The sequence below is a fragment of the Diabrotica undecimpunctata genome, chromosome 8 (assembly GCF_040954645.1).
Source record: "Diabrotica undecimpunctata isolate CICGRU chromosome 8, icDiaUnde3, whole genome shotgun sequence".
Lineage (NCBI taxonomy): Eukaryota > Metazoa > Arthropoda > Insecta > Coleoptera > Chrysomelidae > Diabrotica > Diabrotica undecimpunctata.
Genome location: NC_092810.1, coordinates 143,024,817 through 143,162,567, shown reverse-complemented (window position 1 = coordinate 143,162,567; position 137,751 = coordinate 143,024,817). Strand labels below are relative to the sequence as shown.

Below are 137,751 nucleotides of genomic sequence, written 5' to 3'. Positions count from 1 at the left end.
TTTTTTATTATTTTTGATTGAGGGTGTTTTAATTGCGATAGCCTCTCGAACATCCAACTCTTTAGAGGATTTAGCTACCTATAGTTTCTGGTCGACAGCGAATCGGATGCTGCGCGTTTACAAAAAGCAAAATTTCTTTTGTCTCACTTATTTCGAATATAACACCAGTTGACAAATCTTTGTAAAATTCGCTCTAACGACGTTTTTCCGCCTTCTGCAAATAGAAAAATATCTCCTAAAAAAGAATGGCCTCTATTTCAAAGTCTAATTGATAGGAAATTAATTTGAAAATATTTCAAAACAGGTGATCACTAAATAATGGGATATATGTAAAATTACAAAAATTTAAGAAGCCATAAATCATTTGGGCGTTGATTCGGCATATTTCTGTAGTAAATCCGTTATAAATTTCATTTATTTTACCTTTGAGATCAGGCAAATTTCACTTTGGGTTGTTTATTAATCGCTTCTTAATTTTATGCCGGATATTTTGTATAACATTGAAGTGCGGGTTTTTGTTAAGGTCATAACAAAACGTGTGATCACTGAATCATTTTTGTTTGTAAATTTGACTTTGATACAATGTTTCTAATTTTGTTGAAGAAGGTAATTTATACCAATGTTTAATTCTTGAATAATGTATATACTGAAAGACTGTCTTGTAGAAAGCATTTTTGAATCTTTGCTAGTATGATCGCTAGCCCAGACTTCAACTTTTGACTCCATAATAAATCGCCGTTCTAGACCAATCTTAAATTGGCCAAGAAAGTTTGGATTTTGCCCATCTCGTTTGGATTTTGCTCATCTCGTTTGGATTTTGCTCATCTCGTTTGGATTTTGCTCATCTCGTTCTGTTTTTTTGTTAGCAAAGATTTTTCTTTTATTTAAAAAACAAAATTTGTAATAGTATGCTCTTAAAACTTTTTATCCAATCAAACCTTCTAAAAACGCATTCGTATACGGTATAACGTATATGAATTTCTTTTCTATAGTACTCCTTGGATGAATTTAAGCTACTAGCAACTACAATCAGCTGTAATCAGTTTTTGGACCTTCAATATCAGTAATGGTTTTTAGTTCTTCTGTAGTCTTTAATTCAAACATTCCAAAACCGTGGTTTTTAGAATATCAAATTCTTCAGATATTTCGCTAATTGTTCTTTTAAAACCATAATTTTTCACTGCAAGTTCCCAAGTGTTTTATTTGTTGAAATTTCTCGTACCATAATCCGTGTTGAGACGAAGGTATTATCAATATGTTAAGAAGTGGATTCTAATAAAGTGACACCAGTTGTCACATATTATAAAGTATTTACTCATTTATTGATTATTTAGGAAGAAATATTCTCATTTCTGTGATTCTAATTTATAATACCTAATAATTTTAATATTGATCCATTGAATGCAGTAGTAAATAAGTTAAAAATAATAAAAAACAAACATGAATTGTCAGATATATCAAAAAAGCACATTTTCCCCTGTGTTCTATGAAATCTCATATATTTTTAACTCGGCATAATATGCAGAGAAGTCTTTCACATATTTATTAATTGCTGATTTTTGAAACCAAACACCCTCCTGTGCGGTTTAAATTAATGTATATTTTAAATTACTTATTCAATCCTGTTTATTGGAGCTTAAGTTAAAATCTTTTGAGTTTTATATAGCAGATTTACAGAATAATATTGAAAGGAATAATACAAAAAATATTATGTAGAGTAGCATGAATAGGATGACAAATGTTAGATTTTTGTATAAATATGTGTTATATTTTACACCAATTTATGAAGTAGCAGCAATTTTTTGTGATTTGCATCAAAATAAAAACCGATATTAGGTAAGAACGATATGAAGAGAGTAAAAACATATATTTTAACTTTACATTTTCGTAATTTCGAAATAATAGTTTACTTTTTTTCGTTTAGCCAATTGATTTAATTGATTTGAAGAAGTCAGTTGATTAAATGTATTTTTATAGTGGAAATTTGCATCACCAAATAGTAAAAACAGTAAGGTTATAAATAGAGATTTTTATTTTCTGCATTTTTGTATTCATCGTGTTAAAATCTTGCTTGATATATTTGTTTATATAAAATAATTAAAATTGAAACAATGAATATATGAATAAATAAAATATATGAAATATATTGAAACATTTATTAAATAATACAATCATATATTGTTAATTTCCACAGAATATAGTCACTGAAACTTCAGCTTCCTCTGAAGAATATTGGTCTTGTACCTCTTGTCAGTTGTCAAAATGTCAATTTTAAACTATTTATTGTGAGATCATCTGTATATTATAGTAGAATTCCACGCACCTAAGCAATATAGAATATTATGTACCTATGCGAATCTAAACCATTATAAACAGGTTTTATCTTTTCGGATTTCTGAGATTTCATTATTTTTTCAATTTTTAATTTTTTCTTTTTCAGCTATGTTCTACTCTCTTTTTACCTATTGCTTTTGTTTTCCTTTGCGTTTCTCGGAAGTTGAACTTTTTATTTTGGATATACGAATTATGTCCGTGGAAGAAGTTTTTCGAATAGCTTCGACAGCAATATTTTTCTCTGTGCTGGTATGTTTAGGTTGAGACATGTCGTGAGGATTAATCATTTGTTCATTATATCGCTCTTGTAGCAAAAGTAGATCAAAATGTTGATTCAAAATTTTAAACTCATTAATTTTTTCTGAATTACCAAGGAAAAACCCATTACATTTTAAAACCTGCTGTAGCTTTATCGATGGTAGTTACTTTTAGATTCACATTAATAATGATTTCAGCTAAAATGATTAAGCAATAAAACACTGAAAACTCTTGTTTTTAACACTTCCATAAATTTTTATTATAAAAAATTATCACTACAGCTGTTTCGGCAGAGTGCCTTTCTCAAGTGAGCTAATTTTGTTATGCGTCTAACACTTTATAGTCTTTAAGTGAGTAAGTTGAGAAGGAGAGAACTGTTTGTCTCAAGTTGGTCATTCAGAATTATATATGTATTTTTTAATTTACTAATTTCCATAGATTCTAATAATGATAGCTTAAAGCCTTTATTTTGAATGTGATGAATTCTGATGTTAATTTGATTTTCATTTGTTTATGGTCAATTTTCTGCGCTTGCTTTACTCCTAGATATTTATACATTTCATTTTCGCTCATAACCTCGATGTTTTGGCCATTTTGCATGTCGAATCCTTCGGGCTGAACCTTTCCCTTGACTATATTACACGACATATAGTACACGACATTTGTCTAACCCAAAGTGCATACTGATATCATTTGAAAAAGTTTCTACAGTTTTTAGCATTTGATCTAAGTGATTTCGATTGGAGGCCATTAGTTTCAAATCATCCATATACAACAGATGATTAAGCTTCGCCACTACAGTGTTGTTGTTTTTAATGCTAAAACCTGAGTCAGTGGAGTTCAACAGCTGGGATAGTGGGTTCATCGCTAGACAGAACCACAATGGACTCAGCGAGTCTCCTTGGAATAGGCCGCGGTTAATTGTGATATTTTCCGTTTCGATATTGTTTTCACCAGGTATTTGGAGGTGAATTTTAGTCTTCCAATCTGTCATTATATGTCTTAAAAAGGTCACTATATTATCATGGACTTTATATATTCTTAATATATCTACCAGCCATTCATGCGGCACTAAGTCAAAGGCTTTCTTATAGTCAATAAAGGTAGTGAAGAGGTTCCTTTTTTTGGCGTATGCCTGGTTAGAAATGACTGAGTCGATAATAAGTTGTTCTTTGCAACCCATGGAACCCTTAGCGCATCCTTTCTGTTGAGGTTCTATAATATTATTTAGAGCGCAGTGTTGGTAGACGCGCTGGGCTACACAGGATGTGACCAATTTATACAGAGTTGGAAGACACGTAATTGGCCGGTACTTGGCTGGATCTTGGGTATTATTTTGATCCTTCGGTATTAAATAAGTTGTTCCCTGAGTTAGGAATGATGGTATTTCCTGTGGATTAGAAATAACACGATTAATTAATGTTGACAAGCACTCATGAGCACTCCAGAACTTCTTAAGCCAGAAGTTTTGAACTCCGTCTGGTCCAGGAGATTTCCAGTTATGAAGCTCTTTGATGATATTAGAGACTTCTTCTGTGGTGAAGGGTTCGTAGACAGCTATGCGTCGTATCTTCTATCCATCCAGCATTAGCGTTAAGAGCAGCTGGTGTGGAAAGTTGATTTCCCCAAAACTCTTGAATTTCTTCTTGGCTTGGGTATGATTTATTGGCACTTTCGACAGTGGAATTGAGTTTCCAATAGAACGCTTTTTCGGCATGCTCAAAAAGCGCATTGTCACATTTCCGGCTGTTACTAACTTTGTACCCCCTTAGTCGTCTTGATTATTATTAATAATTTAGAAGCCATAAAATTAAGAGTTTCTACCAGTTATTTAAATCTTAGAAACTTTGCCGAAAAATGGCAAAGTTGTATAAATTAAACAAACTACTGAAAACAAATATTTTATTTTGTTTTGCTTCCAAAAATCCCTCGACAAAAGGATAATCCCTCCCTAAAAACCAGCGCGTATCCTCATTTTCTACCACTCCAATCCGATCGGTGTTAGTATTGTCACTAACAGGTATTTAGTCAAGTCGAAAATCAAACTTTTATTTAACTGAGTGTACAGATTGCTAGCACACAAAATGGCTTAAAATTAATTTTTACGTAGAGAAAGACGTCGAAATGCAATCGTCAACTTTCATTTCACCGTCTTTTCTCTACGTAAACAGTGCAAAACATGGTGTTTCTCAAGAGTAAACTGTAGATATATTGTGGGAATAAACAATTATTCCTAACATCGTCCAATGCTTCCAGTAAGCTTGGATTAGCAGTTCACCTATTTCGCCATCGAAGAGAAGTCTCCTGACTTCTTGTTGCTCCATGTAGAGGTCGCTACTATCGTATTCAGGCATTTTATGTTACTACAACGGTCAGATAGATAAAGATAATTTTATTTCAGTTCGAGCTACCACAAGTGTTCCTGATGAGAGGTGAAACCTCGAAACACGTGTAGAACAATGGTGGAGCTCGAATTGAAAATAAATGCTATCGTCTAAAATTAATTTTCCGAGGACGCTTCTTCCGCGAAATATGTCAAGTTATGTGGAAATTAACAACATTGTCATATTTTATGTTTGGGATTAAATTGTTAAACATGATTTTCCAACAAGTAACCGCTAGTTTCATAAATATGTTTTTACTTATTTAATTATACAAATTTTTATTACCTTCCACTATAACTTTGTGACTTAAAACATGGAAACTGCATTGAACTTTGTCTGTAATGGTGTCGGGAAGACATTAACACATTATTACAGCAAACCTTTTCGGCGTCTTTATAAAAGATGCAATTCTCTCCATCCACAGCGTAATATAACTAAAATTAAAATAAAATGCTCTCGGTTTCATTTTATAAAATATTTTTCATTTGAAAAAAATTGATTTTTTTATTTGGTGTCGCAATTTTCGAGCCTCACAGAAAATAAATCGAAGAACGTTTTGCTTAGAACCTAAGTTGAATAATTCAGAATATGTAGGAAATACATTTAAAAATTGAGGTGTTGCAATATCAAAAGTTGTTAATACATTAAATTGTTTCAATTAGAACTGCCTAAAATTCAGTCTGCACAACTACTCAAAATACCACTTTTAAAAATACATAGTAGGACCAATAAATACAACGCAACTACCAACTTCTTTTTTTTTTTGTTTCAGTGGCGTGTAATTTTTAATTGACAAATTTGAGTATATGCGTGAAAATCTACATATAGGTTAGGAAATGAAAAACAGAAGAATTCGTGTTTTTATTAATTCTGTTAAATGTATTTATTTGCTAACAGTGGTCACATATTCGACATTATTAAAATTCTAAATATAGATATTATTTATTTATTTAGCGCATGGCTTACATCACAGTATAACAAAAAATTGGTAATTTAATGTACATATAGGCAACACAGAAAATTCTATAATTGAGGGGTCCAGCAGTAAAAAATGGTAAGGGACAATAAAGAAAATGTGAGTTTTGAAGTGTTGAATTTTGAAAAAAATATTCTTATATTTTTTATTAAAAAATATAAGACTATGAATCATGCTAAACTTAGCTAATTATGTTGTTAATCAGTAGGCAAAAATGAAATACCAAATATTTTTTTACAATATTTATTGAGGAAAATACGAAAATATATACTACAACTTAACATTATTTACCTAAAATATTTGAAAAAGTTTAACGTAATTTGGTAGGTACTAGGAGTTTATTTTAGATAAACAGCTGGAATCTATTCCAAGAATGATTTTACATCTTTCAGTTTTTCTGAATGAATACTAAGGGGATGATTATTTTTTTGAATAAGTGTAGGAAATTTTTCTTCTGCAGTTATTGGTCTTCCTCTTTTATTCAAGGACATGGAATTAAATAATCCGTTGAATGATGCTGAATATTGTATATTTTTGGGAAATTCTGAAGATAGGCATAATTTCACACTACTTTGTAAAATACCTACCGGTTGATTAAAATAGCTTTTCAGTACTGAACCACAGTTTTCTCTTATAAAACATGGAACCAATGGTAAGCTTTGGTGTGGGAAGTATTTGCTGTAGATCAAAACTTATTGCATGCATATCTGGGTTTAAGTTTGCTTCCTCTACTACGTTTCTGACTGTCTGTTGACCTGCTTGGGCCTTTCTATGATGTAATTCTTATTCAGTTTTAATTTTTTCAACCTCAGTTTCATCATTGTGTAACTTAGCATTTTCTAAAGCCACTGAAAACTTATCGCACGCTTGACATGTATCCATTTTCGGAGTTTTGAAACTTATATTCTTCAGTAAATATTCTTCTGAATTTATCTGCAGAAACTGGAGTTTTCTTTTTCAAAATGCATTCTCCTACATATTTCTCATAACAAGTTTGAATAGAATATTCCATACTCATATTGTCTAGAGCTGTCAGCACGGGTCTAATGGCTTTTGTACTTAGGTAACTTTTAATAAAAGATTACAGAAAATCTATATCAGAATTGGAATATTTTTTAGGATGATTTGAATGTCGACCTCTTAGATCTGATTTTGGAGTATTTGATCCAGATTTTAATTGTTTTACTAGATTTTCAACTCGACCTCGATTTTTCTGTAAGCCATGGATACTTAGGAAAGTCATTTTGCATACCTTAACATCTTTTCCTTGTGATTTTAATTTATATTCAATAGTTTGAGATCTTTTTGATACTAGTGCTTTAGTTTTCTTCCTAGTCACATTTTTAGATCTCATAAAACCTTGTAAGTAAGCATTTTGTTTATCAAAACTGTTCATGCCCCAAAAATTAACAAAAATTGTCTGCAGTTCTTCATGAGATGCAAATAACTCATAGCATTTATTGGGGCACGGTAGACTACACGTTGGACCTTAGTATTTCCCTTACCTCTGTATTGTTTATATTCTTTTCCGCGATTTCTGAGCTCTTTCGTTTTTAATTGCTTACTTAAATTGCGTTTCCTTTTTCTAGATTTTGTTTCTAAAACAGAATCTTCTTTTTCTTGTTTACTGTGTTTTAATTTAATTCTCTATTTTCTTTTTCTTCCTTCCCTTCTTCTTCAGTACTGGACTCTGGGTATGTGTGAGAAGAAATTTCTTGAAGTCCATGTTCTTTCAAAAGTTTTCTAAAACATAAATAAAAATAATATTAAGTATTATAACGCTGCAGAGAATTCATTTTCATATTTGCAAGTAAAAAAAGTTTTTATGCAAAGTTAATGTGGATGTAAACAATGTTCAGTACATCCTTTACCATTTTTTACTTGCAAACGATTATTCTAAGAATATAAATAAATTACCTTCTTTGTAAAAAGTTAATCGAGCTAGCTTGTTTAAATATTTAAAATGCAGGGTCTTTATCTGAGTCGTAATCATCGTAGCTCTCGGAATTGTCACTATTAACATCAAAAAAGCCATTTAGATTTGAACAACCTGCTTAGTCTTCCGCCATCATGGACACAGAACATTATTTTCATGCTTATGCATGTCTCTTACCAAATTTTAAGAAATTAATCTGGCGCCATCTATTATTCGGAAAATAAAATAAGTTAAATTTTCTGCGTTGCCATGTCCCTTGCCATCTTTTACATAATATTTCGGGAAAAATCAAAATTTGCCCATTACCATTAAAACATGCAAAGACATCTTTAAAAGCGATATACCAATGTTTTTTAAACGTAAAACAGTTGACCAGTGTGTGTTGCCTGTGATGACCTATGGTGTCGAAACTTTGACATTGACAGCTACAACTTCTAAAACGCATGCAAATAGCTCAGAGAAAAATGGAAAGGTCAAAGCTGAGTATATCGCTTTGTGACCAAGTTAGAAATGAACACTTAATACGAAGAACAGGAGTTACCAATGTAATTTTCCGAATTGCCACACTGAAATGGAACTGGACCGGACACGTCGCCCGAATCAGTGATGAAAGGTGGACGAAGAGATTGCTTGAGTGGAGGCCGAGGTTAGACAAAAGAAGTAGAGGAAGACCCCCTTCTCGTTGGACTGACAATCTAAGAAAATGTCAAGAAATTGAATTAAAAAGTGCTGTCCATTTAAAATATATAGCTAGACTGTGTAAATGTGGGTAGATGTAAATATCACATATAAGGCTAGACTAAGAACACTATCCTGTTGGATACCGGCTCCCACCGGATAAAGAGGAGGATTTTTAACGTTCCTCTGTTTAAAAGTCTATGCCTCAGCAAAGTACTGAATACATAGCATTTTAACATTCTAGTTCGTAACTGAATACTAATATCACGATTACAAAATATTTTTTTCATTTTTATATAGGTAGACCTGGCAATTTCAATACGTCTTTTTATCTCGTGATTTTGGTCACCCGTTTCATTGATGAGGGTTCCCAAGTACTTGTATTCGCTTACTTTTTCGAGTTGGGTACCGTTTATTGCGATACTAGTGTCATGTATTGGATTCTTACTAAAGGTCGTATATTTGGTTTTTTTGACGTTCATCCTTATGCTGTAGTTATTACATATCTCATTCATACTTTCCACTAGTTGTTGTAGATCTTCCGCTGTTCTTGCCAATATCACAGTATCGTCAGCATATCCAATTCGTCAACACAGTATCGTCAACTTCTTCATTGACTATTATCCCTTCGTTTGCATGTGAGAGAGTTTCTTGGCTGTAGATATTAAACAAGAGCGGTGACAATATACAACCCTGTCGTACTCCTCTACGTATTTCTATTTCGTCTTTTGTTTGGTCTATTTTTATATTAGCTCGCTGATTCCAGTACAGATTTAATATTATTATTATTTGTATGTCTCTGGTGTCGATGTTCTTACCCACCAGGATTTCTTTGAGTTTATTGTGGCGTCTTTGTCAAAGGCCTTTTCAAAGTCTATAAAGCAGGCGTGTATCTCTTGGTTAACATCTAGACATCTCTGTGTTAGGACGTTTAAGGCAGAGAGCTTTTCTTATACCTTGAGATCAGTTACTTCGTACTGTCCCATTATTGTTTTCTTCTGTTGCACTCCATTACTGGAAGTTTGCGATCACTACATCAAAATGTTCTGTATTCTGCTTCACACTTAGTAACTGTTAAACGTGCATGCCCGTTCATGAACATTATTTAGTTGTCACTAATTTTGATGATCCTTGACAATAATATTATGTGGATTATATAAAACAATATTAATTACGTTTTGTAATTAAAATATTGCCTATTTTATTTAGCATAATTGTCTTAGCCTCAAAAATCATAAAAATAATAATAAATTAACAGTCAAATGCCTGATTTTGTTATGTATTTTAATTTGTGCCATTATGTAGTTGTTAGGTCTCGTATATATCGTCATAGTTTTTTTTTTATTTAAATTAACGTGCATGTGACATCTATGGTCATTAGCACGAGTTACGATTTACATGGTAATATATAAATTACAAAATAATGTAGTTAATATTTAACATAAAGAGAAAATAATAAAAACTTGTAATATAACATTTATATTTTGTTGAGCAGTTGACTTTTCTCGAGGAATTTGATAACCTTGTTGATTTGGTCTGTGCTGTTTAGGACCTCTTTGAAGTTAGTACTAATATCGAGCTGTTGGCGTATTTTGACATAAAAAGGGCATTCGATAAGTAAATGCCTGATTCGGAGAGTCGTATTGCAGTTCTGACATTTTGGTTGTGGAGATGATGTCATCAGGTAGCCATGAGTTAGACGGGTATGTCCTATACGCAATCTCCGTATGATTGCAATATTTTTTCGAGATAAACTGGGATAGGTAAGAAGGTTCACTGAGGGTTTAATTTCTGCAGCGCTGAAGTAACATTATTCCAGTGAATCTGCCAGGTGGATAGATTAAGCTTCTTCAGTCTATCTTTGAGATAGTTGCAAATTTGTATATTGATAATGGTGTCCGTAGATGATGCGGCTTTTTTGGCAAGGCAATCAGCTTTTTCGTTACCACTAATACCAACATGGGATGGTACCCATATTAGAGTGATAGTTGTATTTTGGTTTATAAGAAGCTGATATGTGTCATGAATATCTTGGACGATAGGCTGGTTGGTGGATATAGCATTAATGGAGTGTATAGAGGAAAGTGAATCAGAACATATGGCTATATGTGTATTTGGATATTGTTGGGCGTATTTGAAAGCATGTGAGATACCTAGTAGTTCACCAGTGTGGATACTACACCAAGGAGAAATTTTAGAGAGTTCGACAGGCTGTTGTACAGTGGTTACAGAATATCCAACACCACTTTCAGTCTTTGACGCGTTAGTGTAAAGAACTATGTTATATTTATTTTTGTTTATAAGTTCTAGAAGGTCATAGTTTTAAATGTACCTATAATTTTAATATCGTCGTTACTGTCGACCACTGTTTTTTGTGTCCACCATGTCTTTCTACTATTTTGTATGGAAAAATTAATGTAATTTACCCATAATTTATTTGTTACAATACGTGTTTAATATGTATAAACCATATTTGATAAATTATAATTTGAGAATTTTCTTTTCTTTTTTGTTTCCTAGCCGCCTCTGAGGTGAAAGTACAAAAATAGGGGAGAAAGTGTAACCTTTAATTATTCAGTTTCAATCGTGGATATCACACCAAAACATAAAAAATGTGATCTGAGCTTATTTAGTATGTTTGCGAATAAGTTGGAAATATTCGATCAAATGTTTTATTTTCGAATTTTATAAACGAAGTTTAAAAACATTTTTTTAAGGATTTTGACTAGTTAACCGTTAATTTTATATATTTTTTATATATTATTCTATTTTTATTTTAAAATTTTATATAATATGTATGTTTATTGAGAGGAACGTTAGTGCAATATTTAATGTAAAAAATATACTTATGTTTTACTTAATTGTTTTAGATTAAAAAATATCTCAACTAGCTCTAGTAACCAATTACTAAATTTGTCCTTTAATTACACGAGTCCCGTATTAAAAAAAACGTTGATTTTGTTTTTCAGGTAATAACAGCAATTTATTTGTATATTTGTTAAAACGTAAAATACGAACCATATTGAAATAAACATTTCTGTAAATTGTACTGATATTCACGTTCTTTTGTGGAGTCTGTATTTTAAACCCATATTTCAATGCCTTTATACAACGAGAATGAAACAAGTTATATTATATAAATGAACATAATATATAATGAACATAGTTTTAACATATGTAAAATTACAGAAACACTAAGCCCAGTTGTCAAATTTGAAGTGTTATTCGGCTAACATAGCAAAATTTATAAGAAACAGCAAGGATTATCTAATTAACAAAATTGCTACTGAACAGTGTTATGGTTATATACTTTATGGAACAACCAATCAAATAGATCTACTTAAAGTAGACACTATATTATAATACATTCAGAATATTTATGTCTGGCAGTAATGGAATCTAGAGTTGAATTTTTAAGGCTAGAAAAAAGCCATCGAACGTCCATTAAAACTGAGAAGATTATCTTTTGTTAAACAATATGATTATTACATAGTTAAAGAAAAGATCACCTTTCATTGGTAGCAAATCAAAGCTAAACAAATAAGATTTAGATGCAGAAACTCTCCTGCTATTAGTACAAGATCCCACCGCAGGATCACTACGTTCATAACGTATAGGGGAAGGGTGGGCAAGTCGACATACTCGAAGGTAAAATCGATTTATTTTGAAAAATGTAAAAGGTATCATGAATTAAACAGAACAGAACTCCATTTTAAAACTGTAAATGTTTTTGTTTTACATTAATGTCAAAATGTCATCTTGACAACTCTCATTTGACACTTTTGGCAACGTAACCAGCCTTCTTGAGATTTGGATAGGCTATATAACTCATTGCAATAGAGGCATACGCAATCATCGTCGTCGTCCTCATTAAAGCCCTCTTCACAGTCTAATTTTTTTTCATAGATTTTAACTGCCGCACTTTGTTCACTTTTTCTTAATTTTCTGGTTCTCTTATCTCGACAATATTTTTGAGTGTCTTTATCTCCACATTCTAAGGTACACATTTTTCTTTACTGAGTTTTCCTTATTACCTCTTACCTCTCTCGTTTTCTTAATATTTTGTTGTTAGCGAAGACTCTGGAGGTATGGACTCGTGGTAAGAACATCTTGGTAACTATTGGCCTTTCTTCTTCTGGACATTTTCCTGAGAAAGAGGGGAAATTTGCAACAAAACGTTTGTGATGTTATTAGCTGAAGACTCTACATGTATTTACCGTTGTAGATGACTGCGGATCTTCTTCATTCAAATGTTCTGCTGCAGTGAAACATGCACTCGGATTAAAGGATTCAGTGTTTGCATTATCGGCCTCAAGTGGTACGTCAGTTACTGTGCTGGGTAAATACATGTGTTCTGGAAATATATCCGGGTTAAAAGGTGAGATTCCTGTTGCTTTGAATCAGCTTAAAGCTATCGTTGGTATTGCGGTTTTATTGTAGACGGAAGAAAAAAGCGACGCGACCTGGTAAAGAGTGATGACACGACTTGGATTTTCCTTCAACCATTGAGTTGCTGCTGCATCGTAGTACTTACTTAGTGGTCCGAAAAAGCACACATCGAGAGGTTGGAGACGATGTGTGCAATGTGAAGGCAAGCAAAATAGCACCACTGAATTGTTTTTTGCAAGTTCCAATGCTTCTAAAGTTCTATGACAACTTGCCCACCCTTCGCCTACTCCAGTGGTCAGAGACGAAAATGCCACTCAACCTCTAAAAATCATACGAACAAGCTAAATTTTACCGAGAATATTAATTTTAGGACCCTAAAAAAATGCAAAAAAGTTTACAACTTTTACTCCCGGGCTACCACCCCTACAAGGGGGTAAAAACGCAAGAAAATCGATTTACCAAGAATCTATACGATATAGAAAAAAATGTTTCAAATAAAAATTGTAGGTGAGATACATTTAAACAAAAATGTTTATTAGCACTTTTTGTATAGAATAAACCGTTCTCCCAGAAACGACGCTGGAAGCGACCGTCAATTTTGAATGTCAGTTACGCGCGCGAAATCAATGTTCAATAAAATTTGTATCAGCTCGACGGTAAATATTCCATATCTTTTGATTCAACTGTCCGATCCAACTGGTTGCAAAGTAATGATATCCTAACAAGTTTATCATAGTAGTACTTGTGATTGGAAAGAGTTTGTCTGTGTATAGACAGTGAAAATTTCGATACTTCTTTTAGATATAAATCAAGTAATATTTAATCTGCACGCTTCTTTTACTGTTGAAAAAGTGGTAACTTTTGCGATATAAACGTGTGTTTGATGCATTGGGTATAAGTGAGACAAAACTTAAGTCAGTTTTGAAAAACAGAAAAACTGTAAATATGTAATTAAGTGGATATCGCACAATATAAACTTAGACCACATCCTAAGACTAAAGATCTTCCTGAAGGTTGTAAGTTTGAAATTCGAGAAATCAATTCCATTGAACATATTTGGGTAATATGCAAAACTTACTTGACGTAACGGTTACAGTAACTCCTGCAATTTGGGAAAAAGTATGTGGAAATGTGTAACGGTAATAGAAAAATGTTGGGTGGGTGAAAATATATGCGGTTATAGACGTTCATACAAGACCGCACGGATAATTGATTATATTTAACTTGTTTTTATTGTTTTATTGGAAATTAGGGTGGAAAAAAATAGACATCGATAGACAAAAAATTAGCTTGTGTATTGCCATGCTAAAATTGTTATTACATTGCTTACAAAAGGAACAAATATAGAGGAGGCATGTCTTCCGACAGTTGACATAAAAATGACAGGCAAACTTTTATTACAGTGTTGCCATACATAAAGCTAAAAATATTAAATTGAACAATAATGTACTCTTATATTCTCGGTAGCCGCCACTTCATATATGGAAAATAACGCGGCACTGATCTATTCATCAAGTGAATTTATTACGTTCTCCAATTGTTAAATAATTTATGTCCAAAATTCCTTTAATCTTGGATATGACTATGTTGAAGTCGATCACGTAAATTGGATGCACCAAATACTGTATTCTACTTCTTTTTTTTACATTAACCGGGTCTATCAGAACATTTTCAATTTTCACGAATTGTCTTGCATCTGCAGCGATTTCGTCGTATCTGGACAAGCCCTAAAAGTGACTGTTTACAATAAGTATTAAAAAGGGTAAGTATAATAAGAAGAAAGTCTATTTATTTTGAGCTATACAGGGTGAAAATTTGAAATCTTCCCACAGTTTGAAACCAGTCAATTGTGTTGTCAATGGGAAGACTTTCAGTTCTGTGAATATTTTTAGATTCCAAGATTTAACCTAGTAAGGGTAAATGTTAATACAATTACAATTTAAAAGAAGAAGAAATCTTATATAAAGTTTCGATGATAAATAAATTGGTTTTATTAAATGTTCTTTTTGTAATCTTATCGACCGAACACCACAGATAATACTGAGGAACAATAAATTTAGGATACAAACAAGGGATACGTCTTGCGGACAATTCGGGATCGCAATACCAGGGCCCAAAATGTTCTCAAGACGACTTGCCATCCTATCGGACATCTAGTATTCAGAAAACCCAAAAATAAAATACTATTTCCACTCGCTATGTTACTGACTTCTGTCAGTCCAGAACTCCCAGATGAATACTTACGATGTCCTCGAAAACACTCCGTATAACACGTAATAAATAACTAAAATGACAGGGCGAGATTGATTTTCTGTGGTTTCCAATCCCATTGCACAATAACACCAGATACTAGGTGCGGTTGTAACCACAGCTATCCTTCAATAAAAAAAACACCAATAATATCTGAAAATGATTGTTTTCTCGACCCATTTGGTGTTTTTATCACCCAAGATGACAAACTATTCAATTACCAAAAAACAACACAACTCCTGTCCGACCGGCTGATACGTAAACTCCTCCGTGTCGTCTTGTCAGAGAAAACGCGGCAAATCCGCAGTACAGCTACCTAGTATGCTCTGCAGAGGGCTTTGAGCGTCGACGGCGAAATATCTTCTGCTTAAGACCATTTCAGCTAAGACTGTCGATGAGGTGGTATAATTCCTTCCATATAAAATAAAAACACCAATTGTACTAGAAGTAAAACAACCGTAGAGTCTTGAGGAAGTAGAAGAGAGCAGAGCCCTAGCAGAAGGGGTCCTAGAATGTAGGTGACTCTAGGAGAGCCCGTGAAGGACTGACTTCAGTCCTTCATGGTAAGCACCAGTCCACAGAGTAAAGCACACGATGATATTCGTAAAACCAACAGCGTCATTTTGACTCACGATGGCAATACTCCGTTAGTTCAATCGGCCAATAACAGAATTTTAGTGCAATACACTAGTTCGGAAGTTGACCGAAGTCGTAAAAAAGGCTACAGGAACGATAGTAATTAGAGACACAGTTATCTGCCGTCAACAAAGCATCATACGTAGTACACTGCGGTGACAAACGGCAATATCAAAACCCAGACTTGCCACTGACTCACTTCCATTGACATTAGCTGTAAAATGAACAAGTTTTGACTTCACATATCATAAACACATACCCTGAAGAGGAACTAAGCTTAAGTACCCTGTTATACAAGCGCTAATGTCGTTGCGTTAGCGTCGGTCAACCGGATAATGGTAATACCATGGAATGGAGTAAATTATAAGAACGACATTGCCGTCCGTCGGTGAGTCTGCGTTATCGCAACGGCAAATAAGTTATACGTAGCGCTGACATCGCGGATAAATTGATCTCAACGCGACGCATCTTAAATCACGTATAACTTGAAAATTTTGCGTCCTGTTTTCCGTGTCATCAACGCGTCGATATGATATTAGCGCTCGTATACTAGCTACCTTAACCAGGGTGATCTCATCGAGAGCGATTTGACGAACTTTAAATAATTTCCATTTGGTATTTTTTGTGATTATTAAAATAGTTATTTCAAGAATTGTAATAAATTCCAATTAGTGGCACGAATGAATGAGTTCAAAATTATTAATCTTTATTTTTAAATATTCTTCCTGTTATCACATCGTCGCGTCGCGTCATATAATATAAGTTCTGTATTCATACCACACAATTACGATAATAAATTATAAGACTCTATGTATGTCACGTAGCTACATGAATAACTTATTTCCTTATTTTCATTAATACCTACAGTATTTATGAATTAGTCAACAATGGTTATTCATAATTTATTCTTCATTGAATCCCGTATATTCGACTCATATTTACTTTGTCGTGTCTTTTCTGTAATATTTTTCTTGGACGACCCGTTGCTGACATCTCTAGAAATACGAATTAGATTATTTTCTCTTATTTGGATTATATTTTGTTTTGTCTTTTGAAACTATCAACTTTTAAATAAATTTATTTTATCACTATATGTACGAACCATAGAATGATATACATATAATACAAGATAGACTGACTGCTGAAATACAGTCGCGTTCCTCTAGTGCGTCAGAGAAAACTGACGCAAAGCAGTCCCTGCATCTCTTTGTAATATGCCGGGTTTATCAACCACGTGACCTCATTGGTTATTTAGGTCAAGTGGTCGATAAACCTGGCAAATTATTTTATTTTTTTTTATTTTATTTTATTTTACAATAAATTTGAGCAGGGGTCGCAAAACCCATATGCCCATGTGAATACAATGTTATATAGTGTGCAATTAAATGGTTACATTACAATAGTTACATATTAAGCACTAACTAACTAAATAAATATACAAAGACATAGGTAATAGCAAGTGTTTAGTACAAATTAAATGTTCAACTATGGAGTAAATGGTCGTCCAGTTTATTTTTGAAAATATTGACAGATAGAGCATCTATGATCTCATCCGGAAGGATATAAAGAAAAAATTGTCTAGTGGTTGTTAAAAAAGTTTCCTTTTTAAACTTAAGTTTGTGGCCACGAAAACAATTGTCATTGTCTAGCATAAACATATTCCCCACATTTCCAAAGTTGTACTTTACTATCCGAAACGTAATAATTAAATCGCCTCGAAGTCGACGTTGTTCAAATGTAGTAAGATTGGCCATATTCAGTCTTTCTGTATACGTAGATCTTGAGCGACCAAAAGACATTCTAGTGCACTGCCGCTGTACCGGACACCAAACAGTTCCGCAATATTCCAGAACTGGACAAATGTACAGTTTATACAGATGAACTGAGCTCATAAATGACACTTTCGCAAACGTTTTATTTAGTAGATATAATTTACTGTTAGCTTTTTTAGAAATATGCAAAATATGTTCCGACCAACTTAGATTGTTATTAATTATAACACCTAGATCATTATGTGATTTCATTGTTTTTAACACGCGCCCATTAATGGAGTAAGGAAGACACGGATTATTTTTACCCATTTGAAGAACTACACATTTGTCCACATTAAAAGGCAGCATCCAAGTAGAGCACCATTCCGATATGCAATCGAGGTCATCTGGTAGTAACTGGAAATTTACGGAGGGATCGGAAAATAGCTTCGTGTCATCTGCATAGAAAGCTTTGCTGCATGTGGATCACTTGAGTATGCTATGAATAAAAGTGGGCCCAAAACTGATCCTTGCGGTACCCCACTTAAAACTGTTCTCTCAACTGAGAAAGAGTCCCCAACTCTAACACAAAACTTTCTATCTGTTAAATACGCGTCGATCCATCTCAGTAATTGACCACGGATACCAAGGTGTTCCAATTTATGTAATAATCTTCGCTTTGGTACTCGATCAAAAGCTTTAGCAAAATCGAGGTAAATAATGTCTACCGGGGCTTTTTGCTGTCTAATGCTCTTGACCATTCATTGACACACCAGAGAAGATTTGTCATTGTAGAACGTCCTTTGACAAACCATGCTGCTGCTCAGGTATAACCAGTTCATTTTGCAGAAAATCAGAAATTGTCTCGGCAATAATAGATTCCATTACCTTAGATATTACAGGTGTTAAGCTGATAGGACGATAGTTATAAGGATTCAATTTGTTCCCTTTTTTAAAAATCGGTGTTACAGACGCGGTTTTCCATATAGGAGGCAGAATATGTGTGGTGAATGATAAGGACATAATCACATACATTGGGTAAGCTAAAGCATCAGAACATTTCTTTAAAAATGAAGAAGATATTAAGTCGAGACCAGGAGAGGAATTATTTTTTAGGCTTTGAAGATGATGTTTAACTTTTTCAGGAGTAATGATTATATTTTCAAGGGAAGAAGAAACTCGTGACGAAGTAATATTAGGCAACTGATGATTAGTGGGTTCGACAGAGAAAACCTTAGAGAAAGTACTGGCGAGGACTTAGGCATTCTCGTAGTTACTTTGGGATATATCCCCATTATCATTTTCCAGTAAAGATATAGAAACTTTGGTTGTCAACGAAGATCTAATATACTTGTACAATTTTTTACAGTTATTACTAATGGCTATACTCTCTTCGTAGGCAACAAGAGCTTCATGTAGAGATTTCTTTAAATCTTTGGCAAAGTCTCGATGAATTAGTAAATCCTCTATGCGATTTGTACGTCTATATTTGTTCCACAACTTTCTTTAATACTTGATCAGATATATTAATTCCCCATTAATCCAAGGTTAAGTTTATGTAAGAACTTAGATACAGAATACAACTGGATTCCTTATGACGCCGAAAACATCATTCCAATCAATATCAGAGAGATTAGAATTAGAAAGGGATGCAGGGACTGCTTTGCGTCAGTTTTCTCTGTCGCACTGGGGGAACGCGACTATTGCAGTCATCTTGTATTATATCGTCGGCTGTATGCCGACGATGTATTGCAATATGCAATAGTAATACAACACAAAAATCGGTAATTTTTCAAAACTGGGGTTTAAATTTTGTGTGCCAATAATTTTGTTTTATTTGTTTTACTACATGGATTAGAATTTTTGAAAAAAAATAATTTTGGTTTATTTGGGAGAGCGGTAGGTAGCCTTTAATGAATTGTAGCACAGACTCTTAAATTCAACCCTTATTTTGAGTTGTGCCACTATTGCACATCAACATTTTGTCTTTCAAGACTAATTAAGGCAAAGACAAAAATGGCATTTTTTTTTGTTATTAATATCAACTGAAATAATGGTTCAATAAAGAATGCTACAAATTACTTGAATGAGAAAAAGTGTTTATTAACAACTATAAGAAAAACGAAATAAAAAAGTATATAATAATAATAATAGGAAAAGTTTTGACTAAAAATGCTTTAAATGTCGGTAGAAGTCAGCGTGAATTGGTGGAACACTCTTGTCTTCACAAAGGCTAGTAAGGACTTTTTTCTTCTTTTCAGTTATTGGCAGGCTACCAGAGTAAGCCTTTTCGAGTTCCATAATATCCATCTAATCCTTTTCTTGTTTTTTTCTTGATGGTATCAACTGATCTGTACTCCTCTTGTGCAAATGAAGTTTTAAAATAGTGTTGAGTACCAGAGCTTTTTTTACATGAATTTTGCAAATATCGTCGAAATGAAAAGTATTTCCTTGGACATATTCATTGAAAATTGAAAATAATACTGTGTATTTCGACTGGTTGTTTGCAACGAGCAGTTCGGATTAGCATATCGCAATGAGTCGGTAGATAAACAGACCCTCCTTTTAAAGCTTTAGTGTTCTTTCTTTCTATTAAAGAGTGACAGCTGTCACCCTCATTTTTAGTATGGTCGACAACTAAATAGCGATGAGTTATAGCAGAAATTTTGAAATATTTTACAGCGTACTGATACATTGAAATTAGGCATTTGTTTTTTCCTTGGCCACCACAATCGTCTGAATAAAATATGAATTTCAAATCGTCAGAATCGGTTTTTATAAATGTTTGTTCCAAATACATCAGCAGGCACGAACCAATTTCTATGGACCTTTACTGCCTTCTCCTTCGTGCCAAACATAGCAGTGCACATTTCCCAGTCCCTTTTTCTGAAGTTCAAATATAGAGAAATGATATGTTGACAGCTTAGATTATTTATAATAGAAAGCGGAAACGTCTCCTTTTGGTGACGGTAGAGCAGATTGTAGGTCAAAACAAGAACTTTGTGTAAGTTAGTTACAGTCTCTTTGTCAAGTGTTTTTAGCTCCCGGATTAGGTTTTTCTCATTATGATGGTTATTATAATCATCTTCTAGGGCTATTTTTTCTTTACTGCTCGAATTTTTGTATTTTTCACAATACTGGCATTGATCTTTTTTTGAGAGAAAAGATTGCATAGTTAAATATATAATTAAAAAGTTTACGATATAAACCAATTTTTACAAATTCATCATTGTCTCTTTGGCAATCAGCTTTATAATCATTGTAGAGATCTGTCAATGTTTTGCCTCCTTCTATATATTTTTTGAGGTACTACATCGACAATAGTGGCTCTCCATTGTCGTAATTAAAGAAAGTTATTTACCATCGAGTTAGAATCTAGATTCTAACTCGATGGTGTTTACGAACCCTGTTCATAGTTTCGTTACAAAATGTTTTATGCGTGCTATGTTTACCTCTTTGATTGTTGCTTATAAAGCCACTTTCCGTCTTCCCGATACCAGTTCGAATACATCTATTAGTAACTCCAATGGTGGATATAAAAAATCTTTTGCACACTCTTTTTTTCTGATCACGGTTTTCCAAATAGAATGCATGATTATAACCACGGCTTGATGTCTTACGTTTATCTGGATATCGATATGTTGGTTTAATTATAGACATGGATCTCAGAATATAACTTCGTTGTTTAATTTATATTTCCCATTGACCAATATTTTTCAAAGATCTGTGTTCTTTCTTGTAACGTGAATGTTTAGTCACATTGTAGTCTACATGGATTGCAAGATCGACCTAAACTGCGAGCATATACTTACTTTGATTATACATTGGTGTATTTTGGCCTAAATTTCTTTTCCATTGGTCCGGACAATCTTTTCCTACTTTTAGATTTATTAATGGTCACGTCTTATATTACTTCAGTCTCCACATTTTCATCAGAGTCTTCTGTAAATGTAGACGATACATCATCATCATCATTCACGTAATGAGGGTTTGCATCAGAACTAAAATGGGTTTATTTTTTGTTTAAACCGGTAGATGTAATCAAAAAATCGTCTAAAGTGTTCTGCTAAATTGATTATTTGGAATTATACATTATTTTATATTTTAATTAAAGAAATGTCTGAAAATCCCAGTTTTTATGAGTCTGTCATAAACGAGTTTGCCAAGGATGGCAGAAGAATAAAGCTGCACTACAAGTAAAAAGTTTAATAAGTCTTTTTATAATTTCATTTAAATTGCATCCCTTTCTTCAAATATCACGGCACGTCACTGATATATGCCGATATATCGAAAGTTGAATATCGATATAATTTTAAAATATATATCGATATATTTAATGTATCTATCTGTACATCGTTGCTATCCCTATAGACAGCTAAATAGAAGAATATATTCTTCATATATTTACCATTTTTTTTTTAATAACGCAGATATTGAATCTGACATAATTACAACTTGGTGGTTAGAAATTTTTCAATTTTCAATCTAAAGAGATGTTTAAATGAGGAGGTTTTTGTAGATGCCTTTGACTTGATTGGTCCGGGATGTGAGAATGTGCGTGAGTTAATCGAGGGTCTAAGTGATACATAGGAGCTGGCTTGTGTAAGATCAAATGGGAGGTATGAAAGAAAACAACCATACTGGTGGAACGAGCAGCTTGAAAATCTGAGGACAAATTGCATGAGAGTAAGAAGGAAGTGTAAAGGTGGATTTTCACAGGTCCGATATCCGACGGTACGATGATACGATATAAATTTCAGCGAATTTCATTGGTTGAAAAATGACAGGTGGGATTTTCGTACGAAATTAAAAGTCATCGGAAGAAGTTAAAAATATTTTAACTTTTGCACGAAAATCGGATAAATTTTGACATTGTTGACATTCTAACTTGAACCTTAACCCTTAATCTTATTTTTGTGGAGTGTTTATGTTTACTATTTGAAATATATTTAAAATGGAACAATGACCTAATCATTATATAAATGCAATGAAATAAAGTGTTGCTCTTGGGTCTTCTACACTATGTGAGGCAAAAACGACGAGAACGTAGCTCAATATAATATAAATATATATTATATCAAACAAAACAGCTAACATTTATTGTATTAATCCATCCAATAATCTGACACATCATACATATATATTATGACATATATTATGTCAAAAAATTTCGGATACGACAATCAAATATTTTCGTACAAAAAATTTCGTATTTCGTGTCATCGGATATCGGATCTGTGAAAATCCAGCTTAAGAGGTTAAGAAGAGTACGAGCAGGATATTTGGAAGAGAGAATAAATGAATTAAGGCGAATGCAGAATGAATACAGGAATGAGATAAGAAGATCTAAGAAAGAAAGGTGGAGTAACCTGCTTCAGGATCTCGAAAGGGATATCTAGGGGCAGGGCTTCAAGATTGTCTGTACCGAATTGAAGCGGAAAAAGACCCCCTACCCCCTGCCTGATAATGAGAAACTCCGTTTAATACGGGAACTCTTTCCTCAGGTGCAGGATAGGCGTGAAAGGGTTATTGGTTTCGTAGATGCGGAACCTTTTACTGAGTTGGAACTCGGCGAGGCTATTGGACGGATGAAGATCCGAAAGGCACCTGACATAGATGGAGTCATGCCGGAGACAGTAATACTCGCCGCACTAAGATACCTGCAGGTTTTCCTGAGATTGCTAAACAAACTGCTTGAACAACAGCAGTTTCCAACTTTCAACAACAATGTTGAAAGAAGCTAAGGTTGTCCTTATCCCGGAAGGTAGAGGTGAAGAGGTACGATTTCGGCCAATTTGCCTTCCTAGTTCGATAGCTAAATTGTACGAACAGCTTGTAAAAGGCCGCCTTGAGCGAGAGCTAGAAGAAAAGCATGCGCTGAGCGACCACTAATATGGTTTTAGGGCCAAAAGGTGTACTATAGATGCGATCACAGAAGTAACCTCTTTAGTTACGCAGGATACAAAGAGATGGGTGGCTCTTATCCTGCTTGACGTCAAGAATGCCTTTAATACGACATCATGGAAAAAAATCATGTCTAGGCTGAGAGAATCGGGCGTTAGTGGGTACCTGGTCAATGTAATTGACAGATACTTTACTGACAGGTCCATAAGAGAAAAAGATACCAGCATCAGTTTGTCGCAGGAATCAGTACTAGGTCCCATCCTCTGGAATGTCCTGTACGACGGGATGTTGAGGCTACAGATGCCAAGGGCATGCACTATTGTAGCTTATGCCGATGATCTCGCATTGGTTGCGAAGGCGAGTCAGAAAACGGACATGGCTAATGCGGCTAACACAGCCCTGTGTCGTATTAGTAGGTGGATCAGAGATAACGATCTACAGCTAGCGCCTCAGAAAACTGAGGTGTTAGTTCTCAAAGAGAGCCGGGAAAAATCCTCTCTTCGCTTTATAGTGGAAGGTGTGGAGGTTGCACCAAATCGATTAAGTATCTGGGAGTCTGGTTGTCGGAAGGACTAAGGTTCGGAGTACACATCCAAAAGACGGTAGAGAAGGTGAGTCGAAATCTGGAGGCCTTGATACGGCTGATGCCAAACATTGGAGGCACAGGTAGCACCAAAAGAAAGGTGTTAAATGGAGTTTTCCAGTCAGTGGTAACCTACACTGCCCAGGTGTGGTGTAGCGTACTAAACACTGCGAAATACGCTAAGCTGATGGAGACTTCGCAAAGGCGAATGATCCTCAGGGTATCTAGTGCATATAGGACAGTTTCAAATGAGGCTCTATATGTCATTGGAGCGGTGATACCGATCTTGTTGTGCAAAGAGCGAGCGAAGGTGTATGCGAGGAGGATGGATGTAAATGAGAGAGAAAGAACGATAGTAGGGTGGCAGAGAGAATGGGCAAATGATAGCGGAAAGGCAAGTTGGACGAAGGTGACGCATTTTCTGACCGGACCTGGTAGTTTTGGCACCTTCACAAATAGAATAGGCAAATCTGCCTCAGCAGACTGTACTGTTTGGACTGTAATGGAGACGGTGTCTGATTTCTGGGGCGATGAAGAAAAAGGAGCAAGAGGACAGAGGAGGAAATTGAGCCAGGGATCTGAAATTTATGGTTAATTTATTAGTTTATGGCCTAACGTCTGAAACATTTTCTGATTTACGGTAATAGATATGGTTACTTATAAATTTTTAGTTTCTTATTTTAGTTGTTCATTGAGTGGCAAGACCACCTCTCTGGAACGCTGGTTAAGGTTTAAACCGGAACACGGTTAATCCGGCACTATCCTGGGGTCTTCTGGCCTAGTATCCTACTCGGCTGAAAGATATCAGAGTGTCTTGTTCCGTGACGTAGATGTCCAAAAAAGATTTCCCCCACCGTTGCCTGTCACAATTCAATGGATACCTTCCTAGGCTCTTACTGGAATCTGGCAATACGGCAATTAAAAAGAAAAAGATTAGAACAGAAATATCACATATTTTTTATAGTAGCTCAGTTTGATTGTAAGACTGGCATTTGAGAATACATTTTTCAGCTAAAAATAGTCGTCTTAAATGTAAGGGAGGTTCCATAGATTCGGCTAGAAGATTCTTATATTTACCATTGATACCTCAGAATCGAGATTCCCATACGACGTCACGCAATAGTGACTGCATGTACAAGAGCATTAGTTGTGCATATCGTGCGGAAGGATTATCTTTTTCGACTGGTGTCTGTCTGTACCGTAAGAATCTTACTGCTGTATGTCAGTGGATTTCTGGAAAGGCGATATGTGAAAATTAGGTAAATAAAAAGTATGATGCATAAGAAATCTTTATTTTAAATATTTGGTCATATAAAAATAGAACCTTTAAGTAAAGGAACCCGTCAACAAAGAAAGTAAACAAAATAATTTTTAAAATGGGTTATAGAACCAGTATGAAAATATCGGTCTGTCCTACTAATAATTCTTAATAGCTTATAAATAATAACGTTTTACAAAATGAGTATGAATACCAGAAACTAAGATACTATTTTATAAACAGTCAAATCTTACTGAAACAAATTATATATACACGAATTATAATGGGATAATTTTGTTCGATAATATTTATAACATATAAACTTGTTTCCATATCTTATTACCTATATACATTTTGGAAATAAATCTGATTAATACAAATAAATAAATATTAAATCTATCCTATATTGTACCAACTTTTACAGACTCACTGGCACCAATCTGGTTCCTGAAATAAAATAATAGGTTTTAATCAATTTGATTTATGTCCGTGTTTATAAACATATTTGGAAAATTAAGAAATCATAATAATTCATACAATCATACCAAACAAGATTGTATACAGCATTTATCTACAGATTTGGAAAAAAATTTACGGAACATAGGAACAACGGAGTATGTCGCGATGCTGCCAGTGTAAGTGTAAAAACGGAACACAGCTAGAGTGAAGATTGTCAATTCGCCGAAAACGTACGTATTTATAAATGTAGATATGGAATTAAAAATATTATTTAACTAAAAAAAATGGTTATGTTTTACTGCCAAAACTGCTTGAAAAAAGTAGATTTCTAAAAATAAAAAGGAATTTCAAAAATAAAATAATAATACACTCTTTTTAATTTGAAATTATAAACAATATTTGGAATAATAAATGTATTTAAGTATAAATTTAATAATTCAAATAATACCTAATGAACACAAACAAAATTGATGTTAATAAAACATTATTTATTATCTACACAAAACCGGACTTTCAGGAAAAATTGGTAGATGGAGCAACACTGTCGGCGTGCCACATACGCTACTACAAACCACAGAGGAGAGGCAATCCAGTGGAACAAATAAATTAGTTATAAAACATCGCGACGTTATATGGAAATTCACACTGGTTAATTGCAAATTAGGAAATCTTAGTATTTGTATTAAAAATCCTATGTTCCGTAAATAAAATTCCAAATGTGTATATAAAAGGCTAGGATGACAAGTCACACTTTTTGTCCCTTAGACAAGGAAAGAGAGAAGACAAGTAACGCTCATTTAATAAACCTTCGCAAAGTGAGTCCAGTTTCGATGTGACTGCCATGGTTTGGTGCCTGTACGTTGCCCGTTACTACCTCTCGCAGGGTTACCAGGTCTACTGATTTTTCAGTAGATTTACTGATTTCAACTTCAATTTACTGATTTACTTAAACACTATATCGATCTACTAAAAAATATGTAATGATAAAATCATGTTCAAAAAGTGATCATTATAAGAGTGTTCAATGATAAATTTTGAAAAAAAATCTATTTATTGATATATATCCATTATTCTCAATCTAATGAAGAAATAAAATATGACTTGGCAACCTTTCTGGTACCGGTTTAGGCTTCAGTCAATTCCAAACGATTAGGCGTCCCCTCTCTTTCCTTGTGAGAAACCTATGAACGTATAGTTGCACACGAGATGTCATGGGGCACTATGGATAAAAGACAAATTTTGATTTATATATATTAAAGAAGGCCTCTACGAATCCTAACATGCAACATAGCAAATGAAAGGGGAGGAAATAACGAATATATTAAGTAAGAAAAAACAAACAAGGAGACTACCAAAAGGCACTACACAGTATCTTCATTATTAATGAATGTATAGTGACATATGACATATCATAGGGCACTATGGATAAAAATAGATTTACCATAAGACAAATTTTGATTTATTGACTTAAAGAAGGCCTCGGGCTGAGTACAAAATAAACAACTGATCGAATCCTAACATGTGACATAGCAAATGAAAGGGGAGGATTAAACGAATTTAATCAAATAGAAACAACAAAGAAACTACCAAAAGGGCACTACACATCATTTTCGTTATTAATGAATGTATAGCGACATACGACATATGGATGACAATATGGACGATAATAGACATAATTGCTTTCTATAAATATAAAGCATAAGGTAAGTATAGTAAAAAACATGATGCCAGGTCAGAAGTGCACCAGATGACTGACTATAGATGACAATTGATTGTATTGGTCATATGCGACGGGCCAAGGTGCTAGTACAGTAGACTCCCTCTATAACAAACACGGTTATTACGAGTTTTCGCTTATAACGAGGTACATTAGATGTAACGTGAAATTTCTATTGAACTATAACCCTCTATAGCGAGGTAAATTTGCTTATAACGAGAGAAAATAAGATTGAAAAACGTGTTTTTTTACGTTTTGACCGGACCGTAGCTATAAATAAATACCCTTTTTAAGTGCCGTCCGCAATAAATTTCTTACAATTTATGATTCTTAGTCGGAAATATACAATTTATGATTCACAAGTGTCATTGTAGGGGGTTGACCATTCACATCTAATAATATAGGTCCTAATAGACAAGATGCGGAAAGGGTTTTAAAGCTTGTCAGAAACTTTATCCAAAGAAAAAACGCAAATGAAGAAGCATAAAACTGTTTCACATCTTTAGAAAATATGATAGATATAATACTGGACAATTTAAAGCAGTTAAAAATGATAGACTTCTTCCAATTGCAGACGCAGTAGTTTATGTTATTCTTGAAAATACGCTTTATACAGATTTACAGAATACAAATGTTTTGTTTTAACGTATATCATTGACAATAAAAGTAAACAACTCTTTTTTTGTTTTAATGTATTTCATTGACAATAAAAGTAAACAACTTTTTTTAAAAAGCGCCATTCAAACAATTTATTAGCATCTTATATTGCTCCGAATGGCTTCACTATAGAAAGTTAATGTTTTAGAAAACTACATACTCATATGTATGCACAGTATTATTGTTGTTGGATATAACGAGATCCGCTTATAACGAGGTAATTAGTCTGCCATTGCAGTTCTCGTTATAGAGGGAGTCTATTGTATAAAATATTAGCCAAAAATATAAAAGGAAAATTAGAACAGTTGTTAAAAAACATAATACAATTGGGAGGCAATGTTACAATACATTGTAACACAATGACATAGAAACTCAGGGATTGGATGCAGGTATTTTCGATGTTCGAAGAAATGTTAAAGTCAGTGAGAAATGCACAAGAAGCAAATAGCTTTAATAGATAATCTCAGTAAGTTAGCAATATTAATAAGGATAAATAGTATAATCAAATTAATTACCTTAACTAAAATTAAGAGATAGGAAGAAGGAATTTCTAAGATATTAGTTACAAAAAAAGAAACCACTTTTACCTTAGAGGTATGAATAGGGAGCCACCTACCTAGAAACAACTGAAGTTGTAAAAGAGGTAGATTAGGTTGGTAAATGGGTTAGATAAAAATTTAAAAAACAAGCAATTTTTTTCTATGGAATCCCCAAATTTTTTAAAATATATAACAAATGTTTTGAAGCTATTGTCTTGTGGCATCTTAATACAAATACTATTTTTATTGAAAATAAGCCACAATTTAAGTTTAAAATCAGTTTATTGACGTTTCAATTTCCACTTCGGAAATCGTTCTCAAAATACAAAACATGTATAGACCAGTTTATCCACGATCCTAGAAAGATTACAATTTCATAGATCCAATTTACGAGTTTATACATGATTGGAGAAAGGTTACAGTTTCATAGATCCAATTTACCAGTTTATCCATGATTAGAGAAAGATTACAGTTTCATAGATAACACACATTGAAAACATAAGAGATATAAACCTTAAACTTTATACAGAGTATACACGTAGAAATTTAAATGGTACAGATCCTTGAAGAGGAAGAGAAAATATAAGACAACTGATGTAACTACCGAATTGGATGAGCTGTATGTGATCCAGTAGTATCTGATGTCCTGAGTGTTACATGTAGTAGAACACGACAAGGATTGTGTAATCATTTAACTAAATAGCATTTTGATAAACTGTATAGAAAACTTTGCACTCTAAAGAAACCTCTACGAAAGCTAGGTAGAAACGTCTATCAAAACCATATATGAAATCCTTTATAGAAACTATTATGAGAACAGGCTGATTTTAACAACAAACTTTTAGTATGCTTGGATGATCTTAATCTTAGCTTTTAAAAACAAAATCGCTGGAATTATTATTTATTGTAGTTTGAACATTTAAATGAAATGAAAAACAATTATATTATATTAAATAATAATTGAATTGATGATAAAATTTACCTAAATGCTGATAGGAAATTTGTTATATTTTTGAACACTTTGAAGATTTAAAAGAAAAGAATAAAAAATGATTAAGATTTTTTAACAAACAGAAATCTACCTGACTTGGCTTCAAATAGATACAAGATCATTGAAATATTTCTTATTTTATTGTGCTTTTTTGAAAGGTGAAATCAAAAACAGCTGGGCAACATTGTTGAGAATTTAAAATCAGACTAAAATGTTATATACCAAAAAGACTGATGCCGATCTAACCATGGGTTACATACAGTGACAAGATCCAAAAATAATTATATTAGTATTAAATTCCAATAATAGGCCTGGAAGATGTTTTATTACTTGCCAAAATATTGACTGTAACATAATTCACACAGCATAAAGAGGATAGTATCAATGCAGTTTACGAAAAGAAAGATCAGCATCACTTCATATCCACAGTAATACAAGATTCCTGCGGTCTTCATATATTTTAAACATGCATATGAGTCCTTATACCGAAATAAATTACCCAACAATAGCTCACAAACAGCTTTAGGACCAAATAAGAACACTCCCTTTTTGTGAAAGCCATCTATAAACTGGTCATACTGCAGCTTTATTGTACTTCTTACATTCATTCATGATACCCATTCCTTAATTATGTATTAGCCCTGTACCAACTTATACAGCTCCAGTAGATGTGTACCGTAGGTTTTGGAGTAGCCTCCAAAGTAGAAGTAGTACTGGAGTAGAAGTTTCACTTAGTACCTTCCAAAAAGTGTTTGCCTCCTGTGATCTGATGCCTCATATTCATGTAAGATATGGTTGCTGTTTCAGCTTCTCTGCTCCAAAATCTGCAGCTTGATTTTTCCATAAACAAACCCCTTGTATGTAGGTGTTACTTATGACATGTCCATGACCATAGCATGTGCTTGACCAGATATATGTATTCAAAACTACAGCAGAAAAAAATTAAACTTATCATCAATTAAGTTAAGTTCAAGCATATGAAATTAACAACACTTCATACTAGATTATAAGAGAAGCAGACATCTTTGAAATCTATGATTACGAAGGGGAAAACATTAGAATTAGAACAAGTAGAGAACTTCACTTACCATGGAATTGTAAGTACCACCAGTTCAATACAACAATACAAACAGAAAATAGTAGGAAAGGAGCATTACACAAAATCTTTGCATCAAAAAATGACAAAAAAATGTACGAATATGCTTTATTCACTACAAATAATGTTTTAACAGTATATCATACAGGGAATGTTGTCCTGTAGTTTCCCTGATACCTGATCCAACTTTATTTAAAAAAAATTGCTATGATTAATAATTTAAAAAATAACTAAAAAAATCTATAATTGTTCTTAAAAAATTACCTTGTAAGGAGTTTCATATCCACCTTTACTTTTCATTTGGTTTTGAAGTGCTATCAATTGCTCACCTGGCATTTCTACATCTCTACTACCTACATGACCTGTATGTTGAAAATTCGTTGGATATCCTATCATTGACCTGAAAGTAATAATTTTATTAGGTAAATGAGTAACTAATTTAATACTAGTAAAGTACTACTTTAAAAATATTTAATCCTTATATCATTCTCTTAAGAAAAACTATGATTATAAATATTTTTCTATATATTATTAAACAATACTATTAAACAATTAGAGCACATTGACAATTTATGTTATTTTGTTGCTTTTGGACTTAATTCGAGTCCCTTACCATTCTCTTACATGAGTTTACCAAAGTAAACATTTAATCGCTATTGATATTCACTTAAAAATTAGATTGTTACAGGTTTGAAGGAAGGTGTCATCATTGTATTCTTAAGTTAAAGTTGAATGAACTGTCTTCCAATAAAGTTATCCCAGGAACTAAACTCAATATTGACAATATGAATGAGTCGGATAAAATTAAATTATTTGAAGAATTTTTTACCAAGTAACAAAAACAAAATTTGTTTAATTTATTAAGTAATGTTTTTTATTTTGAGAACAATTTCAAAGTGAACATCGAAATGTCAAAAATAAACTTATTTTAAAGCAAAATTGAGTAAATTATAATGTTAATTGTTATTGTCAATAAATACTGATAATATTTCTTCTAAACCTTGAATTCTACTTTAATTTATAATTGTTGTCACTTCATTTTTGTTTCACTTAGCCTTCCAAAAGGTACAATGAATGTTGCTATAATAAATGATTGAATTAGTTTATGAGCTGGTTAATTCTTATCAGTATTAAAATAAATTAGTAGCTAAGCTTTGAAGCTGAGACAAATGGAGATACCATAAATCACAATATCTACACCTAACCAATCTAAAATTATACACAATGACAAGTCATAGGAATAAAAAATTAGACACAAATAAACCAAAGGATGTTAAAACAATCTATACTTTTTACACCTTACCTATCAATGTGATGTTTTCTTTTGGGTGGCTGGGGAATACAACAACTAAATAATGTTACCCTCAACTCATTTATTGCAGCCATTTTAAAATATCTAAAACAAAAATATAGGTATTATTAGGTAAACTTGAATTACTTAAAACAACTTATTCAAGACTAAAATCATAGAATTTACCTAGATGTAATCTTGATGCAGAAAAATTTCTTTATTTAAGGAGTCCCTTAATTTTATTGACAAATGAGTAAAATTTTATTATCTTGTGGTTATTCTTAATTAAAACTGATAAGATAAAATACATTTATAAAATCATTTCATGATTATTGATATGTCAGGGATATGAAATGTTTAGAATGAAAATAAATTTGCATCAAATATTATTGTATAAAACAATTACAATAAGTACTTACATTTAAACTAAATTTCGTTTACTTTATCTTAGGAACTCATAATTATTAAGTGTATAAAAAATATAAAAATAACAACAAAGAATTAAAATAAACGTAAAAATACTTTTTGTTCTAAGAGCTTTAAGGTTAGCCAAAAAGGTAGATGGTGGGGGGTTCGGGAGGGGCAATTCAAATTCGATTGGTATCGATTCAAAGATGAACAACACTCAAAATCAAATTATTTTATCGATAAGAAATCGCCGGTTTCGAATATTCTCGCGGTCATAGGTTCTCTTACTTTTATGTGGTTTGTGGTTATTACACATCCTTTAAAAAATCTAAAGTTAACGTCGTTAGCACATAGTTAAATAAATTAAACACTGACTGTATATGTATGCAGTTATGTGCGTGTTTCAACATATAATTATAATAAAAGTGTACTGAAATCTGGCAACCAATTTCACAGATAGAATGATTTGTCTTTGTTCACCTGACAATACTCTCGTCTTTGTCCATGTCCAATTGTCCACCCCACCACAATCACTGAATACTGAATCACAAAGTCTACAAAACAAATGGGGGAAGTTCCGAACTAATAAGAGGTAAGAATAATAATTTCAAGTTATTTAAAATTAATTAAAAGATGGGACATCGTACAGATTACGTTTCGGTGAAGATAGAAGATTGAGTAATCAAATGAAATACTACACAAATACTATCTACAAATTTGTAGTTGTCTTGTGTAGTATAGTTTGTATAGTATATTTGAAGAATAAGCTGGAGTAAATTCTCAGAAAAAAAAACTAAATTGTTAAGCATATTTTAGTACGTGTGCTTTTCGTACAACGTCAATATTTTAGCTTATTTTACGTTGGGTTTGACTATTTAGATAGAAATTTTTCCATGTCACATGGACTATCGTAAAATTTAAATACCTGCTATTGTTAGAACTGTGTAGGCTAGGGTTTTTTCAGCTGGTCACAGACGTACTTTAAGGGTATTACATTATTTGTTTCGGTTTGTTAGATATTTAAACCATTTTCAAAGCATATTATATTTATATAAATCTGTTTATTTTAGTAACGTTATTTATGGTTATTTTTGTCGTTATGATAATGACCCATTAAATAACAAGAAATAAAGAAACTCTTAAAATACACAGGTATTTAGTTAATGGTCTTTTGATAGATTAGATAGAAAAAGTCGATTAGCGAAAGATGGTTTCTGATAAATGTGAACGCTATCTTAAATAGTATAAATTTCGATTTTGTTTGGAAAACCAATGATTAATAAAATGGTTAATGGTCTTTAAATAGTCATTCATTAATATCAGAAAATTTTTGTTTAGTCGATTATAAGCGAGTGAAGAGATCTGACACAGTTGTTTTTTGCAAGAGTGAATAGTGAGTTTATAGAATATGGAATTAACGTGTGATTATACACCAGTTAAAAAATTAAAGTTGAATCATTTATCACTTAACGAAAAGAGTGTTATCCTTAACGTCTACAATTATTTTAAGCAACACAATCCTTCCAATACTGTTGATAGTATAGTTGAAATTTCGTCTAAAGTAATGGGATATTCAAAATCAACTGTATATAACATTTTAAAAGAGGAAAAATCAGCTGGTATAACGCCACCCAAACCGAGACCAGGAAGACCAAAATTGTCGAAAGTGAATGTGGATGAATTCTTCAAAAATGCAATTCGTAGAATGGTCCACTCATTTTTTTTTAACAAACAAATACCAACTTTAGATAAAGTTTTACAAGCCATTACCGACGATCCCGATTTACCCACAATAAGTAGAGACCAACTTTGGAAAGTTTTGCATGAGTTAAACTTTAAGTATGAAAAAGTGGGCAGACAGTCAATGCTTATCGATTCCGAAGAAATTGTGTGTTGGAGATGAGACTACCTCAGAAAAATAAAAAAAATGAGGACAGAAAATAAGAACATTTATTATTTAGATGAAACGTGGGTTAATGAAGGTCATACTGTAGGGAGAGTTTGGAAAGACAAAACTATAAAAACATGTCGACAAGCATTTCTGGAAGGATATTCACCTGGTTTCAAGGAACCAACAGGTAAAGGTCGACGATTAATTGTTACCCATATAGGTAGTATGAATGGATTTCTTAAGGAGGGTTTACTTTTGTTTGAATCAAAAAAGACCTGTGATTATCACGAAGAGATGAACGGAGACGTGTTTGAAGAATATTTCGAACAGATGATTGAATTCATACCTAAAAATTCAGTTATTGTGATGGACAATGCAAGTTACCACTCTAGATTAGTTGAACGTTTACCAACTACTCAATGGAGGAAAGATGAAATTGCAATGTGGTTAACTTCTAAGAATTTAATCTTTGACGATACAATGACAAAAGCAGAATTATTAGAGCTTGCTAAAATTAATAAACAAAATTATAAAAAATATGTCATTGAGGAAATAGCCAAAAAACGAGGAATTGAAATACTTCGCCTTCCACCGTATCATTGCGAGCTAAATCCGATTGAATTAGTATGGGCCGAAGTTAAAAGTAATGTTGCTCGAAATAATACAACTTTTAAATTGTCAGATGTTACTATTCTTTTTCATAAATCAATATCCGAAGTAACGACTGAACATTGGCAAAAATGTATTAATCACGTTATGGATATTGAGAAAAATATGTGGAAGCTTGATCATATAATAGATAGCAGTATAGAACCTATAATAATTCATCCCGGATCGGATAACACTTCGTCTGAAACAGAATATGAGGAAGCTTAACTTTAAACTGTAGCTCAGAAGTTTATTTTACATTTGAACTAATTGCCGACAACTTCATTGTTTATTTTTTATTTATTTTTTATTGCTAATATAATTTTCATTCTTATTTCCAATATTATTAGTATTAAGAATATTATTATTTATTAATAGGAATATATAAAAATTTACAGTTTTTCTGTATGTATTTTACGTTTCAGTATAATTTATTGTATTTTATTATTTTATATTAACTGTATGTTTCACAAATAATAGAATTTTTATTCTTTTTATGTATATCTTTTTATTTTAAACCAGTATTGGATTGGATTACTTTGTTCTAAATATCCAGATAAATTTAAGGCAAACTTTTCTTTTAAGATTACGTTTTAGTTAGAAGATGTGCACGCCTATGTATTTCGAGGTGCGAAGATTAGTATTCTGAGAATTTACTCCAGCTTATTCTTCAAATATACTATAACAATTGACTTTGCAAGCATAACCTCGATGGATATGGATACGGCATGGCGTTTTTAAACATACAACGTTGCAAGAAACCACTTTCTGTAAAAAAATCGAATCTTTTTAACGTATTTTAGGTATTTTATCCCCATAACTAATGATGTATATTATAGCTGTAAAATAATTGCATTTTTATAGTTAAATTAACTATCTATTGTACTTAAGCCTGGTTAAAATCGGACCTTGGCAATGAATGTGGTCACATGTAGTCAATGTAGTAAGTTAAGTAAAACAAATTGAATGTTGCCGGTTTTACAGTTTTTCGGCAAGAGTTATTAAAAGGAATTTCAATCCATCAAAAAAAGTAAAAATAATACAAACGCAGGGTTTCAGGTTTTTAGATTCATTTATCAGATCTAGCATTGTTAATTGTAACTACTCCTCCTATCTTAGATGTTTTATGTTTATTTGATTAACTCTTGCTCAAGTTCTTGTATATGAATAAACATAATAAGTTCCATATGAAGTTATACATTGATTAATTAAAAAACTATGTACCTAATGGAAATTTGACAGGCTGTTTTAGAGGTAGGTATACCTTTTATTTAAAATATTTATAAAAATCATGAAAGTAGAAATGCGAAGATTTCTATTGACGAAACCAAAATTCAGATTTTTGCTTTAATCTGCCCCTTCTACAAATTGCAAGGTAAAACAGACGATGCTAAAGATAAAGACAGAGATATATGGAGAAAGTTGCATTTCACAACATTTCTTCTCATCTAAGCAGTGTCGGTTTAACATAGTCTGCCGCCCGGTGCTGATACGAATGCCGCGCCCAGGCTCAAAAATATTTCTTAACTTTATTTCAATTCGACAAAACATATTTTGAATACAAGTTTATTAAAATAAGGAAAACAATTACAACTTTTTTGGGTGTCAAACTGAAATGAATACTAACAAAATACAACAACAAAAATTAAGGGTGAACTTCAAAAAGTAAAATAAAAATGTACCTAATAACATTCAAACAGGTAATATGAGGTAGGTAATCAAATACCTTTAATATTGAAAAGCTTGTTTTTTTCCTTTTACTGAAGCGAAGTTTTCGATATCATTTATATTCAATTCATTTAGCAGGTCCTTCTTAATGTATAAATCTGCTAAGGAGTTCAAATTTTCTTGGGAAATTGCATTTCTTAAGTAGGTCTTTACCCTTTTTAGTGTCGAAAAAGAGCGTTCGCCACTTGCATTTGCAACCATTATGGAGAAAAAAATACCGAGGCAAATATTAACTTTTGTAAATGAAGATATTAATTTATTTTCGTATAAAACCTGTACCAATTCTAAAGGAGTGTCTATTTTTAATTGGGGAAGAGACGTTAACAAATGCTTTAAATGAACACATTATTGGGGAAAACACTCATCCAAATCCTCTTTGTATTTTTGTTATTCGGTTGCTGATCTGAAAATATCTTCCTTTCGTAGTTTTTAGTTTAAACAAAAATTTAAAAGATCTTGAACAAGATTTATAACTATCAGATCGGCGAATAATCTTCGACTTAAGATTGTCTAGTATAAAAACATAACATTATGTTCGCATTTTTTCTTTTTGGCTTAAACTTGCCTCCGAATTCTTTTCTCCTAATTGCATTTTTTTTGATAATTCTCTTCTCAGCGTAATTTTTGTTCCCTGTTATTAACATTCCTAAGGCCTCGTAGTGATCAAATCGATCACGTAAGAAATCAAAGTAATCTGCTAAAGATAATAACAGATGAGCGGTTGTGCTTAAATCCATATTTTCCTTTTGTACTGCTTTATTCACCTTATTAACCTTTTGTAAAACGTCAAGCCAGAATGAAAAAATTATTCCGTTTTCCAACAAATCAAGTTTTTCCGTTAGAGAAGCTGCTTCAACTCTTACTACATTTTTCTCATTTATATTCGTTGACATTTCAATCAAACATGTTTTAATTAAACCGTAATTGATTTTTAACGCTTTTAAGAAGATCAGCGTTTTGTATTCACTCTTTTAAGTAACAGTGTCTGCCCCGACTCAGGCGAATCCTTTATTGCACGATACAATAACTCCCACCTGTATGCAGACACGGCGAAAAAATTGTAGATAGCTTGTACCAACATAAAAAAGATGTCGCTTCCAAACAATAATCTGCTGAATTTTGGATAACCAAATTTAAATGGTGAGCAGCACACGACACAAAGAGAACTAAATCATTGTAAACTTTAATACGTGTTTAAAAACCAGAATACTTGCTACTCATATTACTGGCATTGTAAGACTGGTATCTACAGTTCTTACAATCTAATTTCAGGGACTCTAACATCCCAATAACTGTTTTCTCAAGTTCTTGTGAGCTATGCCCAGTGTTTTTATAAAATCATGGAAATCAAATGAAAAAAAAAAAAGGATTTTCTTTATTATTACAATATCTCAAAATCATTTTAAGTGGGTCATGGTGTGTTATGGTCAGGTGTTGAATCTACACTTATAGAATAGTATTTGTTTGCCTTTATTTGCCTAACAATTTCATCAATGACTCGATTGGACAAAATATTCAGTAATTCGTTACATATATCTTTTGATAGATATGACGTTTTGCCCTTACCTAAATTTGCTCGTTTATTAATATGATCTTTTAAAAATGGATCATATTCTGACAATAGTTCCAGTAAACCTAAGTAGTTTCCATTCCGTTTTTCGCCAATTCTTTCATGAGTACCGCTAAATGCCAATTTCCTGGTAGCCAGAAACTTTATTACACTTATGATTCTTTCTAGTACTTTAACCCAATATTCTTTCGCAGTGCTAATTTCCTTTGCGAGTTCTACATCAAATCTTCCTTGCTTTAATAAGCGAGCCGTATAAATTTTCAGATTATCTATATGATCATTGGATCTTTCATGCTCGTCAAATCTTTCCTTACTTTTCCTGTTCTAAACTGGTTCTTTCTTTTTCAAATAAGACACAATAAAGACAAAATATATTGCCAGTGCCCTCGGAGTAAATTGCCCAATCGCGGTGAACCACTTCTCCATTAACCAGTTTTTTATAAAATATTTGCTTACTGGCATACCTGTCTTGTTCGCCAAAATTTCACTTTGACATTGAAAAGTCCATATCTGTAAGATTCTGTTCCACCCATTTTTCTAGAATCATTTCTGCATAATTATGGCAATCTTGCCAATGTGCTGAATCTTTAAAATTAAGTAAATTCTGTTTTGGATATGAAAAGAAGTAAAAAAAATTATTTGTCATTGTCCTTTTCTAGTTACGATTTGTAAAGGCACCGTTTTCTTTTGCATTTTAGCATCGTTACAAAAAATTTAAATATGCCTTACCCGAGTTAGTGGTGGTTGCTTCTTCATCGTCTAATACTTTCGAAACAGGTGATACTAAGTGCTCTGGCACTGATTCTAAAGTCTCCAAAATAGGTTCATGTGGTCGAATATGAATATATTTATCACTAGTAGCACTAGAACTAGGACCGGTTTGGGAAATAATTGTAGTTTCGTCTTCTTGATTTCCATCCGTTGTAAAAAATGCGCTCATTTTGGGTGTACCTTTCAAAATTTTATTTTGCCTTTCCTGCTTTTCTTGTTTCCTTTTACGCCAGAAAGATTCAGGTTGTTTCCACCCTTCCATATTTTTCTATTGAATATTTATTATATTAATGTTTTATTTACAGATTATAATTACCTATATAGTTTCAAATGTAAGACAAACCTCTTACCGAAGTTTAGTTGTACTTTTGTACGCGGTACAAACGCGTTGTTACAATTTTGCGGTGTTCACACACTATTCTTAAACGATTTAAAATGATATAATTTTAGGGTGGCATGTTTGTACGTTATCTGGCATTTAGATAACATAAACTGAACACCGTGCATAAACCATATACGTCGACGTTAATAATAATAATAATAATAATTTATTTATAAATTGTTAAGTTTCAAAGTTAATGATAAAACACAAACAATTTTATTATTATTATTATATCATGTGGATTTGTATGCAAATTTTATTTGACCATAACCATATAATTTCGGAACAACACGCGCTTTGCGCGTACCGCTCGGTGCTACAGCCCCGAAAATACCCCTGGTTAAACCGGTGCTGCATCTAAGCAAAAATCCTTGACGAATTGGTTTCTTGTACTCATAAAGAGTAAATCGAAATAAAAGAAAAGACAGAAAAGAAGCTTCTTTTGACGAAAAATATTTGTTTTCACGTTTAGAGCATCTGTACCAATGAAATACGTATAAACAAATGTACAGAGGGAGTATACGAAAAATCAAATCTTAACTGTCTTTTCTTTTATTTCGGTTTACTCTTTATGAGTACAAGAAACCAATTCGCCAAGGATTTTTGTTTAGATGATGAGATATGTTGTGGAATGCAACTTTTAGATTCTCCATATCTCTCTCTTACATCTTTATCATCGTCTGTTTTGCCTTGCAATTTATAGAAGGCACAGATGAAAGCAAAAATCTGAATTTTGGTTTCGTCGATAGAAGTCTTCGCATTTCTACTTTCGTGATTTATTATCAGATGTCGCTGTAGCGTCCATACTGAAGCCATTTTATTGTTGCTTCTTTTGACGGAAAAGATTTGTTTTCATGTTTAGAGCTTTTGTACCAGTCGCTCTGATGATTCCTGCTAGGATGAAAGACGTATAAACGAATATACAGGGACACTATACGTGAAATCAAATCTTAACTGTCTTTTCTTTTATTTATAGAAAATTGATATCGGATTATTTTAGTTAATTTTTTTCTAGGTTAATTTTTTTTGAACTATGGAAGCAACATTGATCTTTTCTGTTTGCTATAGAACACCAGAAGGTTTCGTTACGGAAGAATTTGAACAGTTAGAATATGATACTGTTGGTAAGTATTATAAACGGAGATATATTGGCGGTATGTCGGACTTAGGGTTAAAAGCCATAAATTACTAATACCGGTTCTATATAATGACATATACAGACTTTCACACTAAGACTGTATCACCAGCATGAGATTAATAAAGTGTTGTTTTAATTAATTTTAAATTACTAACTAAATTGTTTGAGTTAAAAAAGGAATTTATTAATACTTAAAAGAATACTTCAAAAATAAGTTAATTATTTTTATAGTTGCAAATAAATTTCCCTGTAAACTTTTCGAATCTAAGTACAAATAAATCATGCTGCATGTTCTTAAATTATGCTGCATTTTCTTACAAATAACTTTTAGCCCAGTCTGGTTATACAAAAATCATCGATTTCACGGCAAAATGTTTCGCAGATATCTGAAGCTTTTAAGACATAGGTGGGGATTACTAGATGACGAATAGATAAAAAGATACTCCTATTTTCACCTTGCGTTTTTTGTAAACAATAATTTATGCTCAGAATTTGATTTTTTATCTATAAGTTTTTTCCCTTATAATTTAAATAAACAATATTTATACCATTTTTTTTATATCAAGAATATCTTTATTTTCCCGTTTTTTCAATTAAAATTGATAAATAATTTACGGAGATATTTGCAAAAAAGCAGTTTTTTTGCACTAATTTATAAATTTAATTAATTTTTTTATTAACAAAATAAAATGTTATTAATACATTTCAACATTGAGGAATTACCGTCCTTTAAATTTGTGCGAAATTTCCTCCCGATCGGTCAAATAGTTTAAAAGTTATTCAATTTGTTTATCCCTGGGACTAATTATTTAAACCATTGAACTTGCCCTATAAATGATGCTAGACACATTTAACAAATTTCATAGGATTCTTTAAGACTTATACTATCTCAGAAGTTAAATGAATATTGAGTTTTCATCGAAATTATTTACAAAATAAACGTTTGAAAAAGGGGTATGTTTTTTACTTATAAACAATTGTAATAACTTCTATATTTTTCAAGCTATAGACTTGTACGTACAACCATTAGATAGCTGGTAAAAAAACTCACATTTAACAAAAAAACTAAACCTTCTATGAACAATAGGAACGAAGTTAGCGACAATTTATTTGTTCATTATATCTCCATTTCTGTTTCCAAGCCCATATTTTCCTACTTGTTCTCCTACCTTACCTTGACCCACCTTGGCATTAAGATCGCCCATTAATATGTTAATGTATGGAAAGATTGACTTAATAAGTGAAGACAAACAACCTGCAACAAAAAGGTTCAGACCTGACAGTGAAGTCGAATAAATGATCCAAATTTTAACTTTTAAACCAATATATGTAAAGAAAATAAAAAAAGTAAAGTTCAATAAACATTGCAAAATTTAATAAGGCAAGTGATGAAAAAATCGACTTATTTTATCAAAGTAGTAAGGCAGATTAGATTAATATTGTATATCATATTTGTAAGAAAAATAGAATAAAAATCAATATTGTTAATTATAAAAATACAAACAATTATAATTAATATAAGGAATATAATAATATAATGTGTAAAAGATTACCTGAAATTTAATTTATAAAATATATAAGTATTATTACATCATTGATATAAAATGAAAAAACATATGTTGATTTTCCGGGATTTTCCGAGATTTATGGGGGGTGGAAATTATGTCATCATTATTAATACTGCGACAGACTATCCGAGCCAATTTTAAAAAAGTAAGTATTTAGGGTGAATTTCAAATGGACTCAATTTTTCCGAGTTTTCCCATATTTTCCGGCCAGTGAAAACTATGTAGTTATTCATATTTCGACGAGCTACCCCAGAATAAAAAAAAGAGGCTTGCAGCTGCAAAGGAAGCCGAGATAATGTAAATTTTTCCTACGTGTTGCAATTTGAAGTTCCGATGCAGAAAAAAAAACGGAGCTGAAACGGATATCCTCTCCACTTTCCTATGTCGATCTTTCGAAAGTACCGTCGTTTCGAAAAATTAGATAAATTTTATAGCTATAAGTTTCAATATAAAGTTTAGATTGTCATTCAAAATTTGTGCAAATTTTACTTCTTAATGTTTATAAACAATGGAGATATGATTTTTTTTTTAAATAGTCACTAACTTCGTTCCTATTGGTCATAGAAGGTTTTTTATTTTTTAATGTGAGCTTTTTTACCAGCTATCCAATGGTTGTACGTACAAGTCTGTAGCTTGAAAAATATAGAAGTTATTACAATTGTTTATAAGTAAAAAAACATACCCCTTTTTCAAACGTTTATTTTGTAAATAATTTCGATGAAAATTCAATATGCATTTAACTTCTGAGATAGTCTAAGTCTTAAAGAATCCTATGAAATTTGCTGAATGTGTCTAGCATCATGTATAGGGCAAGCTCAATAGTTTAAATAATTAGCCTCAGGGATAAACAAATTAAATAACTCATAAAATATTTGACTGATCGGGGGGAAATTTCGCACAAATCTAAAAGATGGTAATTCCTTGATGTTTAAATGTATTAATACCAATAAAAATTAATAAAATTAATAAATTAGAGCAAAAAAACTGCTTTTTTGCAAATATCTCTGTAACTTATTTATCAATTTTAATTAAAAAAACGGGAAAATAAAGATATTCTTTACATAAAAAAATGACATAAATATTGCTTATTTAAAATATAAGGGAAAAAATTTATAGACAAAAAATCAAATTGTGACCATAAATTATTGCTTAAAAAAACGCAAGGTAAAACTAGGAGTATCTTTTCATCTATTCATCATCTCGTATCCCCCACCTATGTCTTAAAAGCTTCAGATATCTGCGAAACATTTTTCCACCTTTTTTTTTAACCAGACTGGGCTATTTATTTTCTATAAATGAGAGTGGTATTTGATATTATATTTTTGTATAATAATATTCTTTTAACTTGTCTTAATGTTACAGAACATCTAAAAATTAATATCCACCGTGTCTTTGACATTCCACCGCATAGACAAATAATAGATGGATGGGCCACCGAACCTGAAAGCGATCAGTCTATACTTCAAGCATGCACGCATTTAGGACGCATGAATTATTTGATTTTAATCTGTAGACAGGAAGAACAAATTCCAACAGACAACACTTACAATGCTCAGGAAAATGACAGAGGTATGTACATTGCGATACTTAATTAATGATCTTTCAAATCAGTAGATATAATTTGATATATATATATATATATATATATATATATATATATATATATATATATATATGTATATGTATATATATATATATATATATATATATATATATATATACAGTAGACTCCCTCTATAACGAGAACTGAAATGACAGACTAATTACCTCGTTATAAGCGGATTTCGTTATATCCAACAACAATAATATTGTGCATACATATGAATATGTAGTTTTCTAAAACATTAACTTTCTATAGTGAAGCCATTCGGAGCAATATAAGATGCTAATAAATATTGTTTGAATGGCGTATTGAAAGTTGTTTACTTTTATTGTCAATGAAATGCATTAAAACAAAAAAGATTTGTTTACTTTTACTGTCAAGGATATACGTTAAAACAAAAAATCTGTATTCTGTAAATATGTATAAAGCGTATAAAGTTATTTTGGCATTTTTGACTGCTTTAAATTGTCCAGTATTCTATCTATCATATTTTCTAAAGATGTGACACAGTTTTATGCTTCTTCATTTGCGTTTTGTCCTTGGATAAAGTTTCTGACAACCTTTAAAACACTTTCCACATCTTGTCTATTAGGACCCATATTATTAGGTATGAATGGTCAACCCAATACAATGACACTTGTGAATCATAAATTTTACATTTCCGACTAAGAATCATAAATTGTAAGAAGTTTATTGCGGGCGGCCCGCAGTTAAAAAGGGTATTTATTTATAGCTACGACCGGGCCAAAACTTAAAAAATACGTTTTTCAATCTTATTTTCTCTCGTTATAAGCAAATTTACCTCGCTATAAAGGGTTATAGTTCAATAAAAATCTCTATTGAACGTTATAGAAGAAGTGTTCGTTATAGAAGGAGTATACTGTATATATATATATATATATATATATATATATATATATAACAATTTATTGGATTGGTGTGTCGGTTATTCGGTCTGTTATTTAAAAAAAAACTATTTTTTCTTTTATTACTCTATATTTCGCTGATTTTTTGTCAGCTTCATCAGGAGGCAACTGAAATATGGATAAAATGTATATAAATATCAGGTGAAAATAAACAATGATTTACTTACAGATTTAGAGTTAAAAATATTTTAAAATGTTGTACATAATATATTCAAAACAGTACTGACAATATTGGTTGAAGCGCCTAGTCACTAGTAATTAAATTAAAAAAAAATTTTTTAGCAAAAAAAACAACAAGTAAAATTACACATTAAAAATATACAGGGTGATTTAAAATATTGTAAACAAAAATTATTTGAACATACTAAGAATATTACAGTAGATATTACTCTGCCTTATAATTTACTGCATATTTTTCTTTATTAATATGACACATTTCTAAAAACAATCTTTTGAAGTTATACTTCTATACGCGCGCTCCACTTTAGAAATTTGTACGGGAGTGAATCGGTGAAATCATTACATATGTAAGATAATGCGTAAGAGAGAGACAGAATATATATTTTCTCTCTCTTCCTCTCTCGAGAATAAAAATGTTTCTTTTGTATATATATTTAATATATATATGTATTATATATATATATATATAATATTATATAAATATATATATATATATATATATATATATATATATCTATATATATATATATATATATATATATATATATATATATATATATATATATATATATATATATATATAAATGTGCACTCGTAAGTGAATGGGATATTTTCGGTCAATTTGGAGATAAAAAAGACAAGAGTTGTGCTACTTTATCTATTTATTGAAGACGTTTCGCCCAATGTTCATTGGGCATCATCAGTTCATCTAAAAGAGTATTATAAGCGATACATCTATATGAAAAACAATTAAGTAAATGATCTTACCTTTAAAAGATCTGTAGCATTAAGATGTTATTATTGTGAAGAAACATCAAATATTAATATATTAAATAAATCAACAAAAACACAGAAACACAGAACGCCGGAAGATTCCCAATTAAAGTAATTTTATAATAATTTTTTTTAATTTAACTTTTGAAAACATTGATTGATTCTAAAATCTATCAAAAAATGTAATTGTCAATTTTGAAATGTTATTTTAACAAAGGCAAGGCTAGGGATCTTGACTGTTATGATCATATCATGCAAAATAAAGTATTTGAAAGCTTGAATGTCAGAACTGACAATCAGCTGGTGAGATTTAATTAAGGAAAAGTTTTGTAGATTCCAACATAAATGTTATGATATAATAAAAGAAGTTGAAGAAGAAACAAATAATTTGAAAGTAGAATACGGAAGAATCAATTTTGTAGTATTAGTGCATGGTAAATTTGGCTTAAGTTGCTGATATCAGTTCTCTTATTTAATGCATTGGGTTGTTTTAAAATATGACACATCTCCATAAACTGTCTCTTATTAAGGTTACGTTCTCTACAGAGAATTCTAACATCATCAAAATTCACAGTATGTTTGGTGTTGATTGCATGTTCTGCAAGTGCACAAGTATGTTTAGAAAGTTTAATGTCACTACGATGTGAAGTAAGGCGTCCTTTAAGGGAACGGTTAGTTTGACCAATATAACATGCATCACATTCAGAACAGGGTATGTGATAGACTACATTCACTTGTTCCAAAAAGGAAAGAGGTGTTTTAATTTTAGAAAATAAGTTCCTGACAGTCTTAGCATTATTGATAGCAATCATAACCGGGATATTGTTCTGTTTGTACAATTTAATAAGCTTTTCAGTAACATATGGGAAATAGGGTAGTGAAGAGTAATGGGTGGTGGATCACCATTAGGTAAATCATCAATAGAAGACCCAAAACTTGTTGAAAAAAGGTATTTATTTATGAGAGATGTAGGGTAAGAATTGTCAGATAGTATAGTATAGTATAGTAAGATACTATAGTATAGTAAGTAACAAAAGAGAATCCCTTTTGTTATCAGGATGTGTCAACCTATGTAGCCTACAGCTGAGTGCTTTTATAAGATTTATTTTGTATTTGAACGGATGGCAAGAATGATAGTTAAGAAACCTATTACTAGCTATAGGTTTCCTGTACCAACTTGTACTTAGTGTATTGTCACTATTTCTAAAGACACGCATGTCTAAGAAAGGAATACTATTGTTAGAAGGATCCTCGAGTTCATAAGTAAACTGTAAGTGAGGATCAAAATCATTAAAAATCGATAAGGTAGACTCTACTTTGTCAAGGGGTAAGGCTAGCAAAAGGTCATCAACATACCTTTTAACAAAAGGGATATGGAAATCTATAAGACCCAAACATTCAGATATCAAGTCATCAAGGACAAAGTTAACAAGGATGGGAGATATGGATGAACCCATTGGTGTACCAAAAATTTGTAAGTAATATTTATCATTGAAAACCAAAAAATTAGTGTCAAACACCAATTGCAAAAGCTCTGCAAATACGTCCCAGGAAACGGGGGAGTTTGGTTTGATAGTGTTCCAATGATTCCTTAAAGAAGTGAGAACACTAGAAAAAGGAAGGTTAGTGAAAAGTGATACTACATCAAAGCTCACCAAAATGTAATTAAGTGGTAGTTTAAAATTGTTAATAAATGCACTAAATTGAAAAGAATCAAAAATATAAGAATTGTGATAATTATAGGATTTAGATAGAATATCAGTTAGAAATTTAGCAATGTGTATATTTGGTGAATTGATAGAAGAAACAATAGGTCTCATACTAAGAGTTGGTTTATGTATTTTAGGTAAACAGTAAAATCTCGGTGAATAACCATCATAGTTATGCAGAGATTTAGCTATGGTTTGGTTTATGACCTTAATATCTTTCAAATGCGTAACAAACTTGTTTATTCTATTAGTAAACTTAGAGCAAGGGTTAGAGGGAAGGAGTTGATAATAACGACTATCGTCCAACAAGGACTGGCTGAGAGATATGTATTGATCTCTATCCATGAGAACTGTGGTATTACCCTTATCGCTAGTGAGGACCAAAAGGTTTGGGTGATTAAATTTAATTTAGATACCCCGGAGTTTCACAAAATTCCTTTCAATCCTAAATGGATTAAAAATCTTTCCAATGTTGATGTTCCTCAAGACATTCTTAAACTTTTATCTTTGGGACCAAAATTTGGCCTTCAACCATCTTTCAGGGATTATTCCATTAATAGAATTAAGAGTAAGAAAAAAGAAGTACTTGTGACTCGTTTGGAAAAAATATATAAATGTTTTGGATGGGTTGGAGTCAATAAAAGAGGCTATTGGTTAACTATTTTATTATCTCGAGCTTTCAATTGTGTTTACAATTCTTATCAAGAGCTGCTAAAAAAGACAAAATATCTTACAAAGTTGAACTAGAAAGAAAAAAAATTTTTTGTTAACTCACCAAATAAAATTAGTTTGGTTAATAAAATTGCTGCAAATACATTTCAAAAAGAATTAATACTAAAATGCCCTTATCTAATAAATTCTTCCCTGAAATTTTAATAATTTTGAAAACATTTTCTTAACAAAAATAATTGAATTTATAAATAGTTTAAAGTAGCAACCAATTACAAATAAGCCTCAATGTCATAAATGCAAACTTAAAATTTTTACTTTTGACAATTATATTGTCAAAAATAAAATTTTGTTTAAAAATTCTTTTTTGTTTAGTAACAAAAAAGAAGAAGATTTATTCACCATTGATAGATGTCTGAAAAAATGTAACAGATATATGGAAAATTAAATAAAAATGTGATATTTTTCAAGTTTCATATATAATCCAGTAAAATAAGGCAAAAAAGGGGGCAAACCTCGGAATGAAAGATAATAAGCTGAAAATTTGCATACGTCTTTATTTTGATGGTATAAAACTTACCTCAAAAGTCTCATATAATCACTTGTCCGCGACTTAAGATATTAAAGGTCAAAGGTCACGAAAATGAGTTTTCTGCAAATATCTCGTTTCCCTTACACTTTATGACATTTAAGGTGGTAAGAAAAATTGTAGAATGGAAAATTCTCTTCAATTTTTGTCTCAAGTACTTTTATGTACCTTCAACCCTTCTTAAGATAGAGCGCAAAGAGTGGGGGACCGCTTACCTGTGTATACGGTAACGCGAAGTCAGCCAGTAGCATTCAATAAATAATAAGTTATATAGTTAATTATTCACTTAAAATACTATTATTATCATTAAATTTTTATTATTTAATAAACTATATTTATAGATATTAATTATAAAATATATATTTTTTATATAATATTTATTTTATTTTTAACAAACATACAATATTAAATGAAATATTTCAAATGAACTTTAATGATATTTTTAACAGCTGTATATACGATAAATTAAGATCAAGTGCAGAATTTAACAATAATCATTTTTATATTTAATTAAATACTGAAAAAATCATATTTAATATTTTTTTAAATTATATATTTATTTATTAATCCAATAATCGATTTATTAAAGTTACAAATATAATATATATTCTTTTATTATGTATGGTTAATATTTTTGTATTAATTTTCTTCTTCATCGTCTTCTTCTTCTTCTTCTTCCACTGACTGCTCAATATCGGATTCATCATCATCATTCTCGTTTATTAAAGTATCAGAATAAAAATATTCAAGAATATCAGGTGCATATTCACTTTCTTCATTGAAATCATCTGAAGTTGATGAAGCGTTTAGACATGATTGTCCATTACACTGCCCACAAATTAAAGTACATTGCAATCCTGATTTCCTGCATCCGCAATTAGAACCACAACCTTTCTTGCAATTGCAAAATATTGTATTCAGCAGTTCTTCTGTTGCTGGCGGTAATAATGTTGTTATTGGTTCCAGAAATTCATTTTGCATTACCCAGCCGAATGCTTGGGGTTCTAAATCATTTCCCAACCAAATTTGGGTCTGATAATAGACACGAATGATATGCTGACGAGCTGCTGCACTTGGAAGGTGGAAGACTTGATAACTGCACTGGTTTGTTGAGTCTTGTTGATTTGATGAACTGGGTGTATCGAAAAGAGTCTATATCGTCTTCTGATGTTGGAGCATTATACGCTGCTAAGAAAATACGTACTCCATTTTCAAATAATTCTTGTACAGAGCAGTTTTTTGTTGAAATAGTTGAGGTGACTGATGTAAATGGTGATTTTTTTCGAACATTTTAATAAACGATATTTTACCTTTCCTATAAATCGCAGAAGTCATATCACATCCACTAAACGCGTGTAAAAATAAGATGTGTTTCTTAGAATGAGCTCGTCCTATCAAGATAACTAGCAAATCAATATCTTCTCCTACAATGACGGAAGTTTTTCCTACATGTTCAGACTCTGCAATAGCTGTTTCTACAATGAGAACATCAGCATCATCTCTGGCTTGTTTTGTAGTGATATTAACAGCTTTTAATTTGTCGATAGCATGTCTATAAAGATTTTTTTATTAGATGTGTTCGATAAAAATTGTTCTTGGCTGATAGGCACATTCATTGTTTCATCAAAACGGAGTTCGTAAGATTTTGAAATACCGGCAGTTCTTCTTAGTTGTTCCATTGCTTTAATGTTCTTAGTGTAGTCTGAGTAACCATCAAATACAACAACGATACTTGAGCCATAATGTGTTTGTAAATATCTGACGTATTTATGTAAAATATTACAGAAAGTATCATCTTTATTTCATACAACGCGGTGCAAAATAAATCCACCATCGATAATAGACAGATATTACTGAAAACCAAGATATCTTTTTTATCTTAATCTTAGACTGAGACAATAATCTTTATCTTTTTAATTAATATACTTTTTAAATGTTTATCATTAGATCTGTAATAAATAATATCACAAATTTATCTTTACATTTGCTACCTTCTATTTTTTTTACTTAAAACCCCTAATCCGATATTATTACATCTAAAACCACTTTAGCTTTATCAACGAATAGCATCAGATACTAACGTCAATGATTGTAGAAATTATAAAGAAATAATATAATTATAAATTTTGCTTAGATTTTGAATTTCTGATCTTTTGTTTAAATTATTATCACTTTTGCTAATACAAACTATTTCCAAAAAAGTCCTTTTGAATTTATTACTTTCACTACATAAAATTTTAATGTTATCAAAATCCATAATATGGTCTTTATCGATTACATGCTCTGTCAAAGCACAAGATGGTTTTTTAATTCTGCAATCACTATTGTGAGAAATAATGCGATTTGAAAGATTTCTTCCGGTCTCACCAACATAGTCAGCTTCACACTGAGTACAACTAATGCTGTATACTACATTCGTTTTTTCAAATTTGTCTATAGGATATTTAGTTTTGGAATATAAAGATGAAATAGTTTTGATGTTCTTTGTTGCTATGAAAATTCATTTAAAATGAACCTTATAACAGGATTAAAAGAACGTGTTTTAAAACTTTCTCATCCAGATTATCTACATGAAGATCTTCAATTGTTAAAAAATATTTTAATTGAAAATTCTTATCCTCCAGATATGTTACATAGGATGCTTTTTTCTAATATTGTTAATATAAATAACTTAACACCATTTTTTGCTAAATCTCAAAACATTGTATCTAACAATCAGAACATCTATTATCATTCACTACCTTTTATACCATCATTAACACCTAAATTAATACAAACACTAAAGGTTATTGACAACATAAAAAAAAGACTATGTTGGTGGACGTGACGTCTACTTGTTAGTACCGAATTTTTACATGCTTGGTAAGTCAAAAGTTTAACTTTTAGACAGTATTATGTCTGTCATAAAATGTTTTTTAGTCAATATTACTTCTTGAAAAAGGCATGGATTTCCTGCCGAAACGTAGAAAAAATATATGAAAATGTCTTAGTATCAAATCAAATTTTTTTTATGAACCTAAGCCCAAGAATATCCACTAAATATATATATATATATATATATATATATATATATATATATATATATATATATATATATATATATATATAATATTTAATAATATGTATTATTATTTGTGTGATAAGTTTTGTATTATTTATTAAATGTTCCTAATTATTTTAGACTTGTATTTCAAAATAATAATCTCAATAAATCACTGTATGACCGAGAACTGTCAATTTTGAAATACGTTTGTGTCATGTCTAATTGGCAAATATTTTACGTGTTTGGTTCATACGCTGGTGTATGTGAGTTCGAATCTCAATATGAATTTTCTTTTTTATTTTTGAAATATTTAAAAACCCCACGTTAATTTCATTAAATATATGTAATATACGCAAAAATGCTAAATTTTAAAACAAAATGAAAATTTACAACATAATCCGAGTTGTTGGTTTTTGAAGTTATACTTCTATACGCGCGTTCGACTTTGGAAATTTGCATGGGAGTGAATCGAAAATTTGCACGGGAGTAACAAGCCTCGTTAGGCATGTTAAATTATAAATTAAAACTTGTAAATATCTCAAGAAAGTTCAAATGTGTACTTATATATACAACAAACAACAATTAAATATTGTATTTATCAATGTCAGATAAATTGACAGTTATATCACCAAACAATATTTTTTTTATTAATATTGTTATCATGGTAAATTAAACATATGCGTAAGTTACGTATATTGTCATTTTTAAATACTGATGAATATTTCATTTTAATTAAATTTGTATTAATATTATTATCATGGTAAATTAAACATATGGGTAAATAAGCTATGTATGCCTATTGTCATTTTTAAATACTGATGAATATTATTTATTTAATATCTTAGCATTTTTAGAATCGGAAACATTTATTTGTTATTATTTCCACTCATTGATTACTTTATTTTTAATTATTAGCGTACTTATTTATATAAAATGGTATATTAAATTAATATTATTATTATATTTATAATAATATTAATTAAGTACATTGTTTCTTTTGTAAACAACTGACCTAAATTTGTTTTAATGGAATCTTAGGTTAGAGTTTTAAAATATTCGAACTATAATAATCGTAATACACATCGCCTAATTAGCCGTGATCGTCTAGTGGACTTGTTGTTCGGATCCCACGTTGTGGCCGTGGTAACCCAGGTTCGAATTCTGGTCACGGTAATGTGCTAACATGTCACGGTAAGGCAATTTTTTTGTTTTTTTTTTGTTAAAAAATATTTAGAAACAATAATTACTGTGTTTAAAATAATAAAATGTATTTTGAACAAATTTTTACAAACAGGTGTATATAAAAAAAATACTCTAACACGCTCCAAAAAAAATTTGTTTTTAAAAAATTATTGTTGGAAACGAAAAATTCGATAATAGGGTAGGATTAAAAATGGTACTTTTGTTTATCTATATAAAAATAACGATTTTACAAATTTTTAATGGAGTTTAGAATGAAAATTTTATAACAGCGATTCATTGCTCAGTTTTTGAAGTTATATGCGTATAATAAATATATGCGTAAGTAAGTTATGTATATTGTCATTTTTAAATACTTATGAATATTGCATTTTAATTTGTATTGTATTAATATATTGAATTATGTTGCAGTGTATTGTACTGTATTTTTATATTAATAACAAAATAAACAATGAATTTTACTGCAGAGTATGTGTAAAACATTTTTTTGCATTCAACTCATTTCATACATAAATAAAAATATACATTTTCATCAAAATATTATTATATTTTGATGAAATCACCTATTACAAGTCAAATGTTGTTTATATACAGCAAACGATGCACCATATACCTATATACCTAATTCTGTTTCTCTTTCTGCTCTCTCTTACCTATAGCATTACATATGTAATGATTGTGCAGATTGACTCCCATAAAAATTTGTAACGGCGAACGCGTGTATAGAAGTATAACTTCTACCGGCTTTTTTTTTGTAATTGTTCTCTTGCTGTTGACATTTGTTTGAGTAGTCAAATAATTGATGTTGTCTCCTGATGAAGCTGACAAAAAATCAGCGAAATATATAGTAATAAAAGAAAAAAGAGTTTTTTTTTTAAATAACAGACCGCATACCCAACACATCAATCCAATAAATTGTTATTTACGTTTCGGTCGATAATCCTACCAGTTTTGCTATATATATATATATATATATATATATATATATATATATATATATATATATATATATATATATATATATATAACATAGCAAGATTAATACTATTACAGGAATTAATTTTAAACTCACCAGTTTTCTGGGTTGAACCGCGTTGGTTATCATTGCGCCGAGCTTTCGACATCTTCTTCAGGGCTTCTGAGGTCTCAGTCTCCTGAGCCTACACTGATCACTAAACTATTCTTCCAGCAATATTTACTGTACCAAACTATTTCACATCTACAAGGCGATTACTTGCTTTTTATTTCCTTTCTATTTTATTTTATTTTTTTATTTTAGAAAATTTGTGGACACCAACAGCATGAACAGTTTTTTAAATTCCAATTAGGTTATTTTTTTAAGGAATATATTATAACCTTTCGAGACTGGCTGAATGACGAAAGTCAATGCCACAAAAAAAAAAAATTAGGTTATTTATGACTAAAATTTAACAATATTGAGTTATTTCTTATAGTTTAAAACGTTTTTGATGAGTTTTCTACTGTGAAATATTTTAAATATACCAATTCTATATTGCTTTTTTTTCAGATTGTATGGAAACCAGAGCAGTAAAAAGTTGTATAAGAAAAGTTAATACCCACATAGTAGCGTCAGGCACAAGGTTTAATATAAACAAATTATCCGAAGTTAAGGAATCTGTACTTCTTGCTCCTCCTCTAAATGTAAGTCCAATTCAATTTTAGAGCAAAATCTCAATTTTTTACTATGTACCTTTTATAATTATCTCAAGCTACTTCTTAGGATAATTCTTAATACAATCAAGCAGAAATGTGAAGACACAATGGGAAATAAACAATTCGGTTTCAGAGAAGGATTGGGAACAAGGGAAGCTTTGTTCTCAATGCTAACACTACTTCAACGATCATGGGAAGTACAGAAACCAATTTACGTCTGTTTTATAGATTTTGAGAAGGCGTTTGATAGGGTTCAACATGGTAGGCTGTTCGAATATTTAGAAATAATTGGAATAGATGATAAAGATCTGAGACTTTTACAACATCGATATTGCAATCAAGAAGCTTATATTCTGGTAGACGGCAAAGAAACAGACACAATTTGTATTCAAAGAGGTGTTAGACAGGGTTGTGTGTTGTCCCCAACTTTGTTTAACGTTTACTCAGAAACAATTTTTAACGAAGCCTTGGAAGGGCAATGTGGAGTTCGAATCGGGGGAGAAACTATTAAAAACATCAGATATGCAGATAACACCGCGATCATGGCTGAAAGTATCGAAGATCTTCAATTCCTTATAGATCGAGTCACTAGAGAATGCTCTAATAACGGACTAAGCATAAATACAACACAGACAAAGTTACTTGTAGTTAGTAAACACCTCGGCGGTATACAACTAATTGTCAATAATGAACCGATAACAAAAGTTAACCATTTTAAACACCTAGGATGTTGGATAAACGAGACACTAAATCCGGATGAAGAAATTAAAACTCGTATAGAAATTGCAAGAGGAGCATTTATGAAACTTAGATCTATTCTGAGCAATTCTCAGCTGAACTTACAGCTGAGAATTAAGTTCCTAAAATGTTATGTGTATCCTGTATTACTGTGAAACCTGGATTATGAAGGTTAACATGATGAACAAATTAGAAGCCTTCGAGATGTGGTTATATCGTAGAATGCTCAGAGTATCATGGGTTCAACACATTTCAAACAGAGAAGTCTTGAACAGAGTAGGTCAAGGTGAAGGCGACTTAATAAAGATGACAAATAAGAGAAAACTCGAATATCTGGGGCATATAATGAAAGGAAGCAGATACAGGATAATGCAGTTGATTCTCAACGGAAAGATCGACGGAAAAAGAGGAATTGGTAGGAAGAAATACTCACGGCTCCGAAACCTTCGTCAATGGACTGGCTTATCAGCAGATGAATTATTACATGCCGCGCAAGATCGAGAACGATATCGACAAATCGTCATGGAAGTTACCCACGCCTAAAACTTGGCACGGTACTCAAAGAAGAAAAGAACCTTTTATAACTTGTGAACTAAAACTTATTTTTAACTCACACCAAAAATTGTGATTAAGGAAATATATTATAACTATTAGTATATATATAGACGTAGCTGTAATTCAGTTTTTAATTATATAAAGCATTACAATGATTAAAATTATTAAATGGATAGTTGGCTATTGGTTGACATATGACAGTCTTTATCATGTATATCACTCTAGTCTATAGTCTGGCAAATAATAAATGAAACTATAAATCACAAATCACGCGTCGTAAGTGGTCAAAAGTAGCCGAAATCACGTGTCTATCATACATTCTCGGAAATTTTGAATTTGATCATTGGCAACGCGTTACAAATATGTTTCCTTGCTAATCACTTTACATTGTAACAATAGAATATTATAATATTTATATATATATATATATATATATATATATATATATATATATATATATATTATATAATTATAAAAACAATACTTGAGATCTAGTTTATAAAATAAGTTTTCATTCACATTAATAATGCGTAGACTGAGGGGATGTGCGGAAGTCGACTATATACCTAAATATGTAAAATACTCAAATCTCTATATTCTTTTTATTTCAGAACAATATTTAATTATTTAGTCTGTCAATAGAAAGAGTGCTGCAACCGCAGATTCTTGTTTGGTTTGTATGTACATAATGTCTTTTAAAAACATGCCAAAACCTGTTTATTTGGAAGAAGTTATACATCGAGTCATGTATGACATGAATCATATTGTTACAAACACAATACATCCAGCAATTAATTCTACTTATTGCTATTACAGCAGTAAACAGAACGAAACGAAATTATCGAGATTCGAAGTTTATGTATGAGAAAAAATTGAATTCTCTTGAGTGTTAAATAACCGAGAAGTCTATTTAATAACGGAATTAATCAATGTCCTGACATTATGTCGAAATATGTTTACACAGCAAAATAAAGACACAACAGATGAATCAACAGTTGAATCACCAGATTGACAACGAAGCAAATACTTTCATTTTATAAACGTCAATAAACGATTCAAAATTTGGAATCGATGGTATAATTTTAACTTCGCTCGAAAAGATATACATTAAGGCACCTGGAAATCACCAGACGGACTTGCAGTAAATATGATAGATCATTCTATTGTAGACTCAAGACACCAATCCAATATAATAAACGTTCGCATCAGAGGAGGAGCAAATGCGCGGTCTGATCACTACTGGATCCAAAGGAGCTGAACGATACAATATTGAAGGACTTAAAAATACAAACAAAAATAGGAAATATAAACAAAATATCAATATCAAACTAGAAAACAGACTCAAACATAAAAACATAAAGGAAGAGTGACAAGGGTGCAGAAACATCATGAAAGAAGCAGCTGAAGAATTACTAGGCATGAAAGGTAAATAAAGAAGAACAAGAACGAATGACTGTTTTGACGAAGAATATCAGATTATAATAAAGAGAAAACATAAAGCTTATTTAATGATGCAACAGGGGTACAGAAGCCGACAAGCAGATAAGGAGTGTAAGAAACTACGCAAGGAAGAAAAGAAAATCCACCGCAGAAAGAAGAGAGAAACTATGAACAAAGAACTTCAAGAACTACAACTACTAACTAAGCCAATGGAACAACAAAAGCAAAAAGGAATTCAAACAAAAGAAGTAAAGAGATAAGGAGAGTAATATATGGACAGAACAGCAAGAAAAACTAAGAAGATTCCTGAATGAGACCGAAAATGTTTTAGATTATATTGATATATTAGATGTTTGTTTGTAATACTCCACTTAACGTTTTATTATAAAAATATTGCTTTTAATTATGTGTTCTTAATATGCCATATGCTAAATAAAAAATAAATTCTCCGCTACTGGTACGCTTCTTGGTAAAACTCATAGCTAAATTATACGATAACTTACTATATCACGCATATGACTCATTTCATTATTTGTTTGCTGGAGTATAGACACTATAGTCCAACAATTTATTGGAGAGGGGATTCATTGGTAAGAACTGATTTTGAAACTGTTAACAGGTGGGAAATTCCACAATTCCAGCGGCGTCGTTATTTCATTATTTTTTAGAATTAAATTATTTTACGTCCTGTGAAATTTGTAATAAGGGGTGAAGGGGGAATTGGACTAAAGAAAAAGTTCAACAAAAGGCTAATCTATAGATATTTTAGGACCTTTTTATTAAAAATTAAATCCTTAGGATTAAAGTTTACTAGCTTACTAGATTAGGAACCTACTTAAACTTAAATTTTTTTAAAACTAAAATAAAAATTTTTATGTCTCTCTGAAATCTCACTGATTCATATAAACATTAATATAAATAAAACCGTATAATAATTAAGTTTAAGGATCTAAACAGAAAACGCAAACTTCTTCTTTGGATTGATTTTAGTTATACATTTTTCTCCAAACGTTTCTTTTCTTTCTCTTCAAACACTGTTTCCATTGGCGTGTTGGATAAGATTACTGAGTGTTGTTTTTGTCGCTAAGTTTTGTTATTGTTTGATGATATCATATATTGTTTGATATGTATTTTTTATAAGCTGGAGAAAACAAATTGACTAACCTGTGTGGTCACACAATAAAAGACACTGGCATGCTAAATTTGCAGGTAACATGGCGGCGCGCGGTGTGACCAAGGCACCCGAGTAGCAACTAAGTAAATACGAGCCATAGTTTTGTCTCTAATCGCACCGCTCCCATTATCCGCTGGGTCTCATTACCCTCTGATCCCCTACCCAAGTCTTGCCTTATTATTATGGGAATATAGGTATATATGGGAATATAGGTATATATAATACCTGAATTAATTTCGTAAATCCACACATATCGTTGAAAAATGATTAATGTTATCTAAAAACTATTGAAAATATGTGCTGCGGCGGCGGCATCACATTACATTTTTGTTGATGGTTAAGAATTAAATGATCTGGTATTATTTAATATCTTATTGGGAATTACATAGCAGGTAAACCGTCAATAGGCAAAAATGTTATTTAAAACATGCGGACAGTTTTTTTAAACAGTGTTTCACTTATCGTTGTTGTTATAGTATCGGCTGTTGAATTTGTGTTGATTTGATTTGATTGCTTCGTCTGGATGGTTTTCCTATTCATTTTGCTAATTAGATTTTTATTGTGAAGATTGTGAAGTAAGACAAAATATTAGGTTAAAGTAAGAAGATTTGCAGTATATTTCGTTAGTTTTTCGTAGAATAAAAATGGTTATAACAAATGTTACAAGTACGCGGCATCCATGTCATAGACGAGTCTCACAAGAGAAAAACAGATTACCCGGAAGGTATATGATGAAAAAAAAAAACACTTCCCACTCAACGGAAGCTGTCAGTCGCTGTTCTTTTTAGCAGGAGTATCAGTGGCAACAGTTGAATGTATTGTACGTAAGAAAAATCTCCATATACAAATCAGCGCACCAACACTCACATCTGTATTAAGTAAAAGTAAAATCTATAATTTTCCTAAAATGAGCTATGAATTATTACGAAAAAGATTATAAAATCTTAACGTTCGATATATATATATGAAACGATATTATAAAAAAATTATAGAATGCTATTTGAACAGATAAGGAGAAAATAATATCTACGCTCAATTCGAGAATATCGTGCGGCAAAATACTACAAGATACTACAGTATCAAATGCACGGCAAGCCTTTGTTGAAGGTTTATCGACAGGATTGCGAGCACCTTCACGTAAGGACCAGCGTCTAATTGTCGCCCATGTTTGCAGCGCTTTGGTTTTCTGCAAAATGGTGCCCTTGTTTTTATATCGATGAAAACCGGGAACTATCATGAAGAGAGAACATACTCCAGCGTGTAAATAGAGAGAACATTCTCAGTCATAGTAGTAAATAATGCATCTTATCACAGCGCAACGCATTCCGACAATGGCTGATAGAAAATCCGTCATGCAGAGCTGGCTCTGAGAAAAATGTATTTCATTTACAGGATATGGTCAAACCAGAAATAATGACAATAATCAAGGAGCATCGTGGTAGATATCGTTAATCTGCTGATGACTCAATGGTTAGACTTCATGATATTACTGTTTTGAGACTTCCACCTTACCACTACGAGTTGGATCCTATTGAATTAATTTGGATTCAAATGAAGGGATATGTTGTCCGAGAGGACGGTGTTGTCCATATCTTGAAAATAGAAGAAAAAGTGTGGAAAAGCTGGATGGGTTAATAGAAAATGGATTCCCAGTATTCCGATGATTTATAAACCTAGGTGTAAGTAAACAGTTTAATGTGGTAAAAATACATATTTTTATCGTTGTAGTATATTTTTTATCCAAACCGTTTAATAGTGAATTTACTATATTTGGGTTAAAGGTGCTGGGTTCGATAACGATAATTTTGAATCGGAATACAAATTCATTTTCATTTACGACTAGAATAAAATCGCGAGCCAGACTTTATTGTAAATGATGTAGATCTAGTGGATCCATGGATCAAACCCTGACCAGAAAACAAAAAGACTAACAAAGTTTAAATACTCTCCCAGTTAGACTAGAATACGCTGGTGTATCGCATATACCTATGGATGAGCAATACGTCAAGAAGTAGGGGTTTGCGGCTTGGTGGTACTCCATAGATCCCTATTGGTCGAGTGTTTACGCTTAAAAAACAAGAATATAAATAGTTATAAATAAAACGTTTTTACTAACAGTCGGTATATTTGTTATTCGACAATTAATTATCTAAACAAATTATAAGAAAAACGTTGTGATCTGTCTACCTATTTTCATTTTTCAAAATAAATGTCCCAAATAAATTAAATTGTAAATAATACTTTTAAGATGCCTTCATGAAAAGCCACTGATAGAGAGTAAAAAATTTAGAATTCAGATAAATTGTGCTGACCAAATTTTAATTTGCTAAAACGTATCGTGAATACGTCTGTTGTTACAGCTGCATTTACCCATGTACGGAGAGCTATCAAAATGTAGTGACCCGATTTTAGTAAACGGCATATTTGATTTGCACTCGTACAATTAGTATACCATGTTACATTTATGAGTCACCCTCTCCAATCTCTTGTCAGAGTGTAGATAATTATATTCTTATTTTCTTATTCTAATTTCTATTGTTTTTAGAGAAAAATTCTAGTTTTATATATGCACAATTCAAGGGAGGAATTTTCAACTACTTTTTTAAGATATTTACGAGATGAACAAATAGCTGGCATTTTGAGAGACTATTTCTATATTATTGGATGGGATGTTGAAAACAGAACTTATCACCCGGCGCTTTGTAAAGCAGTAGAAGATGCTAACTTCGGTCAACTATCTGCATTAATTCAGTCTGAAGCATGCGCAGCAGTTATTATTCAGAATATAAACGGATCTCTCAGGATTCTTTCATTTTTAATTGGAGACGACGTGGTTTCGAGCCGTGACTCATTTTTATTATATCTACAAAATTGTCGAGACTTTTTGATTGTGGATCGCATGCTTGTAAACGGATTAGATCGTTCTTCACAAAGCAACGAAATAACCTCAGAAACTTTTCAAGAAATGATGGCAGACAGACTTGGCGATAGAGATTACGATAGTTTCGCTTTCGACGAACATCATCTATTAAAAAAGAAAATTGGTTTTGCATGGTTTGGTCAACCAAATCAAGAAACAGGAAATGGATATGACGAAGCTCAAAATTCGCAAATCGACAAAGTGTTCAATGCTATTTTAAAACATAATAGTAAGTACGACCAACATATTCTATTACTAACTATCTCATATGTATTTCATAAAATAATATGGACCAGAAAGTAAAAAAGAAAATTATAAATACAACTGAAGTACCAGGTGTATTCCAGTAGGCATATATAAAGAGAGTATTTTAAGTATAAATCTCATTTAGGTAGATCACGTTTTTTCTTCTTGGTTTCAGGGTTCAGGCATTTGTTACCTCTTACGAAATCAAACTTATTATAAGATTACATCTTTATTAAATTTAAAACACACATATCTGATCCGATATGGGATACTTTACTCTAATATTAGACTCTAAGCTTACTGGGAATCTACGTTAATGGTCGTACTCTACCTGGCTAAAATGTGCGGTTTAAAGCCAGACATGCTACCTTGGATTTATAACACGGTAGCAAAACCAACAATTAGATATTCATCAGTGATATGGTGGCAGAAGGTGCAGCAAAAAGTGCAATCTTCAAACTAAGAAAGGTGCAAAAACTTGCTTATCTTAAAATAGCGTCAATGAGGGGCACCGCAACGGTAGCTATGGAAGCCCCACTGGACCTGTTCATTTAACATGTAGATATAAAGGGGGAGAATGGGATATTATAAACTACAAGAAAACGTTGTAGTCGATCAAGTTGGACGGTAGATGAGTGTGCCTAATTGAGAATGGAATAGAATCTTGGACTTTGAATGTGACATTAATGAAAAAACTGGAATTATTCGAGCTGTGGGTATATAGAAGAGTTCTGAAAATATCGGGGATAGAACACGTCACAAACAAAGAGGTTCTGAGAAGGATGAATAAAGAAATAGAAATTTTAAATACAATTAAAACAAGAAGATCGGAATATCTCAGATATATTACATGTGAAGAGAAATATACCTTGCTCCAACTGATTATGCAGGGAAAGATCCATGGAAAGAGAAGCATAGTGAGGCGTAGAATGTCATGGCTGCACAACCTGAAAGAGTGGTACGGATGTACATCGATTGAATTTTACAGAGCAACCGTCTTAAAAGTCCTAATAGCTATGATGATTGCCGACCTCCGCGCGGAGATGGCACTTGAACTTGAAGAAGAAGATGTGGCAGAAAAGGAAAGAGAATAAAATTTTGGACACCACCCTATTTTTGAATGGAACAGGAAAACCTAGTAGATAGAAGAACGGTAAAGAAATAAACCGAGAACAATAAGTATTAAGATTCATGGTGATTACTGCACCTTAAGAATAAAGTAATAAATTGATAAATTTACTTGAATATTGTGTTTTACACTAAAACATGGAAGGACTAATTGAACATACACACAATACGTACAGCCAGATACATCAAATAATCCAACAGCCAAGTGCCGTATCAACACAACACAGCGCATGTCATGCAGCAGACAACAAAGACAACAGAAAGACTGCACTGGTCTGTAATAAGAGCAGATAATTCAGATTAATGGAGCACTTACAAATTAGATAGATAGGATAAGTAAACTTCTGGCCGATGTTGAAAAGTCTTATTCACTCGAGATACGACACAAAAGTAAAATAATTCCGCGGTTTCTTTCTAGGTACCTAAAGCTTTGTCAAGAAGTGGGAATTTCGGAACTCAGGCGAGATTCGCCCTGGTAGAGGTTAAACACAAAGGACAGTTTCGAATCAACAAGAGCATTTCAATCTGTACATGCAATTTGGGTGGTCTTCGAGAAGACAAGACAAGTGTCGCTAAAAGGATACGACGCCAAACATCCGCAATTAAGAGACGAGGGTACGACGTCATGTTATTTTGGTAGCCATGGGCGTAGCAAAAAAGTTTTGAATGCAAAAATTATAAGTGAGCAACGTAAAGACATAGTTACATTATAAATGAAATTAGCTATAAAGATGGACGCTAATTTCTGACTATATGGTACCCAAATGTGGACCTTTCCAAGTGAACATTTGTCCATGGGAGGTATGGGTAGAGAAAATACGATATTTCGAAGCAAAGTGGATCAATATATGCACACATAGCCAAGTAGCTATGGGGACTGGTGGAACATGACAGTGCCACACTGGTATGAGCGCCAGGTCACCGAAATACACCATATAATTGATTTTTTTATGTTTGCGATATTTAATACATTTAATCAAAAATAAACTATCTATTATTTCTGAAATTCACAATAGGGTAAACATTTTTATCTCTACCAATAAACATTTATGTATGTTTTTAGATTTATACGCTGAATACCAAGATCAAATTGAAGTAGCTGTTATTTATGTCGTCTTAGAGCCTACCCATACACAAGCCGTAGATCGCAGGAGAGAAGACCCAAACTATAATCCACGTACTGATATATCTCCTATTCCGATATTTGTTTTAAGAAAGTGTCGAGTAGAAAGAGGTGAAGCTTGTCGAATTTTTATCGATCACGATGGCAGAGTGTATTCAAATTGGCAAAATTATTTAACAAATAACAAGTTACCTGAAAGTGTGATGGTGTTACCAAAAAATGGAAGGTAAGTAAAACAGTATTGTAATTATTAAAATAATTAATTATTGTAAAATTTGAGTCATAATTTCATGATTTTTAACTTCTCATTGCTTATGTTAATTATATTCCATTATGTTATTTTGATGACTTCTGATGACTTCAACTATAGTCAGAACCTATTGCATTTTCTCTACCAATAGAGCGGCGACAACACAAAGAAAAATCAGAGTCGAAGGACTAAATACGGAATCCACGGAATACTTATACAGAAAAAGAATATCAGAGAAGATTGCTGGTAATGAAATATTAGAAAATGATAACATCGAGGAAGGCTGGGAAAAACTCAAAAATAACATAATTAACGAAGCAACAGAATCACTTGGAAAAATGAAAGTAACAAACACTAACATATCAAAAAAGAAAACCCCGTGGTTTAGTGAGGAAGTGAAGACAAAATGTGAAGAGAAGAAGAAAGCGTTTTTACAATACAGAACACAACAAACACAACAGGCATAAAGTTGTTTAGCAGAAAATGGTTGACTTCAATTAGTGCGGTCGTAAATATTATTAAATTTATTTGACTTGGTCCATTGTTAAGACCGGTCTGGAGCGACAAGCATAATAAGCTCTAATAAAGCAAAGGATCCACAAAATTTACAATTATTACGATGACAAAAACAAAAAAACGGATGTAAAATATATTGCTTTGCCTTATATACCCGAAATTAATGTTTTCAAATGAGTTTTAAAATAAATCAAATCTATTTTTTTGTGGTTCTGAAAAGAACTGTTTTTTTTAATCGTAACATTTGTAGATTTGATGACAGTGTCACTCCACACATAATTCTAAATTAATTATGATCAGTTCAATTATATTATGATCTACATGAACATATGAATTTTCTTTACTTATTACGTGTCGGACTGAATTTCTCCAACTACTTGGAAGAATATCATTGACACATTTTCGTATTAACTCTACGACAGTACTACTTAACATTGTAGAAATATTTTGTGACCTCACGTTAGACTTTAACTCGTGCCACATATGTTCTACGGGATTAAACATACAATAATAGGGTAGAAACCGCAGCACCGTATGTCCCATTTCCTCTGCCAATGTATCAAAAACATATACTTTTTTTTATAGAAAATGCCTTTAAAACTTCTAAAAGCTCTTGTTTGGTGTAACATTCTTCAAAATACATATCATTCTTCTCCATGTAATTTTGAATTTCCAATTTAGTATTATTCGAGTTTGGAGCCTTACCAAGTTGGTGACTGTGATAGCGTGCATTGTTCATTACTATCACGCTATTCTGGGAATTTTTTTTTTATAGCCCTTTTTCTATCCGAATTGTCGAATAAAGGCCTCTCCCATTTCTCGCCATTCATCCCTGTTGTGTGCTAGGCGTTTCCACATTGGTCCTGCGACTCTTTTGATATCGTCGCTCCAACGCATTTGAGGTCTTCCTCTTGGTCTCTTCGCATCGTACGGTCGCCAGTTTCCGACTTCTTTGTTCCATCTACCATCTTCGAGACGTTCGTTGTGTCCAGCCCATTTCCATTTTAATTTAGCTGCTTGTTTCGCGGCGTCCTTTATTTTTGTTCTGTTCCGGATTGCTTCGTTCGTTTGCCGATCTATTAGTGAGATACCAAGCATCTGTCGTTCCATGGCTCGCTGAGTTTTTCGAATCTTGTCCATGTTCTTTTTTGTGAATGTCCAGGTTTGAGCTCCGTAAGTGAGAACGGGAAGGATACAAGAATCGAACACTTTTGTTCGAAGGTTTTGGGGTATCTTTTTGTCTTTCAGTATGTATGAGAGTTTTCCAAATGCGGCCCATCCCATTCTTACTCGTCTGCTTATTTCGGTAGTTTGGTTTTCTTTGTTTACCTTGATATTCTGACCCAGATATATGTATTAGCGTGCATTGTTCATTACTATCACGCTATTCTGGGATTTTTTTTTTATAGCCCTTTTTCTATCCGAATTGTCGAATAAAGGCCTCTCCCATTTCTCGCCATTCATCCCTGTTGTGTGCTAGGCGTTTCCACATTGGTCCTGCGACTCTTTTGATATCGTCGCTCCAGCGCATTTGAGGTCTTCCTCTTGGTCTCTTCGCATCGTACGGTCGCCAGTTTCCGACTTCTTTGTTCCATCTACCATCTTCGAGACGTTCGTTGTGTCCAGCCCATTTCCATTTTAATTTAGCTGCTTGTTTCGCGGCGTCCTTTATTTTTGTTCTGTTCCGGATTGCTTCGTTCGTTTGCCGATCTATTAGTGAGATACCAAGCATCTGTCGTTCCATGGCTCGCTGAGTTTTTCGAATCTTGTCCATGTTCTTTTTTGTGAATGTCCAGGTTTGAGCTCCGTAAGTGAGAACGGGAAGGATACAAGAATCGAACACTTTTGTTCGAAGGTTTTGGGGTATCTTTTTGTCTTTCAGTATGTATGAGAGTTTTCCAAATGCGGCCCATCCCATTCTTACTCGTCTGCTTATTTCGGTAGTTTGGTTTTCTTTGTTTACCTTGATATTCTGACCCAGATATATGTATTCTTCTACATGTTCCAGTTTTGTTCCTTGGATGGTTATCATCGGTTGATCATCTTTATTCGACATTAGCTTAGTTTTACTCAGATTCATTTTCAGTCCTTTTTTTATGGATTCCGTATGAAGCTCATCGATCATCGTCTTCAGTTCTTTCCAGCTGTCGGCTATTAGTACTACGTCATCTGCATATCTTAGATGGTTTAAATACTTTCCGTTTATCGATAGTCCCTTCGTTTCCCAATTTATTGATTTAAAGATGTCTTCAAGTGCGGCAGTAAATAGTTTTGGAGATATGGTGTCTCCCTGTCTTACTCCTCGGTTGATTTTTATTGGCCTCGTTTTCATTCCGTTATCCATCGTGACTACCATTTCAGCGTGTTGATATATATTATGTATTAATATCCTATATCTAGAATCTATTCTGCTGTTGACCAGTGCTTCCTCAATAGCCCATAATTCTATGCTGTCAAAAGCTTTCTGGTAGTCTATAAATGCTAAACAGATTGGTAAATTGTATTCGTTAACTTTTTCTATTAGGATCTTTAGTGTGTGAAGATGGTCACATGTACTGAACCCTTTTCTAAATCCGGCTTGCTCTACTGGTTGATATACATCGAACTTTGTTGTCAATCTATTTGTAATTATTTTTGTGAATGTTTTGCATGGGGAATGTTTGGCATAAGATTATTTTTGAACCATTCTTCAAAAAGTTCTGCCGTTGTATCTTCATGGTATTCGACGCAGGAGTCTTTAATAGTCTTTGCAGAAAGCCACAGGGCATTTGGAACCCAACCATTTTTTGATCCACCATGTAAAATCGTTATTCTTTTCCCTTTATTTGACGGAGCTTTCGTCTGACATTTACCGGAGGAATCGGCCAATACTTTAGGTCGCGTTGAATGTATATCAAACCATGTCTCGTCGAGGTAAAGTATCAGACGATTTTCAAAACGGAATTTTCTTATCGAAGTTATGTACTCATAACGCCATTTTTGTAATATATGAGATTCCATAATTACTTGTCTTTTGTCAATTATACGATATCGAAAGCCCATACTTTTCAAAATTTTGGTGAGGTTACAGCTTATTTTAGTTTCGTCAACATTGAGCTGTTGCTTCAGAGCTCTTAATGTAGGTATGCGTTGCTCTTCGCTTCTTCTTTATTTATAGTTTTAAGGCACTGTATACTGTATATAAGTTTGCTTTGCATATACAGATAAATGTTTCTTCTTTACCGGAAAACTGGAAGAAGCCCTATTATTGTTATCTCACGGACACCATATAATGATAGAAAACGTAATGAATAAAATGAGTAATACTACTTAACACTTCCCGTGATACATAAAAACAAACAAATTTTATCAAGAACTCGTATTTAAATACTGGTTGGTGTTCAGTTCCATAAACTTATTATATAAATACCTGAAACCACTTAAAAGATGATTAGCAAACCCGTCGCACACTACCATCGAATTCGAAAAACCCTCTTATCAGTACAGTTTCGTCAATATAAGCCTTATCTGTATTAATGAAATTATAATGAGATTGGATTGTACGCAATTAAATCAACATTATGAAATGAAGATTGACAAATTTTACCACGAAACATATTTAAATTTTACCTGAAACCGGGCCTTTTATACTATTATCGGTTAAGCCAGGGTGTTTATACTCGGCACTAATTGAAATCAACCATTTACTGCTAAACAAACTTTACCCACTATAAACTAATCAATAAAACGTAACAATAAAACTACAACTTTCTTTGGGAGCCAATTGTTAAGGCTTCTTAAATAATAATCGAAACTTTCTATTTAATGTTTGTTTTTCGAATAAATGTTCGTTTTTTATAAACGGTACTGTAAATCGACACAATTACAATTTATCCTATTGGGCTGATAAAAATCTTAGAGATTTTCACGAAATACGTACCCAACAGCCATAAAAATTAAACGTTTAGTTTTTAATTTAAGGCCGCATATAACAAAGTCGAATAATCACGCCTTGTGCGCACGCTGCCGTTCGTTAAATCCGTCCCGATTGGTTAATGTATCTATCGTCGTATTTTTTGTCCATCTAATCTTTGCTCGCAATCCTAACAGTAAACTAGTCAATATCGTATTTCTGTCAAATTTAAATATAAAGATTTTTTTACAAATTAATTTTTAGATACCAAGTAGAGAATGACAGGGTATTACTCGAAAAACACGAAACTCCCAGCTGTGGGGTATTAAACACAGTACTAAGAGGTGGTGATAGAATTAGTGCGGTGACTGGTATTGGATCTGGTGCTCTTATGATTGCTGGTGCTGTAACAAGTGTTATTGGCGCTCCCGTTCTGCTTGGTGCAGCTGCCGTAGGAGCTACAGCTGGTATTTACAGTATTGGTAGAAGTGCTTTTGGTTTGGCCGATAAATATACCCACGACGAGGTAAGTACAATTTTAAACATTTGTCCATAATGATAATTCAAATAAATATTCATATCGTTTGGTATCATTCATTAGATCCTTAATACGCACTAAATGTACAATTTACAAGGCTTGAAATGTATTTACATAAACGCTTACAAATTGGACTAAATATTTTAAATTTGTGTACACATTTACCTTACAATTCATTTCTTTATTTGAATCGATTGGTCGATATAGGTGTACCTCTGAGTTTGATAATTGATTAGCGATATGTCTTTAAAAAATTGATGAACTGATTCATCTCTTATGATAATAATAACTAGTTGTGTAGCGAGCTATTATTACGCTAATTTGCAACGAGTTGATTTGAGGTCAGTTGAAATTGATAAGGAGGAAAAACAGATCTTAAGCTAAGGACCTTTTGGAATAATAGGTGATAATAGAAGAATTACTAAATTGAAAAGATAAACGTTTCCTTTCTTACTTTTTTTGCTTTTCGGTTATTCTTACAGCTTCTACAACGTTATTTTTCATTACTTCAAAAATTATACTCTTTCTTAGTGTTACTTTTCCCACAATTTTGTCACAATTTGTATCCTTTATATAGTTTTTCGTCCTTTGTACTTTTCACTTTTTCTCTTGAAATCAGCCAACTACCAACAACCAACTAGATTGGAAGAAACTAAAAATGGAAAAGCTACTGGACTAGAAAAATATTAATCTGATACTTAGCTTACTAATCTGAGCCTTCTATAAATGAGACAGATTAAGGCAGTTATCTGAATTGTGTTTCGAAACTATTTTACGGATTTAATATCAGATGTCGCTATTGCGTCCGTTTCGAAGCCATTTTATTGTTGCTTCTTAAAGACAGGAAAGATCTATTTTTCACGTTGAGAACGCCTATGAATAACTGTTCTGATGAGCTTTATTAAAGCGAAATACGTATAAACAGATACATAGACGATTTGTACGTGAAATGGAATCTTTACTGTCTTTTTCATTTTATTTGGATCTACTCTGTATGAGTACAAGAAACCAATTCGCTAACGATTTCTGCTTAGTTGAGGAGACATGTCGTGGAATGCAAATTTTAGATTCCCCATGTCTCTATTAACATCTTTATCAACGTCTGGCTATGCCTTGCAATTTTCATGTTGAGAACGCCTATGAATAACTGTTCTGATGAGCTTTATTAAAGCGAAATACGTATCAACAGATACATAGACGATTTCTACGTAAAATGGAATCTTTACTGTCTTTTTCATTTCATGATACTTATTAATTAACAAATTATATAATATTGAATAATACTGGTTAGAAGGTAAAGATATAAGAATTATTAAGAACTTATACTAAAACCAGTCAGATCACATAAAAGTCGGAGATATAATAACATCGGACATTTAAATTTTCAAAGGAGGCAGACAGGACTGTATACTGTCGCCACTCCTACTCAATTTTAATTCTGAAGCAATTTTCTGAGAGGCCTTAGACCAATAGAAATAGGAATAAAGGTGAATAGATAAATAGATAGAAAAAAAATGGAATGTGTAAAAGCTGAAAGATGTGACAATTGCAGAACGGTACTCGGAAAACATCACCAACAGGCTAAAGAATCAAATTATAAACGAAGAAGGCCAGACAGATATAGACTCCTACTGGATCAGAATAAAGGAAGATCTTAAAGCAGCAGTAAAAGCTGAAATAGGAAGAGAAAATTGTATCCGTAAAAATGATTGGTTTGACAATGAATGCAAAAATGCAACACAAAAAAAATTAAGCCTACACGAAAAAGATGCTTACACGAGGAACTAGAACAACTGTAGAGAATTGCCACACAAAGAGAAGAGAAGAAAAGAGGATACACAAAAGAAAAAACGAAACTACTTAAATAAGGAGCTTAATTATATAGAAAAAATAAAAAAAGAATTCAGAGCATTTTATAAGAAAGTTAACATCAACAAAAAATAATTAAGGTAAGCGGAACAGACGAGAGTGAAGAGGAACCACCAACGATTCTTAAAGTTAAAGACCAGTCAGATCACATATCGACATATTCGTCAATTCGTCAATATTTGACAATTCATCAGATTACAACCCTGAGACAAATTTTAGATAAAACACTGGAATATGGCATAGATACTCATTACATATTTATAGACTAGGGAGCAGCCTACGACTCTGTAAGTATAAGAGAAATGTTCAAAGCAATTAAAGAGCTATGAATACCAAATCACTTTTAAATCACGTTAATTTAGCGAAACTAATTCTTGAAAAAGTTGCATATAGAGTATGAATCCAGGGGAGATTGTGTGAACCTTTTAAAATAAATAACGGGCTGCGCCAGAGAAACCCACTCTCCTGTATTTATACTGTTCAATCTGGCTCTGGAAAAAGTAATACGTATATCACAAATCGCAACTATTGGTTCAGTATATAATAAATCAGTGCAAATCCTTGCCTATGCTGATGATATGAATATTGTAGGGAGAACGGAAATCGCTGTATGACAGGCATATTTAGCACTAAAAGAATCAGCTACAAAAATTGGTTTAATAATAAATACCAAAAAAACGAAGTATCTGAAAATAAGCACTCAAACACAATTCCTACGCCAACTTGTTATAGAAAACGACGTCATCGAAGCAGTGAACGAATTTGTATACCTGGGAGCGCTCCTTAACACTGAAAATAATACTACCATAAAGATAAACTGCAGAATTTGTACGGCCAATAGATGCTATTTTGGGCTCAATCTCCTTCTTAAATCCTCAATTATATCCAATCCAATCCAGAGTTTTTACCTTAGGCTAGCAGCTCTTCAAGGAAGGGGTACTCCTTTTTTTTTCGGAGTAATGGAGGTATGATAAAACGTGATGAATGAAGTTTTTGGTGGAGAAGTAGTGGACTACTAAGAAGCTGGGGTTCAGAAGGTGAGGTGTCTGTGTGGACGACAGGTAAGGACCGCACAAGAGGAATATGGGAGGAATTTGCCACGCATGTCAGACGAGGTACTTCAGGGGTTACCAGCCATACAATAGGAACGGCTCTTTATCAGAGTTTTTGGCATGCAGTAGTTAACTGCGATATTTAATAGGGAATGATTCTAAAATTTCAAAATACTCATCAGGTAGTTCATGTCCAGTGTTGTGGACTGGCTTTTAGGTAAGTGGTATGTAGATTATCCAGTGAAATTCGGTGGATTTCTCAGGCGGGTGTCGGTAAGGGAAGGGATTTGTATTTTGTGTGTGAATAATAGATTTTTAATTAGTGCTCTTTTTCGACCGACTCCCGCACAGTTGACTGTCCCTAATACACAGTCGAATGTGACAACTTACTGGAGGGGGGTAAAGGTCATTTCGGCCTTATTGTTTCTAGCGGTGGGCACTATGGAGTGCCCAAACATTTGGCCCGATAGATCGGAGGAATATTTGGCTATAATTTCCCTCCTGTCTGGCAAGATGTTCATCAGCAGCGTGGTTGTGAGTCATCGCTCAGCTCTAAGAGCTTTTGCCTCTTGGTACGAGGAAGGGGTCTCCTGCCTTTTTGGGCAGCGTGGCGACCATGCCGCATGTGTGCCTTTGCAATTTGGGCATTTTGGGTTTTTTATCTGGGGACAATCTGCGCTCTTGTGCTCGGCACTACCGCAATTAGGGCAAGTCGTCTGTCTTTTTTTAAATAAAAAAGTAAAACTCTACAAAACAATAATACGTCTATGTCCTAGCATATGGTTCAGAGGCCTGGACTCTAACAAAAAGTAATGAAAACATGTTAGGATGTTTCGAAAGAAAAGTACTAAGGCGAATCTATGGAGCGGTGAATGCCAATGAAGTGTGGAGAAGACGATACAACTTCGTACTTTATAGAATATACCAGGACGCCTGAGGTGAATAGGGTATTTAATGCGGATGGAACAAAATACCCTGCTAGAAAAACGCTCCTTGATAGCATGCATTCATCAGAGAAGAATAGGAAGACCTAGAACAAGGTTCCTTGATAACATCGATGAAGACATGAGAAATATGGGAATACGTGCTTGGCGGAGGAAGGCGATGGATAGGGACGACTGGAGAGAAATTCATGAGGAGGCTAGGACTCACACAGGGTTGTAAAGCCAAAATGTTGATAATGATGGAAAATATATTAATAACATCCGATATGTAGACAACACGCTCGTCCTTGCCAATGAGAAAGCGTTACAGTTCCTAATAAATAAAGTCAATAACAGAAGTTAAAGATGATGGTCTTAAAATAAATGTAAAGAAAACAAAATGTATGGTCATCAACAAAGAGTATGAATATTAAATCATAATAGAATGAGTAAAGAGGTTTAAGTACAAAATGCTACATAAACGATAAATGGGATCCTAATGATCAAGGCGAAATTAGAACCGAAATTAAAAATAGAGGACGTTCTTCAAAATGAAAGCATTATTCTGTAATAGAGACTTGAGTCTCACTACTCGAAGGAGTACCACTCAATGATACATTATATATGATACATGATAAAGAACTATACTTATCTAGATTCTTTTTAGATATGATTGTACTGATTATTGAGAATACCATGATATTTTCAAAGTAGTATCAAATGATCAAGTGTTGAAAATAATGAATAAAAATAAGTAACTATTTGAAACAGTTAAGCGAAGAAAAGCAGCTCATTTTGGCCATATCTCTCCCCTATCCCTCCACTAGAAGGTACATTCTTTATGTTATCTTTACAATGTAGAGATTTCATATGCAACAAACAGAACCTGACAAGGGATATCAATGATTTTTACTCAAGTATAAAGCTTAAAATTCTTCTTATCAAACAGTTTTTCTTTTGTTGTATCGTAATATTAAGATTTTATTATTAAGATAATTATTAATTGCAGAATTTAAGTATTTTTAACTCAGAAGCACGAGGAATATATATTAATATTCTGGCTGGATCTTTGGGATTTGTTGGAGCGGGAGCAAATATGGCTGTTTCTCAATTAATTTCACGTGGAGCTAATATTGGTCAGGTAAATATAGTCACTCTTATTTATCATTATTAATCATTATCACAAACGTGTTTTAAAACGTTGTACTCACATAAACCACCTGTAATTATAATATATTCATACTAGTTGGTTCTGTGATTCTTGCAAACAATTCTTAGGTATTCTTGATATGGTTCTAATACTTGTACTATCTGATAGTGATAAAAAATCGCACGTTTGTGACTCTTTCTCAAAAAACACCCACATATTGCATCATCCAAATATATTGATATAGCCAGAAAACACATTTATGTATAGAATTATTCATATAAAAATGATTGCACGTCATTCAAGATTTACGACGTCAGAACCCCACAGCGTTGCCAAAACATCAGAATAGTTAGTAAGTAAGGAGTTTTTAAAATGTCAACTATTTGTCAAACTGTTATACAAACAGTAAATACACTTTTAAGATTACTGCAACACACTAAAATACATAAGAAAACATTTTAATACAAAATTATATATTCTAAATTTTAAACTTAGCTCTTTTAGAGCATTAATAGTAAAAACGTCCCGCCATTATTTCTTGTTCAAAATAATCTATCTTATATGAAAGCTTATCAGCTTTCTACAGACTATTTATTTGTTTTGGCATAGCACAATCACAATACACAACAATAATTTGTTTTTAAAGCTGTTAATCTAAATTTAATATGTATTTATAAATACAATTTCTTATTATATTATGATCAAATTGTGTAAGAAATTAAAACATAAACAAAATTCTTACTCCAAAAAAGCGGCAACACTTTAAACAATTTTGCCACACGCTGAATTGTCATTAAAATTTGAAGTATTCCGTATAAAATTGAGAACGATTTCCGAAGTGGAAATTGAAACGTCAATAAACATACTTTAACCTATAATTGTGGCTTATTCCCATCTAAATAGTAATTACTTTAAAATGCCACAAAAAAATAGCTTCAGAACAATGTATTAGAACTTAGTCTTTGGTATGAAACTGTAAAAAACAATTTCGTTTCCGTGTACTACATAAAACTATCTTACATTTTATACAAAATGCAGTTGTAGTATTTTTACAATTGACCTTTCTGCGTCTATTTTGTTTATCAGCATAGTCCACTAAATGTTCAGCCTTATGAAGACGTTTAACTTCAATGGGTTAAATTTGGACTCTTCGTTTTTTATGTTTTGGCTCCTGGTCTTCGTAGTCGGTACAGGTCTAAGAATCGGAAGAAAATCATTTGTTCTAGCATTTCTAATTTGAATAATCTCAGTTGAGGAATGTTTTTGGCTGGTACATGTTTTTCCTTTTGTACTACGCTGTATTGACACCAAGAGTTGCAAACCTCTAAATCTAGCATATGGCTGATGAAACGAATTGTCCACTTTTTTGTACGTGCTTGTGCCGGACAGACTGCCAACATTCTGTCAAATAGGTCAACTTCACCCATGAACTGATTATAGTTCTTAATCACCTCAGGTCTATTAACCATTTCGTATTCCTTTTTAAGTTTTGGCCATCTTCTGCATTGATCTGGGTTGTTAGCAGTATGGTTTGTTGACCCGAATCGTAACAGGTTTGTTATCTAAACAGCGAGTTATGGCAATGCTTCCATCACCCCGAATCTTCGTTTCAGATGTACCTCTTGGATTTTTCATGAACTGTTTTTCTGGAGAAAAGGTACAATTCCGAGGGACTCTCTTATTTACAATCGTGGCTGTCGCGTGGAAACCTCTTTCTAGTAATACATCAGCAAGTTTCATTGTCGTAAAATAGCGATCGAAGTAAATACAATAACGAGGAACAAGACTTTCATACGAACTAAGAATTGCTAATTTACCCAAGCCATATTTCTGGACTGTAAGCTCTGAGAATGTTGAATCACCCTAATATACAATCATATCGCATACTTACGCATTGTGAATGGCAAGTACAAAAACCTTAATACCAACAGGATTTGGTTTCCCTGGGCAGTATTGACGAATTCCGCAATGACCGGTGAAAGGTATTCTCATTTCATCTATATTTATATCATCAGATCTTATTTGAACATGACAACCATTTAATGTACTGTTGAACAGAGGTAAGACTTTCCAAATTTTGTTTATTCTTTGTTACTCATCGATTTCATCATCAAAAACAACCTTTAGAGATGTTCTGATTATAAAAAATCGGGTTGGCGTCATAGCATTTTTGACGATTGGGACACCATACTTTCTCGGCCAATACATTTTAATTTTTGGGAGCTCTATAGCACTCATAACGAATAGGACACCAATGAATGTTTTTAACTCTTTACTTGTCAATTTTAGCTCTGTTCCTTTTCTTTCAAGGTATGTTCTATTTGTTGCTACAGTCATGGTTTCCAATATGCGGTTTACCTTGACGTGTAAAAGGGTATTTCTAGAAGAGAGAAATTACCGGTCCATGCATCAGTTAAAACTGGTAGTGGTACTGGAGTACCATTACGGCGACCTCTACTAGGTCTTATTCTTGTTCTGGCACGACGACTACAACCTACTCCGATAGATCTACGAGACGTACATGTTTCTTGTGTTAGTGACGATGAGAATGATAATACTGACTCTGAGAATATCTCTGAGGTTTCTTCTGAGGTATCCGAGTTATCTGAAGAATTAAAAAAAGTGTGGTTATCTGATTTTGGCGGTACAAATAAGGGGTCTTCTTCATTGGAAAGGTTTAGATCCGATTCGTAAAGAAGCTCTTTAAGTTCTTGTTGAGTTAGTGCTGTAACAAATAAAACATTTGTTACGTTGTTGAAAATCGTACAAAATTGTTAGTTTACATTAAGACCCTACTTAATACCTGTATGACATACAACTGTTACCTGCCACATTCAAAATATGTCCTCATGAATTTACAAAATAAATATCGGGTAGCAAAAACTGATCATTTAGATACACAACACATATAAAAATATGTATAAAAAGTATATGATGACCTTAATATTTTATGACTACTTACGTCTTGAACTAGGACGTTAGGCCATGTTTCATGCTTCATTTGTTATACACTATTTTAACCTAATATATTTCACAGTTACTTATACAGGTCCCCAACATTAAGAAAGTAAAGTAGTTTTCTTTGGTACTAGTTGATAAGTTTAGAATAAAGTACGTAAGATGGCGTCACTAGAAATGTTTTGATTTTTATGTTGTTTATATGTGAAACTAGGCCTCAGAAGGTTAATACACACGCGGCGAAGATAGGAAAGGATGGGTCAAAGGAATAGAGATGGAACGGTACGATCAACACTCGGTCCGGCGAGGAGCGGAAATCGACTAATCAGTACTTAGTCACGGGAAAGAATAGGTCTGTCTCAGATCAATACTCCAAGACAGGGTACGGAACTGTTACTAGATCAACACTCTAACAGAAGCGGTTGGCCCTCAGTCAATACCTTAGGGCCAGTGGAGTTGTTATCAGATGAACACTCCGGAACAAGACGGAACTCCGGACGGTTGGCCTCCAATCAACACTCAGAGGCACGGTGGAGTTCCCTAGAGCGGAACTCTATTCTCTCTTGTGGAATATGCTGTTTTATATCGTCGATCTCCTCTAGAGTGTGTCGTTAGAAGAGAAACTTTTGGTGGGAGTTCGTGTGTATGGAGCGCTGATAGGACGGAGGCGATACACATCGTTACAATACTGTTTTCCAGAGCTGTTTTCCATTTCCTTCTTATTAAATAAGCCAGCAGAAGCTGGCTTTGAGTATTAGTATTGACAATTCTACGCATCAGTGCGAATTGTTCTAAACGATAATTATTCATTTAATTACTAATTTTGATATTTGTGATTAAGTGAGTTTTTGAGTTAAATAAAGTTAGTTTTTATCACGTCTTGCTTCACTTAATCTCTGAACCCACAGAACAACAGGAATATTTAAAATTAGTTTTTGGTAATATCTCTGTAGTATCTTAATTTCAGGGAGTTGGATTGGCAGTTAATGCGATTAGTGTTGCAAACATAGGAATTAGTGGTATTGGCATCATAAACTCCAGCTACGATGTCTTTGATATGTGGATAAACCATAACCAGGCTCCTTCCGCATTGACAATATTACAATTGTCTTCATCAGTATTGTTCTTTGGAAATGCAGTATATAACTTCAGAACTGTTGGACAAATGATAGACGAAACACAGGGTAGGGTTTTAGAAGATTATCATGACTCCTTGAGATCTAACAGACACAGGTGCGTATCTTTTATTTTCATCATGCTCTACATTCTATAAATATATCGAATTCAAATATCACAATATTAACATTACACAGGTCTACATTTTTTTCCATTAAACAGTGTTTTAAGTTTAATAGGTGTCCTATAGTAAATAAGATGCGCTTATCACGAATCTGTACTTAGTTTTTATTTAATACAAAATTACACTGCAAAATTGAGTTGTTCTTAAAAAAAAGAATTCAATATAATCTACGTTAGACAATTTTTTTTTTGAATAAAACCGTTCTCTTTTTCCATGAAAACTGCGTTTTGTGGTCTTCTTTTTATGGATTTTTGTGATCGAGTCTCCCTTCAAGGTTCAGCAGTAATCAGCCATCATTCTTATATCCATCTTCCTTAGTAACGTCTCTCCATCTCCTTTATATCTTGACGGAACCTTTCTCCCTGCTCCTCGCTGACAGTTCCAAGATTTTCGGAAAAATAATCAACGTGGGAATCTAGAAAATAAAGTTTGACGCTCATATTGCATCCCAGTTTTTTATAATGTTGTTATATTATAATGTTGGCTACAATTTCTTTATAGTTTGGAGACTTGTTGTTTTCCAGGAAACCATCTATTACCTCTACGAAAGAACTCCATGCTTAAGATTGATCCTGGGCCATTCTATTCTCGAACAATCTGTCCGATTTTAAGGTTCGAATTTGAGGGCCTACAAAAATTCCTTCTTTAAGTTTAGCTTCAGAAAGTGCAGGAAATTTGTCGCACAGATATTTAAAGCAGTCACCTTGTTTATCTAAAGCTTTGACAAACTGTTTCATTAATCCTAACTTTATGTGAAGAGGAGGCAAAAGAACTAATTTTGGGTCAACTAGTGTGTCACGTTGCACATTTTTTTGTCCCGATAAACGTATTTCTCCGAGTGACCACTCTTTCTTAAAGTAATGTAAATTTCGTGCTCGACTGTCACATTCACATAAAAAAATGGATACTTTGTGATTCCAGACTGCTAACCTAAAGCATGAATATTATTTTGAGATCTCCATAGAATTGCCAACAATATTCGCTATACTTTATTTTATTTAGCAACGGAGAGATGCACAGAGTGAGCAACAGGCACTGAGGCATAAGTATTACCATTGTGCAACAAGACACCCTTCAGACTTCTCTTAGAAGCATCAATAAATAACCGCCATGATGTGGAATCGTAGTTGTCAGCTCCCAGTTTCATGACTACTTCAGGAATATTATGACAATACACCAGTGAGCCCTCTTGAGAAAAATATTCCGCGAACTCTTTTTCGCGATGCCTATACCACGAAAATGTGGTACCTGGAACTAATAGATTTTTATCTTTCAATCGTGATCCTAAAATTTGTGCATCATTCTTCGATAGGCCCAAGTCTCTCACTAAGTTATTTAGTTTAGCTTGGATAATCTTTTGAGGTCGGTCTATCTCAGAATTGAATTCGTCTGTCTGAACTTTCATCTGATGATTGCGTTTGGATGGTGTGAAGAAAAGGTGGATGAATAGGGATTCCTGGACCATGAGATACAGGTCGTTTAGCAGCAGGTAAATCAGGATATTGAATTTTGTGTTTATTTTTTGAATTGAAACCCTTGATATCGCAGGAGCAAAAGTAGTAGTCGTCTCCATGGTTTTTTGGTTCCCACCATACCATAGAAATGCCGAAGCGTAAAGAGTTACGTGTACTTTTTGTTCACTTTCTCAGTAGTTCGACACACTGAAAGCACACTTTGTGTGGATTCCAAGGTTTGTCCTGATCACCAAGCTTTACACCAAAGTACGTGTGATAAGCTTTCTTTATAAAGTCTGTTATGTTTCGTTGATACTTTCCTATTGTTAAATCACCACACACGTAACAAAATATATCAGGACTGTTCTTATACTTTCGTGATGACATTATGGCGCGATAAACACTCATAAAACAAAATAAAACTCGATGATACAAACAACTGACGCTAACTAACTCTATTTACGCAATACACAACTGTCGATGCCGTCAAGTTGACGGCATCTGCAGTGTTGCCATTCAAATGAAATTAACATAATAATTTATTAAAATATTTTCTATCGATCTATCAAGTATTTTAAAGAAATAATTTTAATGCAATTTACGAAATATCAATAAGGTATTTGTTTGCGCTAGGATATAATATCTCACAATACCTATTCAAAATTAGCGTACCCGTATTAGCTGACACATGTCAAACTCAAAACACCAAAAATCATGGCCTGTGTTAGAGATAGTTGTTCTGTAAATACAACTTATAGTTTTTTAGCATTATTTTAGTAGTGGTACATTTTGCAAAAATGTACCACTACTAAATTTGATTTAGTCAATCCAGACAAATACCAAAGGGTTTTTACAGTGATTTTATTATGTTCTACTGTTTTGTTATTTTAAATTTTATTTAGGGCCTCTCTTGACTTCTGTTTTATTATTTTTCTTCTTTACGGATTTTTAAAATTCATAACAGATTCTTGAAATGTTTTTTCCATTGTTTTATAACTGCCTCTTCCTCTTTTCTTCCATTTTGTTATTTTGGTAGATGTTTTCGATAGTTTTTATAATATTTAGGGGAACTTCTCTATTATACAGAAGATGGAGTACATCTTTGAGTCTTACCCTGTCAAACGCTTTCTTTAGGTCAATCAGACACTGAAATGATGGTCTATTATACTCTAGTGATTTCTCAGTAATTTGCTTTATAACGAATATTGTATCTGTACACGATCTTCCACTACGAAAACCCTGTTGTGCATCTGCTAAACTTATCCTCTGATTTATTAGCACTTGTAAAATTTTAGTTGTTAGTTTTATCTTAGTATTTAACAAGTTTATACCTTTGTAGTTTTCTGGCTGGTTTTTATCTCCTTTTTTATCTTCCTTCTCCATTTTCCGGTATTTTATTGTGTTTTATAAATTTATTAATAATTGTTCGGTCATTACTGCTCCACAATATTTCAGTAATTCGTTTGATATCCCGTCTTTACCTGCTGCTTTTCTGTTCTTCGGGTTTTCAAGTATTTTCCGAACTTCCTGTACAATTATATTAAGTTGTTCATTTGTAGTAATTTCTGGTGTTTCCAGTTCTAGCGTCGTTTGTTCTTCCTTTGCATAGAGCTTTTTTAGGTAGTCAATCCACGTATCCTTTTCTATGTGTTTTGGTTCTATTAGTTCATTTACCTCCGTTCTTTGACCTCTTATGAAGCACCCTATTTCTTTTGCAGTATATTTGTTTGTAATAATACAATGTTTATCCACTACGCCTACTATAAGACACGAGAGTGTTGAGATTTATAAGAGAGTTGCAAATAAATCATGTACTAGTAACTAACCTTAAACGTATTGTAGTCCGGGTAGTGTCTATTATGGTCTTTAGGATGTGGTGAATTTAATTAAACAGACAATACTTAGCAACCCTTGAAGGTAAGCCAATTAGACCATTGAGCTTGCAGTTACCTTCAACTAACCTTATAGAAGAAATAAATATACAGTTCACGAGCTATCCAAGAAGCAAAAGATCTTGGGGGTGAAACTATTCCTGATACTAAGCATACTCACTCTGCCCGATCTTATACAAGCCAACCACTGGGATTCTTTCCGTTTATTAGGTAATAGGAATTAGTTTTAATGTTTCCTACATTTTTTCTAGTATTTTGACGTTATCTTCGATTTTGTCCAATTCAATTTGCTGTTTGACATGTTCTTCACGTCTTGTCTAATTGTTTTCTTCAAGTTTATATGATATAATAGTCTCGAATTCGGTATTTTTAACTTCCGTCCCCATTTTTTCTTTTACTAGAAACAGTTTAAAATTACTCGTACTGTACTTTTAATATGTAGTTCATTAATGCATAATTATTTTTTTAGGAAAACCTTTAACAAACTTATGAAAGAAACAATTAGGCAAAACGAAGGTAATCAAGTACAAGGAAGGGCGGAAGTTATCAAGACGATACGAAATATTGCAAATAAAGACGATGTATTTGCAGTTCTTACAAGAAATAATAGGTTGATGAATAGAAATGGTATTCGTTTCTCCGCAAATGGAGGAGAAATAACACTAAATGGTCTAACGATCAACATGAATGAATTTATAGGAATGAACAATGAACGTGCAAGAGCTTTTTTGTCAAATTTGCATACAGAATCGCACATATCAATAAGTGATACTAATTCTATGATTGATAATTTCTCTTTAAATAATTGGTCTATACCTAATGTTGAAGTATTTGCTGGATTTGCCTTCACCTTAACTAGCATATTCTCAAATGATATCCAATGCATGATAATGGAATTAGTAGAAAGGGCCATAGAACTTCTCTTGAAATATTTTAATCGTATAGTTAAGGAAACATTTGGTAACTCAGCACATCAAGAAATAATGGTCGCTGTAATGGAATACTTCGCAGGACAAGCATCAACGGTTCTTCAGAGATACACTACATGGCGCAGTACTGGGAATCCCCATTACTATGAACTGTACTTCGTACAAGTACCGGTAGATCCATCTGAAAGGAGGAGATGGATTTTTAGCAGAATGGTTAAAATTTGTCATGAAGCTGGTGAATTTATTGTTAATATCAAGGATTATTTGGAAGCGTGGTTACTAAATAGAATAGCTCAGCGACAGCTCAGAGATGAAGCTATTGGAAGAAGGGACGAGCATTCGTCCAGAAACACTAATACGGTTTCTTGTACTATTTGTGGAGGAAATTATTTTACACAACCATAACAATCATTATTAACATGTATTTTATATATTTAAAAAAAACTTATACACAAGAAGAAAAACTAGTTTTGCATATGTTTTCTTTATTTTTCCTCAAACTCTATCTTTCAACGAATTCTGCATTTTTTAATTTAAAATAAGTGTCGCATTTCATTTTCGATCATTTTAAGATTCCCAAAATTTCATGACAAACAAGAAACTTAAATCACATTGAAATTTCACAATTGCAATAATACTTTAGCACTTTGAAAATCCATTTATATACTCGCACGAGTAGAATAACTCTCTTACACTAAAGTACGAGAGAAGTGAAACATTTGTTAAACATTACTTCGTCTCATAAAGTGTATTTTATCATACGGTCTACGTGAACCCTGTTTATATATGTTCTGAAAGGCTTCTAGATTTCGCGGTTAGTACAAGCTAAGATTAATATTATTGACATATCTCATGCTGTTCTGCCTGTCATTGCCTAGGCTTAATCGGTAAAAATATCGATTTCGAGGCAGATGCAGATTTAAAGTATATATGCCAAACAAGCCTAATTAATACGACATCAAAATTATGGCCTTATGTGACGCTCGTACATCATATCTATTCTCTATTCAACGCGTATATTACTCGGGAAGAGGTAGTGATGGTCAAGTACTAACAGCAGATGAAAAACAATTATCAGCTCCAACTCAAGCTGTTTTGCAGTTATGTAAACCCATCTATGGTTCTAGTCGAAATATAACTGCAGATAACTGGTTTAAGTCCGTATAATTTAGACAATTAACAGTGAAATAGGACTATATGAAGAAGATGTCAATATGGGTGAAAATAAATTTGCTATAAAACAAATTTTGATTTATTCACTTGAAGAAGGTCTCTGGCTGAGTACAAAACAAACAACTGATCGAATCCTAACATGCGACATAGTAAATGAGGGAGAAGGATATAACGAATATATTAAGATTAAAAAAACAAACAACGCGACTACCAAAAGGGCACTACACAACATCTTCATTATTAATGAACGTATAGTTACATACGAGATATCAGATAGCACTATGAATGATAATAGAGTTAAGACAAATTTTGATTTATTGGCTAAGAGGCCTCTGACTGAGTACAAAATAAACAACTAGTCGAATCCTAACAGAGAGCTAAGATTAATACTATTACAGGAATTAATATTAAACTCAACAGTCTTCCGGGTTGAACCACGTCGATTAACATTGCGCTGAGCTGTCGGCATCCTCTTCGACGTCTTCTTCAGGTCTTCCGAGGTCTCAGTCTTCCGAGCCTCCATAAAATACTACTACTTCTTCTTCTGGTTCCTATCCGTTTCGGATGTTGGAAATCATATTGGCAATCATGACCTTGCTCGCTGCGGCTCGAAACAGCTCCGTTGAGGTTTTCTTAAACCATGTTCTTAAATTCCGTAGCCATGATATTCTCCTTCTACCGGGTCCTCGCTTACCTTTGACTTTACCTTGAAATATAGACTGCAGCAGGGAGTAACGGTGCTGATTTCTCATAACGTGTCCCAGATATTGCAATTTTATGCGTTTGATCGTAAACACAATCTCTGGTTCCTTCTTCATTTTTTCTAGAACTTCCTTGTTCGTGATCCTTGCTGTCCATGATATTCTTAGCATTCTTCTATAAAGCCACATCTCAAATGCTTCAAGTTTTTTAATAGTGGTGTCTGTAAGCGTCCATGCCTCCGCCCCGTACAACAACACAGAGAAAACATAGCATCTCAAATGTCTCATTTTTGTATCTAGCGATATGTTGTGACTTTTGAAGATGGCGCTCATTTTGTTAAAGACCGTTCTTGCCTTTCCTATGCGGCACTTTATTTCCTGTATATTGCTCCACCGTTCGTTTATAATGGTTCCCAGGTAGCAATACTGTTTTACTCGCTCTATCTGCGTCCCATTAATGTATAGATGAGCCCCATTTATATTCTCCTTGCTGATAATGATTTGTTTCGTTTTGTGGGTATTAATGTTTAGTCCGTACTGTTGACTGTACTCGTTTATTCTGTCCATTAGCCTCTGAAGTCCCTCTAAACTATCTGCTATCACCATGGTGTCGTCGGCATATCTAACATTGTTTACTCTTTCACCATTTAGAAAGATGCCTTCGCCAATTCCGTAAAGAGCCTCGTTAAAAATTTTCTCTGAGTACATATTAAATATCAACGGCGATAGGATACATCCCTGTCTAACTCCACGTAGTATTTTTATGTGATCTGTTTCTTCTCCGTTAATTTTCATGTATGCGGTCTGATTCCAGTAGAGTTCTGAAATTATTCTGAGGTCTTTGTCATCCAGGTCTGCTTCTTTTAAAATGTTTATCATCTTTTGATGTTGAACTCTGTCAAATGCCTTTTCATAGTCGATTAAGCACGCGTATACGTCGCAGTTAACGTCCCTGCATCTTTGAATCAGTACCTGTACTCCGAAAAGTGCCTCTCTGGTACCCACTGCGTTAATGAAGCCGAACTGTCTGTCCGATATTTGTTCCTCGCACTTCTTATAAATTCTTCCATGGATGACTCTAAGAAACAGTTTCAACATGTGGCTCATTAGGCTGATTGTTCGATATTCTTCGCACTTTTTAGTCCCCTGTTTTTTAGGTATCGCTATGAATTCTGATTCTAGCCATTTATCAGGGATGATTCCTGTATTGTATATTTTATTGAAGACAGCCGTGATCCAATTTATTCCTTCTTCCTCCAAGAGTTTTAAAAATTCAGCTTCGATATTATCAGGCCCTACGGCTTTCCTGCTTTTCATCCGTTTTATTGCTTCTTCTACCTCGGATTTAAGTATGTCCGGGCCCGTCATCCTCTCTGAAAATGGATGCCTATAATCCGTTCTTTGATCTTGAAAAAGTGTCTCCAAATATATTCTCCATTTGTCTTTCATCTCTTGGGTGTCAATGATTAATTTTCCATTGGTGTCTATGAGTTTCATTTGTGTTCGCTTTTTAAAAGTACCCGTTATTTCTTTTTCCTTTTTGTGTACATTAAAATTGTCATGCTTGGCTTGTAGTCTTTCTATTTCTTTACATTTCTCTACAGCTTCTTTTCTTTAGCTTCTCTTATTTTTCTTCTGATGTAAGCCTGCAGTTTTTTATATTCATCTTTATTTCCTTTAATTAACCTTCTGCGTTCCATTAAGTGAAGGATTTCTGGAGTCATCCAAGATTTCTTCTTTGTTTGGTTTTAGCAGATCTTGTTTAGTTTTCTTAATTATTTCTTCGAATTGATTGATTTCTCGTTGGATGTTATTTTCTTCTTTTAGTTGTTTAACTTGGTTGTTAATATATTCCCCCACTTTCTTTTTAAATTCCGGATGTTGCAGGGCTGTCGTGTCGTAGTTAGGTCTAGACTTTTTCGTTATTGTCTTCAGTCTCACATCCATGATTCCCACTAAAGGTATGTGATCAGATTCAATGTCCGCTCCTGGATATGTTTTGACAGATTTAAAACTGTTTCTGAATCTTCTATTTACCAATATATAATCTATCTGGTTTCTAATTACGTTATGGGGTTTATCTGCTGGTGCCTTCCATGTATACAATCTCCTCGGTGGTAGTTTATAAAATGTGTTTAGAACCACTAGCTTGTTATCTTCTGCGAATATTTCTAGTCTGTCACCTCTTTCGTTTCTTTGTCCTAACCCAAAAGGTCCGATTAGAGACGTTTTCCGTTCGGCCCCAAGTTTTGCATTCAAATCCCCCATTATGATGCTGACTTCGTGTTTAGGTATTCGCTCTAATATATCCTCTATGCTTTGGTAGAGAGTCTCTACTTCCTCGTCGTCTTTATCTGCAGTGGGAGCGTATATTTGTATTATGTTTACATTCACTGGATTGGCTCTTATTTGCAGTAGTATTACTCTGTTGGACACTGGGACAAAATTTAAAATACATCTACTAATTTTTCTCGTTATTATCACACCAACTCCATGCTCTAGTTTTCCATCTAGTGACCCTGAGTAGAATATTCTGTGATCTTTTTTTGTCAATGCTTCCTGTTCCGAGACATCTCATCTCGCTTATTCCCATTATGTCAATGGTCATTCTTTCCATTTCCTGAATGGCATTGTCTATTTTTCCACTCCTTGCCATAGTTTTCACATTCCATGTGCAAATTTTTAAATATTGTGGTTTTGCTGCTTTTTCTTTTTCATAGGTACTCATAACTGTCCCCCCCCCCCCCCCCGGAGATCCGATTGGGGAACTTACTCCGGAATCGTATTTGGTTGTGAGCATTACCATATATGATTTTATACTAGGACTATTCAATGGAATCTTTAATGTAGTGGTTGTCCTCGGCCTTCTACATCCTTGCTCTACTCGCTCGGTGGAATTTTCGCCATATCTGGCTACCCTCACTTAGTTTAGCCTGCAGACCAATGCAGTTGCCCGGGGTGTGGCACGTGGAGCCATAAGTGAGAGTTAGCTGTCTTATGAGGACCAGTTATCAAGAACCATCTCCCGTCTATGACGCTCGATGTGGTCGTTCCGATAAAAGGTGCTACCTCTATAACACAACTCTACAAACCCCCGTCATACGGGGAATACTACTACACTGATCACTAATAAACAAAAACAAAAAACAAAAATCATGACCAATTTGGTACCCAACCAGAACATCAGTATTGGTGGGAAAGAAATAGAACTCATAGATAGATATAAATACCTGGGACATGAAATTATGATTGGCAGGGATAACCAGACTCATGAACTGAAGAGAAGAATAGGCCTTGGGTGGGCAGCATTTGGAAAACTGAGAGAAACTTTTAAAAGTGAGCTGCCCACATGCCTAAAGAGAAAGGTATTTGATCAGTTCGTCCTCCCAGTCTTGACGTACGGAGCAGAAACACTTACCTTAACAAAAGCAGCAGCTACCAAACTGAGAGTCACGCAGAGAAGAATGGAGCGGTCCATGTTAGGAATAACTCTGCGAGACAGAATAACCAACGAAGACATCAGGAGAAGAACCGGAGTGACTGACATCATCGAGAAGATAGCCAGACTAAAATGGAGATGGGCAGGACACATAGCCAGAATGACATATGGGCGATGGACAAAGAGGTTATTGGAATGGAGGCCAAGGGAAGACAAGCTAAGCGTCGGTCGACCACCTACAAGATGGACTGACGATTTAAGAAGACTCAATAAAAACTGGATAAGAGCGGCGCAAGATAGACGGGGTTGGAAACATGAGGAAGAGGCCTATGTTCAGCAGTGGACTCTTGAGGCTGGATGATGATGATCACTAATCAATGCATTACTGGTTCTGGGAATCGAGAAAGGATCATTTATACCGCCAATGATGACGTAGTATGGGTGGAGGTTGGTGTGAGAGTTATCGTGGGGATTGGCGCGGGGTTGGCGTGAACATTACTGACAGTAGGATTTTGATTGACGGGTGGAGCGGATGGTATTTTTTTTATGAGAGGTCTCCAAGTCGAAGATAACCGTATGTCGCCATCTTTTTTATTAAGACAATTTGGCCTTTTATTAATTTTTATGGCTTTTCGGATAATTCTTGGTTTATAGAAGCGGAGGGGGGCTATGGTTCTGGAGTTTTCAAAATCAGTTTTGTGACCTGTATGAAGATGGTGTTGACCTAGAGCTGAAATTGAGTCGGAATTGTGAACAAATAATTGATCTTTATTCCTCAATTCTTTTTCCTCATTTATGTCTCCAATAAAAGAGGTGACGGCATAAGGTTACCTTCAAATTGGAGACTTCTCATAAAGAAAATACCGTTTGCTCCACCCGTCAATCAAAATCCTACTATCAGAAATGTTCGCGCCAATCCCCATACTAACCCCCATGCCAATCGCCAGCCAAACCACGTCACCAACGACGATGTAAATGACCCGTCCTCTATTTCCAGCACCAGTAGTGCATTGATTAGTGACTAGTGTAGTAGTGTCAGGGGGTTCGGGAGACTAAGACCTCGGAGGTCCTGAAGAAGACATCGAAGAGGATGTCGAAAGCTCGACGCGGTTCAACCCGGAAGACTGTTGAATTTAATATTAATTCCTGCAATAGTATTAATCTTAGCTCTAGGTTTAATATTTAAATTGCGTTGAAATTGTAAGTATTAATTTGGCATGGGAAGGCATGTCGTTTGATGCTGGCACGGAGTTAGTCTTTATCGAGAATGGGACATAATCTGCAAATAGGTACCTGGCACAGGTTCGAGAAGACCATGTTTTACCGTTTATGGTTATTCTTGGAGACGACGCAACATTTATGCATGGCCTCACACTGTTCGAATAGTTACTGAGTATTTTAACAAGTCTCAAATTACACGAATTGTGTGTAATTTATTTTTTTTATATTGTAGTAAAAACAGTACAAAAATATGTTTTTAGTATTGGGTACAGTAATACACACACTATTTTTTCTGAAATCGCATTTAATATTAGATAATAAAAAGTGCATCCTTAAAAAATTGACATCTACTATTATATTATAATTAAAGAAATGTCAAATGCGTCAGTCGTGTTCCAGTATACAAATTTTCCCAGACAGTCCTAGAATAATATTCTCGTCCTAGGTTCAAAATATTCCCATACTGTTTTCTAAAACTTGCTTAACAATGACCTAGTGTTAAAGAATTGCGTATTTTTCGGTCAGAAACTGCGTTGAGATTTAAATATTCTTGAAAATTTTCAGTAAAACTTATTTTTTTATTTCCATTGATTATGTTATTGACGAATGTTTTGTTAATCTCCTATGCGATGGGTTGGGTCCTTAAAATAGATTTGTAGATAAGTAATGTAAAAAAATATCAAGACACAGATAAGTGATTATTACATATTTTGTATACAGTAAAAGTATAGAATTATTGATTCGTATCAAAACGGAGAAGTTACTAAGATAGTTAGATAAATTATTTTGCTACCTAAAAGATGCCATTTAGTTCCACGTAGATGTAAATAAAAGTAAGTAAATTTAATTTCTATATATATATATATATATATATATATATATATATATATATATATATATATATATATATATCGGGGTAAACCCCTAAATTGAATTAAACTTTGCCTATTATCCAATTTGACTGGATAAAAGGCAAAGGAGATTGTTAACTTCTTGATTTATCTGGATGAATCAGATATACCCAATGTCAAATTTATAAAGCAGTACATTTTTTAACTTTAAATAGTATAAATAATACTACTAAGTGTAAATTTTACTTGGTTTCTTTTCTTTATCAAGAATAAACTACATAATTATTTTCCAAAAGATATAACTAAGTAAGCATTGAAAACTTGATATAACTAAAACAGCGATAAAAATGATATTCAGTTTTACTCCAAATTAGAAACGGTGAACAGGATAATATAGTATTGCCCGGATAAATCAAGAATACAACGAAATATTCATAAATATACAGCTTTATCCACTATACTTGGATAATTCTAACTCTATCCGGGTCATTCTAGTATTATCCGACATTCGCGGTTTAACCGTAACATATAAATTTTTATACAGTGTGAAAACCACTTATGGAATAAAATTGTTTGTGTCCTTATTATAGAAAATAATAAAAAAACTCTGGGACACGTTAACTTTTAAATTTAAATGTGCGCTTTTTAAACATAAATTTAAATGTACAGGGTGATCCACGCAAGTCTGGCATAGTCCATAATCCTTATTTTTAATGAAACACCCTGTATATTTTTATTTTTTTAAAAGATTCTTAACAACTTGATTTCAACGAACTATATCATGTAGGGTCTATAATGAATAAACAAGGTGAAATTTTGAAATTAATAATTTATAACGTTTTCAATTTTAAATTAGCTAAATACAGACAATACACTTCTACTCTAAGTATCAGTATATTGGGGAAAATTTCTGTTTAGTAACCGTGTTAACATTTTTTGTCATGAATAGGTAAAAACGGTCTAGATAATCTGCTAATTAAACTAAATCGGTAAGTAATGCGGATTGTTATGAATCAGTTGTTGGTGTGTTGACATTGTACATTAAAATAATAAATTCCTGATTAAAAGCTAATTTCTTGCAGAAATAAAAATAAAATATTTAAGTGAGACCCACCGAATTGAGATTTTAATGATGATCGGTTACGGGGAGAATTGTAGAAGTCAAGTTGAAATAGCAAATTTATTTAATCAGAGGTATCCTCAGTTGCCTAATATTGTACAAGGTAATGTGTCTAAAATTTATACACAATTCAAAGAACTTGGACATGTCAAACCATTAAAAAGAAAACCGAACTTCATTGAAGATGAGGTGAAAGTGGATATTTTGTTAAGTGTCGCAGATAATCCAACGTCAAGTTCACTTCAAATTGCACGTCAAAATAATGTCAGTCACACGACTGTCCTAAGGTGTCTCCATGAAGAAAAACTTCATCCATATAAATTGACTTTTGTGCAGGAGCTAACAGAAGACGATCCAGATCGTAGAATGGATTTCTGCGAAAGAATGATGGATAAAATTAACACAAATGAAATAGCTGTTGGCAAAATTATTTTTTCTAATGAATCAACATTTACATTGAACGGATAGGTAAACTGACAAAACTGTAGATATTGGTCAGCGGAGAATCCTCATTGGATGCGTGAGACACACACTCAGTATCCTCAAAAGTTGAATATTTGGGCAGGTATTATAGGGGATCATATTATTGGTCCTATTTGTAGATGGTAATTTGACAGCGGAAAAATATTTAAGCATGTAAATGGTAAGAGAGGACCGGGAAGAAGACGTATTTCCTGGCTTCAAAATTTGCGAAAGTGGTATAACACGACTACCACTGAACTTTTCCGCGCTGCAATAAGCAAAGTGAAGATAGCCGTGATGATCGCCAACGTCCGGAACGGATAGGCACTTTAAGAAGAAGAAGAAGAGACGATGTTCTTCCTCAGTTGGCTAACTTATATCCCAATCCAATAGATCCGACCCTACCGCATGAAACTGTCTGGTTCCAGCAGGACGGTGCAACACCCCATTATGCTTTATTGGTGATAAATTACTTAAATGAAATCTTCTTGAATAAATGGATTGGACGAAGGGGTACTATTGAGTGGCCAGCTAGGTCGCCAGATCTTACGCCTTTGGATTTTTTCTGTAGGGTTTTCTCAAGAACAAAGTAAATGCAACATAACCAACTAGCATGGTAGACCTCAAAGAAAGGATAACTACGAAGGACGGACGGAACCTCGAAGAAAGGACGAGTTTTATATGAGACTGTGTTATTGCCAACAACAAAGAGGAGAACATTTTGAGCATTTATTTTAATGTAATCCAATCAATTACCTCATGTATTCTATGTATTAATTGTCTTGACGAAAATTATACTTAATTTCAAAATTTCACCTTGTATTATTTATATTAGACCCTACATGATATAGTTCGTTGAGATCAGGTTGTTAAGGAACTTTTAAAAACATAGAAATATATAGGGTGTTTCATTTAAAATACAGATTATAGACTATGCCAGACTTGCGTGGATCACCCTGTACATTCAAATTTATGTTTAAAAAGCGCACATTTAAATTTAAAAGTTATTCTGTAGTTACATAAAAATTTTATTCCGTAAGTGGTTTCCACACTGTATATAAAAATCTCGTGGCACGGTGTTTGTCCAAGCTAATATTTAAAAACCACTGACACGATTGCAATAAAATTTTGTGAAAGTGTATTTGTCGGTGCTACTTAGGACAGGGGTCACCAAATGACGGACCGCGGTCCGCATCCGGACCGTGAGCTTGTTTTTTGCGGACCGCCGTTAAATTCAAAATATAGTAATAAAATTATAGTGTAAAATTATAATCAATTCTAAATATATAAATATCTTTACATTTTAAAAATGCACTAATAATATACAGAAATACTGGTAATCTAAACAATATGTTTCGATTAAACGGTTTTCCAAAATTTCAGGTAGTACCCATCTAAAAATAATCTTTTAGCAAACTACAATAGAGAAGCTGTCAACACAAAATGTTGTGCAACTGTTAAGTAACAGTTTTTCACTCAAGCCTAATAGTGTACGAACCAGCGAAGCAGCAGACGTTTTTAAGAGTAACAAAGCTGCCCTTCAGATGGAAATGATCGAGTATTAGGAATATTCCGCATTAAAGGAGGTATATACTCAAGTTCCAGAAACGCTTGCCTGGGACAAATTTTGGATTAAATATGTATGTGACAAAAAATATCCAGAACTAAAATCTTTGGCAAGGAAACTGTGTACTATGTTTGGCTCAACTTATGTGTTCGACGCCGCTTTTCCAAAAAGGAACTTTATTAAAAATCGGTACAGATCTCGGTTGACAGATAACATCTCGGCTGCCTAATGAGAATCAGTTGCACTAACCTCACTCCAAATTTCAGACAAGTTGTACAAAATTAAAAGTGTCATTTTTCTCAATAATAGTTTAATTTTGTAAGGAGTTTTAGTTTTAGACTTATTGTAATCATTAATTTTGAATTTAATTAAACTAATGTACCCCTTTCTAAACGAGGTGGCCTAGTTGCCTGGTTTCAACCACGTAACGAGGATGATCTCCTGAAGGGCTGGGGGGGGGGGTTACAACTACTGGAGGGTTTCTGGGTAACCCCCCCCGGTTACGCCACTGCCTGGTTTAGTGCTGAGTATACGGACCACAGAAGTGTAGTAGGTTTTCGAAACGGACCCTTACAGAATATAATTGGTGACCCCTGACTTAGGAGATAGGATATTTTTGGTCTCGATGAATGACCATTATTTTTTTTTTTAATTGTAAATTTAAAATGCTTTGTTCGACTTCACTTCTACAGTTTTAGTTCATTTGTTCATGTAGTTATAAAATATCATAAAATGACATCATTTTATGTTTTTATACCTTTTTTTGTAATAAATCTATAATGACTGAATCGATTTGGCAATTTTGGTTTTTAAATATTTGAAATCGTAGGAAGGTCTAATAGGTGAGAAAATATGATGAAATTATAAGGAAAATAGTAGAAACACCGGCTTTATTTTTCAATACAAACATTATACTCTTATACAAAATGTTTAATGCGATATACCTCTACAGTAGTTCATTTAAACATAAAGTGACGTTTAACATACTTCAAAGTGATGTCTATTTACTTCTTTCGTTTCGCTTAAACTTAAGAAAATATGATGAGAAATTCTAAGGAAAATATTAAAAGCAATTTTATTTTCTCATACAAACAGTTATATATATACTGATTTATACTATATATCATCAGATATCAACTTTTATTAGTTGTATATAAAGTGTTTTAAAAAATGTGATTTTTACTCGAGCGTAAAATATGTTTATTTTTGACAGAATTATTTTTGTTTAGAATTAAAAATAATTTTAAAATGTTCATAATTATTCATTTACAATAAAAAAAACTATTTTTCAACATTTTCTCTTCAATAAAGTTAAAAATTTTAGTTTTTGCATTAATTCAATATTAAAATTGAAAATTAAAAATGTTAAAATCGACTGAAATGATAATAATTTTATTTACAGTCGTTGAGTTGCGCCAAATGTAGGCAACTTACAATTAGTGTAAGGAACGCAAAGAAATCATTTCACTTAATACTTCCTTAAAGTAACGAATAAAATTCAATTATATTCAATATTAATATCTCAAATTCAAAGTAATGGTTCAAAATGAATTTCATTGTTTATTGAAAATCGAGCAGCACTTTTTGTGTATTTATCATTTGTTCATTTGATCAATTCGTTATATGGTGTAAATAAATAAATTTTGATTGACCGTTATTGGTTTTACCATACACCAAACAAATCGTGATGGCCCAAAAGCTATTTTGTAAATAGTAATCTTTCTATTTTGTATATACAAATCTATAGACGATTATACAATTTCAAAAATATAAACATTAAACCTTTGGTTTATAGTTTCACGCTGTTTTATTTTGCATTTGTTAGTAGTAAATAATTGTTAGTTTACAGACACTTTCAGTCTGTCAAAATGTACCTAACTAACTTCACAAAAAAATATTCGCTAAATTTACCATTGTTAAACTGGGATTAGTGAACCGAGTATACATACTAAGTTATTAATGGTAACAATACGCAAATTTAAATTAAGTTTTGTGTATTATTTACACTTTTACTTCAGTTGATTTTCAGTGGTAATTTTTAGGTTACGTTTATTGTCATAAAATTCCATAAAATATTAGAATAAAATAAAAAACAAGTGGGTTTTACTTAGTTATTTTTATATGTTCCGAAAGATTCCCGCGGTTAGTACAATTAAACCTAGAGCTAAGATTAATACTATTATAAAAATTAATATTACCCTCACCACTCTTCCGGGTTGAACCGTGTTAATTTTCATTGCGCCGAGCTTTCGACATCCTCTCTGATGTCTCTGAAGCTCCCCTTCAGAGCTTCTGAGGTCTCAGTCTCCCGAGCCCCCAGACACTACTACGGTGATCAATAATCACTTCACTACTACCACTGGGAACAGAATGCGGTTCATTTGTACTGTCGATTGTGACGTGGTTTGGGTGGTAACAGTGGGATTTTGATTCGCGGATGAACCAGACGATATTTTCTTTATGAGAGGTCTTTAAGTCGAAGGTAACCGTATGCAATCATCTCCTTTATTGAGACAATTTGGCCTTTTTTCCTGACAAAATCGACAAATTTTTAAAACAAGAGAAATAAAAATAAAACCTGCTCCTATGTAGGCCAAACAAATCGTAGAATCCAAAATAGGATTCATGAACATTCCATTTCTGTTCGCAATTCTGATTCAATTTCAGCTCTAGGTCAACACCATCTTCATACAAGTCACAAAATTGATTTTGAAAACTCCAGAACCATAGCCTCCATCCGCTTCTATAAACCAAGAATTATTTGAGAAGCTATAGAAATTGAGCATACTTTCACTTTACCTTTTTCGAAAACACCAACGTGTCCCGTTTTACGTTTTGGTAAGTTTTTAACATATTTTACAATAACTTTGTGTTTCGGCAAGGTCGCACCTGCCATTGTCAAGTCTGGTAGTAGCGCTTCTCGCTGATGCGAGATGCGAGTCAACTTCAAGCATCAGCGAGAAGCGTTACTACCTGATTTAACAATGCAAGTGCGACCTTGCCGAAACGTCGTCAAAATAATGATTTTTATCAAAACCAAAATTATTTAACGCGGAGTCAAACTCGGAAAACTACAGAATATATATATATATATATATATATATATCAAATTCTACAGGGTGTTTTAGAAGTAAGTATACCATATCTAATTCCGATCCCACTAACGGATCCTTTTATTTAAAATATTTGTAGCAAATTGATATTGGATTAATTTAGCTAATTTTTTTCTAGGTTAATTTATTTTACTATGGGAGCAACACTGACCTTTTCTGTTTGCTATAGAACACCAGAAGGTTTCATTACCGAAGAATTTGAACAGTTAGAGTATGACACTGTTGGTGAGTAACATGAAGAGAGGTATATTGGCAATTTGCCCAAGTTATATAAATGGACGTAGTTATGCATGCAAGAAGGACTCAACTCCAAAAAGTATGTTTTTCAGGAAAGACATTTTTGCAAAGCTATCTATTGTAAATTACAGGTACAAGTTACAACCTTATTGAAAGTTGTACCATGTTGGAAAGAGATAGTATTTTTATTGTTGATACTTAAACTAACATAATATAATATAGACTTAAAGTCAACAAATTCCATTTTTACTACAATTAAAATATTTCGCTTTCTAGCATTCTTCATAACACTGATATAGTCTTCAGGTCTGTACAGTCTTTGCTGGAATTTTAGGGCAGACTCAATATCACCGAATTCACTGTCGTTTGACAGGAAACTGCGGCTGGAACCTGAATGAAAATCTAAAAACGACACTTACGTAAATGGTAGTTGATTCAAACTGTTATAACACAAAATTTGAATAGGATGCCGAAGCCTTTGGTTCTTTTTTGCTAAGCAAAGTTTGAACCTTCCTTATGCCATATAAGCAATAATATCAAATTTTGTATTTTGGTAGTTGGTTCCTCCTTGCATAACTACGTCCAATTTGTGTTTGTTATATTTCAGTAGGAACACAAAACTTATTAATAAAAAATCTGCAAAAACATAAAATTTGTAGTTCTCCTCTAAATATTTACAAAATGAAAAAAGTTAGTTATATAAAACCCAATACCAAAAGAAAAGTTGTAATATTCTCTACGAAATACAATACTAATATACAGGGTGTTGCATTAAAAATAAATGAGAAAAGATAAAATTATTTAAAAGTAACACTAAACTAGAACATTTTTGACATATCATTTACATTTTCATTACCTTGGAAACCTAATGCGCAGCTCCTTAAATATTACCGTTTTACTTGATAAAAGTCCAAATATTTATAACTTTAGGTCTATAAAACCTTATACAAATTCCTCATATTTTTAAAAAGTGTATTCAAAAATACTTTAATATACAGAGTGTTCCAATTAAAAAAACACAACTATAGGTCATTCCGTTGTTCTGACTGACCCTGTATAATTGAAAATAATTTTAAATTATAGATATCTCAGTTATACATTGGTTTTGTTTAAAAATGTTTATATACTCCATAGTTTAGCCATAATAAAAAAAGCCAGAGGTTTGGCGCACCCTGTATATGTATATTTTTTTGTCAGCATCTCGTAATGGGTGAAATTGATTCGGGCCCGTGCAATAGGGATACCGTACATACAGAAAAATTAAGATCAAATAAATTATCTCTGTAAACTTTTAGAATCTAATATCTAAGTAGACAAATAAATCATATCATAACCAATGCTTCTGGCTATTTTCATATGATGGGGAATGCTCTCGTCATATGCCTCTATTTTTTTTAAAAAACCGTTTTATTACAAATAGCTGTATTTTTAATATGATTTGGTATTTAATATTATATTTCTGTATAATAAATTTTCTTATATGATTTGGTCGAGTACTTGTCTTGATCTTACAGAAAAACTAAAAATTAGTATCCACCGTGTCTTTGACCTTCCACCGCATCGACAAATAATAGATGGATGGGCCACCGAACCCGAAAATGATCAGTCTATACTTCAAGCATGCACGCATTTAGGACGCGTGAATTTTTTGTTTTTAAGCTGTAGTCAGGAAGAACAAATTCCAACTGACAGCTCTTCCTATGCGCAGGAAAACGACAGAGGTATGTATATATTGCGATACTGAATTAATGGTCTTTCAAATCAGCAGACATAATTTGACCGTAGAATATTTTAAGACACTGGAACATTTTATTCTTTTATTATTACATAAATGTTAAAGGATATGTTTTAGATCATTATTTCATCTTTCCATGATCACCTTGCTCTTGCTTTATAACTTTCTTTCTCCATAAAACTGCATAAGTTTTCCTCTTTTTATCTGCTTCTTTATCTCTACGGATTTTCACGTTCCTTTGATTATCAGCTTCCTTTTCCTCACTTTTTCTTTTAGCTTCTTCCAAATTTAATTTATATCGTAACGATGGTATACATCGTTATGGTAACTGCTGCTTTTGATGGGTTGGGTACTTTATTTGTCAATCGTTTCTTGTTTTTTTTGGAACAAGTAAAATGTCTCTTGGTGAAACCATTGCCTTTTTCATTGACATGGATGACATGCCCGAAGGACCAGCTTCTGCTAGGTCTTTAGCACAGGGGTGTTGCTCTGGACTGCACTAGTTTTCTGAAGCTGCTATGTGATCCCAGTGGCTTGGGGTGAATTCTGGGGTACGGTCCCTGGGCCATCGATAATGCCCTCTTGAGGCCCAAGACGTGGAGTGTTTGTGGATTTCTTCCTGCATTTATGAGCCCGAAGGTGTTTCGGTTGCATGGATATATTCCATGCAATTGCCCACTGCATATTGACCACTTTGGCTTGTTAGATAGGCTTTTTGAAACAGCTCAGCTATATTATACGGTCCAAGTTGTTTATCATTATGGACCATCTATTGCGTAACATTTTCACCATAATGATGTTTGAGTGGAGACTTAAACGATTTGTCTAGTGGCTGCATTTTGTGAGGTCACAAGTAAAATTAGGTAAAACAAGTATTGGGTCGTTAGCTAATTATTGTTATGTGTTGTCTCTTGCAATATCTACGACATCAATATTCTTAGTTTGGGTGTTATGCCCATTAAGGATAAGAAGAACGGGACTTTCCTTTGTAGGATTAACTTTTTCGATGGAATGGTTTAAGTACTCAGTGAATAAATTTCCTTGAATCCAACCAGATGGATGGACTTTTCCTATGGAACCAGGAGGGACACCTTTCATTAAGATATCTGTTATGTTTTACCTAGGAAAAATCATCAGTGATGGAAAAAATGTACGACTGGCGCTCATACAACACACAACAGTGACAAGTGACCCTCTTTCGGCAGCACTTAAGGCACCAACTTGCCGGTTACCTTTAAGACCCACAACTTTGTCTACCTTACTCTGGACGACGGATAAACTGGTCTCATCCACATTGAAATTGGGTCATCGGAATATTTACACTTTCTTAACTCTGCCTCCAGGATATCGAAAATCCATTAACAGCATTTTTATTGAAGCCATTGGCTATATAAAATGATGTAGCTGTTGGTTTTAGAAAAGACAACACATCCTTATAACGGTGTAAAAAGTGGCCAAACCACGCTCTGACAGCCATTCCAATACCAGAAAATGGATGGTCTACTCCATTCCTTTCGCACAGTTGAAATGCTAAACGCCTGACATCATCTCTCGTTAGACCCTACAACAAGTTCGTCTTCCATTTCAATGGGCATAATTGGTTTCCTTCCCAATTTTCTTGAAACCGCTTCTTCAGGAGGTATTCCCAGATGACCGAGTCTTTGAAGCGTAGTCCGAGGAGCCAAATATTCTTTGGAAGCTTTGAAAAAGCCCACCTTCTTCTCTGACACAGCTTTAATTGCGGCTTTCATTTTATCTTGGTCCCAACATTGCCGATAATGTTTCTTCCTACGTGGATTTAAAACTTTCCTAGGCATATGTAACAGAAAATAAACAAATATTGTAGAGGTTGTAATTTGGGCTAGATAGATTCGGTATTTCAAGTACTTCAAAGTCCACTGAAGATGGATTTGGATTTCCATTTGAATTATTTGTTTTAATTTTAAATTAATTTTATAACAATTACAAACGAAGTTTTCACTTCAATGCGTAGTTTTTTTATGTTTAATGTTGGTCTCTTTCGTCTTGTAAGTGTTTTATTATCCTTTTTTTAATGTTGTGTTGTTCCATTTTTTTCTATTTTTTGAAATTTCTTGTTTATAAGTGACAACGCATAATTATTGTTCATTATTATTTAACTTTTTTTTATTCTGCCATATTTATGTCCTTTAATAAACCATCCTTTCAGGAATATTTACTGTACAAAATATTTTCATATCTGTATCAGTATTTTATTTTCTTTTTTATTTTAAAAAATTTATATACACCAACAGCATGAGCAGTGTTTTTATATTATAACTGAAATGTAACAATATTGAGTTATTTTTTATAATTTTAACTTCTTCTTCTTCTTCCTGTTTGTATGTAGGCTTTAAAGCCTGTTTCTTTCTTCAATAGTATTGAAGCTTCTTCAGCCTTCAGCCAGTAATAAAGCCTTCTAAATTGTTTAAATTATCGCACTATCTTTTTCTTGGTCTGCCAATACTTCTTCGTCCATTTGGCGACTTACCTCGTGCTATTCGTACTATCCTACCCTCTGCCATTCTACTACTCTCCGTTTTATCACCCATCCATTTATAGCTCCTATATTGCATACTCTTCGTATGCTTTCGCTTCTTTTCATATCCAAAAGACTTTTCCCTGATATTCGTCGGAGTATTTTTATCTCTGTTGTTTCTAGTAGTCGTCTCGTTTTAGATGTGTCAGGTCTTGTCTCCGCCGTGTATGTTAATATAAATTTAATTGCTGCTTTATAGATTCTTGTTTTTGTGTCTTGTCTTAGGTGTTTGTTCTTCCAGATTTTGTCATCAAGAGATTCCGCCGCTTTACTTGCTTTTAAGCTTTGTTGTCGTACTTCTTTTTCAACATCTCCGTAACTAGTTAAGTACATCTATTTCCAGATATCTAAATCTTGCGTCCTGCTTTATTATTTCCCATCAATTTCGATTTTACATCATAGTGGGTATTCAGATGTTGTCATACATTTGGTGTTTTCTGTGGATATTAGCTACAAGTTTAACAAGCTTTTAATATAAGTTTTCTACTGTGCAATATTTGAAATAGATTCTATGTTATTTTTTTAGATTGTATGGAAATCAGAGCAGTCAAAAGTTGTATAAGAAAAATTAATACCCACATACTAGCGTCAGGGACAAGGTTTAATGTAGGAAAATTATCCAAAATTAAAAATACTGTACTTCTTGCTCCTCCTGCACATGTAAGTCCAAAATCAGTTTTAGAGCAAAATCTAAATTTTTTACTATGTACGTTTTATAGCTTACCAACTGAAACTTATTTTTAACTCACACTAAATAGTGTGATGAAAAAAATATATTGGTTACATAAGTGGTTACATAAGTGGAACTGAGTAGGCCGCTTAACCTTGCTTGTAACAGTTGTCATTACACATTCTTCTACCCCCATCAAACCGTCTGGCCAACGTGGTGAGATATGGCCAAAACTTCTAAAAAAAAAAATAAAAAATGTCGATTTTTTTAACAGACACAAAAGGTACCCCAGGTGGGTAGGAATTTTATTCCACAATCCCACACCGAAGCAACGGTCTGTCCCAAAGATTCTAGGAGAGCGGCAAGTCAAAATTAAAGAAGAAGAAAAAGAACAACAAACAACTTCATATAGCAACATACACCATACGTTCCATGGCAAAAGACGAAAAACTATACGAACTAGAAGAGAAATTGAGACATAATGGGACTATCAGAAGTTAAAGAGGTAAAGAGTATGTGGACTTATGTTCAGACAACAGGCTCTACTACAAAGGCAAGGAATATTATATATATATATATATATATATATATATATATATATATATATATATATATATATATATATATATATATATATATATATATACGGTGGAGTAAAATCACAAATTCAAATAATTCATAGCATCTCGAACACGGTTGAATACATAATCTTAAAACTAAATTCACAAACCAGAATAAAGATTGTGCAGTTTTATGCTCCAACTGAAATACCAACTATGAAATAAATACTTTTTACGAAGACCTTAAAAAAGCTATAGACAACAACAAAGTATCTAAAATGATAACAATGGGAGATTTTAACGCCAAAATTGGAAGTAAGATTGAAAACTCCGAAAACAAGATTGGAAATTTCGGATTAGACACAAGAAACGCAAGAGGAGAAAACCTTATGGAATTAGTGGAAGAAAAAAACATTTATGCTATGAATACCTTTTACAAAAAGAAACCTAACAGAAAGTTGACATAAATCGGAACTATCAAAAATGAAGTAGACTATTTTCTCCCAAAGGACAGAAGAATATTTGAAAATGTTACAACAATAAACAACATAACAGCTGGTAGTGACCATCGTATAGTTAGAGCGAAAATAAATATTAATATTAAAGAAAAAAGATAAAGAATTTTTAAAAAAGCAACGCATATAGATGCCTTCAAAGTAAGAACATATGAAGTGGAATTCCGAAAGGTCGTAGCGAATAAGTTCGAATCATATCCTTCACATAATCAAGACCAAATTGACGACATTAACAAAAACATAAAAAAACCTTCGCGAAACCGGACTACAGATCGCAAAGAAGACAAAAACTAAAGAAGACAAAATAAGCAACGAAACTAAACAATTAGAAAAGAACTAAAACCGAAATAAAAAAATGGAATGAGAACTTAATAGAGCAAGTCATTGAAAACAACAGAAGCCTAAAATATCTAAGACCAACACTCGATGTCCAAAAAATTATCAAAATTAAAGACAATAATAATAAAAAAGAAAAGGACAAATATAAAATAACAAGGATAGTCGAAGACTTTTTAAAACCTTGTATAGCACGTAAAGCCAGCCTAATGAATCAACAAAGGAGAACGTCAAAAGAAAAATAAAAAACACGTGGGACCAAAGGTACTACCAAATATAGAGGGATTCGAAATAGAAAGAGCTTTAAAAGAGTTAAAAAATAATAAAGCTCCAGGACACGACGGTATAATTGCCGAGCTCTTAAAAACAAGCAAGACAGTAACAATCCCTATACTAACAGAGCCATTTAATAGATGTTTCCATAATAGCAAAATCCCTAAAGACTGGAACGAGAGTCTAGTAATACTCTTATATAAAAAGGGGACAAATGACAAATGTGACCTAAAGAATTATAGACCTATATCGTTCCTCAGTCAAGTAACTGTTTATGAGAATAATTAACAATCGGTTGACTTACAAAATGGATAATTACCAACCGATTGAACAGGCTGGCTTTCGCAAAGGATATAGTACATCAGACCATCTGATGACAGAGGCAAATGAGTATCAACTACCCATATTTCTTGCCTTCGTAGACTATGAAAAGGCATTTGATAGTATCGAGAGGTTGGCCATAAAACAAACTTTTAAAAATTGTAGAATAGATTCGAGATACAGGCAACTAATACATCATTTATATAAAAACGCAACTATGATAGTACAACTAGACGATAATACAAATCCCATTCTCATTAAGAGAGGAGTTAGGCAAAACGACGTAATATCTCCAAAGGTTTTTAATCTATCCCTAGAAGACGTCTTCAAAATTACAAATTGGTCAAAATATTATGGCTTTAACGTTACTGGCAATAAGTTAAACCACCTCAGATTCGCTGACGACATCGTGATAATAGAGATCACATTCGAGGAATATGATGAAGGAACTCGCAGACAGTAGACAAAGGTAAACACAGATGACCCCAGACAAATAAATGGCGGTGAGATAGAATAGATCCAGAAATATATCTCATCATCATCATCATGCAACCTCTTCTATCCACAGCTGGACATAGGTCTTTCCCATTTTTCGCCACTCTTCACGGTTCTGTGCGTCTTGTTGCTATTTCTTGGATATTCGTTTAATGTCGTCCATCCAGCGTGTTGGTGGTCGACCTATGCTGTGTTTGTCTTATCTTGGACGCCAGTCAATTATTTTTCTGCTCCATCTTGAGTCTTTTAGTCTCGCTATGTGACCTGCCCAATTCCATGTCAGCTTGGCTATACGTTCGACGACATCAGTGATACCTGTTCTTTTCCTTAGGTCTTGGTTCCTTATTTTGTCTTTTTTTGTCACGCCGAAAATCGATCTCTCCATGCGCTTTAGTGCCACTCGCATTTTTAGTGCTGTTGTTTTTGTGAGAGTAAGAGTTTCTGTTCCGTATGTCATAATAGAAAGAACGCATTGGTCAAATGTCTTCCGTTTCATAGCTATCGGGATGTTGCTCTTAAAGATGTCTCTTGGTGAACCACACGCCGTCCAAGCAAGTGTTACTCGTCGTTGAAATTCACAGGTCTGATTATCCTTGCTTATTCTGATTTCGTGACCGAGATATATGTACTTTTATGTAAATTCTATCACTTGATTTTGGATGGTTAGGTGTTCGCTCTGAACCAAATTTGTCATAAATTTGGTCTTAATGATGTTCATTTTTAGACCGATTGTTGAAGATACGTTTTCTAATTCTTGTAGTATTTGTTGTGCTTCACGCAGATCTTCGGTAATAAGTACTATGTCGTCGGCAAAACGCAGATGATTGAGCATTTCCACTTCTATTTTTATTCCTCTATTTTCCCACTTTAGCATTTTAAAGGCGTATTCGAAGACCGTTATAAATAATTTAGGTGAGAGAGTGTCGTCTTGTCTCACACCTCGCTTTATATGAATTTCGCTTTATAGTTTTACACGCATTGTGGCGTTTTGGTATAATGTTTGTACTAACTGTAAGCCGGTAGTATATTCTACTATTGTTCAGAGCAGTTATAAGACTGTCTAATTCCACGGTATCGAAGGCTTTGTGAAAGTCTATGAAGATAAGTACCAATGATCTGGAGTACCAGAAATTGAATTCACTACGAATTTTGACCATGATGAACGGCATGTGGAATGCAATCTTAGATTCCCTTGCCGAGTAATTTATCAAGATGTTTGCTTTGCAAGTTTTAGAAAGCACAGTGGGAAAAATTTAAAGATTTCGCCAGGTAAAAATCGTATTTATCTCTTCTTGTTATTAGATGGCGTAGTTACGTCCGTATATAGTTATTTTGATAACTATTGTCTAAGACGGGAATAGATTTTGTTTAGATCCAGAGAGGTGGCTATATCGCTCTGAGGAGACCTAAAGAGGTCGTAATACGTATAAGCGGCTTGGCGCCGCTCTGTATTGAAACAAAAATCTAGTACCGTCTTTATATTTTACCAGTGATCTGTTATATTCTATCGATTTTTCTATTAAGGTTTTTACTGTTTGTAAATGATCGTTTGTTCCGAATTTTGAGCGAAAGTCAACTTGTTCTCGGGGCTGGTAGAAATTTAACTTTTTTTTCTAGTCTTGTCGTAATTATTCGGGTAAACATTTTATAGATGTGGTTCAATAAGCTGATTGGTCTATAGTTTTCTAGGTGCGCCTTGTCTCCTTTGTTGTGTAGTAAAATTGTTACTGCATTGTTCCATGTTTCCGTTATGCAAAAATCTGTTAGATAAAAGTTAAACAAAATTTTTATTTGGTTGTGAAGAGCACGTCGGCCCATCTTTATAGCTTCTATTACGACTCCATCTTCTCCTGGTGCTTTGTTGTTTTTCAATTTTTTCATTGCGTCTTGGATTTCGCTTAGTGTGATCTCTGGCATGAGCTCTGAATCCTGGTTGATGATTTTGCGTGATGTGGCGGCTTTCAAGTTCGTTTGGTCTTCTCTTTGACTTGTGTATAGTTCTTGATAGAAGTCTTCAACTATGTGTAGTAGTTCTTCTCTATTTAATATGGGGACTCCTTCTTTGTTCTTTAGTTTGTGTATTTCACATTTTCCATTGTTTAGCTGTCTTCTCAGGACTTTCAGACTTTTATTCTCTTTTATAGTTCAGTGGACCTTTTCATTCTTACATTTTTTAAAATCTTTTCTTATAGCTTTTGATACTTCTTTATTTATTTTTCGTAGTTTTTCTTCGTCAATGGTTTCGTTTCCTTTGATTTTTCTTCTAGTTTCCATTAGTTGCTTTATTTCAATGGTTATTTTTTCGTCTTGGCGTCTTTTAGGGCAGCATTTTACTTGAGCCTCTCGAATAGCTTCTACGATATTTTCGTTTAGGGTATTTACATTATTTATGCATTCATTTTGTTGTAGAATTTTATTGATATTGTCTTGGTATTCATTTAAATTCGTTGGGTCGTTCCATATTGGGTTGGCTTTCTTCACAATCATTTTGGATCTTAAGGATATTAAGTCTAATTTTAGTTTGGCTCTTACCATTCTATGATCGCTGCCTGTGGTAAAGGTATTAAGGACTGTGACATTGTTGAATATGTTTTTTATCACTAATTATGTAGTTTATCTCGTTTTTGATCTTGTCATCTGGGCTTTTCCACGTCCATCTTCTGTGGTCTTTTTTAGAGAAGAAACTATTTATCTGGTATAGGTTTTGTTGTAATAGAAATTCTAGTAGTGTTTGTAAACGCTCGTTTCTGCCTTTGGATCAAAATTTACCTAGTGCTGTTTCCTGTTCAGCCTGCCTTAGACCGATCTTTGCGTTAAAGTCGCCGCATATAATGGTGTAGTGTGTTGGTGTTTCTTTCAGTGCCGTTGAGATATCATCGTAGAATTCTTCAACCTGCTCATCCGGATGGTTCGTTGTTGGAGAATATACTTGAATAATCTTTATTTATACCTTCGGTTTAGCTTTACGATGAAATAGGCTACTCTTGTGGATATGCTTCTTGTAATTACTATGTTATCTGCAAGTCTTTTGTGTATAAAGAAACTGACTCCTCCGATTGATTCGGTTTACTGTAAAATATATGCCCTGATTTTAGCGTTTTCAGGTTTTCTCCATGTCGCCTTACTTCACTGACTCCAATGATATCCGATTTTACTTTTGAGGAATATATCTGCCTAGGTCAAATTCTGAAACTTTACAAAGGGCATTAAAGTGCGGAAATCACTAGAAGAGCAAGACTGGCATCGACAGGAAAACTTACTTGAGGAGCAAAGTGTTTAACCAGTGCAGCACTGGTATCATGACATATGGGTGTCAAAGCTGAGCACTAACCAAGGCAAATATCAATAAACTAGCCACAACAGAAAGGGCAATGGAAAAAGCAATGTTAGGTATACGACTGTCAGATAAAAAGAGGAGAACTGGGTAAGATCAAAAACAAAAGTGTAGGATATCACAACAAAAATTGGCAGGTCACACTGCTTGACAAAAAGACCAACATTGGAACGCCACAATACAACATTGGAGACCTTACAAAAATAGGTAGATGACATAAAAAGAATAGTCTCGACAAATTGGAAGTATGTTGCTCAGGATAGAAATCGATGGAAGGAGTTGGGAGAAGCCTATGTCCAAAAATGAACGATAGAAGGCTAAGAAGAAGAAGAAGTGAACGTTCAGCAATGCTTTTATGGTTTTATCGGTTTCTCATGAATAGTTGGCTACGTTTTGATAAATGATAAATGTCTGTCTCTATATGTACGAGCCCCTTCCCATATTAGTTAGCCCAACGTTAGATTGATAAGAAAATTAAATTTTAGTGAACAAAAATAAAAGCGCAGCGTAAATTTTAGAAGTTTTATGCATCGAACAACATTTTTGAATTTCCTAGTTATAGAAAATATTTTATAACGTAATGAAAACTATTAATTAAACAGAATAATAATAAATTTTAAAAAACGCATAAAATATGTAATATTTTTTTTATTGGCATAGACTAGGTGTCAAACAGCCAGTTACAACATGACTAATGCCTTAAACATATAAATTTTATGACCTTAAAGTCCATAAAATATCAATAACGAATAGCTGAATAATATGCTTTAAGAACTAAAATTAAAATAAGATACAAGTTAAATATAGCATCTTTTCAACATCATCAGTGTGTTCAAAAAAACGGTACACATAATATAATTCAAAACACTTTTTTTGTATTATATCTTTTTTATCTATATTCACATACAAATAAGATGATGAGGTTCTCAGAGTCCCACAGCAAACTCTTGAGCAGCTATCTACCCAATCCGACAGCTGCTTTGCTATGGACTGTCCAAGTTGCTCACCACAATTTTACATATACATATTTTTTTTGATAGTAGATACTACAAGACTATTTTGGTACTTGACAGAAATTTTACTAATGCATTATAAATTCTCTCATTTCCCTTAGCTAAGAGACTAAGGATATTAAACGGGGCCTGTACATCAAGATCATGTAATTGTTGAATAAATTGATCTGATTTGGTATTCGAAAAAAATATGATCTAAATCACCTTTTTTGCCACAATTTTGACAAAGATCATTTTCGAGAACATGAATTTTATGTAGATGTGTGGGATAACAGGCGTGGCCAAATCTAAGACGTGTTACAGTGGTGATATATTTTCTTGAATAATTATATGGCTGGAACCACGTTTTATTCGGTATTTGATTTTGTATACTGCAGTATCTAGAAGGGTTGGTATAAGTATGTTGTGGCCAACATTCGTTCCAAATATTGAGATATTTCATTCTAATATAAACTACTGCATCACAAAAACTTACAGGTAGTTTATTGGTCAAACCATTTTTTACACTTTTTTTTGCCAGCATATCTACATACTAATATGTAATATTAACAAAAAAAAAAATGTGAAAGTTTACCATTGAGTTACATTCCCTTTATTTTTAATGACGTCCACAATCTTCGATTGTGGATGTCATTAAAATGACATCGTTTTTACCAAGTTCTGACAAAATTCTAATTAAACATATCCCATATTTCTTGCAATTTTTCTTTCAATTCGTTGACGGACCTTCATTTCGCGGCACAAAGTCTCTATCGGGGATAAGTCGCGACTATTAAAAACCCATTCCAGAAGTTGTATGCCATGGTCTTTAATCCATTTTAAACTCTTTTTTGAGGTATGACAACCTGTGCTATCCTGTTGGAAGACAAAATCTCCCGCTGATGTTAAACGGTGTTCCATAATCGGTAAAAGAGAGTCTTCTAAAATATTCAAATATTTGTCCGTGTTTACAATCCCATCGATAAAATGTAACTTTCCCACACCTTTAGACGACATGCTGTCCCAGATCATGACAGATGCATGAAATTTTACTTTTCTCTTCAGACAGTCGGGATGAGATTTTTCCTGTGAATGACGCGACTCCTACTGTCTTCAACACACACTTCAAATCTGGACTCATCACTCCATTGTATTGAATCCCATTGCGACTAAGTTCAATATTTATGCTCTTTTGACCATCTTAGTCTATTTTTCTTTTGTTGTAACGTTAAAAGTGGCTTTTCCTTAGTCTAAAATAAAATGAAATTTATTAAACACAATTCGATTTGGTACTTTGTAAGTACCAAATCATAATTTGTGGGTCTCTAGGTGACATGTTGATCTAGAAATGTGTCTTCCAATAACGTCACTCCATAAAACGCTTAACTCCGTATAATGGACTTAAGCGGAGACAAAATCAAGATGCGTTTTAAAGGTAAAGAGTGTAGCTTTCGTATGCAGTTTTTGTATTTTGCCGCCAATAAACTCAGTTTTTATAAAGGTGTTAAATATATAAACGTGGCGCGATTTTTGCCATTTTTACGATTCTCGTGAGATCAATAAAATTTGAATTTTTAATTGTGGCAACAAAGATGAGGCATTTGAAATATTAATAAAACGCAGAATTTAATGCTTTACATTTCAAACGATCGCACGTCATGGGAAATGCATCCAAGAAGGCGGTTTTAAAATTGTGCCACGTTTATTTATTTAACACCTTTATAGAAACTAAGTTTATTCGCGACAAAATACAAAAATTATATACGACAGCTGCGTTCTTTACCTTTAAAACGCATCTTGATTTTTGTCGATATTACACTTGGATTAAAAGATATCGAATTTTTACCGTCGAGATGATACAAATTTTGTTGAACATTGATTTCGTGCATGTGACATTCAAAATCGACGGTCGCTTTAAGCGTTGTTTCTAAGAGAACTTTTTTTTGGGGTCCCAAAATTAACATTCTTGGCCAAATTCAGCTTGTTCGTATGATTTTTTTAAGTTGAATGGCATTTTTGTCTCTGACGACTGGAGTAATAAGTTAATGCATAGCCAGGGTTTAATGATTTTTTTTTATTGTTGAAAATAGATAAAAAACCATAAGGGTAATTTTTTAATAAATATTAATAAAAATGCCATATTAGTTAATATGGGAAGTTATAAAAACATGCAGAGTATAATTTGTTTATGGTAATCGACTTAAATTAGTAAACTACAAATTCCATAGGTGGGCCAACTGATATGAGATGGGGCTCGTAGGTATCCCATTTCATAGACTAGATAACTATATTATTTTTTATTTTAATTTATACTGTTTTTAGAGAAAATTTCTAGTTTTATATATGCACAATTCAAGGGAGGAATTTTCAACTAAATTTGTAAAATATTTACGAGATGAAGAAATTGCTGGCATTTTGAAAGACTATTTCTATATTATTGGGTGGGATGTTGAAAACAGAACTTATCACAGGGCGCTTTGTAAAGCTGTAGAAGATGCTAACTTCGGTCAACTATCTGCATTAATTCAGTCTGAAGCCTGTGCTGCAGTTATTATTCAAAATATAAACGGATCTCTCAATATTCTTTCATTTTTAATTGGAGACAACGTAGATTCGAGCCAGGATTCATTTTTATTGTGTCTACAAAATAGTCGCGACTTTTTGATTGTAGATCGCAAGTTAGCAAATGGCTTATATGGTTCTTCTCAGCGCAACGAAATGACTTCGGAAGCTTTTCAAAAAATTATGGCAGATAGACTTGGCGATAGAGATTATGATAGTTTCGCTTTCGACCAACATGATCTGTTAAAAAAGAAAATTGGTTTTGCATTGTTTGGTCCACCAGTCCAAGAAACAGGATATGACGAAGTTCAAAATTCTGAAATTGATAATTTGTTTAAGCCTATTTTAAAACACAATAGTAAGTACGATTAATATATTGTATTATTAAATATATTATGTTTCATAAAATAATGTGAACTAGAAAGTCTTCTTCTTATTCTTTTTATGCAGATATGACTGTCTGTTTTTCAATTTGTTTGTTATTATATATATATATAATATATATATATATATATATATATATATATATATATATATATATATATATATATATATATATGGAGATTAAAAAGGATTCATCCCTGCCGTTTCTTGACGTTATTGTAAAGAAAAACAAATCCCAAAGTTTTCATCACACTGTTTATCGAAAACCCACCCATACAATCCTTACTTGCATATCAACTATCATCATCCACCTTCACAAATTAATTCAATCATTAATATCCTTGTCTCTAGAATAATACGCCTTTGCGATGATGCAAGCAGACCCGCTGACTACTTTAAAACAAGCCCTCATTTAAAATGGTTACCGCGAAAATCACATATTTCTTATATCAAAGATGTCTCTGACAAAATCGACAACAAATCCTTAAATTAAGAGGAATAAAAACAATATTTACCTCCCAACAAAAACAATCTCTTGTCCGATCAATCAAAGACAACGTTACAAATGAACAACACGGGAGTTTATGAAATTCCTTGTGCAGGTTTCCCCGATCTTATATAGGGCAAACAAACCGTAGAATCCAAAATAGGATTTATGAACATTCCATCCCTGTTCGCAATTCCTATTCATTTTCAGCTCTAGGTCAACACCATCTTCATACAAGTCACAAAATTGATTTTAAAAACTCCATGAGATGAATGTTTCGTGCGAGGATGTTGAAGCTGAATGCTTTGACGGAGCTTCAGCGATGTCAAGAAACGTTACTGGTGTACAAAAAAGATGCAAAGAGAAAAATATTACAATTTTGTGTATTCGCTGCTATGCTCATTGCCTTAATTTAGCAGTGGTAACAGTTTGCGCTAATCATATTTATAATCAAAAGATTTTCGATTTTTTTGGTATAACACAATTGTTTTATTCTTATATTGAAGGCATTCCAAAAAAGTAGACTGTTTTTGAAGATATTGTGATGGTCACAAATAATAAGTTAAAAGGTTTGAAATTTTTATCTGAAACACGTTGGCTTGTCGTGCTGCGGCAGTTGCTGTGGTCAAAGATCAGCTTGAAGCAATTATAAAAATCATTGTCATTAAAGAGACAGTTGATGACGCAACTGATGCAAAAGCTAGAACTAAATGTAAAGGGATACTACATCAAATAAAATCCTTTAATTTTATTATGTGTTTGGAAATCATGCATTCCATGCTGCAAATAATCACTAGACATAGATATTTTCAAACTTGGTGCTTGCCTTGGAAGAATTAAAAGTCGAACCACCTATATTCGATAATATTTATTCCAAAATAAAAACTAAAAGATACTAGTGATAGCTTAAAATACAAAGAGTTGGCACTCCAACTCTTTGTATTTTATCCGCTTTTAGACCAAATGATTTAGTCAATAAACGATAAATTTGACCAAGAATAAAAAAAAATATTTATTCAGAAGACACAATCGTATCGTTAAATATAGATGATCTAGGAAATCAAGATTTAAAATACACCTCAGAACATTTTGATTTGAATTCTTTAGAATTAGAAGCTAAAGACATTTAAAAACAAGAAAGATAAAAATTTTCCACCTTCGAAAACTCTCGACCGGCTCGATAGGATGTCTCAGCATAATTGAGAATGGTTTTTCCCAATGTTTAACCAACTAATGGTAAAATTTGCCACAATTCCAGTAACAAGTTGTATTTGTAAGAGAACTTTTTCTATGCTGAGCATAATAAAATCGATACTTCGATCGACAATGCGGTAAGAGTATTTAGAACATCTAATGGTCCCTTTTGTTGAACAAAAACTTGCTGTAAATATACATAAAGATAGTGTAGTTGACTTATTCAAACAAATAGTGACGAATGTTATTGTAATGTGTTGTTATAATAAATTTTTAATGCCAATCTGAATTTTTAATGTAGATTTTATATATGCAACTGTGACTACCTACATTTTTCTTATGATCACGTAATAATCTTCTTCTTCTTCTTCCTTCTTGTATGTAGGCTTTAAAGCCTGTTTCTTCTTCAATATTAGCCTCCTAAACTGTTTAAATTATCGCACCATCTTTTTCTTGGTCTGCCAATACTTCTTCGTCCATTTGGTGACTTATCTCGTGCTATTCGTACTATCCTATCCTCTGCCATTCTATTAATGTGTTCGTTCCACTCCTGTTACCGTTTTGTCACCCATCCATTTAAGTCTGCTATATTGCATGCTCTTCTTATATTTTCGCTTCTCTCATTATCCAACATACTTTTACCTTATATTCGTCCTAGTATTTTCATCTCAGTTGTTTCTAGTAGTCGTCTCGTTTTAGATGTGTCAGGTCTTGTCTCCGTCGTGTATGTTAGTATAGGTGTAATTGCTACTTTATAGATTCTTGTTTTTGTGTCTTGTCTTAGGTGTTTGTTCTTCCAGATTGTGCTATTAACATCTTCTTCAACATCTCCGTAACTAGTTACATCTATTCCCAGATGTCTAAACCTTGCTTTATTAATTTCCCATCAATTTCAATTTTACATCATAGTGGGTATTTAGATGTTTTGTTTGATGTTTTTCTGCTGATATTATCATATTATATTTCTCGGCTGTTGTATTGAAGATGTGTGTTAATCTTTGGAGCTCGTCTTCTGTCTCGGCCATCAATGCGGCGTCGTCTGCATAACATAATGTAGCGAGATTAAATAAAACGAGCGGTTCGAATTTATATACATATATTTATTTATAACTTTACAGTTCGGTAGTATCTTAACGACTAAACTCACTCCTAACAACGTTACATATATATATATATATATATATATATATATATATATATATATATATATATATATATATATATAATAAAGTTACTGTTCGAGAACATTCTGGCGTTGTCCCACCTCTAATTGCCTCATCGATGTCACCCGTCCGAAAGACGGGCGCTATTGACATGCCGATTCTTACGTTTTCTAGATTCGTCCTTCTAAGAATTATGACGTATCGGAGATGGGCTATTTCGTTACAATAATATTTGGATTTCTTTGTATCCCATTCTGTAACCATGACCTTTACGTACTGCTTGTATTATTTCGTTCATTATATTAAAAAGAAGTGGGCTTAACTAGTCACCCTCTCTGACTCCGCTTTGTACTGGTACACACTGTGTTAGTTTTCCATTTATCTTAGAAGTAGATGTTTTCGATGATTTGTATAATATTGATTGATATGTTTCTTTTATACAGTAGGTATAAGACGCCTTCGACTTGGATACGATCGAAAGCCTTTGTCAGGTCTATAAAACAGATATGCTGGTTTATTGTACTCGATAGTCTTTTCTGTGATTTGTCTTAGTACAAATACGGTGTCTACGCATGATCTTCCGGATCTGAGTCCTTGTTGATCATCTGATAAAGTTGTTAGTTTTTTGATTTTGTTGGTTAGGACTTTTATGGTAAGCTTAAGAGCGGTGTTCAGTAGATTTATACCTCTATAATTGTTGGGGTCTTCTTTATATCATTTCTTGAACATTGGTATCATTATGCTGTTTCTCCATACGTCTGGTATCTTGCAGTGCAATATTAGTTGTTGTATAAGTTTTGTCATCTCTAGGATTATACTTTTTCCTCCGTGTTTTAGAAGCTCGTTGGTTATTCCGTCTGGTCCTGGTGACTTTCTATTTTTGAGTGAGTTTATGGCTATCTCTACTTCCTGAAAACTGATTTCTGTTTCGTGTCTTAATGCAGGTACGTTATTATGTAGATTATTATTTTGCTTTCCTTTAATCAGTCCCATCAGGTATCTTTCCCATTCGTTTGCTGGCATGTTATTGTATTCCTTTAATTCTGCCACTTCTTTCTGTTGTTTTTTTATTAATCTCCATATTTGTTTTTGTGTACCGTAGAAGTCGCTTTCCATCCTTTTTGTAAAATGTTTCCAGTGTTCACGCAATAATTTAATATAAAAACAAACGTAACTCTTTTAAAAATCTACTATTCGAATAAATATACTTTGAATTTAAAAAATTATTTAAAAAAAAGACTTTTCACGTGCACTTTATAATTGATCTTTACTATGCAATATATTGCATTTATGAATCATCATCATCATCACTGGCTCGACAACCCCTATTTGGGTCTTGGCCTGTTCTAGGATTCTTCTCCATTCTGATAGGTTTCGTGCTTTTTTTCTCCAGTTATTGCATTTATGACTACGTTTATAATATTTATATGTTTTCAGATTTTTACGCCGAATACCAAGATCAGGTTGAATTAGCTTTTATTTATGTCGTCTTAGAGCCTACTCATACACAAGCCGCAGATCGCAGGAGAGAAGACCCAAACTATAATCCACGTACTGATATATCTCCTATTCCGATATTTGTTTTAAGAAAGTGTCGAGTAGAAAAAGGTGAAGCTTGTAGAATTTTTATAGATCACGGTGGCAGAGTTTATTCAAATTGGCAAGATTATTTAACGAATAACAAGTTACCTGAAAGTATAATGGTGTTACCAAAAAATGGAAGGTAAGTAACACAACGTATTGTATCTAATTATTAAGAGGAATTTTTATTGTAGCATTTGAACTATAATTTCATGATAAATTTCATGATTTTGGACTTCTCATTGCTTATGTTAACTGCATTGCATTATGTTATTTTGATGAATTCACACTGAAGTACATTCTTCAACTATAGTCAGAGATTGTTGCATTTCATCTCATTAATTTTATCATTAAATTTTGTCGTGGCCTTAAAGATGTCCATCATTGCGAAATCGTTTTGATTGCCTAATAGGAAGTGTCGTCGAATGCTCCCTCTTTACTAATAAATGCGTCCAACATCACTTCTTGGTTTTCTATTACGTACTCCACTCCCTGTATTAGATGGAACTGTGCCGTTTCCGTTGAGATCCTCCTTTTTAACCATATTGTCTCTGATGTAACGAACTTTTTACTCGTACTTATGAACAGTGTGCAAGAAGAACAGCGAAATTATTTCATTAACTTTATTAAGATAAGCAACTTTATCACTTACACATATTAAAACTAGTTAAAAAAATTATGAAATGGGATCAGTAGCTGATAACCAAGGGACTGTGAAAAACGTGTTAGGATTGAATCGGCTGAAGTAGTAATATTAGGTCGTTTATTTAAAAAAAGTAGCTCAAGAATTTGATTTTTCGGGTCCTTCACAACGGGTCCTTCCATCACAACGGGTGGTATGATTGTTTTATAGACCTGTATCTTAGTACGTCTTGTTAGTTGTTTCGATTTTATAAGGTTTTGGAGGGCAAAAAGACATCTGTTGCCGGCCTGGATCCCGTTGTTTATTTCTTGTGATCCGTTATTGTCTTCAGTTACTCTTGTTCCAAGATACTTGAATTCTCTAACGCGGTCAAAGTTAAAGTCATCGATGGTGATGTTCTGACCGATTCTGTCTCTGCTTTGGTTATTGCGGCTCATATACATAAATTTCGTCTAGTTTTCGTTTATTTGGAGCCCCATCTTCTCTGCTTTCTTCTTGAACCTCACGAAAGTCTCCTTCATCCTTAATCGTGTGTTTCCTATTAGATCGATATCGTCTGCATATGCCAGTAGTAAGTTTGGTCCTTCTGGATGAAATACTGTATTATTATTATAATTATAATTAATCCATTTTACTTAAAATATTGTCAAACCATACGAAGGCCACATCATTTATAAAACCATTAAGTTTTTTGCTTTCATACTTCATAAGTAACCTTTATAAAACCTTTCAAGGTTCATAAACCTTGCGTTTTTCCCTACTTTGTTCAAGAGTAAGAAATGTTTTTTTAGCCTACTTTGGGAGTCAAGCAGAAGTCAAGGGGAAGAAATTTTTTATTCTGTTTTTTTGGGATAATTTTTTTGAAGGAGGTTTAAGTTAGTACCTAGTCGAAGTTACACCTGGTTCCAGGGTTAATTCTTTTCTGACGTAGCTGTTCCCCAGAGGTCCAGATCTGACCTTATTATTCCCGGACAACTTTGAGAAACCAGCGGGAAGTATCTCCTTCATTCAGAGTGTAGAATATAGTAAACCTGTATTAAGTTTATTCATTAGTTTTAATTTTTTTATATAATATTTTTTTTTAACGTTAAATCATACTATTTTTAATAATAAAAAACGTCATTTTTTTCTAAAATAATACCGAATCATATTTAGGGACTAAGTAGGTTGAGGTTTTAAGTCCTCCCTTTTAACTCAGTTGTACGGTTTTATGTGTACACATTTAATCAGAGAGTTATTTATTGGTATTTTATTATTGATGAAGTTAAATGTGTCGATAGCAATTAAAGTAAATTGTATACTCACACTTAATCAAGCCATTAAGAGCGATGCTGGGAATATTTATATTCCACTATGCATCAACAATTTATCTTACAAACTCTCTCTGATGCCGGGTAGACCCAGAAACACGTGTTAGGGAGTGGTAAGAGACTCAAATTAAATCGAAACGCAACCATTTTCGTATATTTTATTATTATATATTTAAACCTTTGGACATCTACCCCGTCAGGATAGTGTCCTCATTACTTTATTAGAACATTTAGTTGAAAGCCGAAGTACAGAGTTACATCTCTAGTAGGCAAGTAAATTACCTTTTTAGGCCAAATTATTAAAAGTTTTCTTATATTTTATTATTTGTAACTTCAGATCATGAAGGATCAGTTGTGTATAAGCAAGGAATTTATTATTTTTGTATATAAGTAACTAGGTTGACTGTACATAATTGGTGGTGGGTAAATAGACTGTATATATTTGGATAGAGATTAAATTTTTGGTGAAAACTAAATATTTTAATTAATACCTGTTTACCTTTTTATTTCAGCAAATAGCTTTACAAGATACCTTGGAAAGTAGAGCAACTTCTATAATCACTTTTATTTACATTAGTTACATATATATATATATATATATATATATATATATATATATATATATATATATATATATATATATATATATATATATATATATATATATATATATATGTATATATATTGTTTATTACCTTGTCATTCATTTTCTTATTCTACGTTCTCTGTAGGGCATGCAAATTGGCCGAATCCTCTTTTGAGTGTCAAGTTGTGACTCTCCGGCACCTTCTGCTAGCAAGCTTTAAATTATTTGTTATCTTTTACATTACTCTAAATACTTGTGCTACATTACATATACACATTTTTAATACATTGGCGTCCTAAACCTCGCAGTCCCACATTTTTTGTTACACCAGGTCTAAATCCGCATTGATAATCTCCAACGATTCCTTCTGTGTATGTTTTGGTTCTTTCTAGCAGGATGTTTGCAAGGATTTTGTAGGTGGTGTTTAGGAGTGTTATTATAGCGTACACGTAAGGCGATATATCAATGAATGTTTTCCGGGATACTGGATTGGACGAAGAGGTTTTATTGAATGATCAGCAATATACCCGATTTAACCCTCTGGACTTCTTCCTATCGGGTATAAAAAAGCAAGATTTGAAATATCATTCGTTTCAATGTAAGAAATCCGACGACGAATAGCGTCTGAATAGTCGTAATTTCGAACAGCGACTAAATAATTGTATGGATATTGGTGGATATCATTTTGGACATTTAATTAAACAATTATAGCTGATGAGTAAACTGTTTTAAATTATGAATTTATTACTTCAAAATTTAGTTTATTTTATTTACGTTACATTTAATAAAATTTCCTATTAATGTTGCAAATTTCGATTTAATGTAGTTTTGAACTTGAACGAAAAAATGTTTATTAATACTTGTAAAGAATAGGCATTACTTAGTTTTTGACAGGAGCAATACTTTCAATTAACTTGTTATGTTGTGTTAAGTTGTAAATCTACCTTAATATTTGTAAACCTACCTTAACATTAGTGATATGTCAAATAGAAGAAGAAGCCCGGGAGTAAGAGAGAAGGGCAGACATTAGCAGTCGACAGATTGGTCTCATGGCTCTTTAGAGATAATTATGTATTAGTATTAGTTTGTCTTGTAATAAATAAAATATACAGAAATAAGTCGTCTATTATAACAAAAAGCGCACAGAGTAGAACAAACATGGTGGTGTCAGGTGTGGGGTATTTTTTAAGGACTAAATATATTTTTTAAGGTCTAAAGTCAGCCTAATGCCCTTTTTGTTATCTAAAAGGCTTAATTCAATTTTTTTTATTACTCTGTACACAAGCAATTGGTGGTGATCTTATTTCTTGCTATCCGTTTCTGTAACCTCTCAGTTAATTATCTTAAAACGGTAACAATTTGTTTTAAAAAGATTCTACAAGTCAAAACCCGACACAATAGAGAATATTAAAATAATAGACTTTCAGGCTCACGAATTGCCTTCGTCTGTATACAACGAAGTAGAGCTATCATGCGTTTTGTGCGCTGCCGTCCGTCAAGTCCGTGGCTGACAGGCTGTCAGCCCGACCGGTTAATATATCTATCGTCCTATTTTTTGTCCATCCAATCTTCGCTGGCGATCCGAATAGTAAACTAGATAATATCATATCTCTTTCAAATTTGAATACAAAGATTTTTTTACAAATTAATTTTTAGATACCGAGTAGAAAATGACAGGGTATTACTCGAAAAACACGAAACTCCCAGCTCTGGGGTATTAAACACAGTGCTAAGAGTTGGTGATTTAACTAGTACGCTTGCTGGTATTGGATCTGGTACTCTTATGTTTGCTGGTGCTGTAACAAGTGTTATTGGTGCTCCCGTTCTGATTGGTGCAGCTGCCGTAGGAGCTACAGCTGGTATTTACAGTATTGGTAGAAGTACTTTTGGTTTGGTCGATAAATATACCCACGACGAAGTAAGTAAAATTGTTCTCGTCAAGAAAAACAAAATAAATTTAATAAAATTTTAAACGCTTGTCCATAATGATGATTTAAATAAATATTCATAAGATCAGATATTTGAGATAGTTGTTATGTCTGAGAAGGTCTTTTTATTATGGCTTAAAAAGATTTTTGGATATTTGTTGCCAGCGTTCCGTCACTAGGAGATACATACACACTTTATATGGGATCTTTACAATGTAGAGATTTCGAATACAACAGGCAGAACCTGAGAAGCGTCAGGTTCTCAATGATCTTTACTCAAGTATAAAGCTTAAAATTTATATTATCAAACAGTTTTTCTTTTGTTGTATCGTAATATTAAGATTTCAACTATAATTATTAATTTCAGAATTTAAGTATTTTTAATTCAGAAGTACGAGGAATATATATTAATATTCTGGCTGGATCTTTGGGATTTGTTGGAGCGGGAGCAAATATGACTCTTTCTCGATTAATTTCACGTGGAGCTAATATTGGTCAGGTAAATATAGTTACTCTTATTTATCATTATTAATTCACTATCACGAACAAGTTTTAAATTATGCTCATATGAACCACCTGTAACAATGATTTTTAAGTATTCTTGATGTGGTTCTAATACTTGTACTAAATACTAATAAAATATTGTTCGTCTGTAAGTATTCCTCAAAAGAAAACAACACATTGTGTCATCCAAATATATTGATACAGCCAGAAAACACTTTTATGTATAGATCATTTATTGCTTGGCATTTAAACACATCTAATTTCAACTGTCGTTACGTGAGCGGAACATAACAAAAATACAGATAGACTCTTCATCCAATTAGAGGTAAAAGACCGGAGACCACGAGGAAAATGTCCAAGAAGATAAATTATCCAAATCACACCAGTCTGCAAAAGACTAATGAATTAATTAAAAGAAATGGCTAGGGACAGATATCTATGCAGATGAACTATACACGACACTGGAACAACCACCAATTTCCTCCGGGATTAACACTAAATAGAGAGTGGCAGAGAGAGAGAGAGAGAGAGTTCCGTGAGTAAACGACGTTTTAATGCTATCTAACCGTCAAATGTCAAAATCGTTCATCTAGTTATCCAGGACGGACTTGGTAATTTTAGTCTGGAAAAAATGTATGTCTACTTACATCTTTAAATCGAATTTCCGTGAGATGTTATCTCCTTGTGTAACTCCCCGGTTTAGTTTAATGGATTAATTTGTTTTTTCTTTTTATACATTTACACTAATGTATTACAGAGCAACATATTTAAGTCATCTATGTTTATATTTTAACGTCCTAGGGGGGGTTTTTTTAGAACAGTTTTTTAGTTAAATAAAGTTAGTTTAATCACGTCGTGCTTTACATAATCTCTGAACGCTCAGAAAAATAACTGGTCGCATTGACTCATTCAAACGTCGAATAATCATTGACAACTCCAACCCCAAAAGGCAGGCACCAACACGTCTCCTATTCGCAAAACAAAAAGCATTTGCCATTTTTAAAGATATGTGAAAAAAGAATGTTATCGAAGAGTTGAGTAGCCCCTGATCTTCTCCAGTAGTATTGGCTACCAATAAATATAGATAAAGCTCCACAAGGTTCTGTGTCGACTACAGAAGATTTGAATAGCGTTACCAAGAAAGACAACTACCCATTGCCCCGAATTGACGATGCCCTTAGAACCTTGGCTGGATCGAAATAGTTTTCCACAGTGGATCCTCAAAAGCGGCTATTAAAAAGTTCCAGTTCACCCTAAACATAGAGAGAAGACAGAATTTTCTACTAGAAATGGGTTAGACCAATTCAAATGATACCATTCGGATTGTGTAATGCATCTGTCACGTTTGAACGATTAAAGGAGCTAATACTTATGGAACTGGAACACCTGTCTGGTATTCCTCGATGGCATTATGGTCGTCGGAACGGATTTCGGCGAATACCTTGCCAATTTGAAAGAAGTTTTCATCAGAGTTAGGAACGCTCACCTGCAAATAAATGCCAAAAAGTGCGAGCTCTTCCAAGAAAAAGTCATTTCCTTGGACATGTAATTTCATCTTTAGGAGTTGCTGTAGACCCGGCAAAAATAATCCATCCATCCAATGGCACTACAGCCCAAATCGGGCCTTGGCCTCTTTCAACAAAAGCATCTCCAATCATTTCGATTTACCGCTGTTCTTTTCCATGAACGCGTTCGCAGTCAGTTCCTGGCATCCTCATCGACTTCGTCTTCCCATCTCTTTTTAGGTCTCCCAACAGGTCTTTTTCCCTGCATTCTTGCGTTTAGTAATTTTCTGGGGATACTATTCTCATGCATGCGGACCACGTGCCCTGCCTACCGTAATCTCTGCAGTTTAGTGTATTGTGCTATAGTTGGTTCGCTATTTGCTCGTATATTTCTCTATTATACCTAATTCGCCAGTTGTTGTTTTCACTTATTGGACCCAGTATCCTACGTAATATTTTTCTTTCAAACCTGCAAAAATAAAGCAGTATAAAAATGGCCCACATAAAGAAACAAATCGATATCCTAAGCTTTCTTGACCTTTGCAGTTACTACTGTCACTTCGTGAAAAATTTTGGAAAGATTGCCTAACCTCTCCATAACCTGAGTGAGAGGAAGCTGTTATTTGACTGAATACCAGACTGTCAGCTTGCGTTCACCACACGAAAACATATATTCACAACAGCTCCGATCCTGGCATATCCTAAAGAACAGGGTTTTTCGTAATGAGGATGCTTCTCAAAATGACATTGGGGCAGTGCCTTTCCAAGTACAGGAGAGTGAGAAATATATCATAAGTTGCTTTAGCAAATCTCTTTGAAAAGCAGAAAAGATTGCTGTGCCACCAGAAAGAAGTTTTTGGTAGTTGTCAAAGCAGTAGAACACTACCATTCGTTCTTCTATGGTAGAAGATCCTTGGTTAGAACCGACCATTTCGCCTTGCAATAGCTCCTCAATTTCAAAACACCTGAAGGCTAGATGGTTGAAGAAACTAGAGACCTATGATTTTGATATTCGCCACCGCGCTATAAAAAGTCATGGAAATGTCGACTGCCTCTCGAGAAGACCATGCAATATGAAAAACTGTCAATTCTGCGAGCATCAAGAAGAACGAGAGTGCCATATTCTACAGTTGCAAACCATAAAGTGACGAATAAGCTCTAAGCAAAAAAAATCCCTAGATCAATCAGAAGCAAGATCCAGATATCGATAGTCCCTGAGTGACTGGACAACGGAGCTAGGCCACAGTGACAGAATATTGCCAAATATGCGCAAGCAGTGAAGGGCTATTGGCTTCAGTGGAACTCCTTGTGTCTGGGAGATGGCATCATCACTTGTAAATGTAATAGTCCATATGTAACAAGAATAGTGCCCCAAGTTGTTCTCTTAAGGACATGTGCAAAGGACGTACTTGCACGATAGCCGCTCCGGGAGGGGGGGCATTTTGGAATCAATAGCACTATAGCTAGAGTGCGTGAAAAGTTATACTGGGTTAATTGTCGGCAAGATGTGGAAGAATGGTGCAAACGATGTGACCTGTGTGAACACAAGAAGCGACCCCAAACGAGATTTAGGGAAAAACACAAACACTACATCACCGGGACTCCACGGGACCGAGTTGCTGTCGATATTCTGGGACCATTTCACGTAACATCAGGAAATAAATATTTGATGGTTGCTACAGGCTATCTTTTCAAATGGACAGAAGTAATTGCACTATACAACCAAGAAGTAAACACGGTTACTGAAGCCATGCTTGAAAATGTCGTTTCCCGACATGGGATTCCGCTTCTACTTCATAATGATTAAGGATGCAACTTCGAACCGGAAATTTGGAAAGCCATGATGGCTTTGCTTGGAATTAAGTAGACCAGAACGACACTGCTTCATCCTCAGTCCGGCAGCATGGTAGAAACACATAGCCGGACCATCAACAACTATATGTCCCTGTTTATACATGAAACTCAGAGAGACGGACAAACTGGTACCTCCGTTTCTGCTAGTCTACCGAAGCTACCAATGTAAATCAGGAGAGAATGTGTCCTTATGAAGGACAGAATCCACCAAACTGGTCTATTTATATACTTTTCTGACAAACAGTTGAAAGAAGGGGGCGATGTTATGATTTACATACCTCTGTTTGTGACCCCTGGGCATTAGACAAGTCCAGAAGTCTCTCTCCACCGCACAAATATTCCAAGAACTGATTCGATTGATGCAGAGATGACCTTCGAGAATTTATAGAGTTCTCATCGCACAGTTAGCAGAATCATTGTAAACGATAATTATAATGTAATTAGTTCTCTGAACCCACAGAACAGTGTAACAATATATAAAATTAGTTTTTGGGGATATCTCAGTAGTACTTTAATTTCAGGGTTTTGGAATGGCAGTTAATGCGATTAGTGTGGCAAACATAGGAATTAGTGGTATTGGTATCATAAACTCCAGCTACGATGTCTTTGATATGTGGATAAACCATAATCAGGCTCCTTCCCCATTAGTGATATTGCAGTTGGCTTCTTCAGTATTATTCTTTGGCAATACAGTCTATACCTTCAGAACTGTTGGAAAAATAATAGACGAAACACAGGGTAGGATTTTAGAAGATTATCATGATTCCTTGAGATCTAATAGACACAGGTGCGTATCTTTTATTTTATCATGCTTTAAATACTATGAACATATCGAATTAAAAATCACAATATTAATATTACAGATAGTTTTATCATGCTTTAAATACTATGAACATATCGAATTCAAAATCACAATATTATTATTACAGATAGTTAGTTGTTCTGTAAATATAACTAGTAGTTTTATTGATATTATTTTAGTAGTGGTATACTTTGCAAAAATAATTGTTTGACTTTCTTCAGCCTTAATTAATCCAACTTTGGACATAGGCCTCCCCCAAATCAATCAAGTGTTTTCTATTTTGCGCCACCAGCTTCCAGTTACGTCCTCCGATCTTCTTAATGTTCAGCCATCGCTTTTTGCGCCTTTACTATTTAATCCATATTAGACTTGGTGAACCATACGTGAGTATAGGGAGGATACAGATCGTAAATTCTGATTTTCAAATATTGTTCTATTTTAGTGCCTTTCAAGGTCCAACTCAGTTTTCCAAATCCTGCCCGTGCTAACCTTATTCTTCTGGTAATTTTGGCAGTTTCATTTTTGCGACTTTGTGGTACCGCATCTGTCAGGAATTGTATTCCTCAGCCACGGGCCACTAATGACACAGCTGCTGACCTATGTCATGTCCTCAGTTGATCCTCAGGCACTTATTTGGCGAAGCCTTATTAATACCTGTCCTGCATATCTACAGGAACGTTCCTTATCAGCCATAGGGACGCGCCGTGTTGGGGTTGACGACTTCCCCGCCCAGTCTGTCTTGCACAAAGTACTGAAGGACCCCTACTCAGTTCAGCGTCCTTCCTCTACACAAGCAAAGACCGGCACGGTTTCACAAATGTTTTGCACCGAGTGACCGGGCACAAATTTTTTGACTTAGTCAATCCAAATGAATATTATCATGTCCTGCTGCTTTTTTATTTTTAATTTTATTTAGTGCATCTCTTAGCACATCTTTTTAAAAAATTTTAAAATTTTCTTTCCATTGTCTTTTTATTGCCTCTTCTTTTTTTAATGGCTTACCTTCATCTTTAAGTGTTATTGTATCGGTGGTTTTTGTTTTTATAAATGATTAAAGCACTTCATAAAATAGTTTCTAATTTCCCTTGTTACCAATATCTAACTTTTTTACAACATCCTTTCATGTAGTTCCCTTTTTCATTTGTAATTTTTCTTATGCTAATTTTCTTTGTTCGCTGTTGTATGAGGCATTACACCTCTCTATCTGAATTAATGAAAATTAGTTTTTATGTATCCTACATGTCTTCTAACATTTTTGCAGTTTCACACGTTCTTCATATGTCTTGTCTAATTGTTTTCTTCAGTTTATATGATGCATTAGTCTCATTCGGTATTTTTCGCCCCCTTTTTTTCTTTTTCTAGAAAGAGTTTAAAATTACTTACACTACACTTTTTACTGATTCACTAATGTATAATGCTTTGTTTTAGGAGAACCTTTAACAAACTTATGAAAGAAACAATTAGGCAAAAGGAAGGTAATCAAGTACAAGGAAGGGCGGAAGTTATCAAGACGATACGAAATATTGCAAATAAAGACGATGTATTTGCCGCTCTTACGAGAAATAATAAGTTGATGAATAGAAATGGTATTCGTTTCTCCGCAAATGGAGGAGAAATAATACTAAATGGTCAAACGATTAACATGAACGAATTTATAGGAATGAACAGGGAACATGCAAGTGCCTTTCTGTCAAATTTGCCTACAGAACCGCACATATCAATAAGTGATACTAATTCTATGATTGATAATTTCTCTTTAATAATTGGTCTATACCTAATGTTGAAGTATTTGCTGGATTTGCCTTCACCTTAACTAGCATATTCTCAAATGATATCCAACGCATGATAATGGAGTTAGTAGAAAGGGCCATAGAACTTCTCTTGAGATATTTTAGTCGTATAGTTAACGAAACATTTGGTAACTCAGCACATCAAGAAATAATGTACGCTGTAATGGAATATTTAGCAGGACAAGCATCAACGGTTCTTCAGAGATACTCTACATGGCGCAGTACTGGAAATCCGCATTACTATGAACCGTACTTCGTAGAAGTACCGCTAGATCCGTCTCAAAGATATATATGGATTTTTGGCAGAATAGTTAAAATTTGTCATGAAGCTGATGACTTTATTAATAATACCAAGGAATATTTGAAAGAGTGGCTACTATATACAATATATACTAGACAGCTCAAAGATGAAGCTATTGCAAGAAGGGACGAGCATTCGTCCAGAAACACTAATAGTGTGTATTGCCCTATTTGCGGAGGAAATTATTTTTCACAACCATAACAATCAATATTAACATGTATTTTATATCTTTTATTAAACTTATACACAAATAGAAAAACACGTGGGTTTTTTTATTTCTCCTCAAAATCTTCCTTTCAACGAATTCCACACCTTTGATTCAAAATAAATGTCGACTTCCACACATTTCCCTCATTTAAAATTCCCAAAATTTCATGACTTACATACTTACATCACTTTGAAATTTCACAACTGCAATAATACATTGGCACTTTACAAATCGACATATCGTTGCCCTAATGTGCAACTTGCATAAAATCAAAAACCAGAACTTTACTTTTTTAGACTTTCTAATTACTACAAATATAAAAATCTACGATAAATTAACTTTGTTGCGTTAGTTTTTTTTTATAAAAAGTTTATCTCCTAAAAAAATAAAAGAGCTGTGTAAAATTCATTTCTATACACAGTGTGGACTGTGTGTTATGCCAATTTCACATAAAAAAAATCTTATTTTCTTTTAACAAATTTTTATTTATTTGGTATTAAGAACTAAAATAGTTCGTCAGATAATATACAGGGTGTTTCAAAAAGGTATGTCATAAATTATATCACGCATTCCGGGGACAAAAATAAATTGATTGAATCCAACTTACCTTAAAAAAGTGTACATAAAAAAAGTTACAGCCCTTTGAAGTTACAAAATAAAAATTGTTTTTTTGCATTATCTCCTAAACTACTTGACATTTTGTAATAAAAATGGACACGTTACTTTCTTGTTCTGAAAGCATTTTTCATACAAAAGAAACAACAAAATCTAACCGCACAGAAAAATTTTAAGGGGGGTGTGCAGCCCTAAATCCCACCAAACTTTTGAGTACGTTCAAATCAAATAAATTTTGTGGCATCATTAGTTTAACACATTATTTTTAAAACTTTTTGCCTCTTATCGCTTTTTCGAAAAACTAGTTTTTTCCTAGTTGGCCGTAAAATTACAATTAGTTTCTACGGATACAATAATTGCAAACAGTTCCGTCAATAATTTGAAGCTATCATTTATTGTGTGAATAAGATTAATATTAAAAATTTGGATATTACAATGGCCTACACATTTCAGGAAATGGCAGATATGCATTTAACTTTGGGTAAGTTGGATCAGATTAAATTATGATTTTAATAAACTATCGGGAATATCGTAGGTGAATGTCAAGGAAATAGTGCAGCAGCTGCAAGGCGTTATACAGTAAAATACCCCAATCGAAATACACCCGATAGACGATTATTTCTGACCAAGTATCGTCGTTTACGGGAAACGGGTTCATTTCAACCGCAAGTTGCTGGCAATAGTGGCCGTCCAATAATGGATGCAACTGATGAAAACATTTTAGAAATCATTGAAGAAATCCCTGGAACAAGTAGAAGGGTAATAGCTGCTCAACTAAATGTTCCTCACGTAAGGGTTTGGAGGCGTTTGAAGGATAGCTGCTTAAACCCTATCACTTAACAACGGTTCAAGAGTTATTGGTTGAAGATTATCCTAAAAGGATTGGATTTTGCGATTGGTTGTTAATGGAAAACACCCGAAATGTTAACTTTATTAGAAATATTTTTTTTACTGACGAGGCTACCTTCAGTAGAAATGGAATAACAAACCATCATAACGAGCACATTTCAGCCGACGAAAATTCTCACGCCAAAAAAACGACTTATCACCAAAGGACTTTCAAAGTTAATGTTTGGGCAGGAATTGTGGATAACAATCTAATAGGCCCTGTATTTCTTCCTAACAATTTAAATGGTGATAATTATTTGCAGTTCTTGGCAAACGATTTACAAGAGTATTTGAAAGAAGTGAATATTGCAATAAGGCAAAATATGTGGTTTCTAGAAGATGGCGCTCCACCGCATTACAGTAATAAAGTCCGGGAAAATCTTTGCAGGCAGTATCCTGGTCGGTGGATTGAAAGGGGTCGTGACGCACCTATTTCTTGGCCACCCAAAAGTCCAGGTCTTAACACCATGGACTTTTGCTTTTGGGGGTTTATTAAAGAGAAAGTGTATTCTGTAACAATAGAGGACGAACAACAATTGAGGGTTAGAATAATTGAAGCTGCAAATCAATTTCGTAAAAAAAATATGATTTTTCAGCTCATTCGGTTTTCCTTATTAAAACGATACCAAATATGTATTGAAGAAAATGGGGATCATTTTGAACATTTATTGTAATATCATATTTATAGAGGTTATAGACATTTTTTGTACTTGTTAATTCATTTAAGCCATTTATTTAGTTGCACGTAATTTTTTAACGGTTAATGAAAAGGGCCGTAACTCAATAAAAACTGTTTTTTGAAAAAGTGATAAGAGGCAAAAAATATTTAAAAATAATGTGTTAAACTAATGATGCCACAAAATTCATTTGATTTGAACGTACTCAAAAGTTTGGGGGATTTAGGGCTGCACACCCCCCTTAAAATTCTTAAATTCTTAAAATCCTTTTCCAGAGATTGTGTTAAAATCGTCAGATGTTCAAATTTTTGATTTTTAATGGTTCTTTATACAAATGAAGCCAAACAATCGGAGCATACAAATTTAATACATTGTTTCTAAACGAGGTTTGAAGAAGTCGATACTCGGAACAGTGTCCGTTCCGTGTTATGACAGTCCAAAAAAAAAACAATAATGTACTCTTATGAGCATATCTATACATTGGCGTTTTCCGAACGGGGCCCGTCTGTTCGGAAACGCCCGAAATTTATTAATCCCAAACGATATTTTTGTTTTCGGCACTGGCGATGCACGGAAATGACACGGACCGCATGGACTTGTATAAATGCTTTCGGTTTAATTGTTTTATGAACGCGAGTGCTGGTAAACAGACAAGCAGATATTGTGCGGCTAGTATGTTATAGTTTTTTGTATGTATTGAAGAAAAAAAAAGAGTACTGCGACATTCTAAAATATTCGTGAAATTTTGTTTCATCGTCCAATAATTCTCTGTATAGTTTAAATTCTTCTTCGGTTTGTTTATTTTTCACATCGGATGCATACTCCATCTTCTTTGCTTCCGCCTTTTCTGTTCTTGCTCTTCCTCTTCATCAAGTAATAATGCCAACACGGTGAGATATTATATCCAAGCCGCCATATTTTTAACTCTTTTTTACACAGAAATATGTAATAACGTTTCCTCTCTATTCGGCCGGTACACACACTGCTACAACACGGTTGAATGTAAATATAACATTGAAAATACCGGAACTCAGCACTGACACGGAACGGATAGGGCACGGATATGTATAAATCGACCTTAACACCATATTATGCCAGAATTTAGTTCGATATGCAGAAAATATCACCCCAACTCGTCACTGATTAACTGCTTTTTAGACAAGGAATGAGAGGGGACGCGTAATCGTATAGAATTGACTGAAGCCTAAACCTGCACCAGGAAAGTTGCCAGGTCATATTTTATTTTTTCAGTAGATTGAAAATAAAGCTGGATTTATAGTTTGACGGACTATAAACGTAGACGCACTGGAAAAAGATCAACATAGAATTTTGTGTACTCTTATTGATAAATGAACGTAAACGCATGACGGAACGTAAGTGAAACGGACTGGAACGGAAGAGCTGGTCAACTTTCATCTCTTACAGTGCATTACTTGCGTCTGGCTAATCAAAAGGAAGAATTTTGTACTGTCAACCAAAGTGTCCTGCCCGCCCTCCATTTTAGAAAGTTGTTTATCAACATATTCGAATTTTGTTGATTATTTCTTGCAATAGACGGTACGTTAATAAGTTATAAAATAATAATAATAAATAATAAAAGAATACCATAGTAAAATATCAATATTTTAGTTAAATCCTCCTCCTCTATCCTCTATACTACGTAAGGATGTGGTGACGTTACGGTATTTGACGAATGGTTGCTATCCATTCTTCTCTCTCCTGGGCGCGGTATTCTGCCTCAGACAAAGAGTAACCGGTAGAGCACTTTATTTGGTCTGACCATCGGAGTGGCGATCTTCCTCGGGTTCTTTTACCATCTACCTTGCCTTCAACCACCAACCTCTCCATGTTTTCCATTCGTCTGGTAATGTGTCCAAAGTAGCTCAATATATTTTGGTTGATGATTGTGGTAAGCCTAGTATTGAAGTCGAGTTTTGTCAATATTGAGACATTTGTGCGATGGACTGTCCAGGGTATGCGCATCATTCTACGATATAACCACATTTCAAAGGCCATTATACGTCGTGAGTCGGACTTTTTAATGATCCAAGTTTCTGACGCATAGGTAGCGATAGGAAAGATAAGCGTCCGTATTAGGCGCAGCTTCGTGTTCCTGGCTATGTTCGTATCTTTCCAGATTTTTAGTAAGTTTGACCGTTGCTGATCTGGCTATTATAAGGCGTCGACGGATCTCTTCTTCGCATCCACCATTGTTTGTGATAACAGAACCTAAGTAATTGAAACGGCTTACTACTTCAAACCCCGCTACGTTTCGTGTTTCCGGCTGATTATTTCTAATTCGATCGATTATCATTACCTTGGTCTTCTGTACATTAATTTTAAGTCCATAGTCACGACTAATAGTATCTAGTCTATTCATGATGTATTCAAGGTCATTTGTTGATGATGCTAGTACTAGCATAGCGGAGATTGCTGATTTTTCGGCCTCCGACTGATGTTCCTCCTTGCCATACGTCGAATACAATGCGCATGATGAGATAAATATGAGCTGTTAATTAGCCTAATTCTGGGAACACGTTGTGGCTGATTAGCTGCTAATAAGTGTGGTGTAGTTGATGTGGATTGCTCTGAGAAAGAATTTGGCTGAAATACTGATGTGATCGGTCGTGTTGCAAACTGATTGCCATAATAATTCATTTGATTTTGCCTGTAATCATAGGTGTCTTGAACAGCAGGGGTTAAATAAGCAGGCACTGGCGATACATAAGTTGGTAAATGAAAGGCACAGTTGTCCGTAAGCCTTCCTAATTTTCCATAAAACAAAACGTCGGAAATGATTTTCTGTGCAAAAATTCGTTGTCGTATGTCCATGGATTCGAGATCCAGTGCTACACTTTTTCCAAACGGATCATATGGAGATGCTGGTGTTTGTGGAGCTGCAAGAGCAGTATTAGTTGCTTCTAAAAACTTTGCTTTTTTTGAGCTAAACTAGTATTTTTATTTGTGAACCTGCTCTTCTCTTCACTACCCAGTGAACGGCAACTACTTAAGGGAGTAGATGGCTCGCTTAATGATTGTAATGTTTCATCCTGAAAAAAAAAAATGATTTTGTATTATTATATACCTACTCTTGTTATACATTTTGCATGCAGTTTCTAAACCTACTCTTAATATAATTTTTTTACAGTTTCCATCAAGCACAAATGATTGGTTGGAAATAGCAGACGGATTTAAAACTTCATGCGACTTTGAACATTGCTTGGGAGCTATGGATGGCAAGCATGTTGCGATTAAAAAACCGCCTAATAGTGGGTCTTTTTTCTACAATTATAAAGGTTTTTGTAGTATCGTCTTGCTTGCCATTGTAAATTCTAATTATGAATTTATATATGTATACTCCGGAATAAATGGTAGAGTTTCTAATGGGGGTATCCTACAAGAGACCGTCTTTTACGACAAACTTGAAAACCATGCTTTAAATATACCACCTCCTACTAATCTCGCCAAATCACCAATCAAACTTCCATACATTTTTATTGGAGACGACGCCTTTAGCATCACAGAAAATATAATGAAACCCTATTCATTAACTGGTATTAGTCACGATGAACAAATTTTTAATTATTGCCTATGTCGAGCAAGAAGAGTGGTTCAAAATGTGTTTGGTATATTGGCTTCTCGGTTCAGAGTATTACTGAGCACAATTTCATTTAATAATGTCGAAAAAGTTGATGAAGTAGTAATGGCATGTTGTATTCTACATAATTTTTTAAGAAGGAAGAGCTCTACGTACATACCCAGTCGCTCTATTGATCTCGACGACAGTAATCGTAATTACATTAAACGTTAAATTACAAGGTTTACAAAACAGAAGGACCTACTATAATGATATTGCCAAAAATATCAGAAAAGCATTTACCCAATACTATAGTAATGAAGGACGAATATCATTTCAAGAAGATATGATCAACGGAAATTAATAATTTAATCGAAAAGGTCTACCATATTTATCTTTTTTTAAATTGCCTGTATCTCTTTCTTTGTTAAAACGGGTCAAAAATAAAGAATAAAAAATATATGACTTATCATTATTTCACTTTGACTATCCCCTTCCGATTCCTGGGATTCCATTGAAGATGTTCAAGGGCGAACCTCTTCTTGATCTTGTGTAAATAACAGTAAGTCAAAATACCACAAGGTGGGTTCATAAACACTGTCCGTAGATGACCCAGTTCTCTTACTCTTCCTCATTTCTCTTAATTCACGTCGAAATCCAGCACGCAAGGAATCTATTTTTGAAGTTATACTTCTATACGAGCGCTCCACGTTGGAAATTTGTATGGGAATGAATCTGTGAAATCATTACATATGTAAGATATTGAGTAAGAGAGAGACAGAAGATATATTTTCTGTCTCTTCCTCTCTCGAATATAAAAATGTTCCTTTTGTATACATAATTTAATATTATATATATTATATAAAGATATATATATATATATATATATATATATATATATATATATATATATATATATATATATATATATATATATATATATATATATAAATTGCGTTAGGCTTTCACGGCCATCGTCTAACTTATTAAACTGTTTATTCGGGCTGTTGGGCCGTTGTCTTCTGTTGAGATTTGTTCTCGACGTTTCGCCAACACTAGGGGTTGGCATCTTCTGGAGATGTTGATGCTTCGCTTGTAAGCAGAAACTGACGACGCGTTGTACTACGGAGGCAATATTTATAATTCCCACTCGCCTCCCCTCCACTGGTTTCGGCTTGAGGGGGCGTGTCGTTGTTTATAGTAGCTTTTCTATCTCCGTGTTTGGCGGGAAGGGCGTTTGTGGATTTTAATACTGGTATCCATGTTTTGTTGATTTTTAGTCCTTCTTCTATCCTATTGAAATTGTTTGGGTGCTTGTATATTTCCACCGCTTCCCGATATAACCGTGGGTAGTACTGTGAAGTTTTGTCCAGCATCTGTGTTTCTTCAAATAGTATTCGATGTTCTCCGCTTCCCAAAGCGTGTTCGGCAACGGCAGATTTGTCGATATGTCCTAAACGACAATGGCTTTTATGTTCATTTATCCTGGTGTTGGTGTGTCTTTTTGTGGTTCCCACATATACCATTCCACATGTGCATGGTATTCGGTATACTCCGGCCGTTGCTAATGGGTCGCGTTTTACTTTTACCGATCTTAAACAATCCTTGATCTTCTTTGTAGGTCTGAAGATGGTCTTTATGTTGGCTTTCTTGAGTATTCGCCCAATTCTGTCCGTTACCCCCGATATATAGGGCAAGAACGCTTTCCCTTTACATTCTGTTTCTTCGTCCCTTCTTCTAGATACGTTGTTCATCGCCTTGTGTATTTCTCTTCTGGTGTACCCATTAGAGGTGAGCGCTTTTTCAATATAAAGAAGTTCACTTTGGAGATGTTGTGGTTCACAAATTCTCTTCGCCCTCTCTGCCAAAGTTTTGATGATACCTTGTTTTTGGCTAGGATGATGATTTGAGTTCCTGTTTAGGTATCTGTCTGTGTGTGTAGGTTTTCGATACACTTTATGTCCTAAGTGACCTTCCTTTCGATTTACTAATACATCCAGGAACGCTAGTTGTTGAGCTTTTTCTGTTTCCATCGTAAATTGAATATTTGGATGTAGTGTATTTATATAAGCCAGGAAATCGTTTAGTTTTTCTGCTCCGTGACCCCAAATCACAAAGGTGTCATCAACGTATCTGAACCATACCCTAGGCTTGTATGCTGAGTCCATTATCTTCTTCTCTAAATGCTCCATGAAAAGGTTGGCTACGACCGGGCTTAGTGGGCTTCCCATTGCTACTCCATCCATCTGTTCATAAATTTGGTCTTCCCATGAAAAGTATGTGGTAGTTAGGCAAATACGGTATAATATATATATATATATATATATATATATATATATATATATATATATATATATATATATATCCATATAATATTATACATATAATAAAATATTTATTAATATTATTATTTATGTGATATGTTTTGTATTATTTATTAAATGTTCATAATTATTTGTCTTTTGTATTTCAAAATAATAATCTCAATAAATCACTGTATGATCCAGAACTATCAATTTTGAAATGCGTCTGTGGCATGTCCTCGATAGTATAGTAGTCAGTATCCCCGCCTATCACGCGGGAGACCGGGGTTCGATTCCCACTTTTTTATTAATTTTATTACATTATTGTCATTTTTAAATACTTATGGATATTGCATTTTAATTTGTATTGTATTATTATATTAATAACAAAATAAACAATGAATTTTACTGCAGAGGATCTGTAAAAAAATTTTTGCATTCAACTCCTTTCATACATATATGAAAATAAAAATATACATTTTCATCAAAACATTGATTCAATCCTTCATTGTTAGTAAGTTGTTATTAATTCTGTTTCTCTTTCTGCTATGTCTTACCTATAGAATTACATATGTAATGATTGTGCAGATTGACTCCCAAATAAATTTGTAACGGCGAATGCGTGTATAGAAGTGTAACTTCCACCGGCAGTCCCACTGGACTGCCACACCCGTTTTTCTTTCTTACATACTCTACATCTGCATCTGGTCAAATTTCTTGGCATTTTTCAACCAATTCATCATATGCGTTTTTTTCGCAGTTGCCTGTTAGAATAGTCTTTACTTTTTATATTCCACAAGCATGGCTTCAACTTATATAACGAAATAAAACTTTCCCAAAATGCTTTATTATCCGCGAATGTCATTTTAGAAAATACACATTTACTACTTACCGTAGCAACTTGATACAATTTTAACAGGTACCTACTCTTCGTCTGGCGTACAAATCCTTGAAACTATTCTCACACATGCGTATATGTCCGGCTCGCTGTCCGTGCTCGTCGTCGTCGATATACACATGCGGATCTGTCCGAAGGATCTGTCCGCCGGACATATCCTCCGGAAAAATACGCATGTGAATAGGACCCTTTAATTCGAAACTCGAGGGACTCTTAAAATATTACGAATTATTGAGTGTTTGAAATATCAAATGGTTCGAAATTTGTGAGAGAAAATAAATAAAACTTCGAATTATTAAGTGTTGATCAATTATTATTTATTAACTGCTATTCTATAACGATGACAAAAGTTTAGAGGTACATTCGTGTACATACTCGTATGTATTCATAACGTGAATTAATCAATCTTTCGAAAGAACTGTGCGTATTATTATACTGGTTTGCTTCAAAGCACATTGCTGCTGCTTAGACTGCTCAATAATTTTGTTTTGAGGGAAAAAGTGCCTAAAATGCTTTTTCATCACTTTCGTTTTGTAGACAGAAGGTTTGTAAGGTATCGACTGAGGATCTTGCTTCCTTAACTGACACCTGTGCCAAAGGTTCTGATGTATCGTACTCATCTTCATCGTTGCTTTTTTCATTCGTATCTGTCGTACGTATCTAAATTTCGCCATCGGTTAGTGAATCTTACACAGCAACATCTTCATCCACTTGAACAAAGTCAGAAAAACTCACACCGCTGATGTCAACTAATGGTTCTATTGCTGGTTCTTCATCATCCATAAGTATTAGAAGATTTTCCTAATCTTGTTTTAAGAAACCAGATTTTTTGAAACAGTTGAGAATTGTTAGTGGTGTTACACCTCTCCATGCTTGGTCAATCAGTATAATAGCTGACAGAACCGTAATATTTGCAGTTAACTGCTTGTCGAGAGATTCTAAAACGAGCTTAATAATTTCTTTGCGATAGAACGTCTTAAAATTATGGATGATCCCTTGGTCCAATGGTTGCAATTTGGAAGTTGTATTTGGTGAAAAGAAGTAGAGTTCCACGTTGGACAATGTAGGAGGACTGTTGTGGACAGTGCAATTGTCTAAAAATAGTAACATTTTTCGCTTTTGCTGTTTCATGTCCCCATTAACTGTTAAAAACCAATTGTTAAAAAGTTCTGTCGTCATCCAAACTTTTTTGTTAGCACGATAATCCGTAGGAAACGATTTCACATCTTTTAAACATCGCGGTTTAATTGATTTTCCTATCACTAAGGGTTTTTAAGTTTTTTCGATCCGTTCATATTTACTGAAAGTAAAACTGTCAACCTCTCTTTACTATGTTTTCCCTCATGACATTTTTCATCTTTAAAAGTAAGCGTCTTGTCCGGTAAACATTTGAAAAATAGGCCAGTTTCCTCAGTGTTAAAAATGTCTCGGGCATCATAGTTTTCAATCAAGGTCTTCAATTTACCATGCCAATTTAAGTAAACTGCATCATCAACACTTCCACTTTCCCCACAAACTTTTTTCACACAACTCCATTTCATTATCATCATCCTTCTGGCTTTACAACTTGCGTGGATCCTAGCCTCCTCAAGAATGTCTCTCAAGTCGTCTCTATCCATTGCCTTTCTCCGCCAACTCCATTTTTCTTTTTGAAATTTGTAAGCCACCCTTCACTTGCCGCAAAGTTTTTGATGCTTAGAATAGACGCGAACCC

At 33.4% G+C, this 137,751-nt stretch overlaps 3 protein-coding genes and 1 pseudogene across 7 annotated transcripts; 2 read left to right on the top strand and 2 right to left on the bottom strand.

Moving 5' to 3' along the window:
• Window positions 1-25,355: 25,355 nt before the first annotated feature.
• On the bottom strand, window positions 25,356-32,904 carry Spec2 (CDC42 small effector protein Spec2). 3 transcript variants are annotated; one of them, XM_072541264.1, is made up of 4 exons: window positions 32,784-32,904; window positions 32,100-32,192; window positions 31,061-31,196; window positions 25,356-25,784 (listed from the first exon to the last, which is right to left on the bottom strand). In XM_072541264.1, the coding sequence occupies exons 2-4, from the start codon at window positions 32,180-32,182 to the stop codon at window positions 25,764-25,766; spliced, it is 240 nt and encodes a 79-aa protein (XP_072397365.1). In that variant the 5' UTR covers window positions 32,183-32,192; window positions 32,784-32,904; the 3' UTR covers window positions 25,356-25,763. The 3 variants fall into 3 exon arrangements, with proteins under 3 accessions (XP_072397365.1, XP_072397363.1, XP_072397364.1); XM_072541262.1 differs by lacking the exon at window positions 32,784-32,904 and adding an exon at window positions 32,507-32,663; XM_072541263.1 differs by lacking the exon at window positions 32,784-32,904 and adding an exon at window positions 32,274-32,413.
• A 51-nt stretch (window positions 32,905-32,955) lies between these two features.
• On the top strand, window positions 32,956-83,074 carry LOC140448158 (uncharacterized). The gene is made up of 10 exons (XM_072541258.1): window positions 32,956-33,087; window positions 40,501-40,609; window positions 43,554-43,760; window positions 54,413-54,546; window positions 61,011-61,614; window positions 63,823-64,108; window positions 68,805-69,066; window positions 73,932-74,063; window positions 77,998-78,263; window positions 82,146-83,074. The coding sequence occupies exons 2-10, from the start codon at window positions 40,519-40,521 to the stop codon at window positions 83,008-83,010; spliced, it is 2,847 nt and encodes a 948-aa protein (XP_072397359.1). The 5' UTR covers window positions 32,956-33,087; window positions 40,501-40,518; the 3' UTR covers window positions 83,011-83,074.
• Window positions 83,075-89,807: 6,733 nt separating this feature from the next.
• LOC140448159 (uncharacterized) lies at window positions 89,808-127,113 on the top strand. Of its 3 annotated transcripts, none has more exons than XM_072541260.1 (11): window positions 89,808-89,972; window positions 92,985-93,248; window positions 96,371-96,477; window positions 98,004-98,210; window positions 101,308-101,441; window positions 110,600-111,197; window positions 115,505-115,790; window positions 119,844-120,105; window positions 120,483-120,614; window positions 124,500-124,765; window positions 126,209-127,113. In XM_072541260.1, exons 3-11 carry the CDS (start codon window positions 96,387-96,389, stop codon window positions 126,591-126,593), a joined length of 2,361 nt encoding a protein of 786 aa, XP_072397361.1. In that variant the 5' UTR covers window positions 89,808-89,972; window positions 92,985-93,248; window positions 96,371-96,386; the 3' UTR covers window positions 126,594-127,113. The 3 variants fall into 3 exon arrangements, with proteins under 3 accessions (XP_072397361.1, XP_072397362.1, XP_072397360.1); XM_072541261.1 differs by having other exon boundaries at window positions 92,956-93,248; XM_072541259.1 differs by lacking the exon at window positions 92,985-93,248 and having other exon boundaries at window positions 89,809-89,972.
• Window positions 127,114-131,674: 4,561 nt separating this feature from the next.
• On the bottom strand, window positions 131,675-136,004 carry LOC140449147 (uncharacterized; annotated as a pseudogene).
• Window positions 136,005-137,751: the final 1,747 nt, after the last annotated feature.

What these genes read in the sequence shown, in the direction of transcription:
- Spec2 (XM_072541264.1), bottom strand. Translation starts at nt 32,182, where the DNA reads ATGGCTGCAATAAATGAGTTGAGGGTAACATTATTTAGTTGTTGTATT. An exon ending in AGAAAACATCACATTGATAG is followed by an intron (nt 31,197 to 32,099) that starts GTAAGGTGTAAA and finishes TATTACTTTCAG; the next exon opens with GTCAATGATAGGATATCCAA. An exon ending in GATATGAAACTCCTTACAAG is followed by an intron (nt 25,785 to 31,060) that starts GTAATTTTTTAA and finishes ATTTTATTTCAG; the next exon opens with GAACCAGATTGGTGCCAGTG.
- LOC140448158 (XM_072541258.1), top strand. Translation starts at nt 40,519, where the DNA reads ATGGAAGCAACATTGATCTTTTCTGTTTGCTATAGAACACCAGAAGGT. An exon ending in GTGTTACCAAAAAATGGAAG is followed by an intron (nt 64,109 to 68,804) that starts GTAAGTAAAACA and finishes ATTAATTTTTAG; the next exon opens with ATACCAAGTAGAGAATGACA. An exon ending in TTGAGATCTAACAGACACAG is followed by an intron (nt 78,264 to 82,145) that starts GTGCGTATCTTT and finishes TTATTTTTTTAG; the next exon opens with GAAAACCTTTAACAAACTTA.
- LOC140448159 (XM_072541260.1), top strand. Translation starts at nt 96,387, where the DNA reads ATGGGAGCAACACTGACCTTTTCTGTTTGCTATAGAACACCAGAAGGT. An exon ending in GCCTATTTTAAAACACAATA is followed by an intron (nt 111,198 to 115,504) that starts GTAAGTACGATT and finishes ATATGTTTTCAG; the next exon opens with ATTTTTACGCCGAATACCAA. An exon ending in GTGTTACCAAAAAATGGAAG is followed by an intron (nt 115,791 to 119,843) that starts GTAAGTAACACA and finishes ATTAATTTTTAG; the next exon opens with ATACCGAGTAGAAAATGACA.